General features: G+C 32.5%; 4 protein-coding genes and 1 long non-coding RNA gene across 7 annotated transcripts; 3 read left to right on the top strand and 2 right to left on the bottom strand.

Annotated features, from left to right (window-relative positions):
- The first annotated feature begins 25,631 nt into the window (after positions 1-25,631).
- Positions 25,632-31,158, top strand: LOC135129247 (Fanconi anemia group I protein homolog). Its single transcript, XM_064056398.1, has 17 exons — positions 25,632-25,823; positions 25,884-26,167; positions 26,225-26,392; positions 26,451-26,686; positions 26,740-27,079; positions 27,134-27,357; positions 27,796-27,997; positions 28,048-28,313; positions 28,381-28,541; positions 28,587-28,739; positions 28,792-29,162; positions 29,212-29,537; positions 29,593-29,786; positions 29,855-30,025; positions 30,077-30,251; positions 30,301-30,517; positions 30,573-31,158. The coding sequence occupies exons 1-17, from the start codon at positions 25,734-25,736 to the stop codon at positions 31,018-31,020; spliced, it is 4,026 nt and encodes a 1,341-aa protein (XP_063912468.1). The 5' UTR covers positions 25,632-25,733; the 3' UTR covers positions 31,021-31,158.
- A 1,794-nt stretch (positions 31,159-32,952) lies between these two features.
- Positions 32,953-34,869, bottom strand: LOC135129245 (uncharacterized). Its single transcript, XR_010280534.1, has 3 exons — positions 34,330-34,869; positions 34,176-34,270; positions 32,953-33,138 (listed from the first exon to the last, which is right to left on the bottom strand). It is a non-coding gene; the product is annotated as an uncharacterized LOC135129245 (long non-coding RNA).
- Positions 34,870-41,957: 7,088 nt separating this feature from the next.
- On the bottom strand, positions 41,958-42,892 carry LOC135129241 (U4/U6.U5 small nuclear ribonucleoprotein 27 kDa protein). Its single transcript, XM_064056394.1, has 2 exons — positions 42,791-42,892; positions 41,958-42,720 (listed from the first exon to the last, which is right to left on the bottom strand). Exon 2 carries the CDS (start codon positions 42,712-42,714, stop codon positions 42,226-42,228), a length of 489 nt encoding a protein of 162 aa, XP_063912464.1. The 5' UTR covers positions 42,715-42,720; positions 42,791-42,892; the 3' UTR covers positions 41,958-42,225.
- Positions 42,893-42,952: 60 nt separating this feature from the next.
- On the top strand, positions 42,953-110,497 carry Hts (hu li tai shao). 3 transcript variants are annotated; one of them, XM_064056391.1, is made up of 11 exons: positions 42,966-43,303; positions 87,386-88,642; positions 94,564-94,690; positions 95,339-95,452; positions 95,510-95,795; positions 100,716-100,835; positions 100,886-100,957; positions 101,600-101,662; positions 104,151-104,218; positions 109,721-109,831; positions 109,913-110,497. In XM_064056391.1, exons 2-10 carry the CDS (start codon positions 87,393-87,395, stop codon positions 109,829-109,831), a joined length of 2,211 nt encoding a protein of 736 aa, XP_063912461.1. In that variant the 5' UTR covers positions 42,966-43,303; positions 87,386-87,392; the 3' UTR covers positions 109,913-110,497. The 3 variants fall into 3 exon arrangements, with proteins under 3 accessions (XP_063912463.1, XP_063912461.1, XP_063912462.1); XM_064056392.1 differs by lacking the exon at positions 101,600-101,662; XM_064056393.1 differs by lacking the exons at positions 101,600-101,662; positions 104,151-104,218; positions 109,721-109,831; positions 109,913-110,497 and adding an exon at positions 101,817-104,143 and having other exon boundaries at positions 42,953-43,303.
- LOC135128795 (uncharacterized) lies at positions 75,913-79,656 on the top strand. Its single transcript, XM_064055874.1, has 4 exons — positions 75,913-75,940; positions 76,472-77,221; positions 77,418-79,151; positions 79,637-79,656. Exons 1-4 carry the CDS (start codon positions 75,913-75,915, stop codon positions 79,654-79,656), a joined length of 2,532 nt encoding a protein of 843 aa, XP_063911944.1.
- Positions 110,498-144,179: the final 33,682 nt, after the last annotated feature.

The following is a 144,179-nucleotide window of genomic DNA, read 5'->3' as shown; positions in this document are numbered from 1 at the left end:
CCGAGTAATGTAAAACCAGATAACGTTACGTGCATCGTAACACGTTTTATTTTATCCTATAATCACAATTTAAAACTATAACAAAATAGTTATTTAACGACAAAGTTCAAAGCGCACGAAAAATCAGTCAGCTATGCCTGCGCTGGTAGCCACGGTATTAGTTGTTTACACTGAAAAAACGATTGTTTCTGATTTTGTAAATGCGAGAATGACTTCCAAAATAAAAGGCCGTTGCTGAAAGGCAAAAAAACAGCTGGCAGGTATCTCAAAGAGGTAGTAAACTTTAAGACCTGGAGAAAAAAATACACAATAGATAAATTAATTACTATTAGCAGACGCTTCGGAATTAGTAAGTTTTTAAAATTTTTATGTCAACAGCTCTGAAGGGAAAATGTCAGTGAAGATTATGATTTCATAACAACACTAGTGTTGTTATGAAAATTCATAACAGTACTAGTAATGTAAAGTATGCCTTAACGTAACTCGTTGTCAACGAGTTATCGGTATGGTTACAATATAGGATAAAATAATAGTTATTTATCTTATTAGTGGGATAGAGCCATTATTACAGCACTACGAGTGTGAAGATTGCAGAAGACGAGGTCGTTAGACCGAGTCATCTGTAATCACACGAGTTGCTGTAATATGCTCTAGCCCACGTATGAAATACAAAACTTTATCTACAACTGCCCAAAAATGAAAAAGAAAAAAAGCCGATTAAATTTTTTTATTAATTAAAAATCAAGAATCAAGAGAATTTTTGCAGTGTTATGACAACCGCTCAAATTTGTTGTAAACAACGCGTCAATTTTTAGAAAAAAAATGTTGTTCAATCGAGAAATGAGTGATTCTGAAGCAGAAAGCTTGCCTTTTGAAACAGAAGAAGCTGCTGCAAACCTAGTGTCTTCATTGTTCCCTGATAAATCAAAAACCAAATACGAAAAATTTTATAAACGGTTCACTGACTGGTGTGCATCCAAGAAAATAAATCATGAAGCAAGATAGAAGGTGCTGTTGGCATTTTTTGAAGATTTGTCGAAAAGTTATAAGTGCAGCAGCCTTTGGGCTGTATGTGAAGGTTATATCGACACTTCGATTGAAAACAAGAAAAAGACCGCTTCTGATATTCTTGGAGATGATCCTGGAGCCAGAACAAATACTGCCAGTAGCTACAACCGAGATTCAAGCATTGTTAGAAGAGAAATCTTAAATACTGGAGCTGTAACAAACATTTTGTCAACAAAACCTAAGCATTATGGACAAAGATACAAATCATTTCATTTCATCTGGTATTAATATCAGTAATTGTAAGGAATGTATTATCGACGTGTATAACAAATAAGTTAAGAATTAATCAATGTAATTTGTTGTAATTTACATGTTAATAAAATTCAACTAAGAATTGGAGACCTTCATTACACCACTAGTGGTGTAATCTTTCTATTACACCACTAGTGGAATAAGAGGGTTTATTACTCAACTCAAACAGTGCCGAATGAGTTGTGTAATATGACCTTTATAAAGCAGTTGTAGATAAAACATGTTTAACATGGTAAATTTTAATTTTAATCAATCCTATTTACATTATTTTATTGCTAAAATTTAGTTGAACAAAACATTTTCTACGTATCTCATTCGTAACGAGTAATTAGAAGTCTCGAGTTAAATTTTCGACTCGACGACCGCCTCGCCAAGAGGATACTTCTCGTTTGTATAACATAGGCAGCTATTTCCTTCGATTAATTTAGTGTTGTAATGAATAAATTGTGAAAACTGTTGAATGAACTGGCAATTAAAATTGCGACCGTTTTCACACCTATATCGTCTTTTAGTGTCAACGTTGGCACAACCCACTTTAGTTGTTATGTGTACATAAACGAACCATGTCGTACTAGCCGGGTTTTATTTGCCAAACTTATTGGATATTCTTGTTCTATGACAACACAATTTGTGCTTGATGTTTATTAGGCCATTACGATGCACGTTTGGTAATATCTTCAGCAGTAACACATGTCGATTACGGTCAGTTTGAACGAAGTTTAAACAAATATAATTCGTGGCGAGATTTTTATCATCTTATGTCTACATGTCCTCTGATGTCAAAGTAAACAGAATGTCATGTTCCCATTATTTGTCCGTTATGATATATTATATTGCATTTACGCAAACGCCACCATATAATCACGAAAAACAGAAAACTCCAAACAAATACAGTCATATATTAATTTCAGTTTTATTGTTCGGTATTGTGAGGTATTCACTGGAACGTATAGGTATCATGAATAAAACAAAGAGGTAATTTGTAGGGACCTACAATAAACGTGGAACATTTCGAGTTTTTGCGGAGAACACCTCTTCAATTATCTTACAGCGTATTATTGTTTCACGTTGTTATCAAAAGGAATATTAGATCCTCGACATGGTCATGTCACAAGTCTATTATAAACCATAATTAATGTACTGGTATTTAAAATTCACAGAGGTAAGCGGCTGTAATATTACAGGCTAGCATAATTCGTCGGTGGCGTGTGACCGTTTCGATGTCCTATCGCGCAGAGTAATTATTACATCCGGACTTCAAATAAACCCCATAGAATCCCTCAGCCGTGTGATTCCACATGTGGTAACACCTAATACACATCCATTTGATGATGTCACTAAGCGATAATTGATAAGATGAGACCGTGCGTGTGTTTGATCGAAAAATTAAAGGGCAAGTCGTCAACAACGCTAAAACATTATGAAACAGCCACTTACAGATCTTTTGTTTAATCTGAATCATAAAATGCACTTTGGAAAACTTGAGATAATTTGTAGATAACAACATTAATCACCGTCCGTATTTTCTGCTGGGGGCAAAAATGATTTTAATTTACGGTAATTTAAACACCTGTTATTTCTTAATTTTCTAAGATAACTCACGGAAAATAACACAAAAACTACATATGTAAAAGTATCACTTTCCACACGGGTTGGCGTGGCGAAACTAGTCACTTTCCGCATGCCGTTAGGAAAATAACAAATTCATAACTGAAGAAAATACCATTAATACTCCCTTTAAAATGCTTAATTTAAATGTTTAATACATTAATAAATGTTATATGTATACCCTTCTCGCATAATCCGATGTCATCTTTAATTTCTCATTTATGTGTCTAAAGAATTTTGTGTTTTTTCCAATCACAGCTAGAAACCATTTTATTCAACTAAGATTGAACTGGTAGATACAAAATATGTGACAACGTTATTATTATTTGATTAGTTTTACTTCCCCATAGTATCGTATGGGATCGAATATTGTGGGATTTTGAGCGTCTTTTAGATGATGCTAAAAACACACCAACAGTCTTATGACGTCATCTTAAAGCCGCATCTAAAAAAAAAACAGAAAGAGGGAACAGAAAAGTGTTGAATACAGTAAATGCAACACTAAACTATAAAAATTTTAAAATATCGACAAAAACTGCATATTTAGGGTAGCTATTTTTATAAAATAAAAAAATAATTAATTAATCGTCGGATGTATTCTTTTCTGTTCGAGAAAGTGCCAAGTATCGACATTTAAGTAAATTTTTCTCAGTGTAGGGGGTATGCAGAGTGTGCTCGATATACTCGAATGATCGAATAAAATAATCCAGAAGCTAGCTTTCTGATACATACAAGTATTTTATTTAAAACCACAAGAAAAGTGTTAAAAGTAAATTTAAATGTGAACATATTAAATTTCTTAACGTTTGAAACTCAGTCCTTTTTCCAAATATTGGTTATTTTTACTTCCCGTAAGCTGAGGAAGTATTGTAATAGAGTCCACTGGGTAACCAATTACTTTTCTCGACGTTTCATGACCCCTAGTGTACGAACAAATAGGTCTTCCGTTTCCTGTCTGTCTGTCGACTGTCTGTGTCAATTTTTCTTAGACACATACTAGAAATGCTGTTCAAGTTTTATAAATATTTTAGGAATATGGGGTAGATGGCAAAACGTTAACCCAAATTTGTATAATCGTCTCCATGTAATGGCGTCACCGTAAAATGTTTGGTCAGTAATTTTAATTAAATCCGTCTTGATTTTTTATTCTCATTCCCTCATTCCTCCTCTCCATACGAATTTTTGTAAAAAAATTGTGTAACAACATTTTACAATTTAATTTTGGGACCAAAAAACCTAATGCGGTGAAATCTTGCAACTGTTTTAAAGTTGTAATGAATGACGTCATCTCAAGACGGCTAGTATTTTAAGAATATGGTGTAGATGGTAAAACACTAACCAAAATTTGACTAATCATCTCCACCAACAATTTGATGACGTCCCTTCAAATAATTTTTTAGTAAACTCCATTTAAATTTAATAAAATAACATACTCCTATGTTTGTGGTTAATTGATCTGTCTTGATTTTTTATCCTTGGCACCCAGATTAAATTGCATCATCACATTTTATACTAGTCCAAAAGCACTGACGTATGGAGAACTCCGTGTTTGTGCTGTAAAAATGTTGAATTAGTAACACAAATGCCAATTGACGCACGGATCATATTTTTTTTATTGACCAAATCAAAAAAAAATCACCCCATTTTCTCTAAAATTTAAGAATACAGTAATGTTGCGCTTACCTATATTTAAGAATATTAAAATAAAAATTATCATAATGACAGCTACTTACTCTGTTTTGAGGAAACAAATTGGTGCGTGTTTAATGGTCACATTTTTTCAATGTATAAACATAAACGATCCAAGTTAAGCATGTACTGATGATATATTTTTCCACTTGGTTATCTGCTTTAAATGTATTTACGATTTGTCGATACCTGAGCGGACTACACCCTCTCATGCTTCGTTGCCGGTGCTTTAACAGTCTATACAGGGTTGTTATAAAAATAAATAAATAAAATCCGTAAAATATTTTTTTTTATTTTTCGAAAAACCTGTATTTGTTCGAATGTACTTCAGAGGTGAGAGAAGTTCTCTCTAAATAACTTTAGGTCAATTTTTACTTCCCGAGCGTACCCTAAGGAAGAATAGAATCGCGTCCATCAGGCGACTGCCAGTTTCATATTTTCTCGACGTTTCAAGGTCCCTCGAGTCCTCGTTTTCATCTCTCTGTCCGTTTGTCCATCTGTCCGTCTGTCTGTCAGTCTGTCTGTCTGTGTCGATTTTTAAATAATCTCCGAAACTGCTGGACCGATTATTGTCAAATTTTATGTAGATGGAAAAACGTTAATTTGATGATTATAATTATTCTTATTTTTATAAAATTAGATATTCCTGCACTTGTGGTGTATGAATGCGTGTGAGTTTTCACCCTAGACATCCAGATTTTTGAGGAAATAAATCAAAATTATATGACACCATTTTGCAATTTAACTTTGTAACTGTAAAACCGAATACTCTGAAATCTTTCAAACGTTTTAAGGTTATCGTAATCATGGTAAATCGTTAATCAAAATTTATTCGTTTAATCCTCCCAAAAAATTTATGACGTCATCTCAAAATACGGAATAAATCCTTTCCAAAATGTGCAAAATATGAGGAGTCTGTACTTGTAATTTAACATTGTGTTAATATTTTTTAGAGTTAGTTATACAGGATGTATTCTATTGCTTAAATAAGTAACGATTCACTCCATTTTCCTGAAAATTAAAAAATACAGTTAACATTAGTATTACACATCGCATTTATCCAAATTGATTACTTTAACAATACATTCATATCTTTATTTTAACTTATAAGGATTCTCATACAAATTAAAATTCACATAATCAAATTTTACATTTTTTTGAAAAAATAGAAATGTAGTATCTTATAAATAAATTTGTATGACAAACTCGTTAACAAGAGATTTTAGTGCAACTTAGCTGAAAACCTGGCAAACATTTTGAAAATATTATTATATTTTTCACTACAAAACTTGAAATTGAAAAAATCAACTAGAAAGTACTTGTTGAAAATTTTGTAAACAAATTATGGTGAGCAATTTCAAAATGAGTCAGCAAGAAACTAATGAGAAGAAGACAGAAAGCTAACAAGGTCATGATCTTGGACTGAAAAAATTATTTCCAAAAAGTTGACTACAGGGTAATTCTAATTAATTAATAGCGGATTCTATCAAATTCAAACAAGAGAAAAATTATTTTTCAAAAGGATAAACTATAAATTTCATGCAAAGCAAGTTTTGTGTCACTTCACATCTTTTTTATTTTGAAAACGTTCCAAACGACCTAGAATATTCAGCAAGAAATATATTCAGGTAACGGATATCTATACGACAGAAAAAAATGTTCAATTCCAAGAGTTTCCATTTCCAGTAACAAGAAGAAACAACAGTTCATTATCTTCTGTGGAAGATACTTCCAATAGCATCTACGAAAAATATCTGTGAAAAAAAAAATATAATTTCGCAGGGATATAATTGAGGTAAGTTTGAGCACTAACTGACAGATTAAGGTAGTTTAGCAAAAACTGAAATAAAGCTTCACATTAAAATAATTGAGTTTCGTATCCCACTAAATATAAATTGTTTATTAAGACCCTGTAATATCATTATTAGATATGTATATTTGTAATTGCAAACAATAATAAAAATTTTTATTATTATTTATTTCGAAAAATTAGTAGTTTAGTGATCTCTGTTGCTATAGTAGAGATCAGAAATTAGTGAACACTGACTTTCTGTTTCCAAAAGTATTTATTAGAAGCCCTTAACAAATCACTTAGGATTATAGAAATGATAATTCAAAGCCCTAAACTTCTCTCCGATTGTTTGCCTGAAAGGAACAAAGGTTACTGGTAGATATTATATGTATTGAATGGTAAAAGACGTCCGATTCGCAAAACCCTTAACCCTTTCAACAAGCAATCCAAAAGCAGGCAAACGTAGTAAATCATCGCTATTATAACCTTGAGCAGCTTATTAAAAACTTCCAATAAACACTTTTGGAAACAGAAAGTCAGTGTTCACTTCTTCCTGGTCTCTACTATAATGAGTCTCATCTTTATGGTGAACTGAAAGGGACCGGTCACAACAAAGCCCAGAAACAGAATAAATTACTTTTATATACAAGGATCAATTCTGAGTCGTCTCTTATTCATACTTTGTATTAATGACTGACGTTTATTTACCAGTACATTTAATTTCGTCACTTATTTAATTCTAATATTTAAACCTCAATTTCCTTGACATCCTACAAACCTACGGTACAGGTTGTATCACATTTATTATTTTGTCCAGTGTTTTTGTTATATGATTTTTTTTCTTAATATACTATTCCTTCTACATATATTTAAGTACCTACCAATATACTATATTTATCGTCCAGTTTCACTTGTCCTATTCATCTGAGCTAGACAACGGATTACGTTACCACACTAGTGAAGTAATGTTAAATTGTTATTTCACTTCTCTCACCTGAATGGATGGGGTAGGTTAAATTACTGATTTCATTTTCTAACACAAATAAATTCGTTTTCATATATTTAAATGGATTTAAAGAGATTCTGAAGCTTTATATAAAATTTTATATGTTACATAACGTGTTACCACATAGTTAGTAAAATTTTTATTTCAATTTTTTTATCTTGATATTAAAATTTTCATTTATTTCATATTAATTCAAATATTCATCTTTTGATATTATGTTTTTTGTTATCGTACATACATATATATAATAACATACCAATTATAGTAATACGTAGTAGTAATTATGGCTTATTTGTTACAATTCCAGTGAATAATAAATTCTTGTTTCGACTAGGTACTTCCAGATCGTTTTATTGCTCGTAAATGTATTTTTATATAGCCTCCAATTCTGTGGATCCAATTAAATATTTCAAAAAGTACACCTTCATAAAATATTTCTTATAACGAAAAAAAAAATAGATTATTTATAATTTTTCTAATTTGCAGGAAAGTTACTGGATCAATCCCATTTTTTTGTTAGAGTGCTGATACATGTGCTTCGTTAGGAGTACATAAACACAACAATTTATGAAAAAACAGTTAATTTTTATAACGACCGCAACATTCAGATTTGATAATCTGAACTTATTTACAAGCAATTAATAGATATCTAAAAATACATAAAGCGAAAAAACACAATCAGACATGTTTTGTGAACAAATATAATACAAAAGCAACGAACTTTGGTTGTGTTATGCAGTATGTATAAACCACTAATCTTGATTTTCTAAACTAGTTCGTATAAAAAATTGAAACAACAATATGCCATTAGCATTTCTCCACATGTATTGATTGTGAAAATGGCCTTAACTCTAATGTTCCATAGAAATAACAGTATTGTTCGATTACCCGTAACGAGTTGGAATATTATGGGCATAAATAATAAGTTATGACAAGATACAACGGAATTAAAAATAAAGTTTATGCATAATAGAAAGCGGTTAATGCCTGTATATTGGTTTCGAACGATGGAAAATAATGGTTACTGCGTTGCACTCATATATTTGGTCATATTATAGTCGAACTCGTTTAATAATTAACGAACGTTCTTCATGATTTTCGCCCCCGAACGTGTCGGGGTGGAGTTTAACTGAACACATTGTTTTATGCCGTTAACTCTTAGCAAACATACTTGTTGGACCGTCCGTATGCCGGTTCCGATGTCCAATAGCCACCACCGACTTTTGCGCAAGCCGAAAGAGGCGGGGGTTCCCAACGCCGCCGCCTTCACTCTTCATAACAAATTCATAGCAACGTTATGTTAACGTAATATGAGAACACCGGGATCAAATTATCGCATGCCCTGACTATTGTCAGTGTTTATTTAGACCTCTGCTTTCGTATCTCCATCTTTAGCACCACCTCAAAAACATTCAAACGAAATACTTGCATGATAATAAAACGTTTAGTTATGTAGTGTTGTGATTTACTTTGATGGAAATGGATACGCAAAACTCTCATTACAATTTTGGTGGAGGCGCCGGTAACGGTTTTCTGCCAGTGTCTGCGTTCTCTGCGTACAGTTTGTTGAGAAGATATAATTACTTTCTCGCTCCGCAGCCCCCAGGTTTGTAATACAGCTTTCAGTAAAACGGTTTTTTGTCTAAGCATAAGCAGTAAAAAAAATGCGGACAGTGTGCCAAATTTACACAATTTTAAAATTAGAATGTAGAAGCTTTAATTTTAGAACAGTCATAATATTTTTAGAACCAGATAATTCTTAAGACTAAAACATAAAAAATTAAATTAACTATCATTTTTTGAAGACCACTTTGTATTAATCAAAAACTTCGGTACCTATGTCAATTCAGAGATTTAAGTTCTAATGCAAAAAATATATTTTTATATCACTGTTAAATGACGTGATAAATGTTACTGCCTAGGTACCTCAGTATCTCTATTCCAAACAAAATTATAGAGATGGCGATAAAACATAAAACACCATTAGCAACAACGTTTTTATGGATAAGATAACAAAAAAATAAATAACAATATCGCTATAGACTAATTATAAAATTTCTTTCTTTGAAATTTTACTACTTATATTCATTTCAGTAATTATAATTTGGAGTATTAATTACTGATATTAAGTTATTAATATGTATGTATATATTTTGTCTCTTTTTGGGTCATTGTTTTATCCTGTAATTAAAGTTCCCTCTGTTGGAAAAATAAAGGGTATTATTATTATTATTTCCATGCTGATGCTATAATGTTATCAAAAGCATTTTTAAATATATATCCCTATCATTTTCTTTTCGTAATTTTAAAACTTATACTTCGACTTCTACACAAATGCGACTTTCGCCATAGTTTCTCAAAGACAGTTTGATATAATTACAAAGATACTTTAGTAAAATATTGACGTAACTTTTTACCTAACCGTATTAATAGTCTATCTGAAAACTTTCAAGTCATTTTTAATCTCGTAAAAGTTAAACCACCTATGATTTTATAGTAATCTAGGAACATCAAGATTTTATTGCGCCTGGTATAATATTTTATCATCACTTTGTTCCCAGCAACTGCTTCTTGTAATACAAAATATATGTACAACTCTTAGCACTTCTCTTTGTTCTAGTTCTATTTCCAATCAAAAATTTAAATCTATACAGCCCTCGGTCCAATTTAGGAGTAATTTTTAAATAAATAACATAAATTAAACAAATTCTTATAACTTTATATAGATTTTTATTTCTCAGTCGTAAGCTAGAGATGTATTGTAATAGAGTCCATTTACAGATAAATAATGGGTGTAAATTTCCCAGATCCCAGAATATGAAATGGAAGATATTCCGTTTCCGTCTATACATATGTCTGTCGTATGTTAGTGGTTTTAATAGATAATAAGAAATAAGATAATCAGTGAAATCACTGAACTGTCATAAAATGTTATTTCTATTTGAAGAATATGGTGTTGATGACAAAAAGCTAACCAAAATTTAACTGATCATCTTCAACAAAAAGTTAATGACATCAGTTCTATTAATAAAAGTAAAATTTTACATATATATTTTTTTTTAATTTAACTTATTTTATTTATTAACGACTAACCGGTTTTTCTAAAATTTTGCATAGGGTTTAAGATTGTCATTAGGGCGGTAAATCTTTAATCAAAATTCATAGTTGTTTTCCTCCCTGCCAAACACTTGATAACATCATCTCAAAATTATATCTTACTTGAGTTGCACAGGGTGTTAATAAATTATTTACATCTAGGCTATGAAATTCATTTATTAATATACCGCTTCATTTAACTTTTTGCTAGATTAATTAATTTATCAATTAGTTGTCAACTTGTGAATGAAATTTTAACGTTTATTTCTGTAAATCACAAAGAAGATAAATTTATTATCGGCACCAAAAGACTGATGGAGAATGGCAATTCAACTTTTGCCGCCAAGAAACTGTATTTTCGAAAGCGGCAAATTTAATTTTATTCTAAATGTAAATGCTGTATAAAGTCACATGCTCCTTTATTTGATATAGGTATACAGGGTTACAAATTACAGATAAGGTCCGTTGTTAAGAAAACTCTGAAGAACTCGAAAACAATAGTTCAAAAATCCCTGAACCAAATTTTTGAAAATATTAAATGACAGTCTAAAATTCTAATAAAAATTGTCAAAAGAGGCATCTGTCAACAGAAAAAAATGACGTTGTAGATCGTATTCTAGCAAATTATGATTACATTATTAATAACTAATTACGTAAGTGTCGATTAAGATTACTTCTTCAACTTTGAAAATTTTCAAAAGTTTGGGGCAGGGTTTTCACTATTATCCGTCATCTTTTAATTTTTTTTGTTTATTTTTTTAATGATCACAAGCAACGATTAACATTTATTTATTCATCTCAGTTACAGGGGCCGCTCCAAAAATGTACAAAGTACATTTGTAATGTACTATATTAAAAAACAAGTGTGATTAAGCATTATTTTAGAGAACAAATTCCAAAATGGGAAATCGAGCCGTCAAACGAGTTTTCTAAGAGATCAGTGCGCTAAAATGTCTTATAGAACGTGTATCTTATACTATTCTATTATCCTACTTCACACCTTTTTTCCATTTTTAAAAATAAAAATTGGAAATTTTACAGTTCTGGAGAATTTTGTCTTAGTTGCTACGTCAAACATCATAACATTCTGAAGTTTAAATTTTCATAATAATAAATTATTAATAACAGAATGTGAAACTGAAGACAATCTTACGCCCTCTGAAATACGACAAATTCCATCCAGAATTTATGGTCGAATAAGTCTCGTTCTGCGTACCGAAATATAATTTCGTTCTATTGATGTTTATCGTATTTGCCAAAATTAAAAAACCACCAACACTGCATTCTTCTAATTTATACTCAGCTACAAATTTTGGAAGGATTTTGACATTTTAAATAGATAGTAAACTCAAATTCTAGAAACGTTAATATCATTGACTTAATTTGTTTGTGATTGTGCGTTTCGTGATGACAATTTTGACGTTCGTGTAGTTTCAACCATAAAAACCATACAAGGGAGGGTACTAACGGTATAATATGAAACTCACCACTAGAGCTTTTTTATTAGCAACTGAAATCAACAAGTGGTGATTTTTAATTTTGGCAAAAACTATATCAAAAATAATATAATTCAATAACAATTTCATTTGTATAAAAATATCGGCACAAAAATCTTGTGTGTCACTGTTGTTTGGAGGCCCCGCCTATCAGCTCGGCGCGACAAATTCACACGTGTTCACAAATTACTATTACATATTTTACAAGTTTTAAAAAAGATGTCAGTTTCTCAAAGGAAGAATTTCTTTATTGCTAAAACTAACATTTGTGTTTCAAAAATTAAGTGAAGTCGATTGAAGAGTAATGTTCAAAATTTGTAAAAAAATTCATCACGATTGGTAATTTTCTTATATAAAAAATGTAACTCAAATATTCGTAAAATGTCAAAGAAAAAATGATTTTTTTTTACTAAAAAAATGTTGAAACTGTCAGTGTGGCAACATTGCAAATGTTTCCACTATCTACATTCTTAACATTTGATCTAATTTTCTGTTCTCAAGTTTTTCCGTTATAGGTATTACTAAATTTGTGACCTTAAAGTGACACAAAATGTCGGTTGATTTAACTTATTGTGAGTATAGTTTAGCCCAACGAATTTTAAATATCAAAATGATGTGAAGAACTCACTTGAAACGAGTTAACTCTCGTTCAGTAAAATTTGTGTTTTGGAATTATTTGATAAATTTTGCACAAGTAGAAAGTCTCACTAACATTCAACTTTTAATATAGAAAATACTAACCAAGAAAGGATGATTAAAATGCAGCAATATAGTGTTGATGATGTTCTCTTTGAAAAAACTGAAATATCATTATTTGAAAATTGTTAAAATTAAAGTTTTTTATAAACGTTCTGTATATTAAAACCCAGTTCTATTTACTCCACAATAAAGCGCGTATCTTTATTTATCTCTCCACAAAATACTTATTGTAACCCAGATTTTAAAAATAACCCCATTACGATTTTTTGTGTACGCTTCCAATCCTAAAGAAATTGGTCGAAAGTTATTTCGACAGGACTGCTCTCGCTTTTGAAATACAAGAATCCAGATCCAGACTTTTCGAAAAATTATAAAATTTTATTATACGAATTTTATTTTTTATAAGAACCTTTATAAGTTAAAATAAATATAGGTATATAACGTTAAAGTAAATATAAAGAAGCATGCTGGGCGTAGATTCCAAATGAGGTTTCCCTTAACAAAATTTTGAGATGATGTCATCAACATTTTTGCAAAAACACTTATATCACTTTGGATAGGTACAGTGTAATAGTAATGATAACAATATTGTATTCCCAAATTTTCGAGTAAACGGGGTGAGCCGTTTCCGATTTAATAAAAAAAAATAAATTGGCTCATTCATTAATTTTTATGTCACCCTGTTTACGAAAGTTAAAATAATTTTTTAATGCATTGATAAATCACAAGTACCGACTCATCAAATTTTGCAGATTTTGGATAGGATTTATTTGGCAAAATTTTGAGATGACGTCGTTAAGTTTTTGGGAGGCTATAAACGAATAAATTTTGCTTAACGATTTACCATGATTACGATAACCTTAAAATATTTACAAGACTTCAGAGCAATCGATTTTGCAATTTCAAAGTTATAATGCAAAATATTGTTATTCAGTTTTGAATTTTTTGTAAAAATTCTGGATGTCTAGGGTGAAAATTCGACATGGATTCACACACCACAAATGCAGGAGTATCTTATCTTAAGAAATTAAAATTTTTTTTTTAATCCCATTGGTAGTGGGGATGATTAGCCAAATTTATTCATCTACATGATATTCCTAATATACATACAAAATATAACAACAATCGGTTCAGTAGTTTCGGGATTTTCTGTTTAATAAAGAGGACGCACACAGACAAATGACGAACAGACGGAAACAGGAGACCTATTGTTTCGTACTCTTGGGGTCATAAAACGTCGCGAAAACGTGGTGTACACTATTAGCTTACTTACGCTCAGAAAGTAAAAATATCTTTCATCCCCTGTTTAAAATAATGTAATAAATACAAATTGTTTCAAATAATGTTTTTTAACAATTTCTAAAATTACGACAATATACACAAATTTCACATTTTACACACTTTTCCCTCCTTCAATATAAATTTTTCGTTTATAGAAACTTATTATATTAAAAAATCGTTTACCATTTTAAGAGAAAAACACAAACAGTAGTCATAGTAATATCAGTGTTTAATAAAAATGGATACAGACAGACAGACATACGGAAACGGAAGACCACTTTTTTCGTATTCTAGAGGTCATGACACGTCGAGAAAACATGAAAGTGCCAATTCGGCCGATGGATTCGATTACTATACTTCTTAGCTTACGCTCGGGAAGTAAAAATTTAATAAAAGTGGAATAACTCGCCAATATTGCATCAGAATTTCGAAAATAAACTACGGTTATAAAGCCTAAATGTACGATACCCAGACGCTGAAGGGCAAATTGGGTACCAATTATGTAATATAAAGCCTAAGTTGAGGCCAATCAGAATTCATAAAAATATACAAGATGTCTCAGCTAAAACTATTATTTTTATACATTCTTATACAATGATATAAGATACGTGCTAGATTTATTTTAGTCGATAAAAAAATGCAATCTATAAACGTAAAAAATTAAATTTAAGTGGAATGAAACACTTTATTTTATAATCAACAAAATATATTTCAAAAGTAGTTATTCTAGCGAACTGTCGTAACATAGTGGTAGTTCTTCTAAAAATAAAAATTTGCCGCTAATGTATGGTAATAAAATGTACAAAAAACTTTTTGTTGGTAAGAAGTGGGCAAAATGTGGTAACAATAAAATTCCGTAGGCAATAATATGTACACTTAAGATTTTCTAACGAATAGTAAATAGTGTTTATACAGGCTGATTCTTCCTTGATTCATAGTAGAATTTAAAAAATATCATGAATACAAGTTTGCATTCTTATTATGTCACTATCAATTTTGAGTAGTTGAAAATTATTTCCAAAAATGCCAAGATATTCATTTACTAACACCGGAAAAATAGACATGATCTTAATTTATGGAGAATATCAAAAAATGCTTTAGTGGCGGCAAATTCGTACCCCCAGAGATATCCCGAATGTAGACATTCAATAGATAAAATTTGCAATAGACTTGAAATTAAATTACGAAACGAATGGCCTGTGAAACGGAAACGGAGAATTATTTTAACCGAGACACATTTTTGAAGACTGTTTTAGAAAATCCTCACATTGCACAAATGCCAGAGAACAGCTGCTAAATTATCTCACTTTTATCAGGAACATTTTATTTAGTGATGAGACCAAATTTACAACAATGGCAACTTACAATATTATGCACAAGGAAATCCGCGATGGATTCGTGAAACTCCTTTTCAGAGAATTATTTCCATCAACTTTTATTTTAAATGTAATGCATGACAGTAGCAGTCTGCTTTGACATTTTTAAAACCACAGACTTCGCGCACAAGGAATAAGTGAATAATGTATTTCGGGTTGCAACTAACTACAAATTTCATTCGTCATTTACGCCAAATCGCCCTGTATATGAAAAGTGAAAACTCACGGATTACAATAAATACGAAACCCGACAAATTATTATTCCATTCTTCGATTTATATATGGCTCAACAATTGAAATAATTAATAATAAAAAAAATAATTTGAAGTTCAGTTTTTTTGCACAAATTGTCCCAAAAACAAATTTCCAATTGGATGTTGCTTTTGAAAATCTCCTTCCCACAAGCACTCGTGGCAGTTTTCTTTGGAACAATTAAAGACTGTTTTTCAGTCGTTTTTTAACGGTTACATTTATTGTGGAGACGATTATGTGCAACAATTAGCTTCGACATTTTTATACCAATAATAATGAGTCAGTGACTAAAACGAGACCATTACTTGGTATATTGGTTCATAAATGATAAAGATATTTTCGTCTGCCAAGTTTCTTTTACCAAAGGCTGCTTATATTCACACGTTTTGTGAGTTGAACCATATATTACCTTCTAAATTATATTTATCTAAGGCAAAAATATTAAACAATTTGGAGACAAGGAGTCGCAATCAAAAAGCATTGGCTTTTTCCACTTACGTTTGTTTTACATTAGCTTATCAAATTTCCATGAAGTTGTCCAACATTATATCTTAAACATACATTATCTACTTTTTTAGATTTTTTTTGCTGTACTCCACAAGTACTATTAGACTTTTTTTTATATTTAAAATTTTACTAAATATCTTTGTCTACGTTGTCAACTATGTATTTATTTATAAGCTATAGTTATTCGCACCGTTAATTGGACATGAAAAGTCTTATCTATTTTTTCTGAGTTCTTGGTAAAATGATACAAATTATCTCTCTACTCTATTATTATCTACGATGAACACTTTAAAAGTCCTATTTGTTCTGTTTTTTATTTGTGTTTTTATATGATAAGCAATTGTTTGATTTTACTTTTTTATAGAACTCTTTTTGCAACATATTTTTCAGAATGGCCTTTAAAGTCAAGATAGTTTCATTTTTTGTGTAAAACACTACATTTTGAATTCTGTTTTAGATTTGTAATATTCATAAAGTGTCGTAAAGAGTAGTAATATCAGTGTTCATCTGACATAATATTAACTGAATGTGAAATATTTTAATTAATGAAGTGATCGAAAATATGTGTTTTTATTTATACTCCAAAAAACAGAAGTCCCTTTTCGGATTTATGTAGAAAATTATCCCATACTGTGATCAAATTAAAATCTAGTGTGAAAAGTATTGATATCAAAAACACACATATTTTGCAAAAAAAAGTTTTACCTTAAAGAAAGTGAAGATAAAATATAATTCTGTCTTTCGCTTAAGGGTTAATATGTTGAACGTCTAGGGCATGTGTTAGTTCGCCTACTCTATTGACACTATTTCTTACTGTGGCAAAAATGTACTACTTCGTACTAGTTCTAAAAAGAATTCTTTGACTGGTGATAAAAATAATCTAGATAACATTTACACAGAATGCAATACTCTAGATCGTGCAGAAAATAAAAGAAAAAAATTCAGTACTACAAAAACAATAGTAGTAGAATATATTGTTTATTTGCCATTTGCTGCAAATTAAAATTTTGTGTGTATATTGTTGTGCAAATTACAATTACTCTATAAACAAAAATAAACTTTAAATAAAGATTTAGTACCATCAGAATTTTCCGAAAAATAATGGAATCAATATTTTATGGTAAAAAATCTTTTCTTACATTTATTATTTTGATTGGTAGAACAAAATCAATTTATTCTAGAATAGACTTTACGGTATTAAATTTGCGCTACAATTTTTAGCATCCCTTACATTATTGCAATTTAAGAAGCAAAATATTTTTAGCATAACTATAAATCAGATTTAAAAATAATTATCTACCCAAATATTTCTAATTATCTACTTTAATTAGAAGTTTTTATATTATAAAAACTGATGGTTTCTGCAGCCAAATTAAAAATTGTGAACACATGCAAACAATTTAGTCCACAAAAAATGTTTCTTATTACACCGCTTAAATCCCTACAAACTCTAACATTTTGTGCATGTTAGGATGGTTTTATCTGACCGCATTAATTTACTTCAGAAACAATCGTACAATTTCTCGGAATAATACTAACATGAAATCACGATCACGCCTTAGGGAAAACACGCAACACCTATCTTACGACCCTTATCACATTCTTATAGTTTCCCTCAAAATAGCATAATTTGCTTTCAGATATCCACACCAAAACAGCGCCTATCCAGAGAATTCCACCGGATTGCTCTTTACCAGCCTCCGAGGAAATTACTTGTGTAGATAACGAAAAGTCGTTTTTAAACTTACCAACAAAAACCTTACTAACCCCGACACCGATTTTTGGATATTCACCGCACCTCCACCACAACCTACAAAGCGATCAATTAAGTAATCTCAAACAAACATTTTTACTGACTTAACAAATCACGAGTGATTTTTTAATTACAGATACTCGTCCTGCTGTAACATCTCCTTGCAACTCTCTATACGCCGCTAATTTTCGTCGGCAAAGAGGCGAAAAGAAACCCATACCTGAAGAACAAAAAGATGAAAAGTACTTCGAAAGAAGACGAAGAAATAATCAAGCAGCGAAAAAATCACGCGATGCGAGGAAAATGAGGGAAGATCAGATCGCCCTTAGGGCTACAATCCTGGAACATGAAAATGCCTTACTGAGGGCACAAGTGTTGACTCTGAGAGAAGAAACGTCGTCTTTGCGACAAATGCTGCTGCAAAAAAAGGCGCTGGAGATCGCATCCAGAGACACGCCAATATGCGGATCGTGATGAGGAGGTTGCATGCTACTGAAATTTAATGCGATTCGGTGTTACAAAAACAGATGGTTCCGCAAATCACTGAATCGTGACACAGAATTTGTAAACTGTGATTTTATTATTTTAAATTCTTTATAGATTGCACTAATTAATAACTTTCAACTGTTTACCAGTTCAATAGTCTCCCTGTACTTTACATTCCTTTGTGTTCAAACAATATGTAACAGCATTCATATTATTTTCTGCGACACAATACCTTGATATCTGTTATGATTATGATGTACTGATGAATTTGTAAAATAACCGGTAAAGCTATTTTCATAAAAATAATGTTATTTATTGTAGTTGTGATTTTAATTAATTCATTAAAGTTAGTTAGTTACTTACATAAAACACGATGTTATTTACTTTTACTACCTTTTAAACACCTATTAAAAAGGTCTAGACAATATTTAGTATGAGCACAGAGAGTAACTCACTAGAATAAATCCATTCATCAATTTCAGTAATTGTTAGAGAGAAGCACTATTTCTTATAAAAAAAATTCTAAAATTTACTCAACTATATTTCAACATAAAAACGAAACAGGGAAGAAACTCATTTACAAAGTAATTGATAACAAATAACAAACCAAGGGGCCCAAAAACCACTTGTACAAAATAGGGTGAATTTTATTGTTGTGACATACGGGTTTTGAAACGAGAATGGCATATTCTACAAAAAAATTGTTATTAAAGTTGCTTCACAATATAAAAATAAAATACCTCCCCCGGTACTCCTCCCTTTAGCTCATGCTCGTCGTCGCAAGCATCATGTTCCTTACGAATAGAAATCTTGGGTGTTAACCTTCTTAGTAACAGAAAGTTTTTTCCTGTAGCTTTTGCAAGAACTGAGCTCATATTTAACAGTCGGTTAATTAATTTTTCGGTTTCGAACTAAAAACTTTCCAAAAAATGACGTTTCAATAAATATCGGTCACTCTAGCAACGGAAAACAAAAGGTGTCTAAAGACATCACAGTTGTAATATTTAAAAGCAACAATTCATTTTAAATGTATGCGGTGGAACAAACAATGCGAATAGCATCAGCTACACACGACAGATATTTCTAATAACATAAAACTCAAATAAATTTTACTGCTAGAAACTGTTTTAATATTCTATCTTCATAAATTATTTTTATATTTTATGCCCAGTACCCTGCAAACGCTTTCCACCACGTCACTGAAGCAATCTGTTTCTCGAAGAAGCTGGAAGAGCACATTTTCAAACTATCTTCCCTCCTCTCATTCTACCTTCATTGAACTGACATACCAACATTGCTCCCAATAATTCAGAACTACCAACACAAAAATTTGCGTCGTTCATTAATATAGTCATCCGGTATTTTCGACCTTTTTTACTTCCCGAGCGTAAGCAAAGGAAGTATTGTAATCGAGTCCGTCGGCCGACTCTCTACTTTTACGTTTTCTCGATCTTTCATGACCCCTAGAAGACGAAGAAATAGGTCTCCCATTTCCGTCTGTCTGTCCGTCTGTCCGTCTGTCCGTCTGTCCGTCTGTCCGTCTGTCCGTCCGTCTGTCCGTCTGTCCGTCTGTCCGTCTGTCCGTCTGTTGTCACGGATTTTTATTAGACAGATAATCTCCGAAAGTACTCGACCGACTGTTGTGAAATTTTGTACTTATATTAAGAATATCATGTAGATGGTAAAACGCTAACCAAAATTTGTCGAATCATCCCCACCACTAAAGCGATGACGTCACTTCAAAATTGTACATAGTAAATGGATTTTCAATTGTATAAAATAACATAGTCCTACACATGTAGTTTACAACTCTGAATCGACTTTTCACTCGAAACGTCCAGATTTTTGGAAAAAAAATCAAAATTATAAAACAACATTTTGAAATTTAATTTTTAATCTGCTAACCAGAATGCTTTGAAATGTTGCAGATGTTTTAAGGCTATAAAGAGCATCATAAATCTTTAGTCAAAAAATATTTGCTTATCCCCTCCAAAAACTTGATGACGTCAGCTCAAAAGTTTGTGGAATAAATCATATCTAAAATGTACAAAATATGATGAGTCTGTACTTGTGAACTATCACTCCATTAATATTTTTTGGATTTGCATATACAGGGTGACTCAAAAAAATTAATGAATGCGTAAATATATTTTATTGATTTAATCAGGAACTACAAAACCGAATGCTCTGAAATCTTGCAGATGTTTTAAGGTCATAAAGAGCATAATAAATGTTTAGTCAAAATATATTTGCTTATCCCCTCCAAAAACTTGATGACGTCAGCTCGAAAGTTTGCCGAATAAATCATATCTAAAATGTACAAAATATGATGAGCCTGTACTTGTCATTTATCACTCCATTCATATTTTTTGGATTTGCATATACAGAGTGACTCAAAAAAATTAATGAATGCATAAATTTATTTTATTGATTTAATCAGGAACTACAAAACCGAATGCTTTGAAATCTTGCAGATGTTTTAAGGTTATAAAGAGCATAATAAATTTTTAGTCAAAATATATTTGGTTATCTTCTACAAAAAACTGATGACGTCAGCTCAAAAGTTTGCCGAATAAATCGTATCTAAAATGTACAAAATATGATGAGTCTGTACTTGTGATTTATCATTCCATTCATATTTTTGGATTTGCATATGCAGGGTGACTCAAAAAAATTAATGAAGGCGTGAATTTATTTTATCGATTTAATCAGGAATTACAAAACCGAATGCTTTGAAATCTTGGGAATATTTTAAAGTTATTATAAGCATGGTAAACTTGTGTTCAAAATGTATTTGTTCATCCCTCCTAAAAAAATTGATGACGTCACCCTTAAATTTTGCTGAATAAATCCTATCTAAAATGCAAAAAATATGATGAGTAGAGAGCGGAAAATATGCACCAAAATTTTGAGAAATATGATCATATGATATGCACCAAATTTATGCAAATATGCAGTAACTTTCTTAATATATGCAGAGATATGCAATGCATGTGCTCCAAAAATAAAAAAAAGCGAACTAAATTTATTTATAAAATACAAAAACAGGGTTCCCGAGCTTACGTTTTATTACAAAAAATACATAAATCACACTACAAAGTGTTTAATTACATCTCACTAACTCATAAATCACGGTTTTTTAAAGATAATATTCTTATTATACTAAAAAATAAATATAAACAGAACAAATTGAAAAATAGTAGTAATCCATTATTTAATTACTATTTTGGTAACAATTTATTTTTAGATATTTTTCGAAATATTCTAACAAAAAGTTTTTCCGGTGATTCTAAAGTATATGTATTTCTAAATAGAAAAACTGTGTACTACGTCCACAGATGTAAAAATACTTACCGGTTTAGGGCAGGCGCCACAAAACACAGTTCATTCTTGAAGAATAAGTTCAGGAAAAGGTTTAATCCATAAATTAATTTGAGTTATCTTCGATATATACTTGTATCCCTTTAAATGCTTTCAATACAAACTCACGATGAAAAATAATAGTCCCTTCGACCACCACTAAACGTACCACTTAACTAACGAACAAAAATATTGGGCATGAATGGTATTTCCAAAAGTAATTAGGGCGCGAATTTACCTGAAAGGATGGCTTAACACCCAGTGGTGTCTCCAAACTACCGTAAAACCCAAACCTTTCCTAGTTATTTGAAGCTCAGGACAATATTTGCAATATGATTCATAAAATTTCGTCTTTCTAGATAAATGCCGATAGAATGAAAATTTTTTTTTTTCAAATTAGCACAAAAATTGATAAAAATGCAAAATATGCACGCGTTTGGTGAAATATGCAGCAGAAGGCAAATATATGCAAATATGCAATTTTTTTATAGCTGTATTCATTTTTAATTAGCATGATTCGTTCACATATTAAATATCAAGACTTATATGCAAAAAATAACGGATATGCAAATTTCATAAAATCCGCTCTCTAATGATGAGTTTGTACTTGTGATTTATCATTCCATTCATATTTTTTAGATTTTCTTAAGAGGTGGTTCAAAAAAATTAATGAAGTCAATTTATTTTATTGATTAAATTAAAGGCAACACTTATTATTAGTATTACACCCCAACCAACCCAATTTGGTAGACACAAAATTTGTTAAAGGAAAAACTCGGTTGAAACATTGGGTAGCACGCTTATTTACATCGACTTTAACATTACAGACCTGCATTTGTTTTATGCGTTCACTTGATTCCGCGAATGTGAAATAGACATGTTTATAATCAACCAATTGTGAATTTCACCGTCAAGAATTAAAATAAAACCAAATGTTTTATATAATAAGCGGAAGTCGAAGCAATAAAACCGACGGTCGTTTTGTTTACAGTTTCTGTGTTTGGCTCTCACGTATGCTGTTACGCCTGTCATCTTAAATTAACAATGTTTATACATACACGATTTTCAGTTGCCTCTGATACGTAGGTATACGTGAGTAAATTGTTTCGTTATTTTATTGATTATTACAAATCAATATTCAAACGACCCAATTCATTTTCCCGAAAATTTGAGAATATAATAATTTTATTCTTAGTATTACACTACATCTATCCCAACTGATATACGTGTCCTTGCAAAAATGTTGATGACGTCATCGCAATTTTTTTTTAAATTCCCACTACAAAAATGAATGAGAAAAAAAACACAATAGGCATGCAGTCGTCAAGTTTCCGACAGCGAGGGAAGTACTGTCTAAACTCTTTAGACCAATTTTTCCGACATGGGATTACCCAATTTCAGATTCTGCTTTTTCCGTTCCACAAAATGTACGATCGACTTTTTTCCACCTAATTTTCGTCCATAAAAAATTATTTAGAACAAAAATACGGTTTCCTTAGTAATAATCACGGTGTAATAATTAATAATAATCAAATTAAAAGTAACATACCTACATAAGTATAATTATTATTTTAATAATATCGTGAGATGTTTCCGCTATATTTTTACTTCCTGACCCTAAGCAAAGGAAGTATTGTAGTCGAGTCCGTCGGCCGACTCTCTACTTTTACGTTTCCTCGACCTTTCATAACACCACAGGACGAAGAAATAGGTCTCCCGTTTCCGTCTGTCTGTCTGTCCGTCTGTCCGTCTGTCTGCCGTCACGGATTTTTATTAGACAGATAATCTCTGAAAGTACTGGACCGATTGTTGTGAAATTTTGTACTTATATTAGGAATATCATGTATGTAGATGGTAAACCGCTAACCAAAATTTGTCTAATTATCCCCACCACTGATGCAATGACGTGACTTCAAAATTGTACATAGCACATGGGTTTTAAATTGTACAAAATAACATAGTCCTAAACATGTAGTTTATGACTCCGAGTTTTTACCCGAAACGTCCAGATTTTTGGAAAATAAAATCAAAATTATAAAACAACATTTTGCAATTTAATTTTGAATCTACTAAACCGAATACTTTGAAATCTTGCAGATGTTTTAAGGTTATAAAGAGCATAATAAATTTTTAGTCGAATTAATGAATGTGTAAATGTATTTTATTGATTTAGTCAGGAACTACAAAACCGAATGCTTTGAAATCTTGCAGATGTTTTAAAGTTGTCAGAAGCATGGTAAATTTTTGATTAAAATGTATTTGCTCATCCCCCCTAAAAAATTGACGACGTCACCCGAAAATTTTGCTGAATAAATCCTATCTAAAATATACAAAATATGATGAGTCTGTACAGGCGCGGATACAGGATTTCGTTTAGGGGGGTGGGGGGTGTCCAATTTTTGTGCGATTTTACCTATCTCCCAGAAATTCGTTCTAAACAAAAAAAATTATAAAATTTTAGCTAGTATACTCTTTTTCACATAACATGGGTGACATTTGATTCTTTTCATTACACGTATAGTGTACAGTAAAACCTCGATAATCCTAATTAATTGGGAAAAAGGTGTGTTCGGATTAACGATTTGTTCGGATCAGCGATTTTCCCAAAAATCTGAAAGAGAATTGAACAACAACTTCATACACAACTGAAAACAAACTTCAAGAAATAAACCTAAATTTTATTAAACAAAATTAAAGAATTCTTAAGCAACAATGGGTAATCGATACATTCTAAAAAAATATTACTCCGTGACCATAAACACGCTATCTTTTTGGAATCAACACTCCCGGCTCTATACCCTGAATTTTTTCAGAATTTTTAGATGAATTTTTCAAAAATGAAATTTTCCATTATGTATTCGTATTACCTCCATTATGCAAATTTCGACCCATTCTCGAAATTTAACTAAATATATTTTCTTGTAGATTTTAGGCCTCAGAAGTCACTTCTGGATTCATTTCTTCGATAACTTAAACCATTTTTCCAGAATCGTCCAGTTGAAATATCGCAATTTTTTAAAATTTCGAAAAATTCGAATTTCACAGCGAAATTTCCGAAAATATTGCTCCGTTACCATCAACATGGTATATTTTTGGAATCAGCACGCCGGGATATCCCTGAATTTTTTCAGAATTTTTAGGAAACTTTTTCAAAAATGAAATTTTTCTCATGCAAATTTTCGACGATTTTCTAAATTTAACCAAATACTTTCTCTTGTAGATTTCGGGTCCCATTTCTCCGATTACTTCATCTTTTTTTCCAGAATTAATTAATTAATTCAGTGCATTGAAATATCCCAATTTTTAAAAATTTCAAAATATTTCATACAACATATGCAGAAAGATCTTGCGTCATTTTTGGAAGTAGATGCGTGTTTTCAAGTTCAGTTCGGATTGCAGAGTTTTTGTTCGGATTAAAGAGGCATCGACTTCAAATAGCCTCTGTTTGGATTACTGGATGTTCAGATAATCGTGAGTTCGGAATATAAAGGTTGTACTGTATTTACAAAATGAAATACGATTTCAAAATTTTGAAATTGGTCAAAATAAAGTACCTCGGTCGTATGTCAGAGGGGGGGCAACTGCACCCATTGCCGCCCCTGGATCCGCACCTGAGTACTTGTGATTTATCATTCCATTAATATTTTTTGGATTTGCGTATACAGGGATACTCTAAAAAAATTATTGTAAGTATTTCAGGAGCAAGGGAAGTTCTGTCAAAACAACTTTCGATCAATTTGTTTTTTAATTATACATGTTTAATTTTGTTTTCTAATAAATATTCTCTATTTACATGAAAAAGAAACGAATCTGTTATGGGATATTTTTCGATGTGTCCACCTTTTAAAAAACGACGTAAACACCGGCCCCTTAAATATACCACGAGTGACGTCATCACACTGGTCAATGGCTAAAACGTGCACCGACTTGTTCGGAATCGTAAACATAACAACAAGCGTACATAACCTGTAATTTGAAGTTTTTGGCGGTTTAGTGTAAAAATGCAATAATAATGTCTCTCGAAGAAAAAATACGCACTTTAGGCCAAAAGCGCGACACTGACGGTCTTGAAGAATATGTATCCAGTGTTTCCGTAAATGAGGCAAGTAATTAATGAATTCTACCTGATTCGACTGTCTTAACATAAACTATTTAACTACAGCTACTAAATCTAGTTGAGGCAAGAGTAACAACTGCTAATTTTACTTACACATGGAATTACATTCTACAAGGGTTCACAGACGATTCTAATTCTCATAAAAAGCGTTTCGAAGTAGTGATGAAACTTGTTAAGGAACTAGAACAAACAGATTTTTCAGGCTCTCATTGTAACGCCCTCATTCGTCGCACCTGTATGGAATTGTCAAAATTTAAAACCGAGCATTTGTTGAAATTGTGTGATTTTTGCACTGAGTGTTTGCAGTCTCAAAGAGTGTCGCAAATGAGGTAAGTTGATGACTATATTTATGGCAAGAATTGACATTATTTAAATTCGTTTGTAAGTTGGAAGGAATTACTGCCCGAGTTATTGAATATAATTAGTGAAAAGGAACATGTAAATTTTAATGATGAAGAAATGAGTGGAAGTGAATATAAACATCAAGCCATTAATTCTATTTGTACACTGCAGTGGTTTCCAAATCATGTTACAGCTTTGGCGGAAATGTTCATGTATGAAGAAAGTTCAATGATTTTGTCAATATGTTACCTACTCATGATTTACTTTTAGTGATATGTCACTAACAAAAGAAGAGCATCAGCAAGTTGTTAACAAATTAGGGAGGTATTTAGAAAAATTGACCCCACAAGAAATTCCCCCGTTTGTGTACCAGTTGTTAAAATTGTGTAAGCAAAATAACAGTAGAATAGTATTTATGAAATTGCAGCAATACTTTGGATTAAGATATGATAGTGTTTGTAATCAGCTCAATAGCAATTCTGACAGTACTGATATAGATGCAATTGGTATTATTTTACAAAACTGAACTTAGCTTTTTATTCTATGGATATAATTCTAGAAAATACATCTGGTCAAGATACAGTGGAAGCAGAAGGTACAGTCCTCTTCCACATTCACACATCAGCATCTCTAGGCCAAGAATGCATAAAAGATTATCTATCATTCTTAAAAAACATGTTAAGATCCCCTGAATTTATCATACATCCCTTTCAACTCGGCGTTTTGTTAACAATTTCTACCGTTTCACATTATGAAGAGAAAGTGTTTGAAATGATTAGATCTTGCATCTCCAGAACTTACCATGAAGAACAGAAGAAAAATGCGTCTGCTTGGTTTAGAGACATGGTGCCAAACAGCTGTAAAATTGAGAATGTTTTCAATCAAGTTATTAACGCCAGGTTTTTTCTATTTTTTTCTGCAAAGATTTTCATTTTTATTTGTTTTTATTTTAGTGCGGAAGACCGAGATTTAATTCTTCAAGCGCTTGTTAATTTTGCTTTTGTGCTGTTGGGTGTGGGGTCAGCACTTGGTAGAGATCCTATTGCTGAAAAACAGTGGCAACTAGGAAACATGATTTTGTTTAAAATTATTAAAAGAAAAAGACATACAGCTTCTGTGATAGTGGAACAGCTTAGTAATAGAATAGTTACCGAAAATACAGTTACTCAGTATATTGGTAAGAAAAAAATCGCCAATGTGGATGACGAGCAGCAGTTAGAGTATGACGAAAGTTTTAGTGTATTTACGACTTTGACTGCGATTTGATTTGCGCTTGATTACTGCATCCCAGTGTGACAGACTTGTAAAAATTACCGCATAAGCGCACTAAAGCTTTCTAAGAACTGTTTTTTTTTTTCCAAGAATCAAAGTAAATAAATCCGAAATTATATTAATCTAGTGGCGGTTTTACGCATTCAAAATGGTAGACATTATTCAAAAGATACTATTTTAGCGTACAAAGAACACTGTATACTTGAAAATAATTTTAATGTATATATTCAGAAAACCACACAACTTGAGAACTCACCCTGTATATACATATATGTAACTATAAAAATATTGTGCTTTGCTTATCTCTTAGTATACATAGAAACTTTACAAGCCAACTTTTCAGAGTGTTTGTATATGTTAAGCAAAAACTTGACCCTTCTAATGCTGGAAAATAAGAGTTTGATCATATCGTTGATGGAAGGGCTGCTACAGATGCCAGGAAACAATGCAAAACAACTATTAGATGCCATTATTCCTCTTACTAAAGTTTCACCTACAATACGAGATCATTTTATTCTTCTTTTGAGAAAAGCGTTATATTCAAGGTTACTGTGCTTATTTTTAGCCACTAACAACGTTAATTGCATTTCTTTAGATCCACTGAAACCCGTCAGGTCGCAGTGATTGGATTTTTAAAATTACTGACCAATTTAAAAATATCTGACTTAGCTGCGCTAAGTCAAACCAGTTCAACCGGATCTTATTCTTCTGGACATTCTCTGTTTACTCAGATTTCAATGAGCAGAGCTTCTCAGAGTACACCTAGTACTTTTAGTAACGAAGCTCTGTGCTTGGAAGTTTTGAGTATATTAAAACGGTGCTTTATGCAGCAGGCGGAAGTCAGAGTTCAACTTTACGCTGGTAAGCCATTCTGCAACTTTATTATGTTTTATTTATGCAAAAAACGTGAACTACTTTTTAATTTAAGGCTTCTACAGCGCTGTTTGCTTAAATCCAGAACTAGGAATTCCTGTATTGGAAATGATTTGGATGCACTTTCGCGACTTTTATGTTATTGATGAAGAAACTCTGCCTCCTTTGAAGTTTGATAAAATCACAGTTACTAGAGACGTCACAGTTCTTTTACAGGTGTGTTTCAATAATTCGGCGTCCTATTTTTCATAAACGTTCTAGGAACCTCTGGGAAAATTAATTTATACAGTTGGACTTATTGTAACAAACGTTGCCAAAACCGATCATGAAAACGCCATTGTAGAAAGGTTTACGGACATTTTGGAGTCACTTTGTTCTAGAATGAACAAGTGTGAACTAGTACACTTTGAACTGGTAACTATAAACGCACGATCTGGTAACCGTAACTTGAACTTTGTCGCTACAGGATGATGGTACTGATTTAACAGACATTATGCCTGAAGCACAACAAAAACTTTTGATTTTAAAAGAAGCTATGAGTGTATATGAAGCTCTAATCGGGTATAAGGTGTATTCATGGGAACTCGAGTCAGATAATAACGGCAAACAAATTAACGGTTTATTCCAAGGTTATTCTAGATTATTACATTTCTTTAAAAACTTAGGCAAACCGAAAAAAGCAGACAAAAGGAAAAAAGACGCTAATAAAACAACACAACAAACTGCAAATAACACCACAATACGAAAAGATGGCCAAAAGTCGTCTAAAAGTTTAAAGGTACCACAGACTGTCCTAGACTTTCAAGTGATGACTAAAATCATGAACTTACTTCATGAGTACGTTATCAGTGTTAATAATATCGCATCAGTAATTGTTAATTTTAAGACCTATGGTTTCTTGGACCACAATTGCTCAATCAAATGTCCTTAAAACAAAACGAGAAATCCACCAACACATGATGCAAGCAACGATCAATATAGTTACTGCAGTTAAAAACAAAAAAATCATTGAAGTGCAAACAGCAAAGATGACTTATGGTCATATTTGCGATATTGCAGTGATATTATATGAACGAATAATTAAACGATTGGTTGAATTTATAGATTTTGATTGTACTACAGCAGTATTGGCAGTTGAGTGTTTTTTGTTGATTTTGAATATCGTGAATAACAATTTTAAAAGCAATTTTCAAGCCTTCTTAAGCAAAGTTGGTAAGTGTTTATTGTTTTTGTTACTTCATGTTAAAAATAAAAAATACATTAATAGGGGGCAAAGACGCAAGTGAAAATCTTGTGTCTCATTTAACTGAGTTTGTAAAAACGTACGAGAAACTTCTTGACATGGATGAAGAAGAAGTTTCTGAAGATCCCGAAATTAAAAAAATGTCGTTAATTGTAATAAACACACTTAGCTTTTTAGCTCATCAGATTCCTACCAATAACAATGCTCTAGCTATACAGGTAATAATATACTGGAATGCTATGAAATACTTGTAAAAAATAAAACTATATTATTAAACTACTTCTAGACGACGGAATGGTTAAATAATTTCGCTGTCAATAATAACGTTAATAGTAGACAGAGCGCTCAAGGATTTATTAATTTATTACTTGACAGTCATATAAAATTTAAAGTGAGTTTAACTCTCTTTGAACACATATCCATCAGAGTCGGTGATGTAACGGGCGTTATTGATGATGTAAGCAATGTTGTTTAGTTTTCTACAAAATCGCTGAACATTGTTTTATAGGAAGAACATACTGTGGAAGAATTTAAAGTGATTAACGAATTAACTGTCAACAATGTTTTTTTATCACTGTGTAACGTAATCAAATCGGTACTGGAAGATACAGAGTGGATTATAGCACGTTTAAAAGCTGAATACAGTATGATTAATTATTTGGGTGAAGAAAGCCTAGAAAGAAGTACTGGCTTAATGTATTACTTTTTCAAAAATATATTAACATTTTTCAGGGAAAGAAAATTTAAAAAATCGTGAACGAGGTGTTTGCTGTCAGTTGTGCTTTATTGTAACCATTTTGACAAACCTTAGTAACTGTACAGTTCCCACTGGTAGTTTATCTGAAGCTACTTTAAAAAACTTATCATTGTTGTACTGCACATTGAGTGCTTTAGCCAAATATTTTATCTTGCGATCGTCAAAAATCAATCCAGTTTTCCAGGCAGCAAGGTGTTTGTTTTCTTTCAATATTTACAATAAAAATTCTAACACAGCACGATTTCAGGTTTGAAAGACTGGTGAAATTAGCTGGAAAACAACTGGCACCTGTCGTGTACAAGCTAATAACGTATATTGAAGAAAGTCAGAAACGAAGTACAGACCCATCACAAAAGAATAAAAAGAAGAATATTGACACTTCAACGCTTAAGAGTCGAGTGTTGAAGGAAACCCGTCTGATTCCGAAAGTTATTTATGAACTGGAGCAGTTCAGTAAATTTGTAATGCAGTTATCAAAGAAAACTAAAGTTGACTTATCAAAGTTTGTTGGGCAAGGGACTGTTCGAGATTTTAGAATTATGCATTTGAAGGAAGTTTTGGAAAAAGTTGATGGTGCACCTACACAACCTACTCAAGAAAGTGATACTAGTCTAGTTGAAAACGAAGAGGATGAGGAGATACAAGATTGTTCACCGCCACCGGCTAAAAGGAGGAACGTTGAAATTGATGAATAAATAGTTGTGATACATATTTACAGTTTTACATCACTTGTTAAGCTTTTTTGATTTTTGATAATGTTTTGATATAAAAAATTTGTACATTTTCATTGTTGGTGTATTTTTTGAAAAAGGAGTTTAGAAGATACTATCAAGGTGTGAAGAAGATTCTTTGATTAAGACTGAAATCAAAAATTCGTTCAATTAGTTTTCGCTTTTTACTTGAATGTTTTTTTATCTCCTCCAGGAAGTTAATGACGTCACATAGAAGTTATTATATGTTTGTGTGTCTAGACCCACCGCGGTTTGTGCTTTGTTAATATATTTTTATTGTAAAGAACTGTTTAACAATATGTTTAAAAAATTAATGAATGATGTATCTAATCTGCCCAGAATCTCTACTGTTTATAACTAAGAATAATTTAAAGTCATCAGAAAAAAAAAACTTTTCTGATGATATAATGTCAACATCATTCATGAAAAGGAGAAAGAGCAGAAGACCCAATTTGGATCTTTGAGGCGTTCCAAATGTCGGTCTATTCACGTTCGAGCCAAAATTACCATATTTAACATGCTGTTCTCTGTTTAATAAGTAAAATTTAAAAGAGAGTTACAAAGAATCCGAAAAACGTCACCTAAAATATGAATCAACACAAAATGATTTTTTTGATGAAATTCATTTTCTTTTCAATGGCTCCGAAAATACATTGAGTGAAACATGTCACATTAGTCGTAGTTGAACGCTGGTACATAAATCCATGTTGATCTGATAGTATATATGTAATATTTTATAGTATAATATCGATTCAAAGGTTTTGAAAAAGTTACTTAACAATGAAATGGGCCTTAAGCAGATTTAAAAGATGATGGAATTTAACTTTCTTGAAATTGTAACATTGGTCTTCTCTTAATTATTTACACAAAAATGTGGAGTCGTTGAGATGTTGAATGCTAAATTGACTGAAAATGCTAGATGGTAGCTATCTTCTACAAAGAAGGGAATTATTAAAATTAGACAAATCAGTAGTCTTCCGAAATTTCCCCAACGAGAAGATAAGAGGTATTTTGACAATTTTTAACAACAGTCAGTTCATTGGAAATGGTTTCATTATCTCAGGACAGAGTTTTTGCTCAATACTCACATTGATTCCCCCTAAATATTGAAAAAAGGAGATTTATTTCTGGTCTAAACAGACGTCTGTACGAAGATCACTAGAAAAAAAATAGAGGAGATTCTGATGAATCTTTGAGAAATATCAAAGGTTTGCAGACAAACTGGTAAATCAGGTTTATTAGGTGCAAGTCATTTTAGAATTTTCGGAGCGTCGCGTTGTCAGCGGGGCTATCAATTTGGATACTGTTAAGACGATTTTAGAGGAACGAAATAATCACTGTTCTTTAAGAAATTAAAAATTTGGTACCAATACCTAATTGAGCATTAATTATATCATCAGTTCATAAATATTAACTCAAATTGAATATTATAAATGAACTGAATCGTTAAATGTATCTGTAACTTGTAGTAAAAAGTGCAAAGTACCAGACAACCAAACTATCCAAGTGTTCTCGCGAAAGAACGGAAAGTACCCTCTAGATGCGAAAATAACGTAAACCCTTCTGGTGTCTCGATTTAAAAATTAAATTTAGTGTCAAAAAAACAGCCGCGAAACTTAATATTTTTCGGGAGAATGTTACCCACTTTTTGCGATAGCAATTTTACTTAGTTTTATTCAGCTAATGCGTATTCATTCATACTCGTAGTTTCGTTAATTAACGGATTTTCGGGAGATTATTTACTATGCCTAAATTCTCTACAATATAAATTTTAAATAGTTAGGTTAGCGTATTGCTTCAAATTCCTTTCCCACTTTCGCATTTTAAACTGTTTTTGTTTTAGTTTGCTCTCAAATTTCGTAGAAATTAATTAAATAAAAATCAGAAACGTTTAAGTACCTACTGTATTCATTTTATTTAAAACTATGAAATGTAAACACGATGACGCTATTCTAGCTCAGCGCCATTGTGCCTTGCGCGTCAACTCCTAAATTCATTCTGAAGAAAACGTCCCTTGTGCCTCGCCGTCCTCCTCTTCGGACGATGGTCTCAAAAAAAACTCAGTCTCAATGTCACCAGACCCTAAAACAACAAAGTGGAATAAATAAATATTATGAAATAAGCGATAGAAAAAAGTCACAAACTAAAGTTGTACGGTTTCTTAAGTAGTATACAGTAAAATTATTTTTGACAATATGTAAGTATAGAGTGTTTTTGTTTTTGAGCCATAGCACATATAACTTAGTTTTTCAAATAGAACATCCTATATATATTTTTAGATATTCTCATTAGCCTCTTCCTACGCTTTATAACCATAGTTTATTTTTAAAAGTACTATCCCTACACGTTCGTGCACTCTTATGATATATGTCTATCTTGAAAAGGAAGAAAATTTTGTAGTGTGGAAGAAAAAAAAAACAAAGTGCCTCTGTACCTACTAATGTGTTGTACATACAACAAATGAACGACACTACAACAAAAAAAAACAACCGAGTTCAGGGCGACAACAGCAAAAAAGATACATAAAAATATGGGTCGGAAATTTTCTCTTTGCTTTTTTTTATTGGTGTGCAAATGTTTTAAATCCCTATAAGAGAGAAGCTACGCAGTTACACAGTCACACCAACCAAGCGTGTATTTGAAATAACTCATACAAATCAAGTTCTTAAAGTGGAAGTCACTATTTTTGTTTTTTACGTGAACACGAAAATAGCGAAAACGCCCAATCTTCACTCGCTATCTCTATCTAATCAACAAGAACAACAAAGATGGCACATTGCCACCATCGCGTCGGTCGCCATCTGGCTCTACTCGGCGCGTCACTCGCTATTCCTCTCGAATCAGCAAGAAAAACAAAGACGGCAAAACGCTATTGTCGCGTCGATCGTCATCTTATCCTATGTAAAGCGTCACCCGCTAACCCTATCACCAGGTAAGTATACCCACCAATCTCGTCACCTAACCCACGATAATTCTAAATGCAACTCAACTTAATCCAGGTGCGCTTAAGTTAAATAGACACCCCTTCGTTCTTAACCCACTCTAATCCGAACTATACGACACAGAGCGGTACAAGGAAAAAAAAACGTAGTTCTAAGATGTATGATAGAAGTTCCTACCTATGAGAGTCACAGTCCTCGGGAAAGGTTCTCCATTTAACCCGTGTTAGCGTCTCTAGCGTCATATTTGAGCCATTCGTACAAAGTTTCCAGTACTGGGGATAAAAAATATGAGTCAGAATCTCCACAGAAAAATTTTCAATTAGATACTTACCACTTGAGATGTTTTTAAAACTTTGCAGCAAAGAGATGTTCGGTGTTTGATCAGCAAGAATCGTACAACGAGTTTCTCACAGGCCTGACTTTTTCTTTTCTTCCCCCGCTTCGCAATTCGCAAACACACCTCAAGCCCTTGGTACGATTTTGTACCACCCAACAGATGGAGTACTAAGTACCGTTTCAATAAAGTCACTAAAAATATATATCTAGTGACTTTACGTTCTAGTAGAGCCTCGTTCTTGAAATACTCCAAAGTAGGTTATTTCAAGTGAAAATAAAAAAAATGGTTTAAGTTTGCTTAGACAGAATTTCCCTCGCCCTTAAAGTACAATCAAACAAAAGACACAACATAAGCTTAAAAACTGAGTAAATTAGTAAAATTAAAAGACAACTGAACAAAGAACCATCGTTAACTCCTAAAAAACTGAAAACTTCAATTATTTATAACAGAATTCTTTTAATTTTGGCAAGATAAAACGGTATGCTCCTGTTTCTGCCTTCGCCGACAGGCTGTACCTATTTATGCAGGTATACGTTTCTGCCCCTAAGTATTCTTTAGCTGCGTAAATACAAGTGTCGGACGACGGTAGGAACAGAAATATACGAGATGGTATAGTTTTGCAACACCTTGTCAAAATTTAAATAATTCTATCTGCATCTGTTTTTGAAGATTTATGAATATCTTTATAAAATGTATCTTTTTAGAATGATACCAAATTTTAGTAATTTAAAGTAGTTTAATTTATTATTCCTTAACGTTGTTAGTCTGTGATTTTTTCTTTATAATGTATGATTTGTTTTGCATTAAAAAAAAAACAACCTGGAAAAAATTAATCTAAAGAATACTTAAATGTTATAAAATTATGCAAAATACGGAGCATATATTTATTAATATGTACGTTGTACTCTTTTTTGCTAAGAGAATGCGCTCATAGAACTTGGGAATTAAGTTTTGCTACACGCATATAATAAAAAATAAACTCTGCACCTTAAGCAAAGCTGAGTATTCAATACTTACCTAGTTACTATGATTATAGCATAGCATGTTTAAAAATATTTGTGGATATTAGTTTAGGATATTTTACACAAATGATTTTTCGCAAAACTTTTCAGGTAATTATGGTTACTGCTGAACGTAAGCTAGGAAAGTACTTACTGTTATCGAGTCCATGCGGCGCCTAGCTACTTTCATGATCTCTAAAGTACGAAAAAATAGGTCTCTCGTTTCCGTCTGTCTCTCTGTTGTCTGTCCAGATCACGGTGGTAGAAGTAAGGTGTGGAAACCTCATTCATAACTTTCCTCAAAATCATTGGTAGAAAACACAAATCGCGTGGTTTGGATTATATGTCATTATCTGTCCACACCGCAGCGACGTCTAGAGAGATCAGTTGAAATTAAGTAATAGAAAACTGTATTAAATCTTTGACATTTATACCAATGTCATTTATTACCCAATCACAAATGTCGAATCATCTACCAATCACACGATTCACACCAAAGACCAACCACAAACCGTAGTGCTGTGATTTATTTTCCCTCCAACGAATCTGTCACTTATTTCATTCATAAATACACGGACAAGTTGAAATGTTAATACATAGATGGACATACTGTGCTGCATACTATTTCGTAGTAAATAAGCCTACTGGGATGCGTGTTTTATTCAACAAATTGGAGCGGCTTGTTTCCACACCTTACTTCTACCACCGTGGTCCAGATTTTTATTAAGCAAATGATACTGGTTGAGCATCAAAAGTCATCAAGCAAAAACTAGAATAGGTGGACTTTAATGAGTTGCGCATGCTGATTCTAAATCTGCAATTAGTTTTTTCTAGCACGTCATATTAATTATCGAGATAATCGCCATGGTTCTAGAAATATGCATTCGAAATTTGAAAATATTCGAATCGGTACATTTTTGTCAAAAATGTGACCATCTCAAAGACGTGAAATTTCTGTATAATTAATTTATGGCTAACTGAGTAACTGATAACTGACTAATTGAATTGTATTTCCCTGGAGAGATGACAATTTTTTTTATTTTTCTGATTGTAAATATTTTGCAAAAACTATATGTGCTAGAAAAAATCTAAAAGCAAGTTCATAATCAGCAGAAGAAAATATATTAGGAAGTTTCATGTTGTAGACCAGTGTAATCTTGGACCGATTGTTGATAAATTTTAGATATATGTTATGAATATTCTATATATATATATAGTATATATAGATAGTAAAACGCACACCAAAATTTGTCTAATCATCACACCAACAACGTGACGATATCCCTCAAAATTTTGTAAACTTAAATTTCATAAATCCTCCTAATATACTTGTCTTTTATGAATCCGCCATGTTTTTGTTTATTATTATTATTATAGTTATTGTTTGAACACACTTCTTTTTTAGTCACATAATAATGTAGCCACGCAAACTTAGTTACCTAATCTAATAGTCCTGTGGTGACGAAGCCTACTTTGCACGTGAAAAATCTGTGGTTCGAATTTTTTCTTTATTAAATCAAGCATCTCATTTTCTCGAAAATGTAGGAATACGATAATGTTGTGCCCGTCATATTTAATAATAATTAAATAATTACTATCAAAGTAGCAACTCCTCATCCAAAATATGTAATATTCGGAGCGTTTTGTTTTACTGTGGCTTAATTAATTCATCAGTCCTCTCCTCTGTTTTGAGGAGACAAAATCAATCAAATTTAATTTTATGGTACCCAGTGGCGGCTCGTGACCTTTTAAAATGGGGAGGACACAATTTGATCAGAGAACATAGAGAAGCGTCATAGTTTAAATTAAATGACGGTTGAGGATTCCTCGACTTATGTTGGCAACAGTGTTTGTTTCTAACTAGGAATAAAATTAACTAAAAAAAATGTCATCATATTTTTAACGACGCGTTTTACTTTCGACAAATTGACCCTAGATTTACCAGAATATTACAAGCTGCTTACTGTTTCCTTCACTTTAATTCAGGTCACACGAATTACAGTTCGTCGTCTGATAACTTGTTTGATCTACAGACCAGAGCGCACTCCAGGCCAATGTCGACTCTAAGCGTTCGGAAACGATTTGATTTATAAGCTATGATCCGTGATCTGATACACATCCTAACCGGTTTCGACCATAATTTCTTGCTGTTTCAACTTTCGAATTATCAGTTTTTCGAAATTTTAGTTTGGGCACTTTTCAGTTTACTCCTAATTATTATTCAATTTTTGGATTTTAAATATTTCGACTTTTCAATTTTTGACTTTTATAAACTCTCTATTTGTCGATTTTTCAATTTTTTCAGGTTTTGATTTTTCAAATTCACTTTTTTGATTTTTCGATTTCTCAATTTTTCAATTTTTTAATTTCTCAGGTTTTGGACATTTCAGTTTTGGGATTTTTCAGTTTACTTATTATTCAATTTTTCGATCTTACGATTTTTCAGGTTCTTGATATTTCAATTTTTCGATTTTTTTAATGTTTCGGTATTTCGACTTCACTTTTTTGATTTTTCGATTTCTTAATTTTTCGATTCTTTAGATTCTCAGTTTTTGGATATGTAAGTTTAGGAATTTTTTAGTTTTTCGATTCGTCAGTTTTTTTTTTCATTTTACAGTTTTTCGATATTTCAGTATTGGAATTTTTCAATATTTCTGTTCTTCAACTTTTCCATTTTTGACTTCTGGATTTTTCGATGTGTCGACTGTTTACTTTTTCGATTTTTAAATTTTAGATTTCTCTATTTTTTCTTCTTAATCTTTCGATTTTTCGACTTCCTGGTTTTATATGTTCTGTTTTTCAATTTTTCGATTTCTTAAATTTTCATTCCCGATTTATCGAGATTTGATTGTTCAGGTTTTCCATTTATCAGTTTTTCAATTTTTTATTTCGGCCTATTTCGGTTTCTCAGTTTTTCCAGTTTTCCATTTTTTTCAACTTTTAACTTTTTGTTTGTCGATTTCTCTATTTTTCGATTTTTCGACTTCATCATTGATCTTTCAATCTCTCAATTTTTCAGTTTTTCGAATTTTTAAGTTTTTTGATTTCTCGATTCGTCGAGATTTGGATTTTTCGATATTTTGATTGTCAACTTCTCAATTTATAAATTGTTCAATTTTTAACTTTTCGATTTTGGCCTATTTCGGTTTCTCGAGTTATCCGATTTTTGAATTTTACATTTTTTCGATTTTCAGATGTTTCATTTTTCGATTTTCAGTTCTTCGATATTTCGATTTTTCAATGTTTCGGTTTTACGATTTTTTTAAGGTTTCGATTTTTAGATTATTAGATTTCTCGATTTTTCGATTATTTTAATTTTTCATTTTTTTTTCTCACAGTGTATCGAAAACAACCACAAAAATTGTCACTAAAAACATTTAAAAATTCATACAAAATAGAACACAGTGTTTCCAAAACATTTTCCCGATAAAAATCCATTGGGTTACTACGATTTCAACAATATTCTTAGTTTAAGGCGTTTTGCTAGTATAAAACACAAATAAAAAATTAATTCCTAGTTGAACAAAATATGGAAAATCATCCAAATATGTACCAAAAATATTCACTTTATCGTTATAAAAACCGACCAAACAACAGAGTCGACATTGGCCTGAGCGCGCTCTGGTCTGTAGATCAAACAAGTTCTCATGCGACGAGTTCTAGTGAAACAAGTTTTTTTATTGGTATCGGCTATTTAAATTTGGCGCTTGCCTTTGGCGGTTGAGGACTCCAATGTCAATAAGGGTGGTTTTGCAAAATCAGCCTGTATGTCGCATCTACATTAATCTATGATTTGATTGATGAGTTAAATATGAAGATATAAAACAGGCTGTTATTACCAATTAATAGACGAAATTGTGTGACGGAAATAAATACAAAAATACATTCAAGAAAAGTAAAAAAGTACTTGTCCGTATACCTTTGGTTTTAAATTGTTACTGAGGAGACACACAAACAAAACAATTTATTATTTTTTTCACACCACACATCTACAAAAATTTACCATACTTGGTATGTATATTAAAATATCTATAAAAGTCTCGTTTTGTCATGAAGACTTTTTTTTATTAATAAATCGGGGGTGGCACTACCTAAATTAAAAAAAAAAAAATTCCGTCGTAAAACAGAGGACGATGTTTTATTAAATATTCAACTGCATTCATTATTTTTATTTAAAATCAAACAATTTCACTCGCGCAGAATGAAAATGTAATCCCGCAACTGAGTTACTGGTTGTGGTCACTGTTCGAGCAGGACCGATTCCAGCTGAATACAGCGACTAGATGCATGGTTTTCATGGCAACGGTGTAAACAAAACGTCTAAATGAAGTATGATTTAACACAACATCTTTAGATGTACGTTTTGATACATTTTATACAAATGGAGATGATAAAAAAAATAGTTTTGATAATTATGACACAAATTATTTTCGAATAATTTTTTAAATATTGAAAATTACTATTTTGCCATCTCCAGTGTGTTTATAGACGTTGTCATTTTGGGGGACACGTGCCCTTGTGCCCCCTGGCACAGCCGCCCCTGATGTTAACACAAGTCAGTGACTATGTATTTAAACATCTTTACTCACTGCACAAGTGCATGCGGCCGCTGATGCATGTTATCTAAACATGCCAATAGTCGGAATTCCTTCCAAGCAGAGAGTACATTTTTTTCCGTTGGTTATCTGCTTTAAATATATTTCATATTGTTCACATTGCGTTCCCTTGGAATTTGCGCCCCCGTGGTGCAGGGGCTGCGGAGGATTATTTACGTTACTGGTTTAAATTTCTATTCTAGTTGGTCATGACGCGTACGTCAGCAGTGAAATTGAAACGGGTGACTTGCGGCTGACGTAGGCGTCATGGCCGACTAGAGCAGAAATTTGAAAAATCAAGCGATATTATTATCACACAAAAAGTTGATTGGACTGTGTTTCAGGAGCGAGGGAAATAATTTTTTTTTTTTCGACCAATTTTTTTCTGTTTTCATCTTTATGTAAATTACTGTTGACTTATAAGTCAGTTTGAGACAAATCATAACGCATTAAGTGTTTTTTTTTTTATAAAATGGCCCTACATTCAAATTTAACTGTTATTAATTCAGGTACAAAGTATGTTGTTTGCCTATAGTATACCAAAACGAAAAAAGTGTATCAGCCTAGAAACAATTTCATGTATGAATTATTGAATTAATTAAATAATTTCTCTTGTAAGATAAATCATAATGTTTAAGAGCTAAAGAAAAAAAAAGAGTTTTTTTCGACGTTTTATAAGTTGTTGAATCCGAGAATATCGGACTTATTAAACGCACAATCATTTTATTAAATAAAAATAATAGATAAGACAGTAACCAAAAATACAGACTGATAAAAAAGTCGCATTGAAATGTCAACGTATTGAAAAACATATCCCTGTATACGCGTATTATTATATATATTTGAAGTGGATTATGAGACAAGTATGCATCTTAAAGGTATGTTTTTTTTAATTTACAATGCAATATTGCAGCATTTTGTTTTATTTTTTAAATTATTCTTGCTTAATACTTTATTAAAATCGCTGCCAAGCTTTGTATTTCAAATTTGACGCCAATTGTGATGGAATCTAGCAAATGGGAGATACATATTTTTTTATTAAGGTCTAATAGAAAAAGTAAGTGGAGTAATTCAGAAACACAAGAGATATTTTTGGAAGTAGAAACTGATAATTAGGATTGTAAATTAGGCAACGAAAATGAATGTTCTGATGACACAGACTAAATTTTTCAATAATGTAATAATTTTAAAAATTCTATTTTTGTTCAACTTCTTTTATATACTTTTAATCTCGGATAAATTGCGGCTAAAAATCCAGATTTTTAACTAGATAAATGTCAAGGATCAATATTCAGCTATTAAAGCTATTTAGCAACACTACTACTAATACTATAGTTACTATAAATACCGAGTTAATATTAATGTTTGTGTTTTTTTTTTTGTCAGATTGGCAACATACTGAAATTCTGTGATGGCATACCTGATGTAAAATTGAAATTTGGGCACTAATTTTTCTTCTCATTTGTGTTTTTTTTAGGAGCAGCCATATCAAATTAACAACTGTGAACTGGCATACTAAGATTACTGCCAATCATTCAGAATTGCCACTCCAAAAATTTTCCGCAGTCATTAATTCTATCCATGTATAAACTTATATTCTGGTGAGGACTTGGCTAAGATCTTACAACAACCACTTTCAGAAAATAATAAGAATTATACAACCTAATTATTCTGTGTCTGTGTCTCTGTTGATACAGTCAACATTATTATTTGAGAAGACCATCAAGACCTGTTGTAATTTCTTCCAAATAAATGTATGAAAATAATTAATTCATTCTGATATTATAGCTAAAAGCGCGCACATAGTATAGGTGAAAGTAGACACTGTAGGAAATATGGCAATGAAATTTTATACCTGAACTCATTAAATTTCCATGTCTGTACTAAACACCTCTTTAAGAGAATCTTAATACTTTAACATTTTATGTTACAAAGAAGAGTCGACTAAATATAGTTCTACTAGTCGTTAGCAGGAAATTCTCTGAAATATCCAGATAACTGTGACGTTAAGAAATTAACAAGTGGATAAATATTAAATTGTGTATTTCTTACAAAAATTAGTCTTGATCGGACAATTTCTACAATCGTATCAAATCTGTTACGCTTATGATAAACTGGAAACTTAACTATATAAAAGTATATGGAGAACAACCCGTAAACACTTTACATTACCCATCAACAACAACGATGTATGTAAAACGTCAAACCATAAAACTTGAATATACACTTCATGAGGTATCCATTTCATCTAACCTGACAATTGAGGTAAGTAAAACCTGGTTGTTCACTCCCACTCACGCAACAAAGTCCAGAGGTCTATTAAAACCTCCCTTTCTATTCATGTACTGTCTATATTTCCTCTTCAAGATAACGTGAACGCCACCCACGTCATTCCCTTCGACCTTCTTCCCTTTCGTAGTATCAAAATTACAAAAACCCATCAACTTCATCATCTCTTGTTCATCCGCACTCTTCCCCTCCAAGTCTGCCGCCGTAACAACCGGTCTTTCAGGCTGCAAAGGTCTCGATTTTTTTTCCACCGATCTGGATCTGGACCTGGACCTAGTCAATGAACGTGAGTACCTACGGCGAACTTCTCTGTCGTGCGAATGCCGTCTTCGTTCCCTATCTCTGGACCTGTCCTTGGACCGCTTCCTCCTGTGTCGGTCTCTCTCTCTTTCCCGTTCCCGATCCCTATCTCTGTCCCTGTCCTTATCCCGGTCTCTCTCTCTGTCACGCCGTCTGGAGCCGTATGGCGATTTGGATCGACTGCGCCTACCCATACCTACCTAAAAAAAACAACAATGGATGAAAAAAAACCCTCCGAAAATATAACAACCACAAAAAACGCTTTTTTACCTGAGAAAGCAATAAACAAACGTTGACAAACGTCAAACTTTTTTGACAACTGTCAGATCGATACAGAAAAACGTCGATTTTAGTTATGATTTTTTACACTGAAGCGCTAGTGTTTCTAAATTTGACAGACTAGAGGCGACTTTGGGCCGTATGACAGTTGGTGTAAGGGCGTGTTTTGCGTGAGGTGGTCCCAGTAGCTTCGATGCGTATGATGGGTTGCGCCAGCGCATTGCCATTGGAGTTGGTTCGGTAGAAACTGCTGAGGGTACGCGAAACGAATTTCTAATTTTTAGTGAGCGACTTTGTTATTAAAGTGTCTGGAATCGACGATTATTGACTTAAATTAGCGAAACGACGCCCTTCAAGTCACCGCTTGGACCGCGTCAACGAAAATAATCGATGGGGCGTATGCTCGGCTGGCTCTAGTGTCATTAGTGTTACATAGAAACATTCACGCACTTCAAATAGTGATTTAAATAGCACCGGTCTTAATTTCTGCAGTCTAGAACAACGGTAAGTCCCATTTTTGCAGTAAGCCCTTTTGTGGTTGACTTGTCAAGTCTCAGGGGTGTGTCTTCACCTGTTCCGGTGGGGCGCCCCAGTGACTTTTGTCTCTTTCTCTAACCTAAGACAACTAAAAGTAGAACCGTTATTGTTTCCCACATTTGTGATTCATGCATTTCGCGTTCAAAGTTTAAAAAGAAGCGCTTGGTCACCGGTTAGCCGCCACTTATTTCAGCCGCCAGTCACACGAATGCTGTGTCCATTATCAAACCAGTATTATAGAGGATGATCTCATCTCCAATGAAAGTTGTTTATTATAATAAATGTGTAGTTCTCTACAACGGTGCACCTAGAGTAATTGGAAATTGTGTAATAATCCTCACGGGGCTTTGCCATCGACTTCTTTAACAATAATCGTCTCGTTCTATTCTTCGGATTCTTCGAACGTTAGTCACGCCGGCCGCATTATGTAAGATAATAATATGTAAACCGTGTGAAGTCGGAGAAAGAAGTACTTCTGGATCATTGTTTTTATCGGTTTCGTGGAAATGGGAGCGTTTACTTAAGAGCTCTTCACATTACTCAACGTTTAAATAAATAAGGTGCAACTTTCGATTAGATAGCTATCGAACATTATTCATTTGTTTGCTGTTGTGGCTTTGTGATAAGCGACAAAGTCGGAAAAATCGTCGAACGGTTCTTTTATCGGCGCGTTTCTGAGAACTAAGGTGAATGGTCGTTTTCAGTAATGATAAATAACCATTGTAGCAGGTTCATCAGTTTGTACCTCCAAACAATAACATCGTAATTTTAGTGTGGAAAAAAAGCGGTACGAATGTTCTGACTGGAATATGAATACTATACGAATCCAATAAGACTTGTCTACCTACTTGCGTCCATCTGCATTTTTAACATAACTCTATACATCAATTGGTTTATTAATTGAAGCATTCCAGTTGACGTTAACAACATAATAGATGATTCAATAAAGCGATCTGTCGTCAACCCGACTGGAATTCGGTAATGAACATCTAAATAATTGATATTTTTGTGCAGGGGTGGTCGGTTATCGGTTATCTGCGTACAGAGCAGCTGTAGGTTTTTCGTATGACGATAATTAATATTTGCATTATTTAACTGCTTGGTAAATAGAGGGAACATCAAATTTGATGGTGCATCATTTGGAATTTGTATCTTGTATGCATAGTATTGCATAGTGTATTCATTTTCACAAAATACATATTTTATCTTGAAGTTTCATCAACGCTAGCAATTAAATGACAGATGTAGCGGGAGAAAACAAATGTCACTAAAATAGATTGTTTTATTGGCGGCGAATGGCATAAACTTCACTTTCATATTTAATACATTAATGATTGAAGCAAATTTTTGTGGTGACCCTTCTAAATTATTGGCAGGAATGATGTTATACCATGTCAGTTCACTTTTGTAAATAAAGGGTACCTCAAATTTGATGGAACATCAATTATAATTTGTATCTTGTATGCTTAGTGTGTTTAATATTCAGAAAATATTTTATATTGAAGTTTCATCATTGCTAGCAATTAAGTTACAGAAGTTGCAAAAGAAAACAAATGTCAATAAACTAGATTGTTTTATTAGCGGCGAATGGCACGACTGCATAACCTTCAATTTCATATTTTCTGCAATATTTAATACCGGGTAACTATTATTGATGTGGTGGCAGCAATGATGTCATACTATGATTACTATGTCACTTCACAGTTGTCAATTTTAGCATGAGGGTGCCCAATATGCCATCAAAAAATATATAAAAAATGTTGCCAACCTGACAAAAAAAAATCACAAACATTCACAATAGCAATTCGGTATAATATACTGGAGTTTTGGGGTACTAATGTTCGTTTGCACCGTATTTTTAATCACGTGATTAAAAGTGGTGCAAACGGGCATAAGGCATTTATTACTTCCTTAGCAGCATTTTGTGGGTGTGAGGAGTGAGGGTGTGGTCATTGTACTGTTTTTTTTTTAATATGAGGAAATAAATACGTAATAAATACTTGACGCTAAAGTTTTTCTTGTAGCTCGAACCAAGAAAAATAAATACCCAGAGTCATTTTTGTTAAAATACTTTCGTTGTTTTTTATGTTTTAATTTTGAACAATTTACTTAAATACATGAGGTTTACAAAATCTCGTGGGACACGTTCATTGAATGTTTTTTTAATAATAATTTTCTCCAACCCGGAAGATCGTTTAAGAATTGTTTGGGTCGTAATTTGATGTATCTTGTCAGATTATTATGATCAGAAAATAGCATATGTGAAAATTATTCCTAGATTCCTAGACAGAACAAATAAGCCTGGTTTCTTAAAAAGTTATTAAATTTGGTTTTGCGAATTTTATTTTATTTTTTACTTCTCAAACTGCTTTCATATTTTCTCCATGTGTCATGACCCCAAGAGTACGAAAAAATGGGTCTCCAGTTTCCGTCTGTCTGTCCGTCCAGATTTTTCTTACAGATAATCTCCGAAACTAATAGACCGATTGTTGTCAAATTTTGTATGTATATTTGGAATATCATGTAAATGGTAAAACGTTAACCAAAATTTGTCGAATCATCCTCACCAATAACGCGAAGACGGTAGCTCAAAATTGTACACAGTAAATGGGTTTTAATTTGTATGAAAAACATATCCCTACACGTATAGTTTATGAATCCGTGTTGACTTTTTACCAGATACTTTACACTTTTTGGAAAAAAAATCATAATCATATAACAACATTTTGCGATTTAATTTGGAATTTGCAAAATCGAATGCTTTGAAATCTTGCAGACGTTTTAAAAGTTATTGTGTTAGCAAAATAAATAAATTAAAAATAAATTTTTAATCAAAATATATGGGTTCATCTCTCCCCAAAAATTGATGACGAATTAATTTTTTTAGAACTGCTTATATAGGTGCAATTTTGATTTATTTCCAAAAATCTGGATGTCTAGGAATCTAAGATAAACAATTAAGGGCGGTTCATAAACCACAAGCATAGAAATATGTTATTTTATAAAATTTAAATAACATTTACTATGCAAAATTTTGAGATGTCATCAAATTATTGGTGGGGATGGTCAGGTCAGAATAATAATAATAATAAACCTATACTTTTCATACTCTAGGAGGTCATGAAACGTCCAACAAATATGAAAATAGTCGTTTACCATTGAGTCATCTAAAATACCCTCTGCGTCGCCTGATATACAGGAATTATCGAAACATGCAACTTTAAGAATTGGGACTTTCCAAGTCGAAAGAAGCAAACAAAAATAGTTATAGGCTATTTATGGAGTGACGGGAAATACAAAACTCCTTTTTTGTATGTGCGTATTTATCAAAGACAGTTGAACCATCAGAATTGTGGGGACATTACTCGATGTTTGAAAGATACTTTGAATGTGAAACATGGCATCAGTATTACCATATTTAAAAAATAAATCTCACGGATGTCATCCTGAAAAGCGAAAGACGCCAACTAAAGAATAAATTAATCGGTTCCTTTTTGAAGCACCAGATAAGAAATATTTAATGGCGAAGGTAAAATAATTACTTTTCTACCTTCAAAAATGAAGCATAAATTATCGTCTGCTCAAAAAGCAGCCTGTTATGTAGATTTCTCAAATTTAAAAAAACAGACTGGGCATAGTTTTGGCGACTTCTCGCTTTCCAGTATTTGAAATTATATTCAGTTAAATTCATTAAAAGCACCTATCACCTAATTCAATGTTATTTTTCTGTTAATCCAAATAACCGGTAATCGTGGAGTTTGGTGAAAAAATAACATTTTTGTTTTGTATTAAGGAAACAACTATTTATGTATTGTAAACTATTCTATAAAAATCAACTTCAAACAATATTTTTTATAATTCTGCCATAAAACTCAAGTATTTCAAATAAAAAATCCTCTTCAAATGATTTAACCGCTTCACTTAAATGTAATCAGAGGTTGTATTCCGAGTTATGATTTTTATCAAGTGAATTGCGATATCAGTTTCTTGGAAGATGTTTGAAATTTAATGCGTTGAAGACCTGAAATCCCACATCGGGCACTTCACTAATTGTTAGGCCAAGCACGTTTGCATTAGAGCAGACTTTTGCAAAAATATAGCTACACGTAGCTTACGTGCTGGGAGTTAAAGCTCAAGGGTTATTCGTCAAGATTATTTCTTGAGAAAGCATGTTTTATAAAGTGAATGTGTGCGAGTATGTGCACTCTACCCCACTGTTTTCCAAATTAAAGTACATACTTCATTAACTTCACAAACAAATTAACAAAATGAATATGATAAAACTTTATGATGTTAAATAGCTATCCATTATCAGATGTACAATTGATGACAGAAGTGCAAATTTTGGTTGCCATACTATGACCTTAGACGCTGCAATTTAACTTGTTAATAAGATTTGAATCGTGTTCTGAATTCACCTAGAAATCCGGCTCTCCTGAACTTTCATTTTGAATGTCACGTTATTGTTATAAGACTTAAAGTGTTCTTCTCACACTACGTTACGCAACATTATTCACTGCAGTTGAACGATCGCAGTGGTTCGTTATTTTTATTTTTCTAGTACCTAGCCCATTTTTAAGTTGCATTCTTTGCTCGGTTCGATGTCTCGTTTTCACCTATGGGAATTTTTTTGTGCTGAGGAGGATTATACGTCACTACAAGTCTTCCATATGAACTCTCAGCTGGCGATAGAAGATTTCTGAATTCATCTTTCTTTTCAAATTCAAAGCAAACTTTAACTGATTCTTCTACGAACATACACTTTTGAACTGTTGTATCTCAAAATGCAGCTCCGCAGAAGAGCTGTTTATTCATATTCTATTACCAGCAGAATACAAACCCATAATTATGGAGTTATGGGATATAAATTTTAGTTCGACATTTATGCATTCGTGAATCTTGGCACAATCGAAACGAAAGTTTGGAGGTGATTTAGGTGCGACTTGAATGGTTGAAGGTATATTTTGCCTAATAACAAAAGTGTGTAATTGCGTTAATAACGTGCAAAAGGTGTCAGGTATTTATAACACCTACGAGCAAACTTGGAAAGTTAACACCTCACCTTGAAGTCACTAACACAAGTTAAAAGTGCTTTTATTTTTGCCACCTCGTTTGAAGTCTTATAGGACAAAAATTGCTAAAATTATTTATTTTGATAGTGAAAGAAGCCTCAACAGCTGGAGAGATATACTTGTAATGAAGATGTTGATAACATTGTTGTTGAAATCAAATGTGCATCAGTATTTGATAACTTAAAAAATGCTAAGCATTGATGTCAGTAATTAAAGTCCAAGATTAGATACAACGTCATTATTATGAACATGTATATTATACATGGACAATATTAAGTCCGAGTTGGAAAAGAAGCTCAATTTTTAAATCCATACATGGTGAGTCAATAGAGTATTTTTTACTCCTTTAAAATCAGAACGAACTGTAGCAATCGATAAATAATGTTGTTTGCATGTTAGAAACAGTTACGGATTGTGTGATTGTTTTTCGAACTTTTGTTCCACAGTTGCCTTGCCGTTTCGTCGGAACAGGAAGAGATGCGCAACTGTTGACTGATAGTGGTGATAGTAAGTGGTTGAAATTTTTAACAATGTTTCTTAAATACCTAAATTCCTATCGTCGCTTGACATTTGTATCATTTAAAGTCAAATGCTTTCTATTATTATTGGCTCATTTCCGAGTCCAGAAATAGTCTTAAGCTTAGAAGAGCCTAATTTATTAGATGAATAATGTTGCAGTTGTATTTATAACAAATTTAAATTTTGTCATAATCTTTTCATTCCGTGTTGGTATAAACATGTTTTCAGTTAATGATGTTATATAGTAACATTGAAAAGGTATCTTTATGTTTCCATTGCAAGTGTAAAAATTTCGACGCTACAATTTCTTTAACTGAGTGAAAACAAACTGTACGAAAAGTTGAATTATGTACTAAAAATTTTTACATCTGCTTTGAAAACGATTGAATATGACATACTAGAGCTTTTTCCTCAAAACCCAATCGGTGACAAACCTAATTTAAGTCAATTAAATGGTTTCAAACAATGTTTATTTTTAATATATATTTTACAATCTTGGCAGCTAAACAGTGTAACTCGTGTAAGACCCATTAGACATTATTTCATTCAGAAAATTAATTCTAACACGTCTTTCAGAAGCGTCGTTAATTGAACTTATTTTGCAAAAATGTCGACAGATTCTTGTCATTTGGTTCATATTGGAGAATACAACACCAGTGCTGCATTTTTTGCGTTGTAATTATTTGAATGTTTCATTTAATTTATGCGTAATTTATTGAAATTTATTATTATTACATAATGTTAAAGGATCCGTAACATTCTCCATTTATAAGAGAATGAAAAAACGAGATTCAGTGTTCAAAATACGAGTGAAATTATATTCTTTTCTTCCTTTTGAACACGCGAACTCCACTCCAGACTATGCAGAGCTTGTTTTTCAGACATGAAGTGGAAGAGACTGGTCTGGCTGTAATTTATTAATAAGCGTAGAGAGTATAATCAAAATCTTCCAACACTTACTGCGCCGCTGTGCATGATTTGTCGGTGACGGTTTAGGTTTTTGGATGAAAAACGACTCCAAAGTTCCTATTTTCGTTTTTAATGATTCAAAATGTGCACGAACTTGTTTTTCTCGTTACTATTTTCGCGTTATGATTTGAGTACGTACAAGTCTTATTTTATATTTAGCCTCCACGAGAAAATGTGTTTTTCGTTACAAATAGTTTTTAGGGCAAACGAACGGTCAACGTACTGTATTTATTAAAACAATGGTACGTATTGTTTATTTCTGTACACTGTATAAAAACGAAATAAAAATGTGTCGCATTCGAAAGTTTATTTTTATAAAAGCCAGATAACTTTAACTGTGGGGTTTAAAAATAGAGATGATTAATAAAAACATACAGTTAAACATTTAAATAGCCCGAAATGTTTCTAATAACCTAAAATTTTATTTACATGTGCGTGTAACGAGTGTTCACTTTATTGGTTCTTACAGTTTATTAAGAAATAATTTTCGCGGCCAAGTTAGAAGCACGGCATAAACTTAAGTAATTACAGTGCGCATAGAATGGAAAATTCGCTGAATGTGTATTCACTGTATTTACAAAATAACAAAGGAGGTTAAGCGTGTACATTTTCGGAGGAATATTGATAATTTTAGATGGTTCATAAAGACCCCTTTATTCTTTAAGATGACCCGTATAGAATCAGCTGGGGCGACCTCTATATCGTATCAGTGACAAGATAATGGTGTCCATTAATTGGAAAATAAAAACATATAGATAGGGATTATGTCATGAGTTCATCCGTCTACGTCACCCATCCTATCAATTATTCATGAGTGTTTCCATTTCACTCCAACGAATAAATCACACAGGCACTGAAGTTTCCTCTACAAAAGTTGATAGGTTGGAACAGATTAAAAGTTTATGAGGCGCTGGAAACGCAGCGAGAGTTACATTATTCAAATCTATTTAAAAATGACGTCTTCACCATTGTACGATAAAATTTACCAAGATCAGGAATCCATTACACAACTGTCCATCCATGTCAGAAGTATTAAAAACAAGATTGATTTAAACATGTGCGGGTTTTCAGTTTAGAAATTGTAGTCGTGATAAATCACTCACTTATCTGGATATTGTAGTCCATAAATTTAGCCGCTGAGAATGTGAAAACCTCTTGCTTGTTGTTTTTGAATTGAATTATATTTTTTGCGATTTGCGGTATTGTTTAACTCGCTTTCCGTAGTTGTTTATGTTGATTTTTAAACAACTCGTGGCGTGGTTTACGTGTTTGTTTGAAGCGCGGAAGTTCTGACTTCTGTCTAACAGTGTTGCCCGAAGTTGTTTTGATGTTCTTTATCGGGTGATTAATAGACGAGCTACCGTTTGTTTATTAATTTCTTCAAAACACCGCCTGGAAGTAGTAAATAATTTTTGCATTCACTGAATTTGTCGCAAGATCAAAGATTTTGCGACACGTCCGAAACAAAATTCATAAACATTGGAATTTAATACGTTGTTGGTACAGCGGCGTGTAATTTTCTTGTCGAAGTATAAGGAACACCTGATATCAAAGGAAGTACTTATCTAAGTGCTTAATTATGTTGACTTTCTCTTTAATCAGTTAATTAATCGTGACATTAATAGCGATTTTTGTTTTTACTTTTTTATCAAAAATATCGATCAAATTACATAACATTGAGTTTGTTTAAGATTAGATTGGTAAAATTAAATTATCTTGTGATTTTTATTTCGGTCGAATTATGTACAGTCGGCAATCTTACTAATTACGTTTGGGAATAGGCTTTATATCAGAATTGATTATAAATATGTAGGTTTTATGGTTTAAGTACCATGCCGCACCCAATGCAATTGATTCTACAGTCAAATTTATAGATACAGTGGGTTTCTTTTTCTAATATTTAACTTGGCATTAGAAATATCAGCGATAGGATCCGCAAATATTTGCTGTCCCTATTGTAATAAGATAATAAACCTAACGATTTGCTTTTGAAAAATAAATATAAATCTGAGTTTACCGTGCCGAAGATAGCAGAATTGTGAATATAAGTCTATCCTGGGATCTTTACTATGACTTCTCCCCTTTCGGACTTCAAGATTTTATTTATGAAGATAAACTGTTGAAATTTGGAACACTTACACATAATTTGATGAAGAATTTTGTGCTTTTGTTCTACTTAATGTGCTGGAATATTTGTAGTTTCGTTTTCCACGGTCAGGAGCAGAAAGTGACGCTAGCAAGTGCATTTGATGCTTGCGGACTGAGGGAACCAATAGAAATGGAAGTAGACAGACAAAATTGAACTCAATTGACGGCGTTTGCGCAAATTTGAATTTTAAACGTGAATTTATTGTATTGCAATAACGGTATTCAAACATTTGTGGGTGGCTAAGATGTTCACATTTTGGTTTCATGATCTGTGTTGGTCGATTTTGTGTTTTCTGGAAACTGAAATATGTATATAATTTTTTTATATTAAGATTACTAGGGTTAATATTTATTTAATATTAATATATAAACAGTGCAAGAAATGTAGTGTTGTTGAATTGAAGGTTTCTATTTAATAATGTGCAAATAAAAAAAAAGATCAGCGTTTACAAATGGAGTGCATAAAGGAAACTATGGCCTGTGTATGCAACGCCTTGGAAATCAGCGATTCGTTGTGTATAGAAAGTTGATGAAGCGAATAAAATTGCTGTTGTATGTCGTCATGTATGTAAATGTGCAAGTGCATTAGTATTAGGATCGATATAGACCGCAGACTTCCGCAATTAAAATTAATAGAATTGTAAACCAAATTTCTGCCGATTCTGCTAGCAACATATCAGAGGGCACAAGAATAAATGTGTTAATATGTTTACAATTATCATATGGATTTTACCCAGAATATTTTATTTGCGAAAAGAAGTAAATATTGAAAAAACAGCAAGTAGTGTTCTGAGATAGTGTTAAAAATGGTTAAAAATTCCACAAACCTTGAACAAGCAGCTCTTGTGATTGATGTTTATCGAAAGTTGATAAAGTGATTAAAGTTCACAGTGCGTTCATAATAAATAGAGTTTGCGTAACGAGCAAAGTGTTGTGTATGCGATGGCAATGGAGTTCGCGACTTGTTTTTGAAATATAATAAATCGTGTCAAAATCGATGCAGCCCTTAGCCGAAGGCTTGCACATTTCTGTTTTTAGATAACTAATCTTCGAACCACCGAACCGTTTACTTTGAAATTTATGTATATTTTATGCTTATCGTAATTCGTGAGGCTATAATGCTAACCAAAATTTCTTTGTTCATCACCTCCAAAAAAAGTGATGACGTCATCTCGCAATGTGGCTGGGTGTTTAATGTATACCACAGCGCATGAAAATTCGTCCGGGATGTTGGTTATCTTTTAGTATATTTCTTGATGATTTGTTTCTATATTAAAAAAATATATTGGAGTTCGATGTACCAGTTGAACCAAATGGCCTTGGGCTAGACCGTCTTTAGGATCTTTATTAGAAAATTGTTGTCATTATACAGGTGTTTTTTTTTTTTTATACAACTACTATAACTTTTTTATTTTTGAAGATAGGTCCGGGACAAATTTGTATTGTAGTAGAAGACCTATGTGATGGTAAACATATTCTTTAATTCCCACTTCCAGTAACACCGGAAATTACATCAACTTCATGTTTTTAAATGGAACACCAGTATATTTTTAATAATTGAATTTTTACCACAAAACATCAAAAGCAGCCAACATTCTGAAATTGACAATAAAAATTCAGGAAAATACATGAAAAATTAACAACTATGTTTTCATTCGCATAGTTTCATTACATTTAAATTAAAAAAAAATTTTTGATTGACGCAATCCACCATTGAAGAAAATACAGATCACTTCAAAAGGAGAATTTATTTTTTGAATATGTCGAATGTTTTTTTAAACGCCCAAAATAGTTGTGTGACGCGTAGTTTCAAGAGATCTTTGTCTCGCCATTCATCGAAGTAAACATTATCTTTTATGAAATGGGATTCAAATCAGACGATCTTGGAGGCCATCTTGAAACATTTCTGTTAAAAAAAATATCCAGGTTTCTCACATTGTGAGGTGGTGCCTCATCCTGTTGGAAATACAAGTTTTGGACGTGATTCAACGGTAATTTTTCTAAATAATCTTCCATTTGCCGTATAATACGTAAATAAATATTGCTCGCCATTCAGGTGCATATCAAAAAAGTATGGTCCAGGAGTGATATTATTCACTTTACCAACCCGTACATTAAATTTCCAAGCTATTTGATTACTTGTAATTCTAGTTTTAATAATAATAATAATAATAGTAGTTTGAAATTTATCACCAGGTTCTGTCAGTATCAGAGACGATGCATGGGTAAATTTTGGTGAAAAGATATAAGCAAACTCAACTATTGACTATTGTGTGAATCTTTTTTAGGAAAGGCCGTTTTATTTAGCATTTCTTGATTTAACATTTCATAATGCCGTTGCTGATCTCATACTTAACCTATTACACTAACACAATTCTGAGAACTTTCATGAAAGTAAATGCTTCCTGCCTTCACTTGGTTAAATGTTCAAAGCCCCCTTCGTAGTGCAGTGGATTATTCAGAGAAGATAACCTCAATAAATTCCTCGTTGATCGTGATTCAGCGCTATTTATTTACGCATAGCTCCAACGGTCATGGTATAGTAAGTTCGAACGAAGAGGGAGGGCACCTGTTCTATTAAGCAATTGAACTCTGGAGTGTTGGTTTAACACGTTTCCCGTTGTTTGATGACACTAGTGACGTCACCTGTTTAAATAATACATTATTCTATCAGGTCGGTTGAGGGAGTACGTAGTGGGAGGTTTAATTTTGGACCGAAATTATAGATGTAACCTTGTAACGTTGGCCCCGGGCCAACATCTCTTCTCCCTCTTTCCACAACGTCAATCTCCCCATTTCCAGTTGCATATCTTCTTTCACCATATAAATTTAGACAATTTCTTCTACTTCCTTTTCGAATATTTCTCTCGATCAACAACAAGACAACTTCTTCTCGAGCGTTGTCGGTGGGGCGTTACCTTGAACACATAACATGTCTTCTTTGATGTGGGTGTTCTAATTGATGGGTTTGGGCTAGACGATCGGTTACGACAGAGAAACTCGAAGTACTAATTATCTGCTAACGTAAATATTGGCGGTAGCACGTTAGAAGGATTTTTTGTGATGTGAGTTGCACATTGGTAATGTATTTAGATTGCGACACATCCGTTGAAAATTCTTCACAAATAGTACGTGGGATTCGCGTGCGGAAGCTGAAATTTTTGGCAATTCAGGTCCTGCGGTTGTAGTTTATAGACAAATGTGGTATTATCTGCACGCGAACTAGAACGTTGAACTTTCACGGATATGGGGTTGATGTCGGAAACACATTTCTCATAAATAACGAGCGAAACAAAAGGGCTGCGACACCGGAAAAGAAGACATGTGTGTCTGTTAAGGGTTCCAAGGGACGTTCAGTCAACCGCAAAATAAATGTTTAGACGGGGATTCAGGTTCGTGGTGCGTGCATTCTTCTTGCGATAAAGATTTATTTCCATTAAACAGACTTCGTTTAATAAAGTGAGCTTGTAATAAATTATATGATGGGATATGATTGCACTGGAATAATTTAGTGTAATAAATCGTTTGAGTTATTAACCCAGTTGCATACATGTTTAATAATGTGCAATAGTTGTGAAACTGCAAGAAGACTTAACTTAATGAATTGCACTTGACTTACTAAAGTATAAAATTAGGTCGTCGTTGCCGGCTCCTACGATACACAGTCGTGACGCTAGTGACATTATATTTTGACAGTGTTGCGAAGTGCACAGATCACGTGTATTACGGGAAGTTAAAGTAGTTCTCTTGTCTATGAGGATTAATTGCGTGCAATATATATACTTAAGTTACCAACTGTTAAAAAAAAAGTCGGGGTTAAGCGAGTAGTCCTTTATTAATTACTGGTCCAATAATATTTCTGTAATTTAAGTTTGGTAGTTAGCTCAATAATTTTCAATTGCCACAATAGAGCAGTATAAAAATCTAAACAATGACAGAACCGTCAGTAGTACTTGCTTGTAGTTACTTCAGATTCTGGTAGTAAATGTACACATTTCAAATATGTTGAGAAAAACCTTGAAAGGCAGTTACAATTCGCTAAATATAAAACAATTACCTCAGTTTGAGTTTCGATTTTCCGTAAACAGATGCTACCTTTTCAGCATAATATAAAAATAACCCAACAATACAAACATGAATATAATATGCAAGACAGCAGGATATACTATTTGTCGACGACTAAAACATTTGAATATATAATGACATGCTTATTTTATTTCTTCGTATTTTTTATTTTCATGACTTCATTTTAATCCGATTATTCCAAGTGACTGAGCAGACCAGGGGGATTATAAATACCGTAAAATTTGGGTACTATCAACAGGAAACACTTTGATCTTTCTAAATTTTCTTCCATTTTGTCTTCTATTTCACATGTGTTTTAATTACTGTCTAAAATGTCAATTTTGAGTGCGTTTGCTATAGTAAAAAAAAAACGCATTTGCACATTTTCCTACGTTATTAGGCCGATGATCGACGTTTAACATTTATAGAAAAATAAGTTGTGATTGGTTCATTCAAGGCCAGTTTTGAGCCTACGCTTGTAATTATTCAAACATATTAATTTCTAAAAGCAAAGACAGTTGTATCTAAAAAATACATTTTTGCAATTAAGGCACATTCTGTTCGAATTAAATAGTCCTCTCTTTTTTTCTAAATAATGTCAAATCCACTATTTCTGTATATGATTTTTTTTTTAATAAATGCTATGTTCTGCCATAGCTACAGCTAATTAATTCTACCTTTCATTATATTCTCTATGATAATTAATTTCAAGATAAACTCTTTAATGTTCATGTAGTGGTTTAATTTTTTTGTTTAATTTACAGTAAGATGTATTTTAATTATTAATGCGTGTTTTTCAAATAAAATCAGATAGATACAAAATTTGCCCGTTGTATAGTTGAAGAAAAAAATAGATGTCTGTCAAAAAGAGGGCAAACACATTTAAATTTAGAAAAGGATTAAACTTAAAATTTTACCTGTCAGTATTTCAAAAGAGTCCGTTTGACCCATGGCTAATTTTGTTTTTTTTTTTGCGTTTCTGTATCGTGTCTCTGTACAATTGTATTAAAACATATCGCTTTTATTTGTAAGAAAAAATCAAATGATAATCTAATATTATCCGTTATATTTATTAGATAATTCACTAATAAATAATAATTGTAATTGGAAAAACAACTCATGATTACCGAAATATATAAATAACTTTTTCCTGTATGATAAACAAAGTATAAATAATATTCAATACAGTGTAAGGTAATAAAGACTACGAAATTAATATTTCCTTTTACTTCTCGAGGGTAAACTAAAGCAGTGTCGTAATAGGGTCCGGTCCATCCGACGTTGAAATAAAATGAATTAGGTAGGTTCCCATTTCCGTCCATCCGCCTGTCTGTCTGTCTGTCTGTCTATTGAGCGTCTGTACTAGGTTTTATAAATGCTTGTATCTACATTAACTTGCCTTTGAAAAACAATGAAATTTTGCCACTCTGTTGCGATAGTGGATGTAACTATTTTTGTTTGTCATTCTCTTGCGCCAACTGTCACGTTACCAATTCCAGTTTGGTTTGTTTTGGTTCTTTGGTAGTTTTTTATTTTTGGGCCTTTCTTTCCTTTTTTGGCTTTCAGGCAGATTAGTCGCCATTAAAACAATGTAAAACAGTCTACAACTTTGTTACAGATTTAGCCAAGGTAAATATTCAGCCGTGGGTTTGAAGCATATTTTCAGTGTGAAGTCCCATTTTCTCCATGCAGTTTTGGAAAATGGGGACTGGATTTATAAAATTCCCGCTTGTAAAGAAAAATTTTGAAACAGATTTCCGTTGTGTGCTGGATCTAAGGTTGTTCAATGACCAAGCGTGATTGCACTCTTTTGGATATGGACTGCTGAGAACACACATGAATCTGTGAAACACCTAAAGTAGGTGGACGAACACCAATTTCTTGCAGGCGCTTGATGGCATCAATTTTGTATACTATTTATTAATGAAATAGGCAGTTACATGATGATGAACTCAGTGCTAGTTTTTTCTAACAAGATGGGGCAACAGCTCATGCTGCAAATACAACATTAAATTATCCGGAGCATTGAATATCTTCTCTTGATTTTTCAATATTTGGTTATTTGAAGAATAAAGTTTTTAAGCACAGAATGCATAATTTGGAGGAAATAAACAAACCCTGTGATAATATAGCTAAAGCATGCGATTTTATAGTTTAAAAATTTTGTTGCACAACTTTAATAATAAAAAGACACAGGTGTATGAACATACAACTTTGCACATTTCAAATAGAATTTATTTAAGAAAGTTTTGAGATAACGTCATGACATTTTTAATGGAGATCTGTCAAGTAAAGTTTATTCTTTTTTTAAAACAATTGTCAGTGTCAAAATTCTCTCAAAGACCAGACTGTACCACCCTAAAACCTTTCGTTTTGGAACAACTGTATCGTAAAATCTCTCTAGATAAGGTTTGTGGTTGTGTCGGTCAATGTCAGTGTCAGAAAAGTTTCACAGATCTAAGCACATTTTATACCAAAGGACAATACTAAAAAACGATAATGACACGTTAAAATGCAATTGAACATAATACAGCTAACAGGAAAATGGAAATTTATTTAATGCGTAACAGTTTATTCAGTTTCAGAATCAGATTCAAAATGTTCAGACCCCCAATCATCTTCCGAATCAGATTCTGCGGAAAGCTGAATTATTATTGGAGGAATGTCGTCAATTGGTAGATTTCCCATCAATTTCTTCCAATCTTCTCTAATTAGTTCCTCGCAGTGACGAACGCTATTCGCCCACATATCAGGGGTAAAATTTTCAAGTGCTCTTGACCACATTTGCCTTGTCTTTTCCAGTTTGGGACCAGAAGCTGATGGTATGTGCTTGCTATAGTACGTCTTTATGAATCCCCAAGCTAATTCTATAGGGTTGTATTGGCAATTGTACGGTGGTAAACGAAGAACAATGTGGCCTCTTTTGTGAATTAAATCATCAACTGCATAAGTTTTTTCAATGAATTGTTTTTTGTCGCGAATAATGGCCCATAAATCTGACTTCAGGGAATCAGGTGGATAAGGTATATTGTTCTCTTGAAGCCACTGGGTCATATCTCGTTTTTTTGTGGATGCCACAGGTAATTTTCTTAGTTGCTCAGAATGGTACGGAGCATTGTCAAGGACTATTACGCAAGTTTTATCAAGACTATTCAATGCTGGAAGTAACTGTTTTTCTATCCACTCAGTAAATATTTTCGCGTTCATGTTTTTATGATAGTCTCTATGTTCTGTATCTGAACCTAGCATTAGGTCACAATCTTTTAAAAAACCCCTTGCAGTTCCTGCATGGAGAATAGTGAATCTTCTACCCTCCCCTTTTAATCTTTGAGGAACGCCTAATGGATCAGATTCGTTTACCCACGTTTTTACTGGACTTTCATTTTCATAAATCCATGTCTCGTCCAAAAAGACAAATATGTAGTTATCAGATTGTAGATATTGTAAATACTTTTTTAAAAATTTAATTCTCTTTGCAATTATATGCGGTTGTTCAATTAAAATTTTTCTGTTGTTGAATTTTTTCCATTTATATCCCATCGATTTAATAATTTTGTATAATTTAGACCTACTGCCAGTGTAATCGCACTCGTTTTTAACATACTGAAGAAGATCGTCAATGGTGAAGTGTTTTCCATTGGCATGGTATGTATGAATTTGTCTTGCCAGCTCCTCTTTTATATAATGAAATGCTGGATTAGTCTTGTAATTTATTTTATGACGGCCTTTTTTCTTAGGAATTTTTACGCAACCAACATTATCAAATTCATGGATAATTTTGAAAACGACTGTCGAGTGAACCTAAACAAAATATTTTAAGAGGAATGTTTGGGGTTTCGTTAATGATCCTAAAAAAATACGTCAAAAATATATGCAGCTTTACTACAAATTTCTTTTTGTAGCATGGTCGGTTTCTCTGTCTGCATTTGTTTACAAAATCTAATGACAGCTTCTTTTTCTCGCTGCGTTAGGGGCCGTCCAGATCCTTGCTTTCGGGAACTCATTTTGCTTTTTATTTAAATTTGCAAGAAATTGCCGGTTCAGTCGCGCAAGCGCTTTCACGTCAAAATGGCTTACATATGACATTTTACGTTGTCAACCTAACACCATCAAAATAACTAATGGCTCATACCAACATGACAACACATTGACAATTGTTTTAAAAAAAAAATTGACTTTAGTTTTGCCGTCAACAGATGACAGAAGATAGACAGACGGAAACTTACACTTGGAAATCGGTAACACAGAATGTCAACAGTATGTTTTTTAATACAATATTTAATGAGGTTGAAGAAAAGGATTGGTTCTGTCAAAATTAGGGCACTACCTTTTGTTCATACATGTGCAACCTAAAAATTTGGAGTCCAGATGACTCGAAATTGCAAGACTATCAAATTTCAGCAAGTTTTCCAAAATTTTCAGTGGCACACGGTAAACAGCTGCGATTTGCAGAACGAAAAGGACATTTGTTCATTTTTATACACCCGTAATAATAACTGAATACAATTGACTCTATCAAAGCTCTGCTAACACAACGACTGGGCCTCTCCACTTTGTAAAGACACTAAGCCTGATCCTCTGCAGTATCCCGTTTCCAAACACTTCAAACAATTTGTTCCACTCAATATCACATTAAAGTGCCACAATACGATAAGAAAAATAAAATAAACACAACACATAAAACAAAGACTTTTATTGGAAGTCCACCGCAAAACTCGAGCGATGTGGCGCCGGTCTACAAAAAAAACAGAAGTACAACAGTTTTTGTGGATTACCGGAGTTGTTAACATTCAAGGCCGCTGAAATATTTATTACAGTATTCGTAATGTGACATAAAATTATTTATAGAATGTTTAGTAACGTCTAATGTGTGTTATTTGTTCAGCTAATTTTTCTCGCCGTAACTTATCTGAGTGGTTAACAATCGTGCAACACAATAACCGTATGATTCAATCAGTAGGTACACAAGAGGTCTCTATAACGTTAGATTTACAACACAGGAGTGGGTAATAAAAACTTGACGTAACAAACACACTAAATTGGTTATGCGCAAAGTGACCCCAATTGATGTAATGCAGCATAATTTTATCATCCTTCAAGAATACTGATCATTGTTCAACCTGCCGTAAAAAGACTTTAAACGTTTCTCGGTCTGCGAAAACGGAACTGGGAGGACGCACACAGATGGGTATAATCCGACTGAAACCGATACATATCATTGTTATAATACGTACGTAATGGATATTTTATGACTCTAGTATATCGTTCCGACCGCACGAACATGGCTGGAAATTATTTATCGTATGGCAAAATCTTTTTCTTTCTTTAGTGTCTCATGCAAGCACAATACGACTACTCAAATAAGGTTAAACCCCGTGAGGGATAATAGTTCTTGTCACATATATTTCTTCTACTTTATGATAATGATAAAACATGTATTGTGTGGCTAAGATAATTTGTAATTCATTCATCACAAAAAAGAAATAAATATGTCTGCTAATTTAGATCATAACTTCAACTTAACGATTATCAACTGGAAGTTGTGGTTTCGCTTCAAACGATACTGGTGTGTGGTGGTTTATTAATATGTAGGTTATTAACGCACTAATGCCTTAGAGTTACAAATTTAGTTGAATTCAAATTACATAAGAAAAATTTTGCAATTGTTGGTAAATTTGCGTTTATGCTAATAATCGTACAACTTTCATGAACTGTATTTTAATTAAATTAGAAATAACAAAAGAAATAAGTGAAAGTAACAGAACTGTTATCGGGGTACTAGCTATAAATAAGGTATCACTCTTAAACTTGGGTATTCCCAAGTAGTTAACTAACACTTGAACTTATCGTTCAAGTGATAATTCAATGATGTGCATTGTTTTCGCTTTTTTGGTTATATAATGGTACTTTGGAACTTTTTTGCAAAGATATAAACTGTGAGATGAAATACAAATGTGAAATAATTTCATTCGTAAAATGAAGTTCAGTTCAATGCCTACTACATGGGTACAAAATTTAAATAGAACACCTGTTGTCGATTCTAATAGGTGCATGTTAAGGTGGCTCTGCAAGTGTCTTGTTTTGTTTTACTGAACGTTAGATGTCTCTGACCCTAGTCCTTCAAAGAGGAAGAAAATATTGATTCCAGAGATATGTTCGAAATATTTTCATATTTGGATGGGCAGATTCGGTCACCACCGCGAACGAATCGTTCTTAGTTATTCGGTGAATCATTCGGTGTTTCGGTCAAAATGTTCCCTTTCCCTTAAATCCGATCACATACTAAGGTCGTGTCTTATTTTTTCGAGCAAAGCAGTATGTGATATGTTAAATTAAATCGTTTTAAATACACTACACTCTGATTTGAAAAATTAATTTTTAACCTTTATTTGCTTTTGGCTACGAAATTCAATTTTTTTTTAATGACACAATATTTTTTTTAGAGAGGTATGTCGAGGTTTTTTTCTTAATATTCTTTGATGTATTATATATATGTACTTTAATATTTTCAGACATTAAAAATTCAATATTTGCAATAAAATTTGTATTTAATTATCATTTTCTTGTAGAAGAAATTTAATTTTCAAATTTAAATACTTCTGTGTAGAGACCCTAGATATACTTTGGAAAAGAGTTGTGACACGGACATTTTCTGTCTCTATCTTTATTACATGACGGTCAGTTATGAAATAGCTATAGTGATTGCTGTCTTTATCTAATTTAGTGATTTAGTTTAAAAAACTTCAAAAGAAATTTATAGGTTAAGTTACATTTTCAAGCAGTGGCGTAGTGCTCCAAATAGTTTCTTTGAAATTTTGTTAACAGTGCTGACACTGACAGTACCTTATATTTAAGAAGAAGTGTTATGCGGTTAAGTACTTCTTACAATTTGCAACCGGCATCGCTGGTAAAACAGAAAAATACGGAATACCTAATCAGAGAACATACCTAATCATACTGATTTACACTTTATAAGATTATATCACAATTTGCAGTTAAGTTTAAACACCATTCTGTACTTAGGTACTATCGTTGTTCACAGCTAAGATTTGGAGAGTGTATCACATTGTCAGTATCTAATGGTTTTGCTTCTGGTCAAAACAACATTTTGTAATTTAACGAACGGCACCGTGGTAAGAAATTTGAAGCATGTTTAGTAGGTTCTCTATCTACTACTCTATGATAAACAGTGTTTTTACAACGTCCTCACATTTCCATCATGAATATTTGCTCTGATATGTAGAATAATCTCAGTAGAAATATATAGATTCATGTACCTCTATATTAAATAAAACTTACAAGTTAAAATTTGTTACATCTTTTAATTAAAATAACAATGAAAAAAAAAATACAAAAACAAGCATGGTCATCGAATTTCTGTAACTCGAAATAATTAAGAAATGTTCCACAAACAATTAATTAAATTGCTGAAGAATACATGAGGTTGGATTGAACATTTTTAGATAAAGGTGGAGCGTTAGGAGCAAAATCAACATTCCTACTTTTGTTATTTGGATTAACTATTGAATTTTGGAACTGCGTTTTTGTACTTTTGATTTTAATTTCTTTTGCAATTTTAGATAATGTGTCTCCGTGTGTGGAATTCCCAGTAAAATGATAACATACGATTTGCTTCCATCGTAAGCTTACACCTCCTAACATAAAAAACAAAACATGGGTAGCGACTTCATTTAAATTTGTTAATGTTGTTTCCCAAAAGTAATGAGGAACGTCGACAGTATTCTTTACCTGGATTGATTACTGCTTCGCCTAAAAATAAACAATAATCTCTTTCCTAATCGTTAAAATTTTGAATTTTGATTGTTAAATAGGTAAAAATTTCATGTAAAATTCCTGGTAAAAACGGTATGTGCTGAATTTTACGGCATAGAGTTCCACTTTGAAGGTAACGGAAAATTTATATTCAAAAGATATAGTTATATCCTGATGTTCCACAGACAAATTTTTGTTTTAATGGCTTCTTCTATTGTTTTATTGTTCCAGCGTTTTGGTAGTTTACATTTCACACTTCAATTTTGAATTTGCTTTTCGTTGAGAATCCCTTTTATAGTTCTGTTTTATGCATCGTCCTTATTTTTGTAATTTATTACTTGCCCTTCTAAACTTGAAATTTTTGCTTTCAAAACATTAATTTCTTTTTCAGCACACCGCGTTATTTTTTCTTGTAACTTTTTTCCATTTGCAGTTTTTTGATGAAGTTGTCTTTTTCGAAAATAGTCTGCTGAACTTCATCAATAACATTTTTTTTTTTGCCAAGAACCGGTCATTTTGACGTAAATTCAGCCACATTATAAATTGTTGGAATTGCGTTCTCACATATTTTGCATTCACTTGAAATATAAAATTCTCTTTTTTGAAGTGAACCTGTTGACCAAGGATTAGATGGAAAATACAATTTCGGACAACAACCTCGCAAATGTAAGCCCTTTTGCCAATTTTTCAAGATGGATATTGCATCTGTTCTTTCCATTTGTTAAGTAATATCTTGTTTTCGGGGCCTTTAAATAATGAGAAACCATTTGCTTCTGTATTTCTACAGTTTCGTATACAACAGACGACGACTATTCTCTTCCACGTCTATGTACTAAATGACAATTACAAACTGTCAAAACATGACTCAAAAAAGGCATCCGTAGCCAGCATAGTAAAATAAAATTTACCATTAATTTTGACGTTTCGTGTCACAACTCTTTTCCAAAGTATATCTAGGGTCTCTACTTCTGTGTATTAACAAAAGCTAAAAAAATCTCAAACATTGAAAGATTCTTATACGCAAATAATTGTGTTAATAATTTCACCAACAACCGTTTTGACACAAAACTGAAATTAATTTTTACAACAACTTGTCGGAAAAATATGGCATGAAAGATAAATGAATTAAAAAAATGTTCGGAAGTTATTTCAACAGAACTTTCCTCGCCTCCGAAGTATAATAAAACAAATCCAGGTATATCGAAAAATGATTAAATTTGATTATGCGAATTTTATTTTTTATGAGAACGCTTATAAGTTAAAATAAAGATGTGTATTATGTAACGTTTAAGTGAATGTAAAGAAGCATGTTGCGCGTCCGTTTCAAATGAGTTTTCCCTACACAAAATTTTGTGAAGACGTTATCAAGATTTTTGCAAAGACATGTATATCACTTTGGATAGGTGCAGTGTAATACTAATGATAAGATTATTGTATTGCCAAATTTTCGAGAAAATAGAGTGGGTCGTTCCTGATTTAATTGATAAAATATTTTGATTCATTGAGTAATTTTATAAATCACCCTGTATAAGAAATTCAAGAACTTTTACTGGAATGGTAAATCTTCAGTATAAACTCATCATATTTTGCACATTTTACGTAGGATTTATTCGGCAACATTTTGAGATGGCGTCATCAATTTTTTGGAGGAGGATAAACGAATACATTTTGCTAAATGCTTTACCATGATTGCGGCAACTTTAAAACGTTCACAAGATTTCAGAGCATTCGGTTTGCAATATATTATTATACAAATTTGATTTTTTTCCCAAAAATTTGGATGTCTAGGGTGAAAATTCTACACGAATTAACACACCAAAATTGCGGGAGTATCTTATTTTATAAAATTTAAAAAAATAGTCTTATAAATTTTGGAGATAGCGTCATCCCATTGGTGGTGGGAATAATTAGTTAAATTTTAGTTAGCGTTTAACCGTCTACATTCTTAATATACCTACATACAAAATTTGACAACAATCGGTCCAGTAGTTTCTGAGATTACGTGTCAAATAAAAATGGATACAGACGCCAGACAGATAGACGAAACGGGTGACCACTTTTTTCACACTCTAGAGGTCATGACACGTCGACAAAATGTGAAAGTGGCTATTCACCCGATGGACTCGATTACTATACTTCCTTAGCTTACGCTCGGGAAGTAAAAAACTATAAAAATCTGTAAAAAATGTTTAAGAGTGTCATTAAAAAAGTTGAATGTGGTAGACAAAAACAAATGAACGTTAAATATTGCAGTAATTAATTAATCAAATTGTAGCATATTTAAAACGATTTAATTTGAAGTTACACAATGGTGTACACTAAAAAAATATGACAGTTACAGGTCTGTTTTTTTTCTAACAAAAAACAAAATTAATATACGTGATATAAAAATCTAAATAAAACCTAAAAACTACTCTAAATTTTTCTACAAAAAAAAATTTGTTGCGGTAATCGGCAGCGAGGAGTATTAGACGTCTGTTCTATTATGATGGTATACAGGTGTCTCTTTTATTTTATGCAACCCCTGTAACTTCGTTATTCTTAAAGATAAACCTGTAGTTCTTTGAGCAGATTTGTCAGGTAGAACCGGAAATGATGTCAACTTTATTTTTTTTTTATGGAACACTAGGTATATAGATTTTTTGTAAAAAATCAAAAGCAACCAATACTCTAAAGTCATACTTAAAAAGTTATTCAACAAATTAGACGAAAAATTCATATTTATTGATGACAATCTAGTAGCTTGAAAAATTGACACTCATGTCATTTATTCACACAAGTGATCTTTTAAAGTGATAGAAATTTGCTGAAAGAACTACATGTTTATCTTAAAAAATAAAAAAATTACAGGGGTATATCAAATAAAAGAAGGACGTTGTATACAGGGTGAGTTAGTTATAGAAACCAAAATTATAAAAAAAAATCGTCAAATTTTCTTTGAAAAATTATCTTTTTTTATGATTTTCCCTATGAGTTAAAATTAATATATGTGTGGATTGTGCAGTACAGGTAAGGAAACATCATATATCAGTATAATAGTATTAATAACAGTACAGAATCATGAAATTTTCATGAAAATGGGGTAGGTAAAATAAAACATGCAGTTATTTTTTTTTGGTCACTTGTATAAGTAATTTTAAAAATAATGGGGATGTTTAGCCAAATAACATGCATGTAAAACTTGGCAACAATCGAGTTGATAGTTTCGGAGATTATTTGTTTAATAAAAATCGACACAGACAAATGGAAACGGGAAATCTATTTTTTGTACTCTAGGGATCATGAAACGTCGAGAAAAATAAAAGTAGCCAGTCGTTTGATAAACTCGATTACAATACTTCCCTAGCTTACGCTTAGGAAGTAAAAGATCAGAAAAAACAATAACTGGGAAGATATTTCGTCATTTTTAAACGAACACAAACGCTAATTTTAGTCATTTTATTCCGAGGTTTCGCCTTGTCATTTTTAAATCGTTAATATTCTTGAGTTTAGTCGAGTGCCTATTGGAATCACGTTGATCTACAAAAATACTACTTCTCATCGGAAATCTACCCATTATAAATTTATTAAATACAGATTCATTTCTGTCAAAAAATCAATCTAGTATGTGATTTAAAATATTATCTCAAAAAAGTTCTCGTTTCGAATTAACAATTTTCTGTAATCACGCCAGGAAATTTTGGTCATTAGAGTGCAATAAAATTTTTCTTGCACTAGTGCAAGAAAGTGCCACTTTTTGCACTCTAAACCATTGACATATGAGTCATTTTTAACACGGTTGTAGAAAAAATGTTTTGTGTACTGCCGTAAACAGATGATTCGGTCCAAACTCATAAGATTCGGTTAAAATTAATTGGGTAATGTTATTATTCCTTTTAATTAATTTTTTGTTAAACTTTATTACTGCATTTAAAAAAATATGTTCACCACGGATGGGTGAGCATTTCGTTGACACGTCGGAATTTGCGTACTCGGCCACTTCGTAACCTCGTAACGCAAAACATCCCCACTGGTCAGCATAAATCCACCACCAAATAATTCGCTAGTATGATCGGTTTATGTGAAAGACTGAAAACTAACTTCCGTTTAAGATTCTTAACTGTGGGGCCACCTATTGAGCATCTATCTAACAACGAAACACATTGGGGCTTATGGAAGAAGATAAACACAGGTTGTATTAATTTCATGGTTTAAGTAACAATCCGTAATCCGTGATAAGCGCGATGGATTCTGTGTACTGATGCCTTCGTCATACTGTATCCATTCCCACATGCAATTTCTTATACTCTTAATGCACTGTGACACTCAATAATTAATTTCTCCTGTTCTTATGTGAGCAAACCTACAAGATCGTAATATGATCTTCTACAATGTTCAAGGCCTGTTTGATAAAACTCTAACCTCTAGTTATATTTTGCTTTGTTCTTTTGATGCAACAGAATTTAATTTTTCTCTGGTAATTTGTATAGAACAGGCGAGTTTATTTATTTCAAGAGCAGCTTGAACAAGAACGAAATTATGTAACCTTAATTTTTCTATGGTTTTAGAAAATGTAATTTACGTATTGACTTAAAATATACTACATTTAAAATACTTCTATTTCTTGTATTTTGTGTTACCAGAACGTTCTCGACTTAACCATTTTCGCGCGGTCTAGGTGCTCCTGCTTCGTAGTCATTAATTATCTAGGCGTCGCATATTTTAGTAGAACGGGATTTCACAGCAGTATCTTAATTTATATGGTAAAACATTAATTTTTCACTAAATTTATTTATTCCCAAAAAGAAGGAGACTTGTACTCGTCGTTCTTGCAACATTTGACATTTACGGATATAATTGTTTAGTAAAAAGTGGTGCAGGAAGTAGCTGTGATCCGAAAAAATGATACAAGTTGCAGTTTAACTTCATAATTTCAATTTTAATTGTCGACCAAAATCTCTCCTTATATCGTGTGAAACCATAAAGACCAAAGTCTTTGTTCTTTTAGTCTCAAATACTCAAATTAATTCAAAAATTATTATTTTTTTCCACATATTCGACTGGTTTATCAAAACTGACGTCCAAATTGTTAGTGTATTTATCTAGTACGTCCTATTTCGTCGTAATTCTAACCCATTTCTATTTTTTAATACCAGTTTGTGGATGGCTGGTCACCTTCATTGTCCTCCTTCCGGTGCCGAATGTTGGAAACTTGCGAACATCGAGCCATAATGGCTTTTTAATAGGTCGCACAGGTTGGACTTGACAATTCTGCGGTTATTGATCCTACAAGCTTGCAGCTTGCAAAGCCGAAACGGCGATTTTCCTTTCTTATCATCGCTGCCCACGATTTTCACATTCCAGATAAATATTTCCATCTGTTCATAAACATTGAGGTGGGTAATGCGTCATTCAGCTTTTTAATTAACGCATCACGGAAACTTTTATGACCACATCCAACGAGGATAAGGCGTCGCGACGTTCCAGGTCGTTGACATTCTGCTCATGTGCACGCCGCCAATCACAAACTATTCCTGTGGGTTTTTTACGTCGTTGAATAGAATTGATATCGATCGGAGGCTTTGTCTTTTTTGTATCAAGCTCTGCAGGCGGTTATTAATGCGATGTTGGGAATGTCAAGTTGGAGTTGATAATTTGCGCAACATGGCAAGAGTGAATAGATGGACGTTAAACATTTGTGGTTTTTGTGTAAACATTACATTTTTCGCTTAGTCGCGCCTGTTCTTTGCCGTGCTTGCAAACTCTGTAGTTATCTTTGCTTATTACCATTGCATGGACCTAGGTCACTCATGATTGATGTGTAGTTGTGAAGAAAACGAGTTGGCTCGGTTCTTTTTAGGTTGGGTGAGGTGCATTTTTAGCGTTTTAAAAAAACCTTAAAAGCTAAAAAAACAGTGTAAACTGAAAAGTTGTTTCCTACAATTTACCTTACCTGGAAACTTATTTCTTGGCAGCGTTGTCATTTTTCTCCTATTGCCATTTAACCGTAATTCAAGTATACCTCGCCGAAGATGACCTCAAGGTAGATTTTGCCATGTTAACACCTACTTGAACATCGCTTCAAGTCTATTTCTGGTCGTAATTGGAATTGCAGGATCGCTTCACTTGGTTGTTTTGTCTTGTCTGCCGAACGTTGATGTATTGGTGCCAGTTTTATTCATCTATTTTTGAACGAGTATACGATGCTCGTCTAAGGTCGGTCCATTTCTTGAGACTATAAATTTGATGAGAGCGGTGATTTGCATAAGGTCGCAGAGGACGCTGAACTTAATGATGATGATGTCTTCGTTGATGAAATTAGTATAACAAATTACAGGAACTCATCATTTTAAGTGCACATGTGTTATTAACTTTGCTCCGTCTTCATAAAGTCAAATGAGACATGAGAATGCAGTTGTGGTATTATTGGCACTTATTTTTTTTATTTTGCATTGGAAATGTCAAAGACCTGGGGCACAATGTAAATGCTTCTGTTAAGGCGAAATCTGAAGAGGAAGATTTCGTCAGACAAATAGTTTGACTAAAAAGTTGTGGGAATTTTATCAGTTTTATCCAAAGAGAAAATTTTTATTCACCTTTCATTTCCCGGGCGGAAGTTAAGATGAATTAATTGTGATAGACAAATGTCGTATTTCAAGCTTTCTCGACGTTTCCTAGTTTGTAAAATAACATCTGGTAATTAGTTTTATTATTTTATTATTATTTGAATGTTTATTAAAATTTTAACAAAAAAATAAAACCTTGCTCTGCCTGTTACTTAATAATTCACGTCTCTTTTAACATAGGTAATAGACGTTACAAAAAAATAACGTTAATAGAATAATGTTTTAAGATTTGTCTAACTTACTGCTGCTGGTAAATGCTATTTAAATTTTATAAAATAACATAGTTCTGTATTTGTAGTTTATCAATGTGCCTTGACTTTTCTACACTAAGCATCCAAATTTTGGCAAAAAAATCAAAATCGTATAAAATCGTAAGATTCATTGGATTCTTCCGTCGTATTAGCTTCGTTGGTTAAACTTTGTGCTAATAGAATGAAAGTTTATTTTTTCGTAAGCTGCGAATGGTTTCATCTAAATTTTTTTCTAAAATCTTGCATTTAATTGATTATACTTCAGAGGCGAGGGGAGCTTGTGTCTAATAACCAATGGCAGGACACCAGCAAGTGACTTAGCACATTTGTCAACGCAACTACGCGAGGTCCTTCGAATTTTTTACCTGGCACAAGGGTGATCACTTCAGTTTTTCTACAACAGAAATATAAATAGCGGTGCTTTAGGTACTTTTTCATTTATTTAGCGATTTAGTGATTTGTAATTTCTCGATACTTGTAAATTTGTTTTAATAGCGACAGTAAGCTTTAAGGCAAATTTTCAGAAAACAACGTAAATTCCTGGCCTTACTGTTTATAACGCATGACTTTCACGCTTATGAATTATTCTGTGGCCTCCGTCCTCTGCTAATAACATACGACCAATTTTTGTACTAAATTACTGTGAAAAATTCAAAACTATACAATAAAATTTTACATGTGTGTAGTATTTATTTATTCTTAAAATTTTGGTTATCCAATGAATTAATTCTAGTAAATCCTTTTACGTACTTAGAAAAACCAAAATATATAGGTCGGGCAAAAGTATTAACCCGATCAAGTAAATATCTCGAAAATCATTGCTCGCAATTTTTCGAAATTTTGCGTAGACTTTTTATAATTTAAAATTCATAAAACGTAATTGTTTCATGTTTCTATTTTGACTATTTTTCAAAATTATGCAACGTCTACGTGATTTTTACTTCTTGGCTTTAGCGTAATTGACAAATCGGTTCATTTTCGTTTTTTAGACAATTAATAATATAATAATGAAAAAGTAGGACTTCCGTTTCCATCTGTCATCTGTTCTCGATTTTATCAGATGACAGACCGACTACTTGTTGTGAAATTATAGATGTATTTTAAGAATATCGAATAGTTGGTTCGCAAAAATTTATCTGATGATTACCATTAGCAATTTATGACGTCATCTCGAAATTTTACAAAGTGAATCTTACTTAAGTTTTATAAAATAAGATACGTCTGTAGCTGTAAATCAAAATTGTATAACAAACATTGTACCTGTTTATTCCCTTCGTAAACTTGATAATTCAAAACTTTGCCGGATAAATCTCCTCTAAAATGTGCAAAATATGTGTCTGCGTTTGTCATTTATCAATTCATAGTTGTACTTACGGAGCGTAAGCCAAGAAAGTACTGTAACAGGGTCAATCGGACGAATGGTTACCTTCGTCGACGTGTCTAGAGTACGAAGAAATAGGTTTCCCGTTTCCGTCTACTTGTCCGTCCGCCTGGGATTAATAATTTAAAAATAATTTGCTGGAATACGATTCAGAATGTCATTTTTTTACTATTGATAGATGACATTTTTGACAATTTTTATCGGAATTTTAGATTTTCATTTAAATTAACATTAAAACATACAGAATTACGACGTTAATTCTTTAATTTTGAATGTAATATTTTCAAAAATTTGGTTCAGAGATTTTTTAAATGATTTTTTGGAGTTCTGCAGAGACTTCTTAACAATATATCATCGCATAAATAAGTCATTTTATCGTCATCCTGCATATAATATAGTTAAAACAAAACTTTAAAAACTAGAACCAAGTAGATTCTTCTGATTTTACATAATTTGACATTTTTTAAAGTGATTCGAAGATTATTATTGTTAATTTGTGATTCAAGATAAATTTGATGGTTTTCAAAATTCAGAAAATTTACAAAAATTGAAGTAAAAATTTTGTGTAATCAAAAAAAAGCGACGATTTAATTTTTTTCTTCATAGATCTACTGGGGTTCTATTGCCATATCATTATTAAACTTGCAAATAATTTTTCAGATTTTTTCAAGGTCAGGTAAAATACTTTTTTAAAAACATACAATATTTTGTAAATATACAGTTTTTTCACAAAATGTAACAGAAATAATCTACTTTCATGCCCCAGAACCCAATGGTAACAAAAACTAAACTTGTGTTTTTTTTTTGTAAAAGTTGATCAGAATTTTTCATAAATCAATATTTTTCATAATTGAAAAATAGCAAAAGTAAATGGACCAGAAGAGCTCCATGCTTAAAAACTTACACTGGTAAAAGTGGATGTTTTTAAGCTTTTTTGTTTACTTAATTAACTTGTGATTCATAAAGTTGATTTTTTTCATATGTATAAATTTTTAGATGACTTTCTTAATCAAAAAGAAAAAATTTGCTAGTGAAAGTCAAGATTTTGCAAAATAAGAAAAGTAACAAAAGGCCCGGGAATATAAGCAAGCATGCAGCAGCTCTTTTTTTTACCAAATCGAGAACTCTTCACCCCCTTGTCCTGAATATAAATTATAATGATGACAGCTTGCCCAAAATTATATTCGGCCCGTTTTTCCCTATTGTAGCTTAATTAATTAAATTAGTCCCCTCTATTGTGAGGAGACAAAATCAATTAAATTTCATTTTCTTTTAACGCAGGTGCTTGTTATGGCAACCTGCTTATAGTCGAATTCTTTCGAAGTATAAAAGTCGAAGTTACGCATGTACTGAGACATTAAGAAAACATGTTTTACGGTTATATATAGGGTGTTGTTTACCCCACTGGTTTAAATTTCTGCTCTGTTTCAATTTCACTGATGACGTCATGGCCAACTAGAGCAGAAATTTAAAAAACCTTCACTAATTTTGTTGCATAAAAAGTGTACTTTGGTTATCAATGAATGGCCCAATTTCAAATTGTTGCGAAAAATTTGCGTTCGTCTTTGGCTTTTGAGCAACCTGAATGGTGTTGAGCGGAAATTAATTAAAACAAATCATTAAAAGTTGGCAATCAGCCTTAGAACAAAGAACCACTTTTATTTAGAACCGGTGCGCAAAGGACTCGCTATTTACTTAGTGGCAGTATTGAACCTGTTGAATAAGTTTTAAGTTTTCCGGAGACGCAGTGACATTTTAATTGGTGTTATTATAGACCTTAAAATCAATTCAAACCAAAAACTGGAAAAGGAATTAGAAAAGATAAATCCTGGTACCCAGGACATCGATTTTTAAATGTAATTCACGTAAATACGTAACCACGAACTCTGCGATGAAAAGTATGTGAAAAATTTAATCGATAACGGATATGTTTACTAGACCGTTCACCAATTCAGTTTCCTTCGGAACAAAGACGCTATCCTGATCGATGAAGCCTTGTCTTTTTTCCTGGATCTTTCTGCGGCGGGCCTTCGATGACGCCACACACTGCAACCCACTTTGTCCAGACCGTCCCGTTTCCAGGGTAACGGGACGGCGGCGGCACTCGATCGATCCGCCGCCTCTAAAACATCTGTTTGGTAACGTCGGCGCGCCGCATCAAAAGATTCTTGACCTTCTTTCACTTTCCGACTTTTGCGAGGTTTCATTTTATCCACCACACGTAAGAGCATCAAAGGAAGCGCCATTAAATCTACGAACCATGAAGAGATTGTTTTATTTGATTTAGTAATTCAATTACCCACGTTCTCCTCATCCTCAACAATACGTGTCAGCGGTGACCTATTTTTGGAATTGTGGGTTTGGCGCGAATGTGGAACGGCAGACAGACACTTGTTAAAATTGTAGGTAGTTGGTTTGGATGTACTCGTACTTTCCATTCTAAATCAATACACTCGGACTGATTTATAACTTTGGTTCATTATTTTATATAGGTAGGTATAAATAGATACGGAAAGAATCGAACATGAGTTATACATATTATAAATAGTTTTATAGGGTGTAGTAAAAGCTTCCTCTTCCATTCATGACGTTGTTTGTTATTTGCTATACAGACGAATTAAATATTTTTCAAACGTATGGGGCTTGGGCTTTTTCAAATTTCAATGTAGCGAATATGCGCCATCTTAAAAAAAATGTGGTCGAATTACGCCTAAAGTTTTCTCGTTTTGAATATGAAGCAAACGTATCCTTTTAAACCATATTTTAAATATTGATAAATGATAACACAAAAAAAGTAATAATTATTAACGCGTAAGAGTTCTGTAATCAGAAAAAGGGTCATATGTTTGAGAGACAGACTATCTAATAAACATTAATGTTTTTCAGTCTGTTTCCTTTTAGTTAAGAAAAAACTACGCCTGCTTTAAAAATAGTACACGATGTACGATGAACGTTTTTCAGCTTAGCAAGTTCAGTGGCTCTCAACGGTTCATAGTAAACATTGTTTGATTTAGATATAATTCTATGTTAACCGTGTTCGTTTGGTTCATTAGCATTAAACTTTTTTCCTATTACGTAACTAGAGAGAGTTAAACAAAAAGTTGCAAGGTCGCGTTCAAGATGAGATTAGCTTTAAAATAAGGTGCCATTTAATTCTTTATGCTAAACATATTTGTCTAAAATGGCGCAGGCTGCCATTTTAAAACTGAAAAAGGCTTAATATCTTTAAGCACGGTATATTTGAATATGTAGTAGCGTGAAATTCAGATAATATTGGAAGTTTCTACTAATCAGATAAAAAAATATATATCACAGATATATTTATCACAGTTTTAAAGCGAAACGCACAATCAAGTGCATTGTTGTAATAACTGTCCAGATTATTTATTCGGTACAAAATTATGTTTATCAATAAAATTACCTTGCTATTTAATTGATTAGCACTGTAATTTTCCGAATTATAGCTGTTTTCTTCCACAGATGTTATTGTTATCATCCCGAATTGTATGAATTATTCATTTACCTTTTGTAGTTAGTTTGATTAACAAGATTCTGAGCGGCTTAAACTGCTTTAACCAAATTTATGTAACCTTTTTTTACCTGAGCGTGTATTCTGGTTTTGTTTCTCGTACTATGATTTGCGTCCATTTGTGCAAAGTCCATTAAACCCAGTCCTCGACCATAACCTAAAAGACTCCGACGTAATTGAGGCTTGATGTAAGGAATGTTAACCTAATGTACGCATTTTCTGCCTCAGTTAATGCTGCAAATTGTCATGTTACTGCTTAGTAACATGGCTTTGATTGTAGTCTATATTCCCTGTAATTTCATTACGTGGAAAGATATAGTAATGTAAATTAATAATCGAGAACCCCGATTAAGAAACACTGTTTAGTTATCTTTTTTGATAATGCGAGTATGACTAACAATTGATTGGTTGGCGATAATTATTTTCCTATCACAGCTGTTTATGTAATGAGTAGTTGTGAAGCTTCGGTGGACAATCGCACGCTTGATTATAAAAATTGACTTCCCTCGTGCTTGAAGTATAAGACCAACAAATTTCGCTCCTTGGAAAAATGATGAAACTTGATTTTGCGACGTTTGTTTTGTGTTTTGCTTTATAATGTAAAAACCAGCAGCAGAAATAACACCCCCGCAGCCTGTGCGCCGTGGGAACGGAACTGGAAAAATATCCTCCCAGCAATAATAACATGCTTACCTTCCAGTATTTATTTTTATACATCGAAAGAATGTCACGTAGAAATTTGTTCGATTTCAATGAGTTTATTTATCTATTATTATTATTATAAATCTTATATTGTAATTAATCAATAGTGATCACTTTTTAGTCCAAGCGAACACGAGCATTGGTTATACTAAAGACAGAGCTGGAGAAAAACCTAATCCACCAAAGAAAGCACCAAAAGTAAAATTAAGAACATACAAATTGAATAATCCTGAAGTAGCACGAGACTATAGAAATATAATAGAAGAAATGATAGAAGAAACCGATACTGAAAGGTTGAATTGTCAACAAACATGGACAGTATTGAAGGAGGCGATGTGTAAGGGTGTGGTACGATTATGCGGAACAACAAAGGAAAACCCAAAAAGGAAACAAACTCATTGGTGGAACGAAGAAATTAAGAACGAAGTGAAAATCAAGAAGAGGATGTGGAGAGAGTACCTGCAATGGAAAACAAATGGAAATTATAATAAATATAAAGAACAAAGGAACAAAGTAAAAGAAGTAATAAAGAAGACAAAAGAAAAGTCTTGGGTAGACTTTGGAAATAAAATGGAACAGGATTATCATACTAACCAAAAGCTCTTCTACAGAATTCTGAAGAGTTTAAGAACAAACAAGAAAGAAGAAACAATTAAACAGATAAGAAACGCAGAGGGTATTTTGCTGAAAAAGGAAGAAGAGATTATGGAAACTTGGAAAAAGTATTTCGAGAAACTACTGAGCAGCGACGAAACTGACAGGTCCGTCGACGTGGTGGGAGACGATAAAGAATGGGGACAAGAAGCAAAAATAGAGATTAACACGTTGACTGCCGTAATAGTCACACAAATTTCGATCCTGCTGGCCGAAAGTTTTCTATGTTAAAATACGCCAGCAATATATCCCTTGACTTGAAATAAAATTATATTTCCATAAAAAAAACAATTTTTCTTTTGTTTTGAGGTGAGAAGCATTATATGATTTACGCGGCCCATATAGTTCATATTTGCACTAATGGCCATGTGAATCATAAGCCGATGCACATGAAAACTTGTTTATTCTTGCAGAAATGCAACGCTCTGCAGTAATCTTGTTCATTCTTGTGCGTCCAACGGTAGTGTTGGTTTATTCGGTTTGTGTCCCCTGCATAGTTTTTACTATATCTCAATTGTTGGTGTTGTACAAAATGAATTACGAAAAAGAACAAGAGGAACTGAATCGCCTTTGGCAGGAATGTCTCTCAGACGAAGACGATAATGAACCGTTTGAAGATTCAGGTGATGAATTTGTCCCAGAAAGCTCTGATGATTCTTCTAATGATGAACCAATTTCCAAAAAATTAAAGTTTGTAAAGGAGCCAATTCCTTCTACATCCAGGGATACACCCGACAGTGTGTTGGACACAATAAACGATGTGATTGAAAGATGTATGGAAGAAGGTAGTGACGAAGATAATGCAAATGAACACTGTGACAATACTAACGAACTAACGTGGGAGGATGTGAGCGGACGAAATTTGAAATTGTTTCCTTTCACAGAAATAAATGTTGGAGTCAAAGAAGAAATACATGCTGAATATTACGACAAAGGTCCCTACGAGTTTTTCAAGCTGTTTCTAACTGACGAACTGATAAGCATGATGGTGATAGAGACCAACAGGTATGCGACTCAGTGCAAAGCCTCTGCAACATTGCCCAAAGCCCGCATTCGTGAATGGCATGATACAAATTGTGAGGAAATGGAAAGTTTTATTGGAACTCTCGTTTGGATGGGTTTGTGTCCATTTTCTTCAATCGAGGCGTATTGGTCCAAATGTTTCGTTTACACCAACAAAATAAAAGACATCATGTCTCGAAATCGTTTCCAGCTGCTTCTCAAGTCGTGGCATTTCCACAACAACGAAATACTGACGGAAGATAGATTGCAGAAAATCACTCCTCTGACAAATCTGCTGATCAAAAATTTTCAAAACGTTGTTATTCCGAAAGAGCATGTATGTATAGACGAAACTTTAGTGCCATTTCGGGGGCGTTTGAGTTTTCGCCAATATATAAGCAACAAAAGACATAAATTTGGCATCAAGCTTTATAAACTGTGTCTTGAAAAAGGATACACATATAATTTGCAAGTATATTGTGGAAAGGATAAAGTACCCAATCAGTCTTCTTCAGAAAAAGTCGTTCTTTCTTTGTCTGACAATCTGTTAGATAAGGGGCGTACAATTTACACCGATAATTATTACACCAGCATTTCCTTAGCGCATCAGTTGTTGAAGAGAAACACACATTTAGTTGGAACGCTGAGAACCAATAGGAAATTTAATCCCAAACATATAACGGAAAAGAAATTACAAAAAGGTGACACAATTGCCGCCGAAAGTAACACAGGTATAGTGATTCAAAAATGGAAGGACAAGCGAGATGTTTGTACTTTGAGCACAAAACATACCGCTGAAATGAAAACAGTCAGCCACTTCGGTAAAGACAGTCAAAAACCAATAGTTGTAACTGTTTACAACAAGCACAAATCTTACATAGACTTGTCAGATCAAATGAAGTCTTACACCACTTCGCTACGAAGGGGTGTAAAATGGTATCGCAAACTTGCTGTTGAACTGATTGTGGGTGCTGCGGTGGTAAATGCTCACATTCTACATCAAGAGGTAGCTAATGAAAAAATGTCGATCACGAAATTCAAAGAAGAACTTGCTCTGAAACTAACTAAAATAGACATTCGTCATGACACAACGCACCATCAACAAGCCGAGCATGTGTTAGAAGATGTAGGAACCAAGAGTCGCCGTAGGTGTGTTGTGTGTTATGAAAAACTTTCAAAAACTGACAGAAAACTTGCCCAGTCAAAAACTCCTCAATCGAGATATCGCTGTATAACATGTAGTAAAAATTACTGTTTGAATTGTTTCTTTGAAGTTCATAAATGTACAAAATAACTGTTTATATTTTGTTGATTTATATGTTTACATATTTTGAGATACACATATTTTCCTATCGTTCACAAAAAATGTTATGTTTCAATACAAATAATATTTTATTTTACATTATGTTTTTGTTTATATTTTATTGAATGCTGTGTTTGAATAAATATATATTATATTCCATCGATAGCTTCATTGTCTTTTCGAAAATTGTCAACAAGAAATTTGAGGCTCTGAGAATCAAATTATGATTCACACAGGCGCAGGCCAATTATGGTTTCTATTAGTTACAGCCGTACATTTTAGGCTCCATAAGTATTACATTGATGTGAGAAGCGTTAGTTGTTTTAGCCGGCCACTACAACGTGTAGTGTCTGAGAATCATTTCTTGATACTCGCGGCTGTTATGGCCAAATCTCTATGCATCACATTACGCTTCTCACGGCAGCCAACGTGTTAATGAGACGGAGATGGCAATAAAGATGTTGAAAAAAGGTAAAGCTGCAGGATATGACCAGATTACGGGGGAAATGCTGAAAAATCTGGGCAGAAATGGGTTGATATTACTCACAGATGTATTCAACAAAGCAATGAATGAAAACACAATCCCGAAAGATTGGGAAGTTGGAGTGATAATACCAATCTTCAAGAAAGGAGACAAGACTCAGTGCACAAACTATCGAGGTATTACATTACTCAGCGTGGCGTGTAAATTATATGAGCGAATTTTGGAACAGCGGATAAGAAGGATAATTGAACCACAACTTGATCAATCGCAGAGTGGATTCCGGAAAGGAAGAAGCATCCAGGACCATATCTTTACAATTAAACAACTTACGGAAAGGGCGAAAATAACAAGTAAAAATATATATGCATTTATCGATATAGAAAAGGCTTTTGACAGGGTGCCAAGGTCCGCAATCAACGAAAGTATGGTAAAGAGAAATATAAGTACAAAATTGAAACAAGCAATTATGAGCCTATATAGAACAACTAGAAACTATGTGAGGACCGATAACATGGAATCAAGAGAGTTTGTAGTGAAAGAAGGACTAAGACAAGGAGGGGTTCTAAGCCCCTTGTTATTTAACTTAGTTATGGACGACATCATAAAAGAAATGGGTAATAAGACGAGCAAGCTGTACGTAGGGCATAGATGTTTAAAACCTGTATGGATCAAGCAATGTGCTTTCGCAGATGATCTGGCGATCTTCGCGGAAACGGAGCAGGATCTACAGAAGAACGTTGAGATTTGGAACAGAGCATTAATGGACAGAAAATTGAAAATAAATGTAGAAAAGGCTAGGGTCATGGTAATGGGAAAAGCTAGTCATGACATTAGCGTACAAATAGATGGAAAAGCTATAAAACAAGAGGAAACTTTTAAGTATTTAGGAGTACTGCTGAGCAGCAATGGCAATCAGGAGGTGGAAATCAAGGCGAGAATCGAAAGTGCAGCAAGATTGTACCACAGTATTAAAAATACATTCATAGGAAAGAGGGAAATATCAAGGAAAGTGAAGATGAGCGTGTACCGAGCTGTTTTTACACCAATACTTATATTTGGAAGTGAAAGTTGGATCGTAACAAAGAAAATAATAAGCCAAATACAAAGTATGGAAATGAAATTTCTGCGACGAGTAATGGGTATAACAAAAATGGATAGAGTCAGAAATGTAGAAGTGAGGAAAGAATTAGATATAGAACCGATCGTGAATAAAATAGAAAGGAACCAACTACGGTGGTATGGACACCTAATCAGAACGGACAAAGAGACTCCAGTAAAAAGTGTATGGGAATCTAGAGTTCAGCACAAAAGACCAAGAGGAAGACCGACCGTAACGTGGAATGAAAATATTGGGAAAACTCTGCAGCAGAAAGGAGTAGGGTGGGCGGAAGCCAGGATGCTCGCAAAAGATAAGAAAAAGTGGAGAAACGTGGTGTACGAAGGACATGTCCATGAATAATATGATGTAATATACCTAACACCTTCGGGTATTGTAGGTTTTTGATTATATATAATATATTGTAATTATTAAATAAAGAGAAAATTTTTTCTTTGCGCAAAATTTGGACGTTTAAGGAAAAAACTCAAAGTGGATTTGTACACAAGTATCTGAGTATATTGTCGTATAACATTTAAATAATTTTAAAATAGAATGCTTTGAAATGATACCATTAAAATGGTTAGTCGCGATGATTAGCTAAATTTTGGTTAGGATTTGACTATCTATATGATATTCATATTATACATACAAAATTTGATAACAGTAGTTTCGGACATTATCAGTTATAATATAACAAGTGATATGATTATTATCGATAATATTTCGAGTGAAACCGAGCTGCAGATTCAACGAGTGCGAAGCACGAGTTGAATGTGCTGCTTCGGTTTCACGAGCCATATCTTCGATTATTAATCATATCACGAGTTATATTCAACATGAGAATATAATAAATGAACACATTTTTTGATAATAGAGTTGATTTTGTCGTTTTGAGCTTGCCCCCAACGTTGGCAAGCCATAAAAGACAAAAAAAATTACAAAATTTTAAAATTTGTCAATTTGACAGTTTTTAAATTTAGGTAGCAACAGACCACAATAAGGCAATAAAATTATTATCGCTGTGATAGACATGTAACTAAGGGCATGAACAAATTCTATTGGACAAAATGGGGTCATGTGATTCATGAATTATATTCTCTGTCTAATAAAAGTCGACACCGACGGAAACGGGAGACCATACGAAAAATACTTTTTTGGTTTTTATTGCATATAGAATTTTTTTAGTTTTGCCAAATTTTCGAAAAAGCTAAGCAAATTTTAGTGATGAAGTAGTAATTGTGTTATCAAAAGTCACTGTAGTCGCTCAGGTTCTAAAAGTTTTGTTATAATAAAGTGAAAATGATCAGTTTAAGACCTTGGCACATTCATCTACAAATGGTGAAATATAAAAAATGTTCAAGAACGATATTTAAATTGAAGCCGTCTTTCTCTCTGTAATCTGTTTATAATTGTAGTCGCCCACTACTATTGTTATTACTTTAGCAAACTGGTTGTAACCAAGTTCCACTATAATAGCTCTAGTTTAATCAAGATAGTTTCGTATTTTTTCACAAAAACATTTTCGCTTATTATATGTATTTTCTGATTTTAGTATATTTCTTAGAATGTATTAAGAGAACTGAATAATATACCCAGATTTCCAAGAACTCGTTTTTATACGTTCTTTATTTTATATATAGTTTACATGAAGCAAGAACCACGTATAATTGCATATTCAAGGATACCTTTACACCTATAAACAAGTGTAAAAAAAATTAAAAAACGGTCGAAAGTTATTTTTACAGGACTTCCCTCGTCTCTGAAGTACAGTCAAACAAACCCAACCAAATAAGGAATACTTGTAACCGTATAAGAATGTAAAAGACATCCTATAAATGTGTTTTGATACCTTATGATTTTTTTTTCGTTTGTTTACGATATTCCACATATTTTTTAATGATAAGCTGTTTATTTTTTAGATAATCTTGTAGAGCTTGTTTTTTTGAATTCATTAATGTACTTTAATCACCGATACTCCGCCACTATCTACCATTGCAACGTTTATGTTACGAAAACACACTTGTTTGTATTTTGTGTGAAACTCTGAAGTGTTCTTATCGTCAACCCATGATAGGAACCGGATTAACAATTGCTCCAAAAATATGAATGCATTGATAAAGGACAAGACTATGCTTGTATGTATTGGTGAGTTTTCCCACTTAAAAATATTCAGATCAACGAACCCGAACATTACGCTATAACCTAACGAATAATCTTTTACGAACTCCGCATATACTGGTATAAAAGCTTGCCATATAATTTCGATTTTTTTTACAAAAATGTTTATGCTTTGGAGAAAATCTGAAGACGGATTCATAAATACAAGTACAGAAGTACCTTATTTTATAAAATGTAAACCCTAATAACAACGAACAATTTTGAGGAATTTTGTTGGTGGGGATGATTTTGACAACAATCGGTCCGTAGTTTCGGAGATTAACAGACAGACGGAAACGGGAGACTCATTTTTTTGTAGTCATGACACATCGAGAAAATATGAAACATCTAGCCAGTCGCTCAATTGAGGTTACAATACTTCCTTAGCCACGCTCGGGTTGAATTAACTCTCAATTTCGTAATATTATAAAATACATATATACTGTAGTCGTATGTTCCACGAATTTTTTTTTCAGTTTACTAATGTTATTTCTTAATTTTTTAGCATGAATTTTGCACGATTTTTATTAATACTAATTGAAAACCTGCAAACTGAAGTTCCTTTCATCATTGAAGATATTTAAAATCATCCGCATGCCTCAAACGATTTTGCTAAATTGGAAAAAATATCATTTTTAAAAACATTGAAAAGCAACAGACCTATAACGAATCTCTACAAAATAAAGCAGCGTGGGATAAGTTCCAGTGACGATTTTATTTTCCAAATAACTCTAAAATCAAATGTAATCGTTATGGATAAAGAACAGAACGTAAATTTCATAAGTTGCACACATTCAGTCGTGTAGAACCTACGGAAATAATACCATGTTAATTAACGATAGAAATAAATCACGCTAGTGTAAGTAGATTAAATTTCCTGGACATTACTTTAAGCGTACCTTTTTCCCAGGATAAATGATCCTCTGCGGGTTAAGTGGTTGCGTGTCCATTTTTCTAGGTTATAGTATCCAAGCGGCATTAAAAACCACGCCTTTTTAAACGTCTCTCATCAATTTCACACATACGAATCCCAGAGCTGTCATTTATTATCATGTCATGGATGTTTTTACTGTGGCTATCATTAACAAACACCCTTCCTCTTCGGATCATAAATATTTTTATAGTTTAACGCACGAAACTGTTAACAATAAATGGCAATTAGTTTTTGAAGGCATGTGAAATTAACGGTTTATGCGCGATACTTTGTGCGCTTGCTGGTGTCACAGACACTGGTCAAGTTCAAGTAAATGGCGCGCTGTAGACTTACGAGGGCTGGGTAAAAAATGTGCTGTCTGTCTGACCCAGATCCAGTAAAAAATGACTTCACGCTTAATTCTGGTTTACACTGTAGTCTTGTAGTCTAAAAGAGGAATGCATATGGATCAGCTAAGCTTAAGCAGTTGTCTATTGTTGAATGACCTCATATCAGCTAAGAAGTACCGTCTTTGGCTTTTGTAACTATTTTTTTTGTTTACTGCTCCATGACAGTATTTTTTTTAGTACTGGCTTCATCCTTGACGAGATAATCAGTCATGATTACCCAGAAAAAGTGAAGTAACAATTTCAAGTATAGTGACTATACTTAGAAAAGTGTGACGAAGAAAGTCTCTGGAAATGAAGAAATCTTATCGGTTTTCAACATTTTTTTTTAATCATGATACCAGAAATCAAAAATTAAGTATTAGGCTGAACTGTGATATCTAATGATATCGAAAGTACTTTTTCTGGAACAGGTGGTTTTAAAATTTTATAGTTTTTAGTGAATTTGTCGAAATTTACAGCTATTTATTTGTTGACAATCTAGATTAGTTTCTATAAATTAATTTCGATAAACATTTTTAGCGTTACGACCCGGTGGAGCATTGATAAAAGTCACGCCATGTTTTCTATAACATACACTTTCACTTTAGTTCTAGACATACTTATATTTAATTCATCTCAATCCTATTGTTATGCGAGGAGCTTATCTTTGTTATGTAAGAAACGTTGCAAATAATTTACTTTTTGATTTTGTTTTGAAATTTATTTATGTTTTAGAACTAATAAGCTTTTGTTTTTTATCTTCAATAAATATTTTTGCATATTTAGTATCTATAACAAAAATTTGATCACCATCCCTACCAAAACTGTGGTGATGCGATCTTAAAAAATAAATCCTCTTTAAATTTAATCAAAATATGTAAAAATATATAGGTTGTTTCATTTTTACTTTTATAAATAATTCTAGATTGTATTCCTCAAAGAACCGTACAACTTTTTTTTCTGTCACTAATAACACTAGTTTACAAGGTTTTATATCCAAAGACAAAAATAGTTGAATCCAAAGGATTTGGGTTCGGGAAATTCAAATCTGAAAGCAGAGAAAATCCATCACGTCAGGTTTTTGAGATATTTATATAAACATACCCCATATTTCTTTTCTTTTATACAACTCTTGTAATTTTTTTATTTTTAAACATATATGAACATATAGTTCTTTGAGTAAATTTGTATCATTTTAAAAGATCATTTACGTAAATAAATAACATGAGTCAATTTTTCAAGTATTGATTTTAGAATAATTGGTTGCTTTTGATTGTTCTACGGGAAGTGATAATAAAAATGTGAGGATGGCCTCACAAAGACCTTTTAAAATGATACAAATTTGCTCAAAGAAATACAGGTTTATCTTTAAGAATAAGGCAGTTACAGGGGTTGTATCAAATAAAAGCAACACCCAGTATATATTATAAACATTATGACTGAAAATTAAAAATGATTAACACTAGCGTTTCTTTTATTAGCAGTACTGTCAGTTTCCCTTATAATAGACCAACAGTAACACATTTTCATCCCAAAAACCTTGGTACCTTCTTTTTAAGCATATTTGAACAGGTCTTCCCGCTTTAGGTACTATAATTTTACCACAAACGTAACAAAACTGATTTGCACTTACTTTGCACGATCTCGAAGACATTTTTTATGCGACAATGGTGCATTAAGATGAATCAGTTTAACACTAACGTGAAGGTAAAAGCAAAGTTCATTATTTTGGATTTATGAAAAAACCTGACGTGATAGGGATTATCCGTTTTTGGATTTGTTATCAGTAAGTAATTTAGAAGTAGAAAATATTTTTTTTATTTTTGGATATGAAAAAAAGTTTAAATTTGTAACTAATTGTAATTAATGAGAAATCGAGGACCGCGCGCTTAGTGACTCACCCCTGTATATATTATACAGATAATCTTCAGAACTACCGGATCGATTGTTCAATTTTATGGGTGTTATGTTATGTTTTATGACTTTCACACTTGTCAACGAATAATGGGGCTTGTTAGACGCAAATTTATGACACTACCCTAAACTTAGGTAGCGGATCTTTGAAGCGGACCCATTTATCTATCTGTTCAGAGGTATTACTTAAGATGCTTTCTATTCGTAAACTAGAGGTTTGAAAAAAATAAAAAACCGCTGTTGTTCTGGATGCTTTATAGATGGCAAACGGGCTAACCAAAATTGGTCTAAGCATTACCCCACCAACAATTTGATGACGACACTTCAAAATTTTGTGTTGTAAATGCTCTTTAAATGTTATAAAATTCCTCTACTGGTGACTTATAAATCCTCCTTGAGCTTTACTTTAGGCATCTAGATTTTCATAAAAAAGTTATATAACGTTGAGCAACGGTGCATTAGCTCAGGCCGTTAGAACGTAGCGCTAATAACGCAAAGGTTGCGATTTCGATCCAACCTAGACTACTTTTCTCACTCGAAATAGACGCATAGCATTCTTCTTCGTTATTCGCTAAAACTAATTTTATAATTTGTCTAAGAAGTTGGATTGCACTTTGGAGGCGGAAAAGTCCTGTCCAAATATAGAACATTTTTTAATCATCACCAGTCGTTCGTCTTTTCTTACTTGCGAGTAGATATGACCCATATCTACTCGCAAACTAGCTGCACAAGTGATGACAAGGAACAATAATACTTTATAATGTATGTATCAGAAGCGATATTTTCATGGAACTGTCATAGTCCTAAAAATTTGTCATTTTTACATCACGTAGTATATGTAGGTACTGTTTCTATTACTCTTCAACGTGAACCGTATGTTGTAATGATATGTGTGAGCCCGACTAACGAAATAAGTACTCGCTTGTTTTGTTGACATTGCATTTCAATGTTTATATTTAGAATTAATTATTCTGTATTCCATATGCGTCTACTTATTTATACACATGAGTCACGAGGATTTAGCATAGTTGTAAATTTGGTACACGGTGTGGGTGACTGCACTAATCAGACGCTTATGTCACCGGCTCCGTTTTCTCATGAGCATTTTTTCTTGTTCCAGATTAAAAATGACGGATAGCAGCGAGGCGGAGGTCCCGCCCCAGACCAACGGTCTCTCAGACAGCATGGACGACGAAGAACGTGCCCGAATCAGACCCGTCGAGATCGACGCCGACGTGAAGGAGATGGAACGTCGCAAGCGAGTAGAATCGATAATGAATAGCAAAATGTTCCGCGAGGAACTCGAGAGGATCATCGAAACACAGCTGAAAGAAGGTGCCGGGACCAGTGGACTGATGCAACAAATTTCGGATATGATGGGCGTGAACAAGCAGGGTGGTAACGTGTTCAAAAACTCGAACTGCGTCGTACCCATCAACGACATCCGCGGGATCGAAGCGATGAGCTACGGCAAGGGGGAAAAGATCCTCAGGTGCAAACTAGCCGCCGTATTTAGACTGATCGACCTGTACGGTTGGACCCAGGGGACCAATACTTTGGTGACGGCCAGGCTGAACCAAGACGAGGAGCACTTCCTTGTCAATCCTTACGGGATGATGTTCCACGAGATGACCGCTTCCAGCCTGATCAAGGTGGCGATGCAGGGTAACGTAATCGAGCAGGGCACCACGAACTTCTCCATGAACATATCGGCCTTTTCCCTGCACGCGGCCGTCCACGCCGCCAGGCCCGACATCAAGTGCATCATCAACGTGCACACGCCCTCGGTGGTGGCCATCTCCGCCCTGAAGCACGGCATCCTGCCGCTTAGCCAGGAGTCGGTGGTGATCGGCGATGTTAGTACACACCCCTACCTGGGGGGCCTCCTCGACCCGGAGGAGAAAGACAAGTTGGCCAGGAACTTGGGACCAAACAACAAAGTCCTGTTGCTGTCCAATCAGGGAGCTCTCTGCTGCGGAGAGACAATCGAAGAGGCGTTCTTCAACGCGCGCAATACCGTCCTAGCATGCGAGTCCCAGCTCAAACTCATTCCCGTCGGACTCGACAATTTGGTGTTGTTGAACGACGAAATCAGGAAAAAGCTGTACGATGCCGCGCACAAAGCACCGGAAAGCAGCCCACGGCCTGATCAGCCGTCGATTTTGGAAGGGAAGGTGGAGAGGAAGTGGCGAGTCGGTGGTGTGGAGTTCGAAGCGCTGATGCGAATGTTGGACAATGCAGGATTCAGGACTGGATACATTTACCGACATCCGTTGATCAAGGGTGAGGTTCCGAGGCCGAAAAACGACGTCGAAGTACCCCCGGCAGTTTCTTCCTTGGGATATTTGTTGGAGGAGGAGGAGTTGTATAGGCAAGGGTAAGGAGAAGCGCGTGTTCAAAAGTAATAATACAACATCTGTTGCTGGTTTTATATTTATGAAAATCACCCAATACATTGTAGTTGATGTGAAGTATACACTCATATGAGACTTGCCCCAGAAAGTTTTGCATGAATCTTATTCAAATTTTATAAAATAACAAACTTCTTCTATACTTGTGGTTTATGAATCCGCTTTTATTTTTTGCTATAGACATCTAGATTTTCGAAAAAAAGTTATAATTGAATTAGAAACTGCAGAATCGAATATAAATTCGATGTAAAATGTGCACAATAACGCCCGATTTGGGAGATCCAACGATTGCTGCTATCTCATGCTGGTAATCCGGTGAAATCGCAGTTTCAACAAAAATCGTGATTGTTTGAAACTGGGACGACAGATTAGTGGTAGAAAAACCGGAGAGTAGGTCTTGGTCTATGCAAGTCATGACTGATGTTATTTATGGCATCTCATCCGTAGCACGACTTTTTATGGTCTGTTTAACTGTTACTGAAATTGAATTAACTGTCGCGAATTCCTGACACTGTTTCAGGTAGACGCTTTGTTTTAAATGGTGAGTGGTTCTTGCCAATTTTAAAGAATTTATTGGTGCAAATTAAGTACTTGCACAAAAAGTAGTATACTTCTTTTATATGCTTCATCTTGTGTTAAAATTTAACAAAAATGAACAGTTTTGGGTCACACAATGCGCACGACTAAAAGTTAATTGCTAACGTGTTTATAACGAAATTATCACACCACGTTGCATGTGGATTGTGTATAAAGTAATGCATAAAAAAAGGTAAAAGCAGCTATATAAGAGAAATCTAAAGACTCACTTTTCACCAACTGTATTCGTCATATCCGTTGCATAACTTGCATTTGTTTGCCATGAAACCTCCATTTTAGTATGCTACAAATCACCGTTTAAAAATTTACTTAATTCACAGTGGTTAGAGAAACTTGAAGTTGTTTCAAAATTTTTGTTTTTTTTTACTTCGTTTTTGAATTCGTTGTCATTATTTTAAACAATGGTAGTTTTATTGTAGAATGTTTGTATGAACTTGTATGTAGTGGCCAATTAGTAGCAGACAGTTAAACATTTGTGGTGACGTAAGTAAAAAAAAATAAATTGAAATTGTGGTCAGTGTATTTTTTATTTTTAAGTAAATCCGTTTGTTGCGTCAACGTTATGAGTTTTTATATAGTTGCCAGTAATTTTGACATTTCAATCCATTAATTTACTACAAATTAATTCATAGCGTCAATTTCTTAGCTGGTAATATGACGAAAGTAAATCTAAAGCAGCGTCGTTTTTTTTTCTCATAAAAAATCTAAACAACGTTTGCTACGATATGTATGTTTTATTCAAAACCAGTGCATGTCTTGAAATTACTTTCAGCAGTTCGTTCGTAACACAAATTTATTTATTATCATGCAACCGTTTTTAAAAGTTTAGCCGTGTAGGCGACAAAACCCTCCATAAATTGATTAATCATTATTCTCTTTTTAAAGTTTCAAGTATTCATGAATAAATCTTTTAAATTTGTGTTAACTGCTAATTTAAACATGACAATTTTTCTTATTTCTTCTCCTTTCGGTGACCAGTCTTAAAGATTTATTGAAAAAATAAACATTGAAAAACCGACAAATATAAATCCGACAAATCAAAAAATTGAGCAATAGAAACATAAAAAATCGAAAAATTAAAATGTCCAAAATTGAAATGTTGAAAAATTGATAATTCGCAAAATATAAAATTTAAAAAATCGAAAAATTTAAAAATCAACAATTAAAAAGTTGGAACAATTGAAAAATAGAAACATCGAAGAACTGAAAAATCGAAAAATCGAGAAATGGAAACACCAAAAAATCGAAAAATTGAAAAAACCAGGACAATTGAAAAATCGGAAAATTGAATAATCAACAATCAAAAAGTGTGAGCAATTGAAAAGTAGAAACATCGAAGAACTGAAAAATTGAAAAATCGAGAAATCGAGAACCCTAAAATTAAAAAAATTGAAAAATTAAAATATCGAAAAATTGAAAAATCAGGAAATCGAAACCAAAAAAATAGAAAAATTTCAAAATCACAAGTATTGAAGAATTGGAAAATTGAATAATCAACAGTTAAAAAGTTTGAACAATTGAAAAGTAGAAACATCGAAGAACTGAAAAATCGAGAAATCAAGAAGCCTAAAATTGAAAAATTAAAATATCGAAAAATTGAAAAATCAAGAAATGGATACAGCAAAAAAATAGAAAAATTAAAAAATCTCAAATTTAAACATCGAAAAACCGAGAAATCCAAAATCCAAAATTTAAAAAACCAAAAGAATTGAAAAATTGGAAAATTGAATAATCGGCAAATCGAAACATCAGATCAATCGAAAAAAGAAAAATTTGAAACTAAAAAAATCCAAAAAATGAAAAACTGAAAAGTTAAAAATCCAAAAATTCAAAAACCCGAAAAACCTAAAACCGGAATGGCGAAAAATCGAAACGAGATTTCGAAATATGTATGTAAATCGAAAAATCTAAAATTTTAAAATTGAAAAATTAAAACATCGAAAGAGTAAAAAAATTTAGAAATTGAAAAAGTCGAAATATTGAAAAATCCCAAAATCTGAAATTAAAAATCGAAAAACCGAGAAATCCGAAATGCAAAATTTAAAAATCACAAGATTTGAAAAATCGGAAAATTGAATAATCAACAATTAAAAAGTTCGAACAATTGAGAATCATCGAAGAACTGAAAAATCGAAAAATCGAGAAATCGAAGCCTAAAATTTAAAAAATTGAAAAATTAAAATATCGAAAAATTGAAAAATCAAGAAATCTAAACACCAAAAAATCGAAAAATTCAAAAATTCAAAAATCTGAAATTTAAAAAGCGAAAAACCGAGAAATCCAATATCCAAAATTTAAAAAATCAGAAGAATTGAAAAATCGGAAAATTGAATAATCAACAATTAAAAAGTTTGAACAATTGAAAAATAGAAACTGAAAAATCGAGAAATCAAGAAGCCTAAAATAAAAAAAAAATGAATAATTAAAATATCGATAAATTGAAAAATCAAGAAATGGAAACAGCAAAAAATAGAAAAATTCAAAAATTCAAAAATCTCAAATTTAAACATCGAGAAACCGAGAAATCCAAAATTTAAAAAAGCAAAAGAATTGAAAAATCGGATATTGATAAATCGAAAAAAGAAAAATTTGAAACTAAAAAAATCCAAAAAACGAAAAACTGTAAAGTTAAAAAATCGAAAAATTGGGAAGCCGAAAAATCTAAAACCGTAATGTCGAAAAATCGAAACGAGATTTCGAAATATGTATCACAAATCGAAAAATCTAAAATTTTAAAATTGAAAAATTAAAATATCGAAAAAGTAAAAAAATCTAGAAATTGAAAAAGTCGAAATATTGAACAATCCCAAAATCTGAAATTTAAAAATCGAAAAACCGAGAAATTCGAAATCCAAAATTTAAAAAACACAAGATTTGAAAAATCGGAAAATTGAATATGTAATTGACAAATTGAAATATCGGATAAATCGAAAAAAGAAATCGGGTATTGGTAAATCGAAAAAAGAAAAATTTGAAACTAAAAAAAATCCAAAAATTGAAAACTGAACTGAAAAGCCGAAAAGTGTAAAACCGGGATGTAAAAAAATCGAAACAAGGCGATGTTTCAAAATATGAAAAAGTCGAAATATTGAAAAATCCCAAAATTGAAACGTCGAAGTATTGAGAAATGGAAGGAAAATTGAAGAATGGAAAAATCGAAAAATCCCAAAACTGAAACATCGAAAAATTGAAAAATCAAAAACCTGAAAATCGAAAAGTTGAGTAATTGAAAAACTGTTTAAAAATCAAAACATTAAAAAGTCCAGAAATTGAGAAATGCTTAAATCAAAAATTAATTAATCGGCAAATTGAGAAATCGAAAAATTTTAAATTGGAAAAAATTGAAAACTGAAAAATGAAGAAATCGAGGAATTGTGAAGATTAGAAGAATCGAAAATTGAGAAATCGAAAGATGAAAAATCGTGAAATCGAAAAGCTGAAAAATCGACAGACAGATGGAAACGGAAGACCTATTTCCTCGTACCCCAGGGGTCACAAAACTAGAAAACAAGAAAGTACCAGTCGCCCGCTGGACTCGATTACAAAGCTTTCTTAGTTTACGCTGGGGAAGTAAAAATCTTTATATAGGCTCATAGGAATTTTGAATAACCAATTAACCAATTTTTGAGAAGACGTCGTCAGTTGTCAGGAAGGGATGATTAAAGAATCAATGTTATCTCTGCAGGCAGGAGTAACTTCTGCATCGCTTCCAGCGGTGGTATTTTTCTCCTTTCCGCTTTCGACTTGATTCGCGTCCTTGAATGATATAATACTGTGTTGAATTCATTCTTTTACCAGATTTCTTTTTTTTTTTTGGAGTGTCGTCTAATCAGATAAAAAAACAACTAAGAAACCAATTACTTTTTCTAAATGTTTCAGTGTCATCCCCTCTTTTACGTTATAATTTATTTTTTGACTTATAATTAATTATATGATAAAATTCCTCGCCGAAGCCCAGTGTTTCAAATATTAATATGCACAAATTAATACTTTAAAAGGCGACCTTCACACCAGTAGAGTACATTGCCCGGGTCAAACCCCCGGCGGGGTCGATACGCCGGTAAAAAACCAACCTCAGCCTGTCGTCATGTTGGGTGATATTCCAATAATAGGCTTTAATTTTGTCAACCCAATCAATTTGTGAAATCAATACACAACTTTCCGGTTGAACCTAGTGTTGGATTCTACCGATAACAGATTTCTCACCAAGCTTGTTGTGATTTGTTTAAAATGAATTTGGCAATGTTTTGCAAAAAATTATTTCAAATAAAATAAATAGATTAACCTTCTCCTATGAGTAAGGTTTAAAATAGTGAATTTTTAAACAACTAGTAAAATGTTGAGCTAAAATGACCTAATAATCTTTTTGAGGGTTTGAATAGATATATGTATTTTGAATGAGCCAGAATAAATTTTACTGCTCCACTAAAATTTAACGTCTTGGAAACTAATATATGTGTAAAAAATTGCGAATTGAGGGACATGCAAAATGTGCAAAGTGACGAAGTTTATAAGAAGTTTGTATTTTATTTAATTTAGATCACTATCATACCTTACAATCATTACTTTTGTTTCAAAAATATTTTAGAATATAATTTAAGTGTCGAAAGAACGGTACAAATTAACATAAAATGTGGTAAATGTATTTTCATATGTACATTTTTACCATAAATAATTTAACAAAAGTAGATCCAGCTGTTCAACGATATTTGTTACAGACCTTCAAAACAATTAAGAGATGTAAAATTGATGCAGTTCGTATTCATTTCTTTAAAATGTGAGAGGAGTGGTTGTTGTTTAAACCAGTTTTCGATAAAAGCTTAACATGCGTTATATTGTAACCCATCTTTTAATTTTGTATATATATACAACAGTCCGACAACGTCCAACAAAATTGTTAAATGAATAAGGTAACCAAATGACGCAAACTTGTTTTATGCAGTAGATAATAAAAAATCCCAGGTTCTTTGAAATTTTAACCTGCACTGTTTTACGACGCTTTTGTTGTCAGCAAATTATACCAACGTTGTAATTTACAAAACTAATTGACCTAAACTTCGTAAATTTCTGCAACACAATGTTTAATTTAGAAGTTCTTTATTGAGCAAACTTACTAATTCGTGACGTTAAGTCAACGTGCCAGCGTTCAAGTATTTAATTACTTTGTCCTCAACCAAACAAAGAGCACAGATTCACCTCTATTGTCGTTGACAATCTTTCAATTGAAAGTACCCACAAATCTAATTAAAACTTCACGTGACTCCTTGTTATGTAATGCTTGTCTTTGCAGATTATGGAAGAAGTTGGAAGGCGGAAGAAAAGGTCACGATCGCAGCCGTTGGTTGAATTCACCCAACGTCTACCAAAAAGTCGAAATTTTAGAAACAGGCACGCCCGACCCCAAAAAAATAACAAAGGTAGAATATATTAAGTTTGAAGATAAGTAACTTTATATCGAGAGTTCAGTCCCTCCATTCCCTTTGATATGATAGAGTAAGTAGCTTCATTCCATGTAGGATGCTTCTACGTGCTAAAGCATTAAGGATTTTACGAATATTTTATCGATTATATAGTGCAATTTAAGTTTTATGATATTATGTAGACTGCGAATCTTATATGTGCCATTTCATGTTTTGCTACGCAAATATATATTTTTTGAATTGATTTTATTAGGTTGAACCTAATTTTTGCGACTACAGCGGTGTCTAGTCGTTAAATGTCGAAAGAGATCTGATGCCATATTAAAAGTGTGTATTACACTTTGTAATCTTGTAATTTTATTCTCGCTAGTTTAACATGATTTTATGCTTAGCTTATAACGCTAATCTCTAATAAACAAGATGGAAATAACGTTTTTTGTCTTTATTAATCCCATCCTAATTTGTTTTCATTTTGCTCAAAACTAATTCCCGTACTAATAGATAATCTTAAAAACCAAAATGTGTTTGTGTGGCAAAACCAGTACATTAGAATGTCTGATCTGGCACACACTTCTAACAGGTTTTTGTCATTTTTGCTCGCTATTCTTCTCATTGCATCGCTAATGTGCTGGTTTTGTCTTTCAGTGGGTCGCGGAAGGATCACCAACCCATTCCAGTACACCTGTAAAAATCGATGCAGCGTTGCAGTTTGTGCCCAAGGGTACCAACCCGAAAGAATTCAAACAGAAACAACAGCAGGTAACAAAACGACAACATCCATCACGACCGGTTTATCATGCTTGTGGAAATTTATAGATAAAAGACTACCGAAGGGCTGACAAAATTTCCGCGGGTCCCCAATCGCACATCCTGGAAGGCGTGACATGGGAAGAAGCGCGGAAAATGCAAGACGCTACAGTTACTCAAACTGGTGACCAAGTCGTGCTGATGGGTGCCGCTTCCAAGGGAATTATCCAGCGTGGCCACCAACACAACGCAATGGTATATAAGTCGCCGTATGCCAAAAATCCTTTCGATTCAGTTACGGACGAAGAATTGGACGAATACAAAAAGGTCGTTGAGAAAAAAGCCAAAGGGGAATGTAAGTGTCCTACTTTTAAATTTACAGTACGAGCTGAATAAAACAATTATTCACGATTATTATTATTCAGTGCTAAGCTGAGGGAAGGTAGATAGTGGTTATGCAAAGTTTGAATACCATAGTGTTTTAAATTATACACCATTATAATATCTTCCATAAACAACACTTAGGCGCCATTAAAGTCTTGAAAATATTTGAATAATGTAGACTCTGCAATGATTAGACATTCAGTGAGCAGTTTTGTTTTGCATATTCATTAAGTATTATCTGTCATTGACATCTGTATACATACCACCAGACTGCAGTTGCGTTAGTTTTATTTTCCGAGTGTGATACACCTTGCAAAATGAATATTCAAATCGACATTTGACTCATAAAAAACTGTTACAAGTAACTACTATAAAATAACAATCGATTTGTGAGCTGTATTGTTAATAATAACTCTTGCGATGTTTCCATTTTTTTTCTGACTGTTAGTTGTCGTTTTTTCCAGACCATTTATCGGGTCAGTTCCATTAATTGATTAGTTACGCCACCAGAGTTAAAATTATTTCCAACCGAGTGAACAGACACAATATTTAAAGCTTTGTAGAACTTTTTGTAGACATTTCACATTAACTCCAAGTATGGTTAACAATTATAGGCGGCCTATGACAGTAAAGTACAGTAAATCATTGTAACTTTTATTACTTTGCTAATTACTGTGAATATGCGATAAGTACATACGTGGTTACTTTTAAAGGACGCAGGTTCAGTGTCCCCATATACACCTGACAAGTAGATTTTACAAGCAAAAAACGTTTATTTAAAATAATACACTGTTGTCAGTTTTTTAAATTTGGTTTTATTTACGAGAATACGGTAAAGTTTATAAGGCTAGCTAACAAAAAATTTCAGTGTGTGTGTGGGTGTGTGTACGTTCGTCGTCGATAACAAAATTTGTTTATTTTATCGGAATTTTAATTTATTTTCATTTTATTTAATTTGTAGCTAGGTGCAGGCATCGTGTATAATCTGCAAATTCATAAAACTAACTACAGCTGTTATCTTATCAGTGATGCCGGTGTCAAATTAATTCCTGATAATTATAGATAATTTTCGTACCATTTAATATATGGGTCGAACAAACATAGCTAATCGGTGGTGATAAATAATTTTAATTTATTACTGTAGCGGACTGTCTTTTAAAGCAAATATAAGATTGCTTCAGGTCAATAAAAATAGAAGTACGTCAGGAAAGGTGGAATAGTGTTAAATTTTCGAGTCAAAAAAACGTTAAGTATTATATTCATAAGGTGTGTCTTATTTAAAGTTACTAATTGAGACGCATCTTTGCCGTTCATCTTTAGATTTCTATGTAGTAATAGTGCTGGCATCTAGCGGCAGATTTTAAAAACCACTAGACACGATGTTAGCATGCCTGGATAGTTAGAACGATTCAGTTTTTCAAGGGACAAAATCAGAACAAACTAGAAAAAATTTATAAAAATATATATTTCAGTAAACTTAAAAAATAAAATAAAGTTCGTGAATCTAAATTGAAATCTAGTAAAATTGCTAATTTCAAATAACAATATTCTACAAGGTCCAATTCAGAATGATCGATGGTCTTCGACCTACCTTGTGTTTTTGGGTATTGATTATAACTTCTTGAAATGAATAATTAATAAAATTTGTTTTTATACGTCTGCAAATCTAACGAGGCCGGTGTAACTTGTATTTTTTGTTAATCTGGAGCATTTATGAGAAAATTTAAAGCTGGATTTAGGAATGTGCATGGATGTTAATAAAATATAAAAAAGATATAGGGTATAGAGATCTAATCTTAATTCGTACCTACTCTTTAACCAGTTCTTAATAGTGAATATGATTTCGTAGTCTCAGTTTTTTCAGTCCAGCTGTTTTTCTCGTGTTATCAAAACCTCTTACAATGAAACATGCCACATGTTAAATATTGACCAAATGTAGAATGTTTCTGCATGTAACTTAAAATATTTGTTTCTTTTTATTTCTCAAGGAATTACAAAGGAAATTACCGCAATTGAGTCATTTTGTATAATTACATATTTCCTTGCTGTTTTCTAATTAGCAGAATATGGAAGTGGACAGATAGAAATGGCATGGACTTTATAATTATGCTATTCACGATCTTTCTAGTTAGATAAGGATCGGCCATGGAAATTTGGCATTTTTGTTTTTTAGTTTAAAAACGGCTTTAAAAATGACGTCATGAATTCAATCATTTATTAATGTGACAAATATCAGAATCAATAAACAAAGCAAATAATTAGAAGTTTTAGAGTTAGTGATTTGAAAACATGTTTTTATGTTTTTCATTATACTTAATAATTTCGCCATAAATCTGGAGTCTTAAATATTTTCATTATGAATTTGATTGCGTGATGTATAACTGCCAAATATGTTCTTCTTTTTGCCATTTTTTTTTATTTCGTCTTTGCTGCAAGACTAAAAATGGGTTAAAATTTCGAAACAAAGAAGAGTAAACTTGGGGGCGGAGCTTAATTTTTCATTACAATCACTTGGATGATCAGTATTATTAAATGTTAAGTATTTAACTTTAACAGGTCACTATTTTCCAGTCCCATTATTTCACTGTAAGAATCTAATTCATTATCTAGGTCATCGTCATCATCTAATTTTGATTCTGATTCAGATTCTTTTTATGAAATAAAAATTGATTGAATGTTATTCCCACAAAACTTCCCTTGCTCCTCGCTTTTCCCAAAATTAAGTATAAGATTTGATTTTGTCGATTTTGTATATTTTTGTTTTTTGTAATTAAAGAGCGGATCTATATACGCAAATATTTGACAAAATATGCACAATTTACCTCCGGCGACTCGGAAAGAAACGACAATTAACTACAAAAAAAAAAAACACGAGAAATGGCTGTAATTACATTTATTATCTGTAACATCTTTATATTAAGCATAAATATGCTATAAACTTCTATTTTTTTTTTTTTACTATTAGAATTAACAGTCAGATGTTTCTCCATTATAAAATTCTGTTCTTCTGTTTGTACGAAAAGGTGGAATTAAATTACAACGTTCTTTTTCGAAAATTTTTCATTGAAATATACATCATGGTTAAATATTCCAACAGGTTTCCAGACAATATCCTTCCTTGTCTGGTCTGTCCTTTTGGTTGCTAGTTTTTGCTCTACAGCAATAATTCGTAAATTTAACGCACTAGGTAACTGAGCACAATTATTACAACAGACTTTCTAAATTGCGGTGATATTTATAAAAAATTCAAATTTGTTTATTCGTCTCTTCCAAGAAATGGATATTTCTCCTCCAAGAGGTTGACGTCATCTCAAAAAATTATTAACTAAATCTTCACTTAAACTTTGCGCCGAATTGGTGCGGTATTGATCGTGCTTGAGAGAGAAGGGCAATCATATATTAATAAAGCTTCCGAAATTATATATTAATAACTTTGTGGATTTTTCTCTTGTTTAACTTTCCGTTCCCCACAATGTCCAAGTATAATTGGAATTAAAAATTACTTATTTTAAGTCTGGTATGATAAAATTTAATATTGTATTATTTTTAGAAATCTTGTGATTTTTAACATAATATTATTTGCTGCTAATTCTCGTTTTTTTTTTAAATTATGTTCATTCGTAATTTAAGGAAATTCCAGGCTTGAGTAACCGGTGTTCAAAAATGTCTGCCATTTTTTGTGCAGACTAAAAGCTAAATGATATGTTAAGTTTCATGCTGTGCAATTCTTCCTATTAAAATAATAACAGGTTTTTTTATGGTAGTTTTAGTTGCTTGCATTTCGTCAGAAAACATGATTAAGCACATAATAAAGTTGTAAGTCCCATTCAATGAAATTTTAAATAATTTATTTATTATTATCTAGTGAAACTGCAGTGGATGCTGCGGCGGTTTCTGCATTGCTATCATGCCGCCATCACGTCAGACACATTGATAGCTATTGGTGCCAACTGCACAAGATAAGAGCATTTTAAACTGAAATTAAAGTTGTAAATTTGTCTAATTTTGTATTCATTTTATACTTCATAACTTGGAGTCGTTTATAGAGAGACATAATAATAATAATAATAATAATAAAAAAATACATATAGTGTACCTTGAGCTGTTTTGTTGCTACTATTTTGGCAACAACATCTAAAATGTAAAATAATTTATGTTGGCGCCACTTCTTATGAATTAAAAATAGGGAGTTATCGTTCGAATTATCGATTTATTTAGTTACTGTAGGACAACTCAACGCGACAAAATTGATATTGCATCAGTGGCCTTTATCTGAGGCCGATGATTATTTATAATCTTACGCATAACGAGTTGTTGCAAAATAATTCAAATTTGTAATAAAGTTGATGGATTATTTTTGTTATATAGTTTTATATTGTTCTACGAGTAAATACCATCGTATCGACATTGTTACAGTGTACGATACATTGCTTAACGGTAGAAGTTGTTGATAGTGTTATATTTTACTCTTGAAATTAGGATCTTTATTACGTAAAAATAGCTTCGACTACACATCTTAAAATATTAAAAATGTAAGGTTCAGAAGCGTTCTGCACCAACGGGGACAAATCTCCCATTGTTTATTATTGAGTGTATTTTTTAAATTATTTTTAATTACTTTTTCATTAGGCTAATTTAAGCTCAAATTCGGTTAGTTTATATGTCTTTTCTGCTGGAAACGCTGTTTGTATCTTGATGTTATTACTTTATTAATAAACATTGCATGTCGGAAGACTCGAGGTTTTGGTTTTCTAAAATTAGCAAAATCTGATAAGTCCGTTCGATATCCAAGCACTGATATTATTCTCGTCGTTAAAATAATAGTTCTTGTAAATGTGATTCAAGAAATTATGTATTGTAATGTAACCTTCGTGTAATGGCTTTTTTTCAGATGACACGGACTTTAGCGAGTCGGAAGGTTTATCCTCGGCCCAAATCAACAAGAGGATGAGCGACCACATCAGGTCACCGACTTCCGTAACCAGTGAAACCGAAGAGGAAAGTAGAGATGGTTCGTACCACTTGATCATTTTTAACTCGGTTCTAAGTACCGTTTTTCAGAACCCCAAGTACTTCGGATAGAGACCAAACAAGCTCCCAAACCTAGCCAACCCGAAGTTGTGTTGAGTGATGGTGAGTGCTGAGCTTACTTCTTGAACTATTGTAGCTGTCAGTTGTAGTGTAGTCGTGACCAAAGTATACTGTGTGCTTCATTTATTTCTTTTTACAAGTATATAAAAAGCGAAAGTGATGGGCGGGGGGTAAGTGTTCATCACTTGACAGATTCATTCTCATTCTAGAGAACAGATCTTGTTAGAGATAGACACTGACTTGTTTTTTTAAGTTCTACACAAATAGCTGTCATCGTCCATCAGTGTCTTTTTTAGAAAATACGAAATTTATGTAGTTTTAGTCGTTTGTAGATTAGAATGAACACTAAACCCTTGTGGACTCATTTGACCGTTTTGCATGAAAATCATTTAGATTCTGGAGTTTTTTTAAAGTATCTAGCAGTTTTATTATAATTTGAGCTATTAAAGTGATTTGTTTAGTTTCTCAGTTATGTTAAATAGTGGCGCTTTATTCCCATCACGTGTACAGAGTGATTACCTAGATTTGGCACTGGTTTAAATCCATTCACGGAAGCGGCACATTCAAATCTACTCAATCACTTTGTATGCCACCCACTCAGGACCCTCTTACTCTACCAATCCCTGAGGGATTTTCACACTTTGTTTGCATGTGTAATATTCCATTGTATTTTGCATGTGTTAGCCGAAACATCACCGACTGAGCGGTTCCTACGAGCCGAACGGGTATCCGTAAACAGCTACAAGAGTAAGTCTTTTAGAGCTTCGGGGTTTTCATCGCTTCTTCAACAACGCTTTGCTTTACCTCTTCGCTTTCTTAACATCATTATTACAGAATTCCAATTGAGTTATTTTTTGGGTTAAATCCTGTACATCACTCACCAACTTTGAATCTCTTCCAGGTGTAAGAGTGGCGAAAATTCAGAGAAACAAACGCTTAATTACAAGCCTGCCTCATTATCGCACGAACAGCTACGCTGGTCTACCGAAAGGCTCCTACGCTATTCCTAACCCAATGCATTTCCATATTGTGCAACATAAATATATAGCACAACCCCTACGTCCCGTTCTTGTAAAAATCGGTCCCCAAAATCGTGCCACTCATTACGTTTTCAACCGATTTAACGTGAATAAAAATACTCAAACTGTTACTATTAATATTGGAAATTACCGTTCAGTCTCCCTCGGGATGTCGTTGCAGACTGTCACCGATTTTATAAAACCGTTCGCTAACGCGCTGAATATACTCAACGGACCTGGCTTAAGTCATTCGGAAGCGCAAACGACGTACATGGTGCAGCAAGAGGGGGTTCCGTCTGCTGAGTATACGCCTCTAATTGAGAGCTACGACCAAAGAGAAAGTTTGCTGAGGGTGAATGATGAGTCAAACTTTGAAAAGCAAATTTTGCAAAAATTACAAGATAATTTGATCGCTGATTTGATGAAAAGCGACTCGGAGTCTGAGCAGGAGGTGGAACAAGCTGAAGCCCGAACAGAAGTGGTACAGTTCACTGAAGAGGACACTTTCATAGTTAATGAAAGGTTAGCAGATGAAGATTATGTAATTGACAATAATAACTCCAGTACTGAGAGTAATAGAAATGATCAGATAAACGACTCACTTGTCTCTACAAGTGTAGACGAAGGAATAGGTGACTTGACGAAATTGTCACCCATTAGTCAAGATTCACTCGAAGATGACGATAGAGTCAAGGAAAATCCTGAGTTGGCAAAATCACAGTGTCAAGAAGTCGTAAAACCTGACGACAAGGTGGTGAAATTAGGAAAAATTATTTTCGACTATATGTCTGAACAAGGTTTCGATATTTCTGAGCTTGTAATTTTCCCTGAGCTTTCGCACGACGCGAACACCAGCAAACTAATGACCAAACTGAGTGAAACGTATGACGAATTATACGGAAACAAACTAACAAGCGAGGAACGAAGTGCCTTACGACTTGTAGTGTGCTCATACGTTTTAAATTTAATCGAAAACGACGAAAGAATGATGTCTTCGACCGATTCTCTCGAGTTTCCGATGGTTTCGGATAAACTTTTTAGTGTTTCTGAGACACTTTCGGCTATTATGGATCGATTCTTTGACGTGGTGGATGACAACCGTAGCGAAGTCTTCGAAGATTTTGTACAACCAATGACTACAACTGTACTTCATTCGACTCCTGATACAACCAACGTAGTGGACACACATGAAACATACGAAATCGTTGAAGAAATAACCTCTTTCAAAAAAGATCAAATAGTTAAGCCAGGTCATGAAACGTACTGGTTCTCCATTGGCACCCCCAAAGAACAAAAAGTGACAAAACGAACACCCCCCAAGCAGATTATCAATTACGATGACATTCCTTTACCACCACCGAAAGATCTCTACTATTACGGAACCACGAGTCAACCTTTGTCTCCAATCATTGAAGAAGCCAATCGCAACTTATTTTTTGATTTTGTTGAAGACGAAAAAGCCGCCGCTTTGGAAATCGAGGACGTTTTAGCAGGAGGAGACACGGAAAAAGTTGACAATGTTCTGTCTAAACACCACGATGGTACTTACATTGCCTTTGATAAACCGGAAACCAACGTCGTGGTGTCTACCGGAGTTACATTCAATCGCACCATCACAACGGTCACTTCCGCCTACGTCAAAGCCGAAAGTGTCATTTTTAAGAAAAATAACTCTGTTAACGATGACGAAAGTTTTTACAGTGTAACTAGTCAGTGTTCCGGTAACAAGAGTGACGACGAAGGAGACTGGATGGGTTTTGAAAAAGCTAAATTTTAATCTTTTTAAATTTTCTCCTTTGTATGCTTGTATTGTTTTATTAGCAAATAAATATTTTCATGGTGTGGGGTGATTTATGTGACGGTTTATGGAAATGTGGTCACGCTGTGCAATTTTCGCTCTCTTTATTTGACGAAAAATCTGAAACGTGGTGTGTTTTTGTTGGCGGGTTCAAATATTTATATCCTACATCTGCAAAAAGAGAACGGAAATTGTAATAAACAGCACGTGCACATTCTAACCCCATTAATCAGCACTCAAGATGTAAATACAAAATAATTCAGAGCCAGACTAACGAATAAAAATACTAACGTGGTGGAAGTCGAATAACTGAAGGTATTTATGTATGTTTTATGTTTTTTTTTTTGTGATTTATGTGCTTGGGAATACAACAGTGTAACGACAGTTATGGTAATATAAACATGTGGTAATTTTATAGGTGAGAACACAGTCAACGGAGACCAGTCAGATGCTCACATTAGTACCTTGTCTCAGAGTAGTAAAGAGGTAAGATTTTTTGAGTTACAAAAAAGTTATTGGTTATATCTTGGATCTTGGATTATATTGTAGTCACAAGCCTTGCAAATGTCGGTTTATCACAATATAACCCAAAGTCCAGGATGTAATAGTGCGGACAGAAACAAAACTACATGATTGAATTAATTTGGAGCCCAAGATGTAACAGTTTTGATGCGGTGGTGTTAAAAATGGCATTTTTCGCAAGTATTTAGGTGTTAAAAAAGCTCTTAAACACACGAGTTTGTTTAAATCCCAATGATGTTTTGATTTTATAATGCTCTATTCTAAAATCATTAGTAATAATAATAATAATAGTAGCAATGTATAAAACTCTCAAAAGCAGTAAGTTGGGAAATCAGCAGTTTGGAAAGCGTGGGTTTTTGGTGGAATATGTATATTATCAATATAGTACATAGTTTTTATTTGTAGGGAAACCTCGTCGTTTTGGTGAGAAGAATATTATTTAGTTTAATAAACCATCAATACTGCAGATCACCAAAAGAGATAAATGCTTAATTTATTTCTATTTGAAATATACCGGTTGTCCCAGTTTATCAGTTTTACTGTGTGTATCAGTTATTTGAACAGATAGAAGCCTGATTGTTAAGTGATTAATTTACATAAGAAACCTATAAAATGAATATGGTAGTAGCATTATATCACCTTTAGGTTTTTTTTTGGAAATGACACCAAATTTTTATTTTCAAATAGAATACTTGTGTAATTGGTTTGTTATAATGGGTATCTAAAAATTTTAATAGCTGCGTTTCGTTTTCCACCCTAATACCGATTTTTTTGTCAGGTTGGCAACATATTTTGAAAAAAACGAAATTTTAAAAAACCCTATAGTGCAGAATTATATCGAGCACATTTTTCATTTTTCAATAACAGCATTTCACTTTAGTGTTTTAAAATGTTAAAACAAAGAAGGTGGACATTTGGCGTTTCTTGCTTACTGTTTAAGTTAATTGCTGGCTGTCAATAAATAGTGTAAAATAATGGAAAACAAAAATTTTTCGCTGAGAAACACTGAATATAATCCTTAATGTCAAGGATATCGAAAAATAATAGAAAAGCGAAAAGGTTATAAGAACAAAATTTACAGAAAAAATCTTATATGTTTAGCAAAATATCTACGAGAAAATCAGGATCTGAAAAAACTTAACCGAATTTTAAATTAATAAATGTGTAAATCTGCGAGCTCACTTTGAAAAAATTAAAGCCATGAACTGTTATCTTGTTAATTTAAAATCAATTGAAAAAAATTGCAACACTTAAAAAGCACATTCTCTTCCGTTTGAAACAAAAAATGTTGATGCCATTTTATTGATTTATTTTAAATGAATTATTAATCGTCCGAAACTTCACACGAGAGTGAAATTTAAATTCCTCTCACCCTTTCTCGGTGATTTTGCACACATCACATTTCTATACCAAAAAAAACCTGCCGCGTATTATACTGTCTACCAGGTTTTCGCAAAATAGCCAATTATTATTCAACCATGCTGTACTTTTCACACGGACGCAGGGGTACCCATGAAGTGCCCAATTAGAAATTCATTTGGACAAATGATAAAAAAAACGCAAACTTTAACTAGAAAGCGTATGTTCTGCTTTAGCCACAGGATCTTGTGCTCTGTTTCAGTTAAAATTGAATTTCTATCTTTCTCGATTTTATAACAATAACTGGATGAGCACTAGATTTACAAGAAATGAAACAAGCAACATTTTAATTTGTTAAATTATGTATTGGTTCAAGTTATGAATCAAATCAAAATAAAATTCATCAAGGTTACATTTGATGCTCATCCCATATTGCGAGAATGTTTCAACAATAAAAACTCCAAATTCAAGTTGTCGACGGTGATATACATTATAAACACAAGCACAAATTAATTATTCATCCCCTGGACCAAGTTATTTATTTGACTGATGATAATTTTCAAGGTCCTTTCTCTCAAACATCAAGGCTTAGGCTGTAAGTGAAATGTATTAGCAAGAGTTATAAAGGGTGGATAATGTAATAGTTTGTAAAAACAACCAGTACTTTAGACATCGTTATTAAAGTAAGAAGTGAATTGCCGGCACGTGTTTTACAGGAACATTTTCCATCGTTGTAAAATTGTATTACAATCATGAACAGTTAACGATCTTAACATGAACTGTGAATTTATAAACAATAAAGACAAAAATTACACATATTCATGGGAGAGTCAAAGTTTTTCACATTTTAGATTCAAACACCATTAATTAACTTGTCTTAAACAGCTATACTGGTTAGAGAGGGACTGTGGCGTTGAATGCGATTCCTTTTTATTTAAACAATTGCCTTTTTTATGAAATTACAAACAATATTCTACACACCAAAATTTAACCTTGTGATAACCCAAACATCCCGCGAAAAATTCAAAATTTGGCCTTGGCTGTGATCGTCGAACAAAATGGAACCTTACATTGTGTTTTTGAAAAATGGCGGGATGCTTTCAGATGCAAATGGTGGACCCCAAGGTTGGAAAAGTACCGTTAATTAAAACACCAAATTTATGCAGGATACAAAATTATTTATTCCTCCACTGACAATAACTGTGTCGGGTGAGAACACCCCTTAATGCTCAGCTCCAAAAAAAAAAACTTTGAATGACTTGGAATGAAATCAAATTAAACGTTCTGAATCAATGCAAATATTAGAATATCACAAATAATTTAATAAAAACAAAGAAAAATCTGAATTAAAGTAACTGGATGCAAATGCACAAGTTATTACAGACGTGTGGCGGCAAATTTAAAATTATTGCAGTCAATAAGAGAACAAAATTTTAATAAAAACTATGCGGCGGTAGTAGCACCAGAGCGTTGAAGAGTGTAGCGATCGAACTATGTCAATTTCATTCTAGAGCACAGCAAAAATATTGAGTTTGGGGCTCCCGGTCGTGGCTATTCTCCCCCCACGACGCTTATTCTAGCTATCGCAAGCATTGCTGCAAGGCACTTCTCTATTACGGACATGCTGTACGAGCAGGCCGTTACGGTCGCAAACTCGTAGTTGGATCTCGACTATTGGGCCAAGTCGACGGCGTTACGTAATGTCGACCGCCCCTAACTTCTATACAAAACCTGCATTTCTGGTGCAGATGGCGCGATAAATCTAGCCAGCTCGACAAGGAACCGTGCACTCCGCTTCTGTCACGTATTTCGATGTTATTTAACCTCAATTCCATTTTAAATATTCAATTTCTATGACTCTGATATTAAACTACAACTGCACAAGTTTCAAAGTTTCAAAAAGAGCAATAAACAACATTTAAATTCGCCATACAATCTTGAGGTGAAAATTGCAAAGCTAACAAATTTACATGAGATTAATATTTGCCACACTTTATCAACGATTCAAACAAAGAATTTACATGGATGTTACATTATGACATGATCCAAGTGAATGGTTACTTAAAACAATTTGTTTTGAGGGTACATATGCGCCTCGGTGATGTAATTATCCAGCGTTGCGAGAAATAAAATGTCTCGGTGAGGTAATTTGCAACGTTGCGAGATAAATGTCTCGGTGATGTGATGATGATTACGATGATAATAACGATGATAACTGCATAAGGAGAGAAATCTTTAATCCCCTCGTTAGTCCACGATATTATATTATGAATTCTGCTGCAATTTTCTACGGTCTTTTTCCACAGTAGGGCAACGTTAGGTTGTAAATGAACTATTAGCAATCTTGTGTGAAGAATTAAGAAGTGTTATAATGTAACACTTAAGTATTAGCTTCCATAATTAGACAAACAAAATCAAACGCGTCCTGATTAAGTGAATTTCATAAAAACTCCTAGCAAGTATTTATCTAAATAAATCTAATGTCTGTTAAATTGTGTCAGTACCACCAGTTAACAATTAAAATCCTAACATGAACTGTGAATTTACAAACACTAAAACAAATTTACACGTGGTAGCGTCGGTCGAAAATTCGCATTTTTCCGATTAGAACGCCGCAAGAATTAGCTACGCCTGTTAGGGAAACTGTGACGTCGTCGTCGTTACAAATAATTGTTGTTAAACAAAGGCTTCCTTCGTTTTATTAACTGCCAAGCCAACTGAACTTAACCTTCTCACGACGTGGTTACACTCACAACACACACACCAAAAGCGACGCTTTCACCTCTCTACCAAGCCGCCCTCTTCGACCAACCCTCTTACTAAAATTTCAAGCAGAACTACACACTACCCAAAAGCGCTAACGTGCACATGGTTGCCTACGTTTAACGATTTTTTTGATTGAATTTTTTTTTCAAATTCAAATTATTCAAATGTGATTTCGCGCCGCTGTTAATTATTTCAGCGGGAAAGTTTTAATTCAAATGCGTTTCACGGCTTTGCGTTTTCGCACAGCGCGAAATTTTAATTTCAAATTCAAGACACCACATTGTCTTATAGATTTCTTTGTGTTAATTAAGTGTTATAAATTTTACACTCTACTTTCAAATAACTGAGATGTCAATGTGGAACCGGTGAACGGTCACACCCAGTAGGTATAATATGGTCATAAATTTTTGTACTTTCAAGTGTCTAAAAAATTGTCAGTATCAAAATCTATGTGTAGGAATTTGATTTTTAAATCAACTGTTTCCACATTGTTTTCAAATGAGACCGATCGAATCTACTTATAATAGAGGTTGCCATCATTTGACCATTTTATTGGTTCAGCCATAAATTAGAGTTTACCTTCGAATAATCAGTTTAAATTGATTCCTTTGAAAATAACAATCCTACGCTATTGGGCGAGTGCAACCTGTCGAGTTTCTAAGTTTGTTTTTAAGTAACTTAAAACTTATACATATAAACACAAAATTGAAAACGCAAAACTCATGTTGTTTCATGCATCTAAGCGCTTATAATTAACATATTAACACAGGGCGACTATAAAAGACAGCAAATCTAGTTGGTTTTTTAAGTATTGCAATCTAAAAATAGCGTAAATAAAAATATTGGGTGCTTTAGTTGTGTTGGTCGTCAATCATCACAATGAAGCGGCAAAATTAACCAAATTTCAAAGCCAACTTGATCTTTCATAATCACCTCATATACCACAAACAAGGCAAGTTGAAAACTTTGTCCAGAGTCACATTCAGTTTGTCCACGATACGGTTTATATGTTTTCTCAGGAGGCAGAATCAAAATCCAGTTACTGGTCGCAACCAAATTGCATAAAAGTGTTTTTCTTTTAAGAGCTTTATATAATAATCGGGTTCCATTTGAGACGCTAAGAATGACATATTTCTCTTTTGTCAGAACAATTCTAAGTTATGGGGTATTATTGTGGGGACATTCTGGAGTACGAGATCGTGCGTTTTTCGTGGAGCGTTGAGCCGATATACTTGTAGGCGGATTAACACATTGTAGACTGTTTCGTAGTTTCAAATCATCACATTACCTTGTCTGTTGTACATAGATAATATTTTATTTTTAAACTGCTGTCTTTTCTAGGATCGCTCCATTTCTGAAGGGTCTCCGAAGAAGGATAAGAAGAAAAAGAAAGGATTACGGACACCTTCCTTCCTAAAGAAGAAGAAAGAAAAAAAGATTCGTGAAGCATAGGTTTGTATTACTTTGTGTGTTGCACTTTTTTAATATTGTTAACCGACGATAAATTTTGATTGTTTTCTGTTTTGTTTCTAGGCACTGCCGCCGAAATTTTTATATTGATGCCTCCATCGAGACTGCCAGCGACTCATTTTTTTAGTTTAGTATATTCGAGCGCAGCGGCTAGAATTTTGCACTAAATGTGACAATGGACTTCTTTGGTCTAATTATATTTTTAGCTTTATCTGTACAGGATACTATAAAGATTTTATTATAATTATTAATTAACTTCTAAAGTGCGAAATGTAGTGGTGGAGTAATATATTTAAACTATAGAATAAACAAAACAATTTTTCCATAATTACATCTTTAAAAATGTTGATAAACATTGACTGACATCACTTATTGGTTTGTTTATTCTAAGCATTAAACATTTTTTTTGTTATTTATGTAAATTTATAATTGCTTCTGAACGACTGCAAATAAATAAGTTTATATTGAGATTAAAAGAGAAAATGAATAGGCCATCATCACTTTTCTTATTTTTTTGTTTTTCGTACGTAACGGGAGAGGGAGCACATAATTTCTACTTTATTATACAAACTACATAATTTGCACAAAGTACTCTTTTATGTATGTTTTCTTAATATTTAAGAAATAAAAAGCTTTTCTCGCTATTTAGTTTTGTAGTTTTTTTTCTTTTGTAGATAAGTTCTTCATATTTTTCTGTATAACAGTAAGTACAGTGTGATAAATGTCCCCGTTTTTATACTTTACTAAAAATATTGACTAACAAGTTTTTATGTATTTTGGGGTAATTTTGTGCTCTGGGTAGTGGCTTTTTTATGAGATGCTTTGTGGCAATTGCGCTTTATATAGTAATGACAAAAAGATTATTTTTATCCATACAAAAATATAATTATTGATAAATTATAAATCACCTGTTTATATATTTTTATTTAAAATGTAAAAAAATCCGTTTATTGTGCCGTAGTTTGTTTGATCTCATGTTTTCTTTTATGATGATTTACAGAATTGTTATTGTTTGTTTAGTTTACACGAATCATTCATTTTCATTAATGAAACTGTTTGATGTCGTTTATCATGTCTGTATACCTAACCATTCTTGCGGATGCGTCAAGAGTGCCGTAGGGAGTGACTAGCTGATGTTAGTTCATTTACTTCTGTAAAATCATTCAGTTGTCATCATGTTATTACTTTAACACAGGCAAATAAATTATGTTACAGACACATTCGATTTATTTAAGTAGAGGTAGAACAACCCGAGCAAAAAAGAGGCACGACTTATGAATATGGATGACAATTTCTTATTATTATGTCGAGAAGGGTTGAAAACGCGTTCTTCCGAACGCCGGGAGGAGAGGGACGTAATCGTCTGGAACGATTTGATTAAGATTATTTCGATGTCATCCGACGGGCGTATATTAATTATTGGTATATCGATTTCGCCGTGTACATATTGAGGAAAACGAGATATTTGACAATTTAATTTGCCGCAGTCCTTCTGGTAAATTGCTGTGGATAAAATTCCCGGTCGTGCTGAATGGGATTCGCGCCCCGAGCAATGAAGGGCCACTTCAGAGTCAGGTGGTTGTGTCTGCTCTCTTGATGTTCTAAATTGCGCCAATTTGAACCGCAATCGTTCTGGCTTTTTAAAATAGACCGGAAGCGGTGAAAAATTGACTTCCATTTTTTTTCTAGCGGGTGAGTAGGGCGCCCAGCTGGAAATTTTGGAAGATAGCTGTAAAAGGGATTTCATTATTTAGCTTGATGGGGTTATGCCGGCGAATGGAACTGCTGCTAAGTATTGCTACTGCGTGAATTTTGATTGATTATAATGCGTTTCACTTTGCGGCTGGTGCGCTGGTGCAAGCGTGACGGCTGCCTAATTATCCTTACGATGAAATTCCATTATTCACATCATTTATTACTGGTTTGATTCATGACAATTTGCCGGAAAACAAAATTAATGTTGAGGAAATTCGACAGCCGCAGAAAAACTAAGCTATATTGTCTAATAGACCTTAAAATTAAACGAAGATCAAGATTTTTGCAAACAAAATAACGGATGTTGACACAGGGGCGAACAATATTTAAATGATCGGGCGCCAGCTTTCACTGACATGTTCATTTTTTACTTTTGAAAAAAATCTGATAGGTTTGCTTTTGTTCCACTATTTATCTGTAGAATTTGTATTTTTTGAAATATATAGATAGGTAAGGTAATTATTTCGGTCACAGTTCGTTTGTTGACACTGTTATTTGCTATATCTTTCTATAAAGAATAAGTACCTAAGTATGTCGATTTCGACGGTAATTGTAGGTATATGTACATACCTACAGGCTTGGCTTGATTTATCCCAATTTTATATGCAATCGCACGCATCTATGCCACAACGGGTAAGCGTCCTAATTTCTAAGGACAGAATTTGCAGGTAGGTACGACGACATTTACGTTTTCACCAATTTCTTAGCCTGAATAAGTTTTACCTTGGAATCTTGTGCCTAATTATAAATCAAACATTAATTCGAATGAAAAAAACGGTTTAAGGAACTATAAAGAACTTCCCTCGCCCTGGAAATACATATCAACAAATTTAACTTCTTTAAAAAAATTATAAAATCTGATCTGATCCGGTGATTTTGCGAATTTTGGAGTGTTTTAGTTTACTACCGAAATTATAAATGACTACTGTTTGGGCAATTTTTTCTGGTGTTAATAAATACAGGTCTAAAAGAATCAACTTGCTTTTTTTAAAATTGTAAATCTCTTTTCATCACTAAATAAAATACACACAGGTTAAAATAATTATTTAAAGAAATCGTGATATTTATAATTTGTTGTTACTTACTAGGGATGTACCGACTAGTGGCCGACCGGTCGGATAAGCCGACTATTCGGCCGTTTTTCATCGTCGGCTGGCAGTCGGCGACTGGTCGGCTAAACAGCCGATTGGTCGGCTTTTTTATTAAAATTAAAATAGTATATAATACAATTAAACCCGGTTTACAGAAGCTCAATTAAATATGTAATTGCGATTTAATTTTTAACACGGCGTTAAAGTACCATGTGACCGACTCTACGCCAATCAGAAGTCGGTAATGGCCTTGTTAAACGCGTGGTCAACTTAATCTCAGTTAAAATATTGTATAAACGGGCCTTAAATTCTGTTATTCTTTATTTTTGTACTGAAAAAATAAATGTTAAAATTATCCAAACAATATTAACACATTTTTTGGAAAACAAAGGAACTTTTATTAAAATAAAACAAATTTTTAAGGTAGTCAGAGAAATAGAAAAAAAAACACACTGTCTGTGGCATTTATAAACCGGTTTTAGCAAAGCCGAACAGTCGGCCGACTAGTCGGTTTTTACTGGCCGAACAATCGGCTAGTCGGTTAGTCGGCCAGACCTACAGTCGGTACATCCCTATTACTTACACATTCTTCGAGTCAGTCCACTATTTTTTGGCAATAATTTATATTTCGCACTAACTCCTAAACACCGAACACATTATTGCCCAGTTTCTCAGTTGTCCAGATTTTGAAACCTTCCAAGGGTTTCAGTTTTCAACCATTTGAGATCATAGGTTTTCTATAGGGTTCAGATCCGGTGATTTTGCTGGCCAGTTTAATAACGTCCGTATTATTAACCATTTACGGACGATATTAACGGTATGGATTGAGCAATTATCTCAGACCATAGTTATGTCCGGCAGTTCGTCTTGTGGATGTAATTAAAGAGCACAAATATGTGTCAAAATAAACCTCTTTTACTTTTTTATTTACAAAATCGCCTATCTTTCCTGAAATATTCAAAGTATTGGTTCGGCAATTTTTAATTAACTGCACAGATTCAATGCAGGGCATAAGTACACTGTTTCTAGTTTTGTAATCGTCGCTGAAATAAATTTGAATATTCGCTTTAATAAATGCAAATTCTTTCAGCAAAGAATGTTTTACGGAAATTCTAAAATCAATTTTTTTTATTTGTTCCAATTTTTCCACGTAAAAAATTGTGGCGTTTAACCAAGTACCCCATCGCCTAATACCGGGTTCAGGTGGCAGTGGAGTATTTAGCAACTTTTCTTTATATATTTACCCCCTCAAGGGTGACTTCACAAATATTTTTTTTTAAATTACTTAGTAAGGAATTTACGGTTGGAAATCATCAGGAAGAAATAAGTGGTTGGTTTTTTCTAGTTGTCTGCATTCATTCAATTAAATAAAATTTATAATATCCTTTATCACTTAAATAACCTACCAGTAGATCGGCAATATAACGCCCGCGAGCAGCAGAAGTTTCGTCCACTACAAAATATATAAACTGTTTTTTTACAATTTCCTTAATACTAGAAATAGTCTCATTGTAAATATTTGGTACGTAATTTTTTCTCAACGTACTTACTTTTGTCCGGTGTAACATTTTTACAATATATTTCTAAAAACAACTTTTTAATGGGAATAAGCGTCACTTTACATGAATCTGAATTAAATACTTCCTGCTAATTTTTCTTTGAAGCTCCGCAAGAGATAGTTTCAAGGAAATTTGCGACAGTTTTGATTCGTGGAGATTTTGACACTTTCTTTTATGAAGCTGTGTTGAAGCATGTTGTGATTTTGGAACTTTCACTCGCATGTTGTCTAAAAAATAAAATATTTTTTTTATTTGAAGACAAGTTAAAAAAATTATTTAAAAATTATTAAAAAAATGCAATCTAAATAAAATAATAAAAAAACTTACCGTTTCTCCACATGCTTAACAGAAAACATTTTCGTCACTTGCAATAAGTTCAAGTTGTTTTCACTGTGGGCATTTTTCACAAAATTATTCTCCCATTTTTACTTTTCCATATCAGGTATGAAATCCTATAAGCTCAGTCGACATGTAGGTACCTACCTAGTTAAACAAACAAATTTTATCGTATGTAAAAATACCAAAAAGATGTTCAGAAGGTCTTAGATTTTCGCCAAACGGAAATCATAAATAAATTTTTGATCTCGAATACATTTACGGCAACCTGCAAGAAAGTGTTGACTAACAATAGCAGACCTAACTTCGGATTTTACGAATAGTTTATGTAGGAAAAAGTTAGTTTAGATTTTTTTCAACTAACAAAGTAAAACATACACAAACCGACAAAATATGCAATGTATCGTCAAAATATGCAATCTACGTCAATCAATTTAAAAATAATTATTTGTACAATTAGTTTTAAAGTGATACTTTTTTCATGAATTTGCAGTTTGATTCAAGTAAATTACTGAAAAAAAGAGCCTTTCAAAACGAATTGCGCAAGAATTTTTTTAGATGGTGATCTTTGCAAGGCGAAAGTAAAAAGAATCCGACATTTTACGATTTTGTTGTCACTCAAAAATTGTTGCTATCATTTATAGAAAAAAAAAAAAAAAAAACTAGTGGGCAATAGGACTAAACGTCAGGTAGACGCATTTGTAAACATCGTTTAATAAAATCGTTGAAAAAAAAAATAAAAATAGTGAAAAAAGTGATACTTTCCGTACGATTTTTTCACAAAAAAGTCCTATAATTTGATCAGTGTGTAAGGCTAATTTAGATATATGTATATTACAGCATTTATTTGTCATACGGGATATGCAAATTGCATATAAATCCGCTCTCTAGCTTAATATTCCCACTGATGGTAATAATATATCTCCTAGTATTTCTACCTGTTTTCTAGGTCCAGTACAGTGCATTCACACCAAAAAAGATTGTTATATCATTTCCACATCCTTCATGTCTTGATGATTCACATTTTATTTTTTCATTAATGCAGTATCTTGCTATAACACAGAGTGTGTTTCAAAAATACCTACATAATATCATATGGATACAAAAAAATATTTTGCTGATTCGTCGAATTTTCAAAATTGTCGTATTGGAAACCATTATTATCTCCACCCACTAATGCAATCCTCTTCATTAGCTAAAATAATAAAAAAAGTTGATAATGCTACTATTACAATAAAGAATATGTATCTAATAAGGATATAACATGAGGACCACCGTTAATGTACCATTAAAATTCGTTACATTTAAGATACCGATATTTTTAAGCTTCTCTAATTACACAAGATTCACCAATGACACCCTTGGTTGTTTGAGTAAAATTTCATTATTTGGCTATACTTAGGTACGAAGAAAATATCGAGGATTGCAATGATGAAATTTAAGGTCATGATATTTCCTATAATTTTATTGAAAATGGAGAAGCGTAAATGTAATTATTATAAGCAGGTCTCGAAAAAACAAACTTCAACAATAAAATCTAATTACAACATCATAGTTTAATTATTTCGGTTTCAAGCCTGTAAAATAAAAAAAAAAGATTTTGTTCATCTGAACATGTGTGCCGTCGACGTATTCTGAAATTAGTTCTACTCGTTTCCGCTTTACGCTAGGAGGATATGTTAGAAGTGCGGGCAGCCCCGTAGCTACGGGGGGGGGGGGTAAGATGGGGCTGAGCCCCCCCTAGCAGTTGTGGTTGCCCCCCCTGGAACACGTTACACATTATAAATTTCAAATTAGTAATAAAATTTCAATATAATGCCGATTGCTGAAGCATATTTACTAGCCCCATCCGCCCACCCTTTATTTTCTTACAGGGTATGTTATTTGGCAATATATACGAATTTTTAGATGCAGTACAGCTGTTTGTGAATCTACATTCTCTGAATAGATCGCAATGACGCATCAAAGATTGGCAAACTTGGTTTTTTTGGCTTTTGAAAAGTACCGTACCAATTCTTTGGACTTGGACAGGTTTTTACGAAAATTTAATAGCGGAAAAAACGACGTTTACAATTATTATTTTAATGAAAAAATAAAGCAGTTATCTGAGTGTATTATTGAAATAATTGTATATATTTACATGAAGCCCCCTCTGTCGATAAACTTGCCCCCCGTGAATAAGTTTTCTAGCTACGGGGCTGAGTGCGGGTTAAATTTACTGTGTCAAAAAGTACATCTTACTTAACTTAAGTTTATTTTACGTGACCAGTAAATTGATTTGTAAGTTGGTAGCTGATGAAAAATTTACTTTCATAGCACGTGTTAGGTACGTGTAAGGATAATTTTTAGCACAAATAATTAGTTTGTATCAACTGGATTGATTTATGCACTTTTTTGATGGTGTGTTAACTGTGGCAAATAACTATTTTGAAATTGCGTAGATAATTTTTTGCTTCTGAGCATGAGCTAAGGAAGTCTTGAATTGAGGACGTTTCCTCAATGTTTAATATGTATAAATATGCTCGAAGCATATTAAAAAGTAGCTCTAAGTTTTTCCTTTTCGGTCGTCTGTCAGCCATCTATCGTGTGTCGGTGATTTTAGTAGGCAAAGTTCATGACGTCTCTCAAAATTTGGGTTTTCCTCGAAATTTCTAGTTTTCAAAAGAAAATTTTTGGAAATTTTAGTAAGATGCTGTTTTTTTATTGTGTCATATACGATCCCTTTTGTTTCTTCAAAATTGTAACACTAGTGGTGTTTTATTATGCAATTAACATTAATCTTTACGAAAAATTACTAAATAAAATTTTATTTAAAAATATGTTTCAACATGTATTGGTTGTGTTTTAGAATTAAACCTACAGTTTTTGGAAAATTTCTAAATAATTTTTAGTCAGCTGAATAAAGTAACAAATACCGACAGAGCAATAAAAACTTGTTGAAAAGCAGCCACTGATGAAAGATTTGTCTTTGATCGTTGCATTTTAAACTCAAACTTTTAAATTAACTGTAATCTGACAAGGCGAAAATTCTATTAAAGACAAAATCTTTAAAAATTTATGGCTGCCTTTGGTTGTGTTTCTTATTAGTCTTTGAAATGATTTGAATTATTTTTAGATGCACTCGTTTTTTAAATTAGATGTAAACAGACACCAAACAATAAAACTGTAAAAATGGTCTAAGATTACTTAGGCCGAGCTTCCTTCGTTCCTGAGTGCAATCTAACAAAGCTAGCTTCTGCGAAAAACTAAAAAGTCTGATTTTGTAAATTGTTATTTATTTTATGATAACCCCTATTAGTTTTAAATATATAGAAAATATATTATATCCTATACTTCTATGTGATTTCAACTACGCTGTGTTACCGCTATACTCGAGTTGCTCTTCTACTGGTTTACAATATTTAATTATAGCACAATTTAGTTTTTTTTCTGTGTGAAAATTTCAATGTCCAGGACAAAGTTCAAAGCGGATTCACAGATGACAAGTACAGGGGTATGTTATTTTATGAAATTTAAATAGTGTTTACTAAGTTAAATTTTGAGTATTAAAACAAACAAACTGTTAATAGGGATGATTATACAAAATTTGGTTAGCGTTTTACAACAATCGGTTTGGTAGTTTCGGAGATTATCTGTCTAAGAAAAATAGACACAGTCAGACAGACGGTAACAAGAACAACGCTTCCTTAGTTTAAGCTCGGGAAGTTAAAACAAAACAACCTTTTTTTTTAAAGTGTGGAAATTTGTGTACATTTTTGAATCCCCAGTATAATAATAAATAATATAGTTTACTCTCATTTTTTCCAGCCTAAGCAAACCTCTTTAAACACACGACTTTCTCAACTTCTTTGGCTTCCTAACAAATTTTTGTTGACTTTAACTCAACTTATTTCGATTTCTTTTGACGTCCTTAGATTTCCTTCTTCAACGACGGGCAATTTAATTTTCCAGGTATTCACTTGGCTTTCATTAATTTTGCATACTCCTGCTTGATCTTCGCTGACTTTCTTTGAGGAATGTTGATGATCTCCGAAACTACTGGTTCGATTGTTGTCAAATTTTATATGCATGTTAGAAATATCGTGTACTTAGGTGATAAAACAATAACCAAAATTTGTCTAATCACTCCCATCAACAGTGAGATGACGTCATCTCCAAAATTTACAATAGTATGTACAATCTTTATTAAATTTGATAAAATAAGATACTCCTGTACTTGTGGTCTATGAATTCGTGTTGAGTTTTTGTCCTAGACACCATATTTTTGGACAACAAATAAAATTGTATAACAGCATTTTCCAATTTAACTTTAAAACTACAAAATCGCGATGTTGCAAACGTTTAAAAGTTATCGCAAGTATGGTAAATCGTTAATCAAAATTTATCCTTTTATCCTTTCCAAACAATTAATGACGTCATCTCAAATGTATTCATATGTTTTAGAAATACTTATATTTTACAGGGTTTTGTAAGAAGAATCTGTATTTGTTTGTCTGCACTTCAGAAACGAGGGAAGTTCTGTCCAATAAGGTTCCGTGATTAGTATCTTCAAGCATGAGTTGATTAGAAAATAACTTTGCGCCAATTTAAGTACCTAACGTGAGATAACACACACAAAATTACGATTTTATGAAAAGGATGTCTTCCAAATCAATAGTATGTACCAGCTACAAGTTTTATACCATGATTCATTATAACTCAGAAAGTAAATGGTGCCATTAAAGCAGAAATTCCATAGACATAACTAATATTAAGCTTACGTTGATACCAAAATGGCTGCTCATTACACACTTACCTACAGTGACAAGACTGTGGTCGAAATTGACTCTAAAGTAACCAATTAGAGCCGAGTTTGTTATAAATGATGACGTTGAATAATTTTCTATATCTGTCTGTGAACGAATGGTACAATTTATGCATCAAAACTTATTTTATTGTAATTGCTTATCATTTAGATATTTAAGTATAGTGGAGAATTAAAACCTTAGAGTCAAATAAAAGAGGACGAAACAAAGAAGACTACGAGGAATCAATTTAAAATCTATACTACTCCTATTATTCTACATAAACCATTAAATTGTACTATTAGAAAAATAAAGGTTATTAAAAATATAAATATGTATCTGCATACTACATGTATTCCGGCAGTGAATGTAAAAATATTTCTTCGCTTAATTTGGGAACTCACAATAATCTCCAGAAAGCTTTTCAAGAAATCAAATATTGATCCAATATTACCCTATTAATGTGACAGCTGAGACAGAGAGGAATTTTTCTACATTACAAAAAGTAAAACTAAGTATTTATGAGAAGTACCTACCAACTACTAAATTTGTATTTGTTTATTCGAATCAAAACTTAAGCGTTCTATTAAATGAGAAATTTGTTTAAAAAAAAAACAAGAGCATCCAATATTAGTCACAATTTCAATTGTATTTTAAATTTCTGTTGCGGAGACCACCTATTGAATCTCAAGATACAAAAATGTTATTCTCAATGTAGGCAACATTCTCTGTCCAGGGGATCTTCAGCACTTGGAACGCTCTTCCTGTCTGCCGTCGGCCGTCGCTTACCGTTTTCGACAGCAAACTTCAAGACAATCCATCATGAATAGTTCAGAATCAGTAATTTAATTGTTTTGTAAACTATATAGCCCTTGGCCGCATTTATATCCTATCAATTGCTTAATGAATATCATGTTTGCTCACTCGAAGCCCCTTTCAGCTTACTCATCAATAATTAATTTGAGATGATTTTCAGGATTGCTTTCATAAAACTGAAATTTTCTTATCACTTTGAAGCTTTCACCTTATAACCGAATTTGGCGCAATGTAAATATTTGCAAAATTTTCTCTGTAACTGATAGGTAAAATGTTCGAAAGTTGTTTTTGGTTGTAAAAATTTGCGGCTAATGAAAAAGTCACTGTTTCCTGAAATCCATTAGTGTCGAACCTATTTGTTAACAAATAGTAGACTTATACAAGTGTATTAATAAAATTCTCGAAAGTTATACAAATCCGTAATAAATTAAAACAATTCTCAATTTTACTCATTCTATGTTTACGGTTCTTAAAAAAAAGATATTCCCAAAATGCACAGTAGCGTATCTAAAGCAAATTTTTGATAAAAATATACTTGAGATGACGCAATCAGTTTTTTAAAGGGGATAAATCTCAAATAAAGTTTAATTAGTTTTCTATGTCCCTAATAAGTGTTACTTTTATATGTAATTTATAAACTAAACTGTAACTTTCGGTGCTCCAAACTTAATTTTTTTAGAGCATTTGGTATACAGTTTAAAAATAACAATTAATTATTCAATTTGAGGTCAATGAACATTTTGTGTGCACATGCACAATCGAATTTAGTTAACAATATTTACAAACAAATTTCAATTAGCGCTTTACCAACGCTAAATAATGTTAAAATATTTAGATTTCAAAGTATGTAGTCGGTTTGGTTGTTCGGAGATTTTTGTTCAATGTATTTTCAAACCTAAACCAGAAAACCAGTTTAAGTTTTGTGAAAAACTGAAAAAGATTAAATTAGCCATTTTCTAAAATGCACTTGGTTAGAATTCGAGAGAAGTAGTGATACTTATGCTGTGCTTTTGTAGCAAGGCATACGACCATTTATGTGGAAGAAAAAAGTTTTTGTATTTTTCTGTCTGTTTACAATTTGATTACAGATTTTTAAAAGTTCTTTAAAACACTTAATTTGCTTAAAATGTATGAGAGAGTATATTTAGTTTGATTACTGAGGTCAAACTAAATGATTTAAAATTAGTTTCTAATAATCCTTGATTATTTTATATTAATTAGTGCTAAATGGGTGCTACAGACCGGCAAAATTCTAGTAACATAATAATGAAATAACGTTTAAATTAGTGAACATTGAACATTATTGGGAAGGCACATTGCGCTACAATTGTATTTATGTAAATGAAAATTTATATTACTAGTAGTATAAATTAGATGAGTTTTTGTTCGCGACACTTGAAAGCTCTTGATTGAAATTATTTCTGCGTTGAGTCGTAAAACGAAGTATTAATATATCTAAATATTTTCCTGGAAAGTGGAACACGTTCACGATAAACTACTTAAAAAATTGGAATTATCTTTCCATAATATCTCCCAAAGTAGCATTTCTAGTTTAGCCTGAATCAATATTATCTCTTCAGTCAGTTAACCACATTGTAAAGCTTTGTCATAATCATTAAAGTTGAGAATTAGATATGTCATTATCAAGTGAGTGTCTCGTCGAGATTCGGCCCACATCAAGGCATCTGAACTATTTCTGCTATTATACACCTACAATTTTAATAAAACAATAAATCTGTGTGTTATTCTTGGTGAGGCACTTAAAATTAATCTACCCGATTATCCTCCATAATATCTCCACTGCGCCTTTCTTCTTTCTTAAATTTATAACAACTTCTTTACGTACGTTTTTACGACATTTTTATCATTCTATCTTGTAAAGAAACATCAAACACTGATGCTGCACGTACAAGAAAATGTTATTAGCTGAAATAGGTGGATGATATAAAATTTGATGGAATATGGAAACTACACAGATCTTGAGGAAATAATAAGTTGCAAATGTTATCATTTATCAGTCTGACTACTAAGTGGAGAATGGTTAAAATGTAACTAATATATTGGCAACATTTATTTCACATTGTTAATGTATATCAAAAAATATGTCGAAACTAGATATTATCGTCTGTGGAGATTTCATTGGACACTCAATTTTCGAAACTACTGGACTCCTTGTTGTCAAATTTTATATATATTTTAAAATTTTGTGTAAATGGTAAAACGCTAATTAAAATTTGTCTGATCAGCCCCACGCAAAAATTTTGAATGGAAATTTTATAAAATAATAGGGTCCTATATAGAAACTGCAAAACCGAATGCTTCGTAATTCGTAATCATGTGGAGAATATTTTTAGTTGATATTTGTGGTTTGTCAATGGATTAATATTTTTTTGAATTGGTTAAACATAATTTATTTTATTGATCAAATTAAGAACGACCCACACCATGTTCCCGAAATTTTGTATTTACGGTAGTGCTATTATTACCATGACACTGCAGCTATCCGTGATATTTTTTTATAAAAAACTATCACAAAAAAATTAAATGTGCAAAATCAAATTTTATAATTTTTGGGATAAACTGGATTTCTCTGACTGTCCTTCAAAGGCGGGAGAAGTTCTATCTGAATAACCTTAGACCAATTTTTTTATGTCGCAGAAGTTAGTTCGTAAATGAGCCGTTGAAAATGGAACTCTAAGTCTGAAGCTAACTTCGATGTGGTGGGCTTTTTCACTTATTTTTTTCATTTACATCCACCCTACGTGTAATCAAACGCTACACATATATTCAAAACGCCAGACGTGGTAAAGGACAGGGAATATTCTGACGTTTAGGTGTGAACTGTGCTTGTTTGCATGTATTATGTAAATTATTCAAATCCCTGCAGAAACAGGCACATCACGAAGTACTAGTAAAATTTATCCATTTACAAGTTATATAACAATAAGCTTATCACCAGTAAATTATTTTGGATGGGTGATTATGATCCAGTTAGGATAGACAGAATATAGTTAAAGTTTTGATCTTGCACACCGGAAATAAAGAGAGCGATTCACGGAAATATAGTAACTGCTACTTGTGATTACAGATCATACCTAATTGTTAAAAAAAATTTAATGAATTATTCGCAATTGTGTTAGACTGAAAAGATATGTGAAAGATCAACAAAAATAAATATATTAAAAAAATTACTGCGTCAGCAGTGGGTGTATGTATTTATATGACCGGATTTTTATTATAAAATAATGAGGAATATGTTATTTTATAAATTTTAAATGCCATTTACCATGTAAAATTTTGAGTTGAAAACAAATATATTTTATATTTAAAGTTTAACTGTAATTTACATCGTATCCTGTCAAGTCCCGTATAAAGTCATATAGAGAAACATAATTTGACATATTTATCATGTATATTTGCTTTTCTGAACTCAAGACGTCATAATATTATTAATAGGTATTGCTTTTATAGCGTCATACATCACGAACTCTCCAATGTTCTATATTCCATCTACTTAAAGTGCAGCAAATTCTAGGATAAACTTTTTTCATTACGGTTAAATTAAAATTCTGCTTATATTAAAAAAATAAATAAATACTGTCCCACAAAATCCGATTCAGCCTCCTTCAAAATTTAATTTTTCAAGTTCGCGCGCTTCTTTCGCACTATTCTTATTCCACTTTACAATCCAGGCCACGACACCGAATTACTTTATTACTCGAATACTTTCGCGTATTCATGGAGGTTCACATCATGGACATTCCGTTCCATCTCGATGATGAGAGTCTTTATTGAATTCAGACGCCTCCTGTCTAGGAATTCCGCAAATAGCAGAAATCGCCCCCATAAGCGTTTAAGGACTGCAAATGACTTTTCTGGCAGGTACTTCGAAATCGCTCAGTAATTAAACTGAATATTGGAGTGAGCAGTTGATAACTTTCGACATTCATTTCGAAACATATCTATGGATGTCATCTTTTTACGAAGGGATCCTTGTTACTTTTTCTAAGAAATCACCGTTCTATTAGCCGAGCCTGCTTAAAGGCACGGCCATCGTTATTCTTACGTTACGTGGCAGCTTTCCTTCATTAGCTGGGATATTTTTCCGACACGTTTTATTTTGGAGCTTCGATGCTTGCATTTCGGAAAAATAATAGAGTTATCTTGGAATTATGTTTTAAAAATGAAATCTTCGTAGGAGGAGGTTGTCAGTTGCTACGAATACGTATCTTTTTGAGTGTGTATTATGCAGACCACTGTTAAATACTTGTTAAATTATTTCCTTTGCAAAACTTAACTAACGTAGTTTTTTATGTATTTGGAAATTTATACTCGTACATAGGAAGTGTATGTACGTTTTAAAAATGTTCTTATTTCCAAAGTATCAGCAACAAATGTACGAATCAAATTTTTATTGAAATTATAAGAATTGTCGTATATATTGATGTATAGTTTCGGCTACAAAATCTTGAACAGTTTTGTCGTTCCAGTGACATAATCTCTAAAACAGACTTTACGTACTAACAACCTCAATTTTTAAATTTACCATATTTGTCATTTTAAGGTAGATTGGAATGCACGATATACGCAATTATACACTGGTTAACTCAACTTCTTCAGATGATATTACCAATCATCTAACTTGTATTTTAAACTTTTTTAAAACCGTTTAGGTCTATTTTCCTGGAGTTATAATTGACACACATTCTTGTTTTGTATTTGTAAACATACTGTGCGATCGTACACGAGCAAATTTTCAAAAATTAATAAGTGATTTTGGACAAATGACATGCTTGAGGTGATTTTATCATTTCGTAAAATCGCCAAGGGGTTAGAACAGACAGATGTTAGACCCCAGAGTGTAAGAGTATGATGCAATTGGCAGGAGGAAGACGGAAAAAATACGGCATGAAGAAAGTTTACGTGTCAAAATTGCCCAAAAACTTGCATATGGATTTTAGAAGAAATGTTGTTCAAAATTTTTGAAACCCATCGAGAAGTTCTGACATACACTGAATAAAAATAATTGCTCGTAGAGTTCTGTTAATTTGGAACTGAAATTATATCGTTCCAACTTTTGCTGTGTTCTAACACACAACAGAAGAGTGTTAAAGTTCAGTGGTACTAAAAGAGACAACATTGGGCTTATGAAGGGACAACATGAACTTCAGTAATTATTTAAAATTACTGCTGAATAGCCGTTTTAACGAGGGTTAAGGCATTTATTATCGACCATAAATTATTAGATATATCTCAGCTTGACCTTTAAGGTTTCTTGTTATCAATACTTGAACCTTTTTATTTCCTCAAAAAGATAACTCTAAATAAATAAATGAAGATGCCTATTCAACAAAACCAAAATATATAATACCAAAATAAACGAAAAACTTAAAATCGTAACATATAACTAAAACTCAATGACTGGTCAGTCTACCATTTGCTTCTAAGACACTCTAAGTCTAGTGAACATTGAAAGGCATACATTTTTCCAGTAGTTCTGAAGTAATGCATGCTATGTAGCAGTAATGGCCGCCTGGAGATCTGCCCTATTATAAAATACTATCCGTTGTTGCTAAATCTTTCGAATTAACAGAACCTACATATTTTCAATAGAGTTCAGATGTGGACTGCGATTCGAGCAATCGAGGAGGTTTATATTACGATTTTTTAACCATGCTTCATCCTTCGTGTCGTATAAATAGAACAGTTATCGTGTTGAAATATAGAATTACGCGGGTTTTATTAATAATTCAGATACCGTTAGAGTATTGCAAGAAATTGGATGATGACGTCTGTGTCAAAATGAATTTTATCTTTTAAAAGTAACAGCGTAGACTACATCGTGTTTTTTTTTAATGACAGGAAAATAGTGCCCAAGATTGTGTGCTCGAATTATAGCTTTATAGAAATATTTTCATTTTTCTTTTTGAAGTCGATATCATGTTAATAAGTTATTCTTTATAAAAATAGAACTTCTATTTTTTTTTATTGACACGAAATTGCAATGTACAGGGTGTTATTGAAAGGTACGTACAACAAAATTGACAGTTCTTAGCAAAGTCTAAGAAGTCTGAAAAACTTATTTTATGTTATCAAAATTATAAGGGGAAAATTAACCCTTATCCAACCTTTTTATACGCTACTGAAGGATAAATAGGTAAAATTAATTCACGTTGTATAGTGAACAACACTGTTTGGAACAATTGATACATTTTAGTTTGCGGTAGCTTTGTTCACACTGTGTATCGAAAATTATATACACAGAAATTCCCTCGCCTCGGAAGCAAAAGCCAACAAATCAAATATTTGTTTATGATAATTCCTTGAAGCTGTTGATTGTGGAAAAAAATACGCACGGTGTTTAGTCGGCGACTGGAGCGGGGTCCTCTGGTTGCCGTTCTATTAACACGAAGTAATAAATCATAAGAAGAGTCCGGAATTTTATGCACAAAATTTGGCCAAAATATGTGCATATAAATGCAGAAAAAATAAGAAAATATGTTTTAATTTTACGAAAATATGCAAAATTTTTATAAAAATATGCACATTTGGTACTTTTTTTATTGAACATACAAGAAATTGGTAGTGTATCCATAAGACTAATAGGTTTAATTTGAAACAATATTGTGCCATATTTTAAAAACTTTATTTTACAAAAAAAAACACAACTAAATAACAAATATATGTAAAAAAAACCAGTACAATGGTACATCAAAAAACACTTAAACGTCTGAATTAATGTGATAAGTTGCAACTATAACTAATTTTTCAATGTTGTCAGTTAGAAAATTGCGTCGCCTATCAGACAAAATTAGTTTATTGGTAGAAAAATTCCTCTCTACGCCCACTGATGTAATGGGTGCATACTTAAGAGCGCTAATTAAATTTGGTTCTACCACTACTAGAATCTCCATTATGTATTTTGGCTACCTTTGATAACAAAACCTTGTTTCTTTTCTAGTGCTTCCTTAAACCTTTTATTTATTTTTTTCTTGTTTGGAATTATATTATATTCAACAGAAATAAAATCGTAAGAATGAGCCAGCCACGGTGGGCGGGGCTAGTATCTACTAAGATAGAACTCTGTAGGAAAAAATTAAACTTAGTAGCTGCTAAGATAAGACTGATTTTGGCAAATGAGATACCTCTAACAAAAGAGAAGGCGGGTGGGCTGGGCTAGTACCTTCTAAAATAAGACCGATTTTGGCAAATGACATGCCCTCTAATAAAAGAGAGGGTGGGTGGGCGGGACTAGTATCTTTTAAAATAAGACTCCTTTTGGCAAATGTAACTTCCACCATTTTTCCTGAATCAGCAAACTGAAATGTGGCAACTTTTAAGATTATTAAAAAAAAAATTAAATTTCAAACGGGATATTTCTAAAATCTCGTTCCAGTATCATAAACACGCTACATTTTTCCAATTGGCATGTCAAAATGTATATCTCAGATTTGTTTGGGATATTTTAAGCAACTTTTTCAAAAACTTTGTCGTAATAACGCTCTAATAATTTTGAATTAATTTTTGAATTTTATAGTCATGAATCCAGATTAACCGCTGGGTACTGTGTTCCCGAGCGTAGACCTGTCAGTAAGAAAACAATAATCTGGTTTTTAAGTGTTGCGAATTTTGTGAAAAAAACACTCGAACCATGCGGGAAGCATTTCTCATATGCCAGTATTTTCTCGGGAAAACTATGATACCTGCGAAAATGAAACCGGTGTTGAGCCCAAACAACACTGAAGAAACTATAGTATCATGGAACGAGGAAGACAAAAAAGCCAAAGCGGATTTGTATTTAGCCTCAAGGACGAGGAATTGAAACAATTCAGAATTGTAAAACCGCTCGTGAAATCGGGCTAAATTTAGAAGCAATTTTGGAATCGGAAGGTCCGAATGGAGGAGAAGTTAAAAATTTTTCGATATTGTAGATAAATTTGGCGCATTGTAAATTGAAATCAGCCATGAGTTGTAGTCTAACGTGTTGCTGGACGGTTGCTAATAGCAGTTTTGACAATTTTCCATGATGATTTAAAAGTCAAGATATTGGTTGAAAATGTTACACTTAAGCAGCGTAACCAGGTCGGTGGCGACCCTAAAGTAATGATGACAAAGAAAAAAGAAATCGTCAAGATTTGTAAGGCAGGATCGACCTGTCAATACAGCAAACAATAATGCCAGAAATGTATAAAATTCGGACATAATACGCATTTATAATAGGGGTGACATATATAATAGTAAAATCGACACAAACGGTATTGATGGAAAAAAATACGTTTATTGAATACATTGCTTGTACCAGATCTTGATAAAAACTTAATGACTGTTTCCAAGGCTGTAGATGGCGGAAATGGAGTGTTTTAAAAAGGGACAAGTCGTGTGGTCAGCGGGGACATCTAAGGAAAGTGTATGACCTGCATAGAATTTCTGAAAAAATCGACATGACGGATGTAGAAAATAATCCATGACAAAATGATTCCAAAATAATCGTACCTCGCTGGTACGATCGAAATTTCGTGGAGTTATGCTCTGAATGGACCCCATTCTGAAGATTGGAAGGAAGCTATAGTCGATGAGTGTCTTGAAAAAAAAAATGAATACCAACAACTCTAATCTGAAAACTTTTTAATCACCCGTTATAAGTGTTGAAGAAAATATTCGTCGTGTTAATCGGTGACTGGAGCGCCGTCGTCTGTTTGTCGTTATCTCAGCAGGACGAAATAAGACATAATAACTAGAGGGTGGATTTTAGGCTGCGAAAAATGAAACTTAAAAGTATGCCCTAAAATAGGCCACATAAAAAGGGAAAAAAGGCTTCTAGAAAATACAGAATAACCACTTTATGCAATAACTTTTTATTCATAAATTTAACGAATTAATTAAGTTTCTTCTAATAATAATAGTACGACACTTATAAGTATTGGTCGAGATTTTTCAGGACAAAATTACGTCATTTATTTGATAAAACTCATTTGTATCTCGAAAATGACCTTTCAACATCGCACGATGTTAATGAAGAATATCTGAAACTGCATATGACATTTGGTGGTAAATTGAGATCTTCAGAATTAGTGTCTCTGACAACAGCATTAATACTTTTGAATTGTTGAAATTCACCGCAGCAGTAATTTCGTCTTATTGAAAGCAATTAAGCCTATTTTGTACGTGCTTTCAACTAACTATTTCCAACATTTGCAAGTTTTTTTATAACTGACAAGAAAAATAAAATGTGCTTTTATGTAAGCCAATTCTTTTTTAATTCTTTGGGGGGTTTTAAAGGTGGAACTTAGTATTGACAATGAAATAAAAACAAACAATTACAAGAAGTTATGCCTTTTGCACGACTGCAAAGTGAAGTATGCAGCTACTACGGTTTAATGTATATTTCCTTATAATTTAATTAAATCTTGTATAAAAAAGTCCATATTTTGTAACGTCACTGGGCTCTGTCGGTCACGCAGATTTATTAAACGTTAAAGATTATTTTTACGCATGTATAAGTACTGAAACCTTTAATGAAGAAAATGATGGTATTTAAAATATGAGGGTTTTAGTGAACAGATAATTAATGACCTGGTATTAATGGATCTCTTAAGCAGGGTCTAAAAAATGGGATTGTCCCAAGTACTCAACTCAGGTACGGATTTGTCAGACAATGTTTTAAAAGTGTCAAGCTTAGATGGGTTGCCTAGTGTTCGTAAGAAAATTGTAATATTTTATTCTTTTAATCTACTAAACTAAAATAAAAAAAATTAGTCTAAAGAGTTTAGACAGTACTTCCCTCGCTGTCGGGAACGTGGCGACTGCAAGCCTATTATGTCTTTTTTCGTATTACATTTTTGTAATTCTTGATTTAATCAATAACATATAAACAATAAAAAATATTAATGCAGTGATAAATCACAAGTATAAAATCACATCACATTTAAGCATTTTTTCAGCAAAATTTTGCGGTGGCGTCATCAAATTTTTAGGGGGGCATGAGCAAATACATTTTGACTATAAATTTATCATGCCTATGATAACTTTAAAACATCTCCAAGATTTCACAGCATTCGGTTTTGTAGTTCCTGATTAAATTAATAAAATAAATTCCCCCATTCATTAATTTTTTTTGAGTCACCCTGTATATGCAAATCCAAAAATATGAATGGAATGATAAATCACAAGTACAGACTCATCATATTTTGTACATTTTAGATAGGATTTATTCGGCAAACTTTTGAGCTGATGTCATCAATTTTTTGGAGAGGATAAGTAAATATATTTTGTTTAAAAATTTATCATGCTTGTCATAACTGTAAACCATCTGCAAGATTTCAAAGCATTCGGTTTTGCAGACTCAAAATTAAATTGCAAAATATTGTTCCATAATTTTGATTTTTTTTCCAAAAATCTGAACGTTGCGGCTAAAAACTTAATTCGGAGTCATAAATTACATGTGTAGGACTATGTTATTTTATACAATTTAAAACCCATTTACTATGTACAATTTTGAACTGACGTCATCGCATTAGTGGTAAAAATCAGGGACGGCAGACAGACGGACAGAGGAACAGACGGACAGACAGACGGAAACGGGAGACCTGTTTTTTCGTCCTCTAGGGGTCATGAAAGGCCGAGAAAACGTAAAAGTAGAGAGTCGGCCGACGGACTCGATTACAATACTTCCTTTGCTTACGCTCGGGAAATGGTAGAATTTGATTATGCCAATTTTATTTTTATTTATGAGAACCCTCCTAAGTTAAAATAAAGATATGTATGTAACGTTAAAGTAAATGTAAAGAAGCCTGCTGAGAGTACGTTCCAAATGGGTTTTTGCTTAACAAAATTTTGGATGACGTCATCAACATTTTTGCAAAAACACGTATATCAGTTTGGATAGGTGCAGTGTAATACTAATGATAACAGTATTGTATTCCCACATTTTCGGGAAAACGGAGTGAGGCCCATTATATTAATAAAACAAATTGAGTCATTCATTAATTTTTATGAGTCACCCTGTCTAAGAAATTTAAAAACTTTTAATGAAATGGCAAATCACAAGTATAAACTCATCATTCATCATATTTGGCAGATTTTGGATAGGATTTATTAGGCAAAATTTTGAGATGACACCATTAATTTTTTCGGACGGGATAAAGGAATACTTTTTGCTTAGCGATCTACCATGATTACGATAACCTTAAAATATTGCAAAGATTTCAGAGCTTTCGGGTTTGCAGTTTCAAAGTTATATTGAAAAATATTGTTATTCTGTTTTGAATTATTTCCAAAAATTTTGATTGTCTAGGAGTCTAGGGTGAAAATTCGACACGGATTCACACACCACAAGTGCAGAAGTATCTTACTTTAAGATATTAAAAAAACTTTTTATTATAAATTTTGGAAATGACGTCATTTCATAGGTGGTGGGGATGATTAGCAAAATTTTAGTTAGTATTTAACCATCTACATGATACTCCTAATATACATATAAAATATGACAAGAATGGTTCCAGTAGTTTCGGAGATTACTTGTCTAATGAAAATGGATACAGACAGTTAGACAGACACACACACAGAGAGACAGACAGACAGACGTAAACTGGAGACTATTTTTTTCGTACTGTAGGGGTCATGAGACGCCGAGGAAGAATAAAAGTGGCCATTCGTTCAATGAACTCGATTACTATACTTCCTGAAGTAAAAATGGAAGCGGATTCATAAACCGCAAATATAGAATTTATGTTATTTTATAAAATTTAAATGGCATTCGTTACCTAAATTTTAAGCCGACGTGATGATCTCAAAATAATTTGAGGAAATTATTGGCGGGGATGATCAGACAAATTTTATTTATCGTTTTACCAGTTACTCGATGTTTCTAAAATATATTTAGAATTTATAACAATCAGCAGTTTGTAATAAAATCAACAACAACTTACTGACAGACAAACGGAAACGGGAGATCTATTTTTTTCATATTCTAGGGGTTTTGAAACGTCGAGAAAACATAAAATTAGCATTTCATTCATATATGTATAACACTAGATCGAGAACCTTGTTCTTTAAAGGCTTTAAATTAGCAAAACCTTAAGATACGATTAATTACATAAGTTAATTCCTATTAACTTAATAGGTAATGACTATGTTGGCCGAAGAAGCAACAAAAATTAAAAAAGCTTTGACTTGATGATTATTTAGAGGATATGTTTAGTGCTACTATGTAATTGTTTTGTTTTTTACAGGTGAAAATATCTTTAGGCAAACACAATGAACAATCTATAGTTTATACCTATATCTAGCAAATGTAATAAATGTATTTATTTCAAGAAAGAAACGGTTAAACGTGTTTTTAATTTCCAAATTAGCAATTTTTTATCACTTCTTGTAAATGCATTATATCCACATTTGAGTATGTGGCAGAAAAACGAATATCCAAGCTACCTACTTGTCCATAGTTTCCTCTGTTTAACGAAAATTGACGAAAACTAATAAGCTGATATATTTGGCTGTCACGTTAAATTATATTGAAATAATAAAATATTCATTTGAAAAAAATGTTAATTTTTATACTATATTGTTTAGACGGCAGTAAATTTTTGTGAAATGTTGATGTCCAACAAAAAAAAAAAACTTGTGGCGGCCCACTTTATGTGCCAAAAATACGTTACTTATCCTCGAGATACCGAAATTTTCAACGAACTGTGGTGTCATTTTGCAGGAGTAAAGCAAATTATTTCTTAATTATGTTCTTGTTCATATCCTACCTGCGGTGTCCCCCACTACTTCTCTCTCTCTCTCTCTTTCGACCAGGAAAGCGAAAGAATTGCGAATGTAATTTCAAAGATATCTATTTAAGAACTTACAGTTACTCACAGCAGTTAGATTTTAACAATAATTGCCATCTGATAACGATAAATTCCTTTGTCAATTTAGATCTATCTGTGTCTCGTCTTTCGTCAAGTACAAAAATGACTGCAAGTCATTAGCAGCTAAAGAACACTTTAAAAAAGAAAAAATAACACAAGAAAAACTCATCTGCATTAAGTGTTGAGGCAGTCGTCTTTCTCATTGCATTCTCTCATTATAACATATCAAAGTTTTATTAGATCTACTGAAGAAGTTTCTGCTGTAATACGGAATCATCCTGTACTTGGGATAAATTTTCCGAACCTTCGTCAGAAATTTATTTCTAAAAGTGTTTAAACACTGTAGAATGGTCCACTATTAAACTATGCAGTTCCCATTCGGTTTCCTCCTAAAGTTGGAGGTATTCAATTACTGAAAGGAGCTTAACGTTACTAATCGTCGAGTTGATGCATATTCAGTTCGACCCTATGAAACCCGAATAGATTTATTAAATCTTGCACCTTAAAAGATATTTCTGAGCTGATTTATCGAAAGAATTGTGTTGAATTTCAACACAAGGATCATACTCGGACCACATAAACACTGAAACAGAATTTTGGATTACGTGTCATGATAATTATATGGACTTTCAATGAGCAATACCTTTTAAGGTATATGATAAATACAACAATGATGGTATATTTTTAAAGATTATTAGCTTATTATGTTTCTAATAAATATTTGTTTGGTTTTTAGACTTTTTAACTTAATTTTTAATTTTCCAGCGAGAAGTAAAGTTTGCGCCGTCTATAAGTCTGAAATCTACATCATCACTAAGTATACTTTATAAATTGAGTAAAATGATCGCTTCAGTATATTTGTTTAATTAACGACATAAGAAGTAATTATTACTAAAAAATAGATTTGTGCAAAAGAGTTTTAAGCAATCACATGTAAAAGAAATATAAAGTCGCATGTTAAAAAAGTTGTTATCCCTGTTGAAAGTCATATTGAAAATAAAGCGGACTAAAACAGCGGAACGAAGATCTACAACAGTGTTTACATAATTTTTGATGTGGAACACGTTTGATGTTTGTGACATAATAAAAGGAAAAGCAGACTTTGTCAACCTCGATACGGATCTTAGTATAGCAGCAAAGTTTATTCTGAATTTTCCAGCAGACTTACTCCGATAAAAAAAAGAATTTTAAATTTAGTTTGTGTTAATTGCATCTATCACTAAAAAGGATACATTACACCGACGAAGCAGAACGTAAGGATGTCATTTTTATGCAGGATAACTGGAACCGCATTTAAAGTGTTGTGTTATTGGTGCGGTTAATCGAATTCAAGTGGATACCCAATCTCTTAAGTTTGAAAGTGTGTTCTTCATAAACTAATGTGAAGGCCAACTAACATTTTTAGTGGTTTTCCGTGTTGCAGTCGTTGCGTCTGACACCGGATATCATCCCCAATTCGAGTACTCGATCATGTGCCTGAAAACTCCCTGTTTCACACGTACCATCTTTGCCTCTTTCATTGCCCAACCGTATTATAGTCGACATGATATCTCTGAATTTATTTCCCGCACGTTTTTACCATTATTTTATCCATTTGCAAGGGCCGGCCTTAGTTCATCGATCGGCCAACTAACGAATTTTTGATGCCTGAGCGTTGCGAAAACAATAAAAAATTTCGATTCGTGAATCCGCAATTTTTCACGCATTAAAGTTACGCGCTAAATCTGAACTCTGTTAAGCTAATTTTATTCTGCAGGGATTATAAATGAGGAAGAATAAAATAAACGAAGGACAGCTGGGACGTAACAGTATCCAGTATCCATTTCGAGATGTTTATGAGCTCCAATAATTATGTACTGGAAAATGGTATAATCAATTTTGCTAATGGCTAAACCCACTGTGGCTATATTACCATCAATAACAATAATTTGTTGAGTGATCCGCAATACAGGACTTATAATCCCTCCTAGCTTCCAGCACAGAATTTATTGGAAAATGACAAGAAAGCGTTTAAGGATATCATCTTAATAAAAATGCATTTCTAGTATTAAAAAACGTCGTATGAGCTAACAAAAATTTCATATGTATATGTAATAATGTAATTATAAAATTCTTCGGCAGTTAGAAATTTTATTTTAAATATATTTTATACTCTGAAAATTTTTCCGCATTGCAAAAAAAATATAATTCTCATATCTCAAAGTATATCGTTTTAAGTTTGCTTGGTGCTTTTTCTGGTTACGCGTTTTTTGTGAATTTTTTAAATAAGGGGTGACTATGGAATTTAAGTTTTCGGAATTAAATTAGGGGGTTGCGAAAAAGACATTACTACAGTCCACATGAGGCTAAGCACTCTTGTAACAACATATGTGAGCAATCTAGAACATAACTGCAACGGTTTTCTAGAAATTCCATGACTGATGGAATTTTTTTTTAATGTTTTATCATAGTTTTTTTGTCTTTATTTGTGCCACTGCTTAATAATATTTTTTTGGCCATAAAACTAATGTAATAAACTTTTACTTTTAATAATTAATTTTAATAAAAAGTTTGATGATATAGAAGTTCACAAGCTAAACTTAAATATCCAAGTTGCAAATTTAAATTCAATAAGACGGTTCTAAGATATAAGATATGAAAACTGAAAAGGCAACGAAAGCTTGAAAGTTGAAAAATCACTAATGAATATTTTCATTAGCCAACCGAAGCTTTAGTTTAATTCCTACTCTCATTAACCTCACTAACTGCTCGTATTAATAGAGCCTATAAAACATTAATGTTATATTATAACGTTTAGCACTCAAATTTTTTATTTATTTAGTTAATGCTGTTTAAATTAACTAATAAATATTTGTCAATTAAGTTTACAACATGCCTATAAACCGATGTTGGTGATTTATTTACAATAACTTCTATATGTGTATTTATTAATTTTAATAAATATCTAAGGTTTAAATTTATATCTGCTTTATTAGAGGGACTTGTTGACTGCGATATTCACAAGTTAATATGAATCTTATTTCTTAGTGCATTATATTTTATATGCATATATAAACACTTCATATGCAGTTTCTTGAGAATTTATCTGCAAAATAAACCGAAAAATAAAAGAATATTATTGAAGCAATTTTTTGATATGACGTCATCACACTGTTGAAGGAGACCAACAAACAATTTTAGTTAAAATTTTAATAACGTTAATACTAATCGAAATTTCAAAGAAATCGTTACTTAGTATTTGAAAGCAATTTGATTATCAAAAAATTTTGTTATTTATAGTTACGTCTTGATAGCTTTGTTTATCTTTTAACGTCTCCATTATAATCTTAAGTAATCTTAAAAAGATCATCTAATTTATTTTGTTTATTAATTCTGTCATGGAGTGTTACGTGGAAGATTAATAAAGTTATTATTAATATAAACCAATGTTTATGTTATTATTTTCGAATTTTCATGATAGAACAACAACTTTGCTTTGGTAAAAAATATGTATGTGGACGGTAATCAAGAACTCTGTATTGATGTTTGTATTTATCAGAAAAATGAATTTTTTCTTAAATTAGCAAAAAATAAATTTTGATTTAGGAGGTGATTCAGTACAAACGATTTTCCCCTAATTTGATAATTCTTTGTAGTTTCAAACTTTAACAAGTGGTTGCACACAGTGATAAATTGTACGCACGTGATGCACGATGAAATTGTCATTTGACATAATTGATTTTGTGGAAGTTACTGGTTTTTATCGTTAGTACTGCGTAGTAAAACAAATAAGAGATTACTAATTACGGTTTTTCTTGTGAAAGACAGCGTGAATAGTTATTTATATATTAAAAGTGTTAATCATTTTATTTTGGAACTTTAAAATCTAGTTTGTAGTTTGATTTCAGGATTTCAAAAACTTAGTAATAACTGAGAAAGGTTAAATAATGTTAGATATTTCCACAGAGGTAAATTATTTTCAAATGTTCGTGAAGTAGTTTACCTGCACTAGAGCTGAATGAATATTTTTATATGCACGTACAAATAACATTACTTCGTATCAAATTGCCATGACATGCGGAATGTTACATTTTTAATTAATAATTTTCCTTTATGTAAACATTAAAGCAAGTTTCTAGTTTCTGCAAGAAAGCACCCATCATACATTTATCAAGAAAGCTTCTCAAGCGTGCATAATAACTATGTCCACAGCACCACTGGCTCCTTTAAGAGACTACATTTACTTTAACTTATAAATGTTATGTAGAAAGCAGTGGTGGATAATATATATCGATTACATGACATTTTATTATCCTACATCTCTTGAAAGTCTAAACATTCAACGTGAATTACTAAATTTAAATTCAAAAGCAATTTGTCGGAATTTTTCATACCATAATGCATATTCTTAAAATTTTACAGTGCATCATTCTTTAGCAAAATAAAGCACAACTGGACCCTGCGAAATTTACATTTTGTCAATTAATTAAGTAATTGTATTGTCAAACATCATAATAAATTCCTCAGATAGTCTAATTTTATTCATTGGACTCCACAGTGTGACTTTTAAATAATTATCATAAAGAAATAGGTAATTTGGATATAAAGAATCTGGGATAAAATATCTGCCGTCGGATTCTTCTGTAGTAACTTAGTTTTTAAACTATTAATTTTGTTTATTGCTATTGTTTTTGAAATCGCACTATTTATACCATCAATTCTGTAAACAATAATAACTGAGCAAGAAAGATATGTCTCTGCACTTATAATCCAGGAATGGTATATTAAAACATAAGTTCATTTTAGAGTACGAATCCTAAAATTAAAAAAAAAGTGCTTTAAAATAATTGTGATTCTGCACTATTTTTTCAGTTGTAAAATAAAAATTTGATTTTTTTTAAATTTTGGAGAATTTGGTCGCGGTTGTCTAACAAATGTCAGACTGTAACATTTGAAGTTTAAATTTTCACAATAATAAATTATTATTAACAATGTATGAAGACAAACTTACGTCCTCGAAATACCGGAAATTGCCCAAAGTAGTACCCGATGGGTTTGAAACCTGCAGTGTCTAAATTTAAAGTTTTTTCGCAATCGTAAAATTTATAGCTACCAACCAAATTGTTTATGAAAATAAAAAAATGTTTCAGGTGTAGGCAACTTTTTTGTTCAAAATTGGTTGCATAATATATACACAGGAATGGGAAAATGAATTTTGTTAATCGGATAATGACAGTAACAAAAAATTCAAGAGTAGACAAACTGGTGGATGCGCCGGGAAAGCATAAAGGTTATTTGTTGAGTTCCTGGTAATAATAATCTACAAACAACGATGTTAGATTTAAATAATTAGATCGCTCAATTTTGTAACGTTTGAATTGAAGGGAGACAACATGAGTAACGTATTACTACTATGTAATTAAAAAAACATTAAATGTAGGCATTTTTATGGATATATTGCGTCATGAAAAAAATAGTATATACAATAATTAAATAACGCAATATACTGAACATGCAATAGCATCTTAAAACAAAAATTAGCTTATTAATTCTGTGCTAAACAAATTAGTTATTACGAATTGAGTTTATTTGTTGTCTGATGAAGCAGGTGGCAGCAAATAAAATATTTTGGAGTCTTATTTAATTTTAATTGCTGTAATCAATTGTTCCTATTTTCTAGGTGTAAGTATGTTCTCTTTACTTGTTAAGTAATTTACTCTAAGTCAATAATTTCATAAAAAAATATTGCATTAAAAGTAGTTTTTAATTTTATTATGTATTTCACAAAGATTCAACAATTTTATCAAACGGACTTTTACTGCTGAATTTAAATGAAAAGTTTTAAAAAATTGCTCACGTAAATACTGTTTATCACATTTTATGCTGAAATATTAATAAATATGTAAATAAATTTATACAGAAAATAAACAAAAACTTTACAATAAATAAAGCAGTTAAATAGTTCGTGTTTGATTTCATAACTATTTTTCTGATTTTTATTATTTTATTTATCTCCATGTTTGTACATTCAGATTTCCTTTCCCACAAATATTTCGACCTTATTAAATAACTGAAAACTCGTCAAAATGCCTTCTCTGTCGGTTTCCTTAAAAAATCGAAGTGAACAATAAGTATTGAACTAAAACTTTGTTGTTACATTAATATTTAGTTGATAAAATTACCCTATGATTTTTTAAATTTCTGCTCTATTTGACGATGACGCGTACGCCAGCAGTGCAACTGAAATGGTTGACGTAAACGTCGTGGTCAACAAGAACAGAAACTAAAAAAAGTCACTCAATAGATTCTAGATTCCTGCTGACGCTGTAGTAATTTGTTGGTTTTGACAATTTGAAAAACTAATCTTGTAACGGTAATTAAATTATTATTTTTTCCAAGATTTTCCCAGCACAACAAATTTTGTGAAAAAGAGTATTTTTTTTAAATGTCAGTAAGAGTTAGATTATAAAAACAAAGACTATTCGCTACTTCTTTACCACTGAAAGATGTAGAAATCACAAAGGAAATATGATTGAAAGTGGCTTTTTTTTATGCTGAAAATTTTTTGTTTATAACTAAAAGGATTCATTTTAAATGTTAACATCAGCTAGTTTTAAAAAATGACTCAATCACATGAATTCGAAATTTTTCAATATGTCCACAAAGTAATTTTAGATATTTAGAAGTAAATAATTTCTTTAAATATTTACCTCAACTGTTTATTAAGTTCAAGTGATTAAAATTAGATGCCATGTAGTAGTGTAAAACAAAACAAGTTTTATTTGAATTAATTATTTATAAGTCATTAACTATTTTATCAATAGGGTGTAGTCGTATGCCCATGATTAATAAAATTTACTTAAACATGAAGATACTATTATTTTAGCCATAAATATAAATGTATGAAAACACCATTTTTCCAATAAAATATCCTCATATCCTGCATATTTTGTACATATTTTAGTCATATAATGCAATACATATATACAGTCTGTACATATATTTCCGGGCCCTACGGATTATATAGGTAAACACAAATCTATTCCACCACTTCTACCAAGAGCACAATAGAAAACTCAGTCAAAGGCAGTCATGAATTTTTGAAATTTTTTCTTTGATTTTGAATTCAAACTTTCAAATTGACGGTAATCTGACAAAACGAATATTCTATCAAAGACAAATCTTCAGAAATCCATGGCTCTTTTGATTCATGATTTTGTTGCTTTCTCATTTTATTAACACCTTTAAGAGTTAATTTACGGTGAAGGATTTTACATTTTTGTTTAGTGTTTCTTAGAACTCTTTTGTTACATTAAAATAAATGTTTCAATATAGAGAATCCTTAAACCATTTTTGCAACGTACAATATTTCAGACTTATTAGAGAAGAGACAAAAAATTGGTGGAGGCGCCGGGAAACAATATCTAACATTTAGGTTTAATATAAATATACCATATAAAATATTTTTTTTATCAAAAACAGTTCCAATTAAATATTACTCCTATATGTTATGTCTTTAGTTATCAATAAATCTCAACGATAATAAATGTATAACCAGACGAGAGATTAATCAATCTGAGAAGTTTGTTGGTGGAAAATTTTTACAATTCCTAGATGGAAAAAAAAGTGTCGTGCCTGGATGTATAGTGCCGAACATTTCAAAACTTTTATCCAGTTAATCATTTCGATGACTGAGATCTACATATTCATCGTGTTCTAGTACAAGTACAGAGCATAAAAATGTTATAGATGTAGCAGCTTTCATCGACTATTTCTTAAACGGTAAGCATTGTGTTATGTCTTGAGTTCTTTTATTATGCTATATCTCACTGTCACGGTAGGTGCCGATCTCGCGCTATTTCAAGCTACTTTAACTTCCATAATTTTAAATGTGTTTATATCATTTTCCATTGAACATTCGAATCGCTTTACTATCGTCTTTAGGATCACTTAAACAAAACTTCTTCAAAATTCCTGGATTTTGAATTAATCAAATTGGTTCAGTTAATTTAATCGTAGCAAGTGGATTATTTTTACAACGTCTTAAACTTTCATCCGTTGACTCACTGACTTTTTATTAAATTTTTGACAATCAATATCACATGCTTGGTATTAGTTCACAAAGCTTTTACTATAGGAATAATGCCTGATCAAAACGTTTTTTGATTAGAGTTGGCCATGGAAATATTTGTCATGTCTTTGATTAAAATGCAAATGTCAAAAACTCTAGTTATTGATATACAAATGAGGTTATGCATGAACTTATGAAAAATTTTTTGATCACTCGTTATATTAAACATAAAAATTGTTACAACTACGTTTTAAGTTTAAGTCACTCTTTTGAAAAATGTGGTGTTAAACTTTTTAGAAGCTGCTGAATCTAAACGAAATTTGAGATACTTTAGTCAATCGTTGTTAATGTGTGTCATAACCTAAAAAAATATTTGAGCATAATACTACAGATAACGGGCAGTCTGAATAGAGAATTGATGCATACGACGAAGCAAGACCAAATTTTATTACATTTAAGAAAACAAAAATTCAACACTTCCACAATAATGTTATCAGTAATTTCTAAATACCTTATGATACATTTTAACTTTAAATCAACGTTGCATACTTATGTCTATTACACACTTTCTGTTAACAACAAAATTAGTGTAATTAACGTTTAACAGCTGTCGTTTATTTGAATTTTAGAATGTTAATAATTGTCTAGATAAATGAAAATAAATCCATATAAAGAAAAATTTGGCCAATATTGTTGAAAGTAAATTATTATTAAACTGATTTTCAGAAAAGAAATTAACGATTGACTTTGCAAATTCAGATCTGAATCTTTATTTTAAGTTTGTTTAATTTTTTTTTAATCATTTTAATCTTAAGGTACTTGTATGATTTGCAGAACTCCCTTCGAAATTCACTTGTGTGTAAAAACTTATGTCAAGGTTGCTAAATATTTAATAATTATAGTTTAACCGTCACATAATTCTTTATTTAAAGTTGTTGTTCACACCCGTAAAAATCTAGACTGGCAGGCAGTGCTGCCATTCCTCTGTATAGAGATCTTCGAAGTTTTTAGTGACATTTTTGCAAGGGTCTAGTCCGGGAAATGTTCGTTTTCGGCTGTTTCTGTCCGGAGGCACAAAAACATGTAAAATAAAGTTTTACAGTTTCCGTTTGAACATTGGGTTATTATTATTTTATAGCTTTTTATGTAGGATTACTTCGTAATAAAAGACGCACATAAAACTATAGACACACAGTAGTGCTGCTTCTATTTTTGTACAATATCAAATTTAAAAAATGTCAATCGTATTAAGAAAATTTCGTTTGTAATATGTAAAATAATATAGTGCTTTATCTCTGATTTAATAATTCACCTCTACTTTTATTTTGATATAACGACGTATCTTTCAAGAAATAAATTTTGTAAAACTTACACATAGTATTAATAAAACGTATTTATTTTAATTATAATTAAGTTTAAAATGTTACTTTTCACTGACGAGTGGTAGCTCAAGGAAACTCTATAATGAAGTACATTTTGAGAAATGTTTCCGATGTTGTTTTCAAGGCGTTTCATGTCTCCTAGAATATGAAAGTGTAGGTTTTTCGTTTCCAGCTGTCTGATTATTGTAAATATATGTATTAAACACTCTCTGGAAAAAACAAAATATTCATTACTTTGAAATTGATCTCTATTTTGCAAATAATAACGGATCTATCTATCTTTTGAAAAATACTACAAAATTTTGTCCTAAATCTCACTTGAAATTTATTTTGTAACATGCTCCTTTGTCTGTTGTTTGCTTCTGTTTAACTTTATTTGAGAAATTATTTTTTCAATATATTTGAAATGTCAGAAAAAAATTAATGTGATCTTAAAAAGTAGAATGTATATGTGGTCAATTTTCTCAGGAAGTATATTGTAAGTTTTAGAAACCATTATAAAATTTAAATAAACACCTTACGTTTTTGTTATTTCTTGAGCGTAAGCTAAAGGAGTATTGTAATTGATTGGACGACTTGCTATTTTTATGTTTTCTCGACGTTTCATGACTTCTAGAGTACGAAAAAATACTCTCCCGATTCTGTTCTATCAGTTTGTTGGTTCGATTTTTGTCAAAGTTCGTATGTGTATTATTAACATCGTGGTAAAACGCTAACCAAAATTTCGATAATCATCCCTACCAAGAATAGGATGACGTCATGACCAAAATTTACAATAGTAAATATTATTTAAATTTTACAAAATAAGATACCCCGGCGGATGTAGTTTATGAATCCCTTGACATCGAGATTTTTGGGAAAAAAAATCACAAATTTTATTTTTAAATTTAATTTTGAACTCTTGCAAACGTTTTAAAGCATGATAAATCAAAAAATGATCACGTCATCTTATGATTCTGTCGTATAAAAGTTTTTTAAATTATATAAAATAACATGTTTCTCTATGTGTGATTTATAAATCGGTCTTGAGTTTTCACTCCAGGCCTTTGGGGGAAAAAGTCTAAATTTTGTAACAATTTTTTACTATATAACTTTGAAACTGTAAAAACCGAATGCTGTGAAATCTTGCAAATATTGTATGGTAACTAGAAGCATCGTAAACCGTTAATCAAAATTTGTTTGTCATCTTACAATCTTGCAGGATATTCTTTAATTTCTGCATGTTTTTGGGGAAAAAATTGAGTGTTATTAATTAAATAATCAGTCCCTTCTTCTGCATTGAGGAGACAAAATCATTCAAATTTTATTTTCTTTTAATCGCTGATTTGTTGGACTATACTTTAGGGCCGATTAAGTTCAGTCTAAATAATCTTCGACAACTTTTTTAGTTTGAACTTGAACCAATTTTGCTCCGCTCAAAATTTCATCGTTAAAGAAAAGGCAAAAAATTGGTGGATGCGCCGGGAAATAATACCTAAACTCTTGCAACTACGTATCATTTTAACATAAATATCATTGAAAATATTTTTTTCATCAGTCAAGTTTATATGCCATAAGTTATTTTTGTAGTTGTTAATAAAATAACTTTTGTTTGTATAAATACAACATATTATCTCAGCACTGTGTCACTGTGATACTTTTCCAGTTAGTTTAAAAAGTACATTTCGCTAAGCAAAAAGTGAATTAAGCATCAGAAATTTCAG

This window comes from Zophobas morio, unplaced genomic scaffold, assembly GCF_036711695.1.
Source record: "Zophobas morio isolate AGI-343-1 ecotype UQ-CSIRO unplaced genomic scaffold, CSIRO_AGI_Zmor_V1 ptg000014l, whole genome shotgun sequence".
Lineage (NCBI taxonomy): Eukaryota > Metazoa > Arthropoda > Insecta > Coleoptera > Tenebrionidae > Zophobas > Zophobas morio.
Note: the sequence above shows the minus strand (reverse complement) of the source record. Positions and strands in the feature narration are given on the sequence as shown.

Excerpts from the sequence above, each read along its gene's own strand:
- LOC135129247 (XM_064056398.1), top strand. The coding sequence starts at position 25,734 with ATGTCTCTCGAAGAAAAAATACGCACTTTAGGCCAAAAGCGCGACACT. Across the intron at positions 27,998-28,047 it reads AGAAAAGCGTTATATTCAAG|ATCCACTGAAACCCGTCAGG; the intron begins GTTACTGTGCTT and ends GCATTTCTTTAG. Across the intron at positions 29,787-29,854 it reads ACAATGCTCTAGCTATACAG|ACGACGGAATGGTTAAATAA; the intron begins GTAATAATATAC and ends AACTACTTCTAG.
- LOC135129241 (XM_064056394.1), bottom strand. The coding sequence starts at position 42,714 with ATGGGTAGGCGCAGTCGATCCAAATCGCCATACGGCTCCAGACGGCGT.
- LOC135128795 (XM_064055874.1), top strand. The coding sequence starts at position 75,913 with ATGGCTTTGATTGTAGTCTATATTCCCT. Across the intron at positions 75,941-76,471 it reads GATTGTAGTCTATATTCCCT|TCCAAGCGAACACGAGCATT; the intron begins GTAATTTCATTA and ends ATCACTTTTTAG. Across the intron at positions 77,222-77,417 it reads TTCGATCCTGCTGGCCGAAA|AAATGCAACGCTCTGCAGTA; the intron begins GTTTTCTATGTT and ends TTATTCTTGCAG.
- Hts (XM_064056393.1), top strand. The coding sequence starts at position 87,393 with ATGACGGATAGCAGCGAGGCGGAGGTCCCGCCCCAGACCAACGGTCTC. Across the intron at positions 95,453-95,509 it reads TCAAACAGAAACAACAGCAG|ATAAAAGACTACCGAAGGGC; the intron begins GTAACAAAACGA and ends GGAAATTTATAG. Across the intron at positions 95,796-100,715 it reads GAAAAAAGCCAAAGGGGAAT|ATGACACGGACTTTAGCGAG; the intron begins GTAAGTGTCCTA and ends GCTTTTTTTCAG.